This window comes from Euphorbia lathyris, chromosome 1, assembly GCF_963576675.1.
Source record: "Euphorbia lathyris chromosome 1, ddEupLath1.1, whole genome shotgun sequence".
Taxonomy (NCBI): domain Eukaryota; kingdom Viridiplantae; phylum Streptophyta; class Magnoliopsida; order Malpighiales; family Euphorbiaceae; genus Euphorbia; species Euphorbia lathyris.
Genome location: NC_088910.1, coordinates 99,550,959 through 99,695,137, shown reverse-complemented (window position 1 = coordinate 99,695,137; position 144,179 = coordinate 99,550,959). Strand labels below are relative to the sequence as shown.

At 38.0% G+C, this 144,179-nt stretch overlaps 7 protein-coding genes, 1 non-coding gene and 1 pseudogene across 8 annotated transcripts; 2 read left to right on the top strand and 7 right to left on the bottom strand.

Moving 5' to 3' along the window:
- Positions 1-10,121: 10,121 nt before the first annotated feature.
- LOC136212255 (UDP-glycosyltransferase 708G1-like) lies at positions 10,122-11,665 on the bottom strand (annotated as a pseudogene).
- A 12,985-nt stretch (positions 11,666-24,650) lies between these two features.
- On the bottom strand, positions 24,651-26,571 carry LOC136212239 (UDP-glycosyltransferase 708G1-like). Its single transcript, XM_066002762.1, has one exon. It carries the CDS (start codon positions 26,513-26,515, stop codon positions 25,121-25,123), a length of 1,395 nt encoding a protein of 464 aa, XP_065858834.1. The 5' UTR covers positions 26,516-26,571; the 3' UTR covers positions 24,651-25,120.
- Positions 26,572-90,427: 63,856 nt separating this feature from the next.
- LOC136216076 (small nucleolar RNA R71) lies at positions 90,428-90,534 on the top strand. The gene has a single exon (XR_010683070.1). It is a non-coding gene; the product is annotated as a small nucleolar RNA R71 (small nucleolar RNA).
- Positions 90,535-101,862: 11,328 nt separating this feature from the next.
- Positions 101,863-103,982, bottom strand: LOC136212223 (UDP-glycosyltransferase 13-like). Its single transcript, XM_066002761.1, has one exon. It carries the CDS (start codon positions 103,967-103,969, stop codon positions 102,578-102,580), a length of 1,392 nt encoding a protein of 463 aa, XP_065858833.1. The 5' UTR covers positions 103,970-103,982; the 3' UTR covers positions 101,863-102,577.
- Positions 103,983-111,122: 7,140 nt separating this feature from the next.
- LOC136208755 (UDP-glycosyltransferase 708G1-like) lies at positions 111,123-112,680 on the bottom strand. The gene has a single exon (XM_065999909.1). The coding sequence runs from the start codon at positions 112,644-112,646 to the stop codon at positions 111,255-111,257; it is 1,392 nt and encodes a 463-aa protein (XP_065855981.1). The 5' UTR covers positions 112,647-112,680; the 3' UTR covers positions 111,123-111,254.
- A 1,910-nt stretch (positions 112,681-114,590) lies between these two features.
- On the top strand, positions 114,591-117,360 carry LOC136218842 (uncharacterized). Its single transcript, XM_066005975.1, has 5 exons — positions 114,591-115,243; positions 115,780-115,918; positions 116,119-116,180; positions 116,299-116,437; positions 116,765-117,360. Exons 1-5 carry the CDS (start codon positions 114,591-114,593, stop codon positions 116,900-116,902), a joined length of 1,131 nt encoding a protein of 376 aa, XP_065862047.1. The 3' UTR covers positions 116,903-117,360.
- Positions 117,361-117,617: 257 nt separating this feature from the next.
- On the bottom strand, positions 117,618-124,371 carry LOC136208747 (probable ubiquitin conjugation factor E4). Its single transcript, XM_065999902.1, has 16 exons — positions 123,402-124,371; positions 121,901-122,105; positions 121,543-121,694; positions 121,177-121,444; positions 120,879-121,031; positions 120,190-120,393; positions 119,918-120,030; positions 119,696-119,810; positions 119,346-119,435; positions 119,051-119,254; positions 118,865-118,960; positions 118,659-118,781; positions 118,468-118,560; positions 118,221-118,385; positions 118,044-118,133; positions 117,618-117,955 (listed from the first exon to the last, which is right to left on the bottom strand). Exons 1-16 carry the CDS (start codon positions 124,220-124,222, stop codon positions 117,770-117,772), a joined length of 3,078 nt encoding a protein of 1,025 aa, XP_065855974.1. The 5' UTR covers positions 124,223-124,371; the 3' UTR covers positions 117,618-117,769.
- Positions 124,372-128,670: 4,299 nt separating this feature from the next.
- LOC136208741 (phosphatidylinositol 3,4,5-trisphosphate 3-phosphatase and protein-tyrosine-phosphatase PTEN1) lies at positions 128,671-130,909 on the bottom strand. Its single transcript, XM_065999889.1, has 6 exons — positions 130,298-130,909; positions 130,036-130,212; positions 129,835-129,948; positions 129,506-129,694; positions 129,188-129,421; positions 128,671-129,096 (listed from the first exon to the last, which is right to left on the bottom strand). Exons 1-6 carry the CDS (start codon positions 130,583-130,585, stop codon positions 128,809-128,811), a joined length of 1,290 nt encoding a protein of 429 aa, XP_065855961.1. The 5' UTR covers positions 130,586-130,909; the 3' UTR covers positions 128,671-128,808.
- A 114-nt stretch (positions 130,910-131,023) lies between these two features.
- Positions 131,024-137,163, bottom strand: LOC136208733 (cyclic nucleotide-gated ion channel 2). Its single transcript, XM_065999878.1, has 7 exons — positions 136,356-137,163; positions 132,997-133,212; positions 132,597-132,916; positions 132,387-132,498; positions 132,071-132,307; positions 131,730-131,816; positions 131,024-131,620 (listed from the first exon to the last, which is right to left on the bottom strand). The coding sequence occupies exons 1-7, from the start codon at positions 137,061-137,063 to the stop codon at positions 131,132-131,134; spliced, it is 2,169 nt and encodes a 722-aa protein (XP_065855950.1). The 5' UTR covers positions 137,064-137,163; the 3' UTR covers positions 131,024-131,131.
- Between the last annotated feature and the right edge of the window lie 7,016 nt (positions 137,164-144,179).

The following is a 144,179-nucleotide window of genomic DNA, read 5'->3' as shown; positions in this document are numbered from 1 at the left end:
CAAATAACTTGTTCCTAATCAATAAACAATCCTATCTCAGCGCCTAAGATTTAATTTATTGACAACTTAAGAATTAGAAGAACCTGATCTTAGTTAATCGTCTCTCAGCGTCGGCGATTTTGGACTAACTTATCTGTTCATTTGGCTCAGATAAACCCAACTAGATTCGTATTAATGTCACGTGGAAGACGAACTCAGCTTTGTCCGACTCGAGTTCGTTCTTCCAAATACGAAGCTAGCTTGATTTAAATAGTCAATAGCTACTTTGTTTGGCTATCTTAGGTGAAACTCTAATAAACTAAATCAGCCATATGATTATTCGATTCGACAAACAACCTGCAGTTATCATTCATAGAACAAACAATCAATTGAGAATAATTCTCTAAACACGATGAACAAATAAACGGTTTAATAAATTGAGAAAAGTGAAATACAACGATCTCACGATAACGAAGAAAAATCCCTTGAATTAACCCTTAACCGAAATTAAGAAATTAGCTATCAATAGCCATGGAATGTATGTGTTTTTCTGCTGGAAAAATAAATGTAAAAAACTGATGTGAAAACTGATATCTTCGGTATGGAAAATCTGTCGTTCTTATGTCTATTACGGCTCCTCAAAATAAGGAATTAAAATCCCTTCAAATTAGCTCTAGAATCCTTCTTCAAATTTTAAATTAATTGCCTCCTCATTTGTCTCCTACAAATTCGTACTTAAGCTGAAAATCTTGTTCTCAAATCGTCCAATCCGGATCAGGAAAGCAATCCTATTTGAACCAGGAAACTGTCAGCCCGTAACTGCCTTAGTCTTGTGCAAGACTAACTCTGGCTCAGACCAATATCTGCTCAATCAGCTCCGGATCACGACCCGACATCAGCTCGGCCCAAATTAAGCCCAATTTGTCTCCATTTAGTCATCATTGGCCTGTAGAGATGGAAATACCAAAAACAAACAATAAAACCCGCAAAAATAACAAAACACGATAATAATAAAGCACAAAAGTGGGGTTATTTATTGTTGAATTATGCACTTATCAAACACCTCACACTTGCCCAATGCTTGCCCTCAAGCATACCAGATCATGGCATTAACTCCGCATACTCTTAGGTTTGTCTTGTCATTCGTTCCTAATTCCCCTAAGCGTTATAAAGACATTGACTACCAATCATCCAAGTCAAGAATCTTTGGAATTTTAGAATACTTCTAACTCCCAAAAACATCTCAACAACACTGCACGTAATGCGTAAAACAAGAAACTAGAAGCAACAACACCCTCACGTGATCACTCTATGCACTCTTGTGTTTAGGCTTATAATTCATTTTAGAGGATTCACTCAAGTCACAATCATAGAATGTAGTTACCATAGGCTTGCCAATCAATCGAACCTCCACCACATAGTATGAATTCAAACAGAAAATCAAAGAGACTTAACAGGGGTGTAACGTAGGTTAGGCTCATGGGTTGGATAAGAGAGAGGGGAAGGAAACTTTAGGGGATCTGAGAGTAGTAAAATAGTACAAACTACTCCAAACTAGGCCAAAACGAAAGTAAAACTGCATATTTACAAGTACGAGGTTAATACATAAGACGACAAACTCATAATCTCACATGAATATCTAGAAAACAATCCGAGATAATCATGAAAACTAATGAGAACATAAACAAAAGAAACTAAAACAGTAAACGAACTAGGACAGGCAAATGTCTGTAACCTAATTATTCTTTTCTTCTTTTCTTTTTCTCTGTTTTTTTTCTTTTTCTTTTTCTTTTTTTTTTGCTTTTCTTTGAGGCTTTTTCTTTTCTTTTTTTTCTGCCTCTATTTTCTCTATTTTCTCTTTTTTTTTCATAACCACAATAAGTAATTACAGAGCACAACAGTTTGTTGTCTCTTCTTTAAAGAGCTTGTGGTTCAAAATATGACACAAAACACAAAATCAAACGAGCAAACATTTTGTGCAAACTTCAACTGGACTCTAATTGCTTAAAATGTATCCTTGGCCAAAGGAATAAACAAGGTGTCAAAAATGGGGAAAAATGCTCAAATTGGCAGTCTAAAGGCTGGTTAAATTTTGGTAAATTTTTTTTCTTTTTCAGGGTTCAAAAGTGTGGAAAGGTTAACAACAAAAGAAGCCTAATGCCCTTATCATTTTAACAGTTTGAATTCATCAATCGGGTCTTGAAACGTATGTCATGACAAGTTCTAGAACTAACATGCTATGCAGACGCACTCAGAAAAGAAAATAGAGCAAATGCGTAATGTGTTTGCTCTTTCCATTAGGCTCAAATGCTTACTAGAAATGGGGTGTAAAGTGGTGCTGCTGCTTCTAAGTCAACTTATTAAAACGAGTTTTCATGCAATGTTGGAAACAATTTAGTTTGTCAGCGTGTAGGCAAAGCATTTACTTGACTCCGACTGTTCAGAAAGGTACTCGCAAGACTCGATAACACTTAGGGGACTCAGTACTACAACAACAAGTAACTTTGTCAAGCATTTGGAAGATAATGAGCTAGCAATGGTAAAATCTCAATGAAACAAAACAAAGGGCAGCCACCTCACACTAGTTCAAACACATTTTTTTTTCTTGAGATGACTACCTCACACTATTCTAAAATTATGCCAATAGTTTCACAGATTTCTAGCCTAAAGAGTGTGTTAAACATGTATAAAAATACCAACAGAATGGATAGCAAAACATCTATCAAAATGCAACAACCATATTCACATGAAAGCACTTCTAATACATCATCCCTCCCCCTCTTTTCTCCTCGCACCGTCCTCGGTGCGGAATTTAATAAATTAGAGGCAAGGGCAGCAACCTCAACAACCAATATAATGAAAAGATAAAATATAAACGAGTGATTAAGAAGCTTACTGCCCTTTCTTAGGGGAAGGGACCCCGATAGTCCTGTTGGCGGTGGTGCTGTTAGCAGTGGCACTGTATGAACCATTATATCAGCGGGGTGGCTACCCGCCTCGTGTGGTGACTACCCGCCTCGTGTGGTGACTCAAGTGATGTATCTATCGAAGTTGTAGGGACATCGTACGTTGCCGATTGAGAAAGTGGAGTGAGTGTTGTTCGAATTTGTGAAGGGGAGAAGAGAAAACGAAATAAAAGAAAAAAAATAATAAAATAAAATAAATTAAAGGGAAATGGAAATTCCGACTAAATAAATCAAAGGAAAGGAAAGTGAAGTGAAAATTGAAGGAAGTGGAATGGCGGTGGTGTGAGTGTCGTAGACGGATCGAATTAATAAAGGAAGAAAAGGAAAGTGGCGGTGCTGTGGTAATGGGAGAGACAAAAGGAAAGTGGCGGTGATATTTGGTAGTGGAGGATGAAAGAAATCAAAGGATTGGAAAATTAAATTGGAAAAATTAAATCAAAGGATTGGTGTAGATAGACTTTGTAGGATATTAAATTGGAAAATTAAAGAAATGGAGAGTGGAGGCAGTGATGTTGGTAGTGGAGGAGATGAAAGAAGATGGTGGTAGTGGGAGATGAAAATGGATGGCGTAAGTGGGTTCAAAACCCTTATTTCTAAATTTTTTTTTTCACTTCTTACCCCTCATTTCTAATTTTTTCTTTTAAATATTCTTGGGCTTTTATTAACTCCACAACTCACACTCTTGGGCCTTTCCTCCATTTTTTTCTTTTCCTTCAAACCTGTAAATCAAAACTCAGAACTTCCAACCCTTTGGAGAAGATGATGTTAGTTAAGTTAGTTAGTAAAAAAAAAATTAAAAAAAAAATAAAAATAACAAAAGAAACAAGAACAAAGGATACGTGTTAGTCTTGAGTAAGACTAACTCTGGGCTGCCTCCCAGTAGCGCCGCTAGTTAACGTTTTTGGCTAGACGCTCTTGAGCTCTAAGGCTAGTCTCCAGGAATTTGTAGCTCTATAACTTCATCACTTTCAATCGGCATATTCTCATAAAATGGCGTGAGACGATGGCAATTTACTTTCTGCACTTTCCCGTTCTCCAAAAGCTGAATTTCCACTGCACCATAAGGAAAGATATTAGATACCAAGAAAGGTCCGACCCAACATGATTTTAATTTCCCTGGAAATAATTTCAAACGTGAATGGAATAGGAGCATTTTCTATCCTATTTGAAATTGTTTCTGAACTATCATTTTATCGTCATGGAACTTCTTGGTCTTCAATTTGTAAATCATTGAGCTCTCATTAGCTTCATTCTGTAGCTCTTCAAGCTCCTGTACTTGCAGCTTCCTGACACTTTCGATTTCAGTGCTTCCTTCAACAACCACCTGTAATTCATCTTCCCTATATGACTTAAAAGCATGTTCTGTTATTCGTTTGATAACATCTATACCACAAACGGAATGCACTTCGTTAGGAAATTCCATGGCATTATAAACATTAAATTGAACTGTTTTACCATCGAATTCCATAGTCAGTGTTCCTTTGTGAACATCTATCTTGGTCCGGGCGGTCGTTAGGAATGGTCTTCCTAACAAGATTTCGAATGCCTCCGAGGAACGATCATGATCTTCTATGTCAATAACAAAGAAGTCAGCTGGAAAAATTAATCCATCAACCTGCACCAAAACATCTTCCAACACCCCCTCGGGGTAAACAATAGATTTGTTAGCCAGTTGAATAACGACTCCAGTTTCTTCAAGAGTACCAACATTTAAAGAGGAATAAACAGACTTAGGCATGACATTTATAGATGCTCCTAAGTCACACATTGCCCGTTTAATACTAGTATTCCCAATCTGACATGGAACAGCAAACATACCTCTATCCTTACTTTTTTGTGGCATTTTTCTTTGAAGTACAGCCGACACATTGGCACCCATGGTGATCTTTTCATACCCAACTCTCTTAGTTTTATTAATGCACAAATCTTTAAGGAACTTAGCATATCGAGGAACTTGTTTAACAATATCAATTAATGGAATATTTACCTCGACCTTGCGAAATACCTCAAAGATGTCCTTCTCTTCCTTTTCCTTCTTCGATTTGTCGAATCGATTCGGGTAAGGTGCTGGAGTAACTAAAGGATGGAGTTTATCTTGCTTTTGCACTTCTTCTTCAAGAATCTTATCTTCCTCGACTACATTTTTCTTGCTGGCAGGCTTGCTTAAAACGGGCTGCTTGATTTCTCTTCCGTTACGAAGGGTGATTGCGCTCACGTTTGCTTTTGGATTGTCCACCGGTTGAGAGGGCATCTTACCTTGAGATTGAATTTCACTCAGAGCTGTAGCTATTTGAGTCATCTGTTTCTGGAGTTCCTGCACGTTAGTTGCGAGATTATGGACAACATCAGTTAAAGGCATACCTGAGTTTTGGGTGGATTGGTGAGGCCGTGATTGATAATTTTGCTGTCTTGGTCCGTAGTTGAGGTTTGGATTATCACGCCACCCTGGGTTGTACGTATTAGAGTACGGATCGTACGTTCTTTGATTTTGCCCTTGGTATCCATTAAGTGCATTGGCTTGTTCCGAATTTTCTTCATACAGAACAGGGCATTCATCAGTGGCATGTTCAGTGGCAGTACAAATCCCACACTTCTTCACCTGAGCCGCCTTTCCGAGAGCTAATTTATGCACAAGACTAGTCAGTTTATTCAATTTCTCTTCAATGTTAGAACTGCTTGCCTCATACGCCTTCTTGGGACCTTCCTGAACTTTCCCAAACTGTTGAGAAGTTGCTGCAATTACTCTGATCAATTCCTTAGCCGCGGTTGGTGTTTTGTCGAGGAAACATCCCCCACTCGCCGCATCCACCATTTTTCTTTCCATGCAAAGCATCCCTTCATAGAAATACTGGATTAGGGAATTTTCAGCTATCCCGTGTTGAGGGCAATTTTCACATAGCTTCTTGAACCTCTCCCAATACTCATGAAGTGATTCCACATCTTTTTGCTTGATTCCACTGATTTCTCTCCGAATTAATGCCGCTCGGGAGGCTGGAAAATATTTTTCCAGGAACGATTGTACCATCTGGTTCCATGTAGTGATTGTTCCTGATGGCAAATTTAAAAGCCAATCCTTGGCTGCATCTTCTAGTGAGAATGGGAATGCTCTCAACTTCACTTGTTCTTCCGTTACTCCTTGTGGTCTCATGCTGGAGCACACCACATGGAATTGCTTAAGATGCTTATGAGGACTTTCACTCTCCATGCCGTGAAACTTGGGCAACAAATGAATCAACCCGAATTTCAGCTCAAATGACACATCCAAGTTGGGATATGTGATGCATAGGGGCTGATTATTAACCTCTTGCGCCTGAAGTTGTCTTAGAGTTCTGTCTGCCATTGTTTCCTCTTCTGATTGTTCACTTTCTTCACTGGATATTTCTTCTTCGTCACTAGAACTCGAAGTTTTAGCGCTTTGTAATTTCTGTAACCTTACTTCCTTGCGAAATCTCCGAGCCAGTAATTCAATTTCTGATTCAAAAAGAAGTTGTTCTGAATTGTTGGACCTGGTCATAAAAGAAATCAAATCAAATTAGATTATTCCCCGGCAACGGCGCCAAAATTTGATGGGTGCCGATTCCACCAAAAATAATCCCAACTTTCCCTAAACGAATAATTTGTAATAGAGCAAGTAGAGGTCGAACCCAAAGGAATAATATTGATTTAAAACTTCTAATGACCTAACAAAATAATTAAATGGGGGGTTTGGAATTGTGAAGTTTATTAAATTTAAATGTAACAAGTCAAAAATAATAAGAAGAACAAAACAGAAATTAAAGAAGGTTTGTGAATAATATTTTGATGAATTCGGTCAAGGGGAATCACAGGATAATTCTTACGTTAACGATCATTGACAGATAAAATTGTATTCTCATGTATTCACCGGGTCAGTTTGGCGTGTTCTTCCTTAATAGTGAACTAGTTAAGCACGGCAAATAACTTGTTCCTAATCAATAAACAATCCTATCTCAGCGCCTAAGATTTAATTTATTGACAGCTTAAGAATTAGAAGAACCTGATCTTAGTTAATCGTCTCTCAGCGTCGGCGATTTTGGACTAACTTATCTGTTCATTTGGCTCAGATAAACCCAACTAGATTCGTATTAATGTCACGTGGAAGACGAACTCAGGTTTGTCCGACTCGAGTCCGTTCTTCCAAATACGAAGCTAGCTTGATTTAAATAGTCAATAGCTACTTTGTTTGGCTATCTTAGGTGAAACTCTAATAAACCAAATCAGCCATATGATTATTCGATTCGACAAACAACCTGCAGTTATCATTCATAGAACAAACAATCAATTGAGAATAATTCTCTAAACACGATGAACAAATAAACGGTTTAATAAATTGAGAAAAGTGAAATACAACGATCTCACGATAACGGAGAAAAATCCCTTGAATTAACCCTTAACCGAAATTAAGAAATTAGCTATCAATAGCCATGGAATGTATGTGTTTTTCTGCTGGAAAAATAAATGTAAAAAACTGATGTGAAAACTGATATCTTCGGTATGGAAAATCTGTCGTTCTTATGTCTATTACGGCTCCTCAAAATAAGGAATTAAAATCCCTTCAAATTAGCTCTAGAATCCTTCTTCAAATTTTAAATTAATTGCCTCCTCATTTGTCTCCTACAAATTCGTACTTAAGCTGAAAATCTTGTTCTCAAATCGTCCAATCCGGATCAGGAAAGCAATCCTATTTGAACCAGGAAACTGTCAGCCCGTAACTGCCTTAGTCTTGTGCAAGACTAACTCTGGCTCAGACCAATATCTGCTCAATCAGCTCCGGATCACGACCCGACATCAGCTCGGCCCAAATTAAGCCCAATTTGTCTCCATTTAGTCATCATTGGCCTGTAGAGATGGAAATACCAAAAACAAACAATAAAACCCGCAAAAATAACAAAACACGATAATAATAAAGCACAAAAGCGGGGTTATTTATTGTTGAATTATGCACTTATCAACCTTCTTATTTACCTTGTAGGGGCCATATTTTTGGGGCTTATTGCTACTTGGAGCGCTATCACATCACCGACTTTGAATTGAAGGTCCCTTCGACGCTCATCAACTTTAGCTTTCAACTTGTTATTCCGTTTTTCTATGCTCTTTTCACCTCTAGGTCCATTTATTGATAGTCATTAGCAATGTAGTGGGCTGCTACATTCTTATTATCACCTTTCAGAACGTCCCTAATATTGAGAGTATGGTTTGGGATCTTCGTGTACACAACTTTGAAAGGTGTTCTCCCTGTAGTTAAATTTACAGCCCCATTGTAAGAAAACTCCGCTTGAGCTAACACCAAGTCCCACATTATCGGCTTGTTCATACACTTGCTTCTCAAGAGGTTACCTAAGGACGGTTGACTACCTGCATTTTCCCATCAGTTTGTGGGTGTGCGGTTGTACTAAACTTCAAAGTAATACCGAATAGAGCCTATAAAGTATACGCCAAAAATGGCTTATGAATTTCGTATCTCTATCTAAAACAATTCTCTTTGGGACGATGTGCAGCCTTACTACTTCTCGGAAGAATAACTTAGCAATATATGCGGCATCATTCGTCTTCCGGCATGGAATGAAATGTGCAATCTTGGAGAATCGATCAACTACCACAAATATTGAATCCATGCCCGTTGTGTTTTTGGCAACCCCAATAAAAAAATCCATCGATAGATCCTCCCATACGTATTCCGGTATCGGTAATGGCATGAGTAGCCACTCATTAGTAGCGTGTCCCTTGGAAGATTGACACTTACTACAACGCTCTACAAGGTAGGCTACATCCCTCTTTAGCATTGGCCAAAAGCAGCGGGAGCTCATGGCTTCATAAGTTTTGTCTCTCCTAAAGTGTCCCCCAAAGTTCCTCCATGAAGATCGGTGCATGGTAAACACAGCTGATAGCCATCAAACAATTGATACTCTCCATCCTCAGATTGATTCTTGCATCTCTCCCAAACGGCTCCAAAGTCCGAATCCTCCTTGTAGTCTCCCTTTATATGCTCAAAACAATCTAACTCAAGGGCCAATGTCTTAAGGAGTGCCACCCTCCGGTTTAGACCTTGTTTGGATAGAGTGTAAGTTAAGTAAAGTAATGTAAGATGCAGTAAGTGAGGTGTATGGAATGTAAGGTAAGTGATGGTTTAATAATGTAATTATATATAAAATTACTCTTATATCCTTTCGTTTGTATAAATAAAATAGAAGACAAAAGGTAATTTTGGAAAGAAAATATCATAATCATGATTCCTCTCCAATTTGGGGTATAAGAAATTAGCCAAAATTCACCCTACCTACCTCCACTTACTATACTCTTTAATTACACATCAAAACAAACAATGTTAGCTAATTACACTTACCCTCACCTACCATCAAATACCATCATCCAAACAAGGCAAGCATCCAAAACTTTGTTTTGTTATCAGGTCTTGTGAAGAAGTTTGTAGGGAAATTTATGGGTTAAATGCATCATTGGTCACTGAACTTACATAGTTGTCTTAAAATGGCCACTCAGTTTCAATTTGTCTCAATAAAATCATTCAACTTTGAGTTTTGTCTTAATTAGGTCACTCCGTCGATTTTAATGGTTAAAACACATCGAAATAATGACATAGATGACACGTCAACATGAGTTAACTCAAATTTCTGACCGGAACAAAATGTGACATCCACATGTCGGGTATTTTTATGAAAAAAAAACTAAATTTTAGTTTTTTTCCCATAAAAATGACCGAAACTTGATTGCCATGTGGCACATATGTGGATATCATGTCTCATTTCGGTTAGAAATATGAGTTGTCTCATATTGACGTATCACTTATGTCATCATTCCGATGCTTTTTAATAATTAAAATCGTTATAGTGACTTAATTGAGATAAAACTCAAAGTTGAGTGATTTTATTGAGACAAATTGAAGTTGAGTGATTTTATTGAGACAAATTGAAGTTGAGTGACTATTTTAAGATAACCATGTAATTTCAGTGACCAATGGTGCATTTAATCCGGAAATTTATCCACCAATTAATGATGTTGTTAGGATTGAAATCCTCGACCACTTGATCTAAGAGGCTCTGGTACAATTCAAAGAATCAATTCAACTAAAAACTTAAAATGAATGATACGTTTTAATTTTACATTATCAACTGGATTTATTTGCAATGTCCATCCTCTCAATGAAAATCACATGTGTTCTATAACATCCTGACAGATAAACGTGCCATCTCTAAGCTTCTTCAAGTAACCAAACTTATCATATGGATTTCTACAAAACTAAATAACTTACTATATTTTGGATCAGCTGTTATTGAAATAAGATAACATAAATGAAGAATCACACAACTACATCTACATGAGCTTGTTTCCAAGTCTGAATAAGGTCTCTCAGCTCCTTGTCCGAACTGCCACCCAATTCAACAGCTCTCTTAGCCTCTTCTCCTATACGCAATGCTCCAACTCTCAATATCTCATTCCCCATTAATTCTTTGATGCTTTCTGCAATCTCACTCCCACTAACAACCATCTCTCCGCCCCAACCCCAGCTCTTAGGCCAAATTCCAAGTCCAATTTTGTCCACAAGATCAGCATTCATCTTCTGATCTCCATGTTGAGGCCATGCCAGCACTCTCACACCATTCCATAGCGCTTCTGTCACTGAATTCCACCCGCAGTGGCTCATAAAACAACCTATTGATTCATGTCCTAATATCTCTAATTGATTTACCCAATTCTTCAAAACCATTCCATTCTCCTTCATTTTTTCCAATTATCTCATCTATAACCCTTGTTCATCTTCTGTATCAACCTTCTTATCCTTCACAACCCACAGAAATCTACTCCCGCTTCTTACCAATCCTTCCCCCAATTCTCGGATTTGCTCTCTTGACATAGCAGTCCTACTCCCAAAGCTTACATACACCACTGATCCGGCCGGTTGACTCCCAAGCCATGTCAATTCCGGGTTCTTCTTCTCATCAATCAATGGTCCTAAAGGGCCAATTGTTATAACTGGTGGCAATTTTGCTATTACTCCAGTATTTAGCTCGTTGAGTGATGAAAGCTCAATACTTTGAAATGTATTAACCAGAATCCCAGTTGATCCAGCCATTTGCTTTCCATTCTCTGCAATGTAAGTCTTGAGGGAATTTTCAGTGCTCTCCAAAAGTGGAGGAGGAATACATGATCTGGGAAATGGAATCTGGAGAGAATCATCATGAGTTGAATTAATTATGGAATCCATTATTGAATGATACTTCACAAAAAGGGTTAACATTTGAGCAGATGAACTGAAGAGGATGTAATTAGGAAGGTTAAGAGATTGAGTGATGGGAAGAAAAGAAGAGGTTAAGCTCATGTCTGTAATAAGAGCAGAGAGAGGAGGAGAGAGGGAAGGAAGAAGAGAAAGAAGAAGGTGAGAAGAGTTATGAATTCTCTCCATGTGGTTATAAAAAGGATCTTGTGATGAAGTAGTTTGATTGTTGTGAGAAGGAAGAAGATGAAGTGGCATTTGAGTGATTTGAGGGAAGGAAGTGAAGAAGTGAAGTAAGGTCTGTGATTCAGAAAGAGAAACAGTTGGATTTGGGGTAATGATAGTTACTTTGAGATTATGAGATGAAAGTAAAGAAGCAAGTCTAAGGAAAGGTGTGAGATGACCCATTCCAGCACTCGGTAAAAGAGCGATATGAGCGAGTTTATGGTTGCTGGAACCTGACATTTTTGAAGCTATACTATTTTATTTTCTGCAGATTAATGGTAAAATGGAAGGCAAGCTAGCCTCTTTATATAAAGTGTTTGAAATTGAATTTGCTGGATTGGTGGTGGTTGCACCAAACTCATTATCTCATATTAATGGTAAAATGGAAAGCTAGCTTCTTTTTAAGGGTTGAAAATCAGGTTCAGATGGGTGCCATATTTGGCTTCTTAGTGGACAATATAAGATAAATTAAAGTTTTTCTAATTAAATTTTTAAAAAAAATACAAAAATAAACTTTGTGGTTACATTGTTTTCTAGCGTAGTTTAAAAATTTACAAAATGGTACCGTGAGATTCATTCCGTTAACAAACATTACATTTATGCATTTTCTTGTGTGATTCTGCTGCCGGGCATGACACTTGCTTCCTTCGATTTCGAATATTGAGAAAATCCCCAGCTAGAAAGAGTGGGATCTTTTCTTCGCTTTGTTGTGGTTGTGAAAAACGCCCATTTTTTTAAAATTATTGGGAAGAGAGGGAAGAGAGAGAAGGAAAAATAATAAAAAAAAATGGAGAAGATAGTGTAATTGATTTTTATTTTTTGTTTTGGGGTTTGTTTGTGATAATTAGAAAATTAAAAGGGTTAATTTATAAAATAAATAAATATAAGGACCAAATTAACGCTTTTTCCTTTGAAATTTAACACCGTTAATCAATTTGTATGTGTTTGCTAACGGAATGAATCTCAAAGTATATTTTTAAACACAAGACTGCGATCGAAAACAAATGTAACCGCAACGTTTTTTTTTATAACTTTTCCTAAATTTTATATATATACAGATTTATTGTACCCAATCGAGATGATGGATACAAGAATTTGTTATCCAAAAAACATACAGTATACAAATATGCATTTCTCGGCTTATAAATTGGTTAATCTCTTTTTTTATGAACTCTTAAATTAAGTGTTAAAAATTGAGGGCTTAAAAGAAAAGAAAAAAACTAGGGAAAAGTATAAAAATAAACCTTGTGGTTATACCTGTTTTCAAACAACACCTATGTGGTTTAAAAGTTTGTAAAATGGTATCATGTACTTCATTCCGTTAGCAAACGCATACCAAATTGACTAACGGTGTTAAAAGTCAAAGGAAAAAGAGTTAATTTGATCCTTATATTTATTTATTTTATAAATTAACCCTCTATTATTATCTAATTATTACAAATAAACCCTAAAATAAAAATAAAAATTAAAAATCAAATATACAATTTTCTCAATCTTTTTGATTTTTGATTTTTGTTCTTCTTTCTCTCTCTTCTCTCCTTTGTTAATTTCTTTTTCTAAAATTAATTGAATTCCAAGATATTTGCTTTGATTTGATTGTATTTTGTTAGAGATGAAAATTCTCTAATTCCAATTGATTTTGGAGATGGGAATTCTAATAATTACATCGTAATGTTACCATTTATGGAACAAGGCCATCTGATTCCTTTCCTCGACTTAGCAACAAAACTCATTCAAAAACACCATTTCACAATCACAATCGCAAATACTCCACTAAATATCAATGACCTCCATTCCACAATCTCAACTTCTTCTTCTTCATCATCATCTACCAAATTCTGATTCGTCGAACTTCCTTTCTGCAGCACAGACAACAGCCTTCCACCGGAAATTGAAAATTCCGATAACATCTCATCTGAAGAAGAAATCGGGAAACTTATTTTAGCATCAGCTACCCTTAAAACCGCATTTCTTCAAGCTCTAAATGATATCATTACTAAACAGGACAGCCGTTCTAAATAGTATTTCGGGTGAGTTTAACGTGCCTGGATTTTCCAAACGCTGTCGTTTTCTTGTAACTCAGTTGGATCAGATTTTCAGAGAAACAGATGGAACTGATCCAGGATATCAATTAATGGAGTCACTGTTTTCATCTTCCTTGGAGTCTTTTGGATGGTTATGTAATACAGTTGAGGAAATTGAACCGTTGGGATTGGATTGTTTGAGGAAATATACCAATATCCCTATATGGGCAATTGGGCCTCTTCTTCCTGGAAAAAGTTTCCGACGAGTAGGGAAGAAACCGGGAATTTCAACGGCGGAATGCTTAAAATGGCTTGATTTACAAAGAAAATGTTCGGTTGTGTATATATCATTTGGTTCGCAGAATAACATTAATCCTTCACAGATGATGGAATTGGCAATCGGATTAGAGAAGAGTGGACGGCCGTTCATTTGGGAAATACGGGCACCGGCGGGTTTTGATAGAAAATCTGAATTCAAACCGGAATGGTCACCGTTAGGATTCGAAGTAAACACCTTGAAATTAAAGAAAAAATCTTGAAATTCAATTGATTTTAGAGGGAGAAATTAACAAAGAGGAGAGAGAGAAGAGAGAGAAACAAGAACAAAAATAAGAAATTAAAAAAATGAAAAAGATGGTGTATTTAATTTTTAATTTTTATTTTGGGGTTTATTTGTGATAATTAGATAATAATGGGGGTAAATTTATAAACTAAATAAATATAAGGATCAAATTAACTTTTTTTCCTTTAACTTTTAACACCGTTAGTCAATTTGGTATGTGTTTGCTAACGGAATGAAGTACATGGTACTATTTTGCAAACTTTTAAACCACATGGGTATTGTTCGAAAACAGGTGTAACCACAAGGTTTATTTTTGTACTTTTCTCGAAAAACTATATTTATCTCATACGGAAAGTGTTACATAATGGGCTAAAAAGGATGTTAGCTTTCTTTAGTTTCTTCATATTCTCTTCAATATTTATTTTTCCCCTCGTGAAAGTGTTATATATTCAGATATGCTTCAACACAGTCTTGTACTTGGAAGAGTATGGTGGAGGGTTCCAAGGTCTTGAACAAAGGGGTAGGTCGAGTGCTTAAGGTCGTTTCATTAGCTTTTGGAATGAAAAGTTGTATGGTCCAATTCCTCTAATACAGTGGACTCTCTTTGCGGTCTATCTTGAGATTCTACAGTTGAATCTCTCTTTGCAGTCTGGCTAATATGTGGAAAGATGATGGTGGTTGGGATTGGTCGAAAATCGCACCTTTGCTACTCCATTTGGTGATATCTTAATAGAATATTAAAAGTAATTTAGGAAATATGTGAAGGGTAGTTTAGCCTTTCTGTAATTGTTGTATAAATAGTTAGATTTTTCTAGGTTTAGGATTAACTTTTCAATTCATCAATTTTGTATTTTCATCTTTTTCACCAATATTGATTCTGTCAATTTGTTCATTCTTCAGACTTATTGTGGTATCAAAGAACTTATGTGCATCATCTCTTCAGATCTATTGATCTTTGAGATAATTTCATCAATGTGGTACAACATTTATCTCGTTTCATATTGTGGTGTACAACCTTAATTTTATGTCATTAATATTTACAATTTTATAGGTGACCTCTCACTTTGGGAGAAATTTTATGGTATGCCAAACATACCATGTCAATAGTATGATGTGGTATGTCTTCACCAATAAATAAAAGTATTAAAACCCTAAAATTAATATAGTCAGTTCCCTTCCTTCTTCTAACTAGTTTTCCCCAACTCTTGCCGCCTACTCCTTTCCTAACTCTCTTTCCTTCTCCTTCGTCAACAACCCTTCTTCTCCACCAGCTACCACCAAATTATATTTGTATTTTCATGAAATTGGACATAATGAACACCAAATTATGTGTAATTTGTGAAAAGTTCAAATAATTTATTGGAAGAATTTTTTTAGAATAATTGAATTATTGAATTATTCCAATAAGATGGGTTAATTACATACGTGGTGTACAATCTTTACCAATTTTCACACTTTGGTGTACAATCTTCAATTTTGCACACTAAAGTATACAACTTTCTGGTAACCTCACACTAAATTGTATAGCCGGTATTTATGACCGGTCAACGCAAGTCAACTTTACCACGTTAGCAATTTGACCACTCCAAAAGTTAAAAATTTATACACCTAATATAAAATTACTAAAATATCATCATCCTCTTCCTTGCAACTCCTCTCTCTTACTCTTTTCCTTTTTCTCTCTACGTCCTCTCCCTCTAGAAACTCAAACCAAATCAGAAAATGGATGGAAAAAAGGTAATAAATACAAATAAAAACAAATTACAAATGCTGAAAGATGAAAGTTTCAAATTATCAAATCCCTAATGAACTAATTGTACATTGGATAGAATTTTTTTTTTATGTTGTGAAATGTAAATAATGGATAAACTAGCAACCCAAATGCTAAAGAAAGAATTTTTCCTCGAAGGTGATTGAATTTTGAAAGCAATTCAAAAGTCAAATTCTTCTTTCAAAATAATTAGACTTGTAAATTGATAAGGTAATTAAAGATTTTAGTTGAGGATTTTAAGCGATCAAGAGCACCCAGGATGTCGAGGCTGGAGATGACGACATATGCGAGAGCACTAAGATAACGGCCTTCTTCTCTGAAAATATCCATTATCAGATTTATAGGGTTATGGTCAGATAAACGGGAAAGGAAAAGGGAAAAAGAAAGGATCGTTCACTGGAAGAAGCGGAGACGGCCAGATCGGAAGGCTTTTGTGTTAGATGAAAGGGTAGAGGTCCAGATCGCTGGAATGAAACAAGTGCATCTCTAGAGAGAGGATTTAGAGAGAAAAGGAAAGAACGAGAGAGAGAGGAGTTGCAAGGAAGGGGATAAGGGTATTTTAGTACTTTCATATTAGGTGTGTAAATTTTTGACTTTTGAAGTGGTCAAATTGCTGACTGTACACTTTAATGTGAGGTCACCAGAATATTATACACTTTAGTGTGCAAAATTAAATGTTGTACACCAAAGTGTGAAAATTGGTAAAGGTTGTACACCACGTATGTAATTAACCCCCAATAAGATAATTGAATTAAGGTCTAAAACCAGTATTCTAATTTCCAATTAAACACTGCGACATTATTATGCCTTTCCCTTAATGATAGGTTTTGATTTCCTGCGAGTGGTTCTAATTTGTAACCACCAGCTTAAATAGTTAATGAATCTTCCGGCGATCCAGTGGTTCAAATTTCCAATTAAATAAATTGACATTGTTTTACTTTACTCTATTATTCTTATTATTATTATTAACCCTAGCAGTATTCATGGTTCATGAAATTACTTTTATAAAATTATTGGTTTTAATTGATTAATTTATGAGACATGTGCAACTTAATGAATTCAGAATTACAGTTACTGAAAACTAAATCAATCAAATCTAATATTTAATTATATAAGAATCCATTCAAATTTCATTGGCAAAAAGCAATCATTAGGTCCCTGATCTTTCATTTTTTGGTTAATTAAGCTATTGATCTTTTATTTAGATACATTAAGCCCTGATTATTTATTTTTGGTCTCATTAAGCCATTTATGACCAAATTAGTAAGTTATGAACAACTAATTCTGTTAAAAATATGTTATTAACTTCATCTGTATTTGTAATTATTAAAAAATATATTTTTTTATAGTTTTCCTACAGCCACATTACACATCCAAAACTGCTTTCACACAGTGAAAGAATACAAATTTTGAATGTAAGTGCAATGAATAACATCCTGTTAACCGAATTTTATGTTCGAAATTACTTTTTTTGGTCATCAATGGCTTAATGAGACCAAAAATAAATGATTAGGAGCTTAATGTATCCAAATAAAAGATCAAAGATTTAATGAACTAAAAAAATGAAAGGTCAGAGGCCTAATGATGTTTTTTTTACCAATTTCTTTCATTTAACTTTAATAAATAACATTAAAACCAATATAACTGAAAAAATTATATTTATATTTAGTAATAATAAAATAATTTACAAAATATCCCAACAAAAATAAATTATATAACGATAAATTTTTTTTTGTAAGAGTCAAATCAAATTTCATTAATTTAACTTTAATAAATAGTATTAAAACCAATATAACTGAAATTTTCTTTTAATTTTTCGTTGTAATAAGTGACACAATATTTAAATATCCAAACTATTATATGAATCAAATAAAATTTAAAAAGAATGATATGCTTATTTCAAATTCATGGATTTATCAAAGATTTTAGAAAGCAAGATAAAAAGAATTTTGAGGAGAGCTACAATTTGATTTAAAAAATATTGCCACAAAGTGTAATAAATAATTTGAAATTGCAAGATTATAGAAAAAATGTTATACAAGAACGGAAAAGAATGATCCTTGCAAACATGTCAATATGGACAATAGATTATGACTTCCAAACACTATTAGCAAGCAATTATAAAGGTATGTTTGTTAATTTTTTTATAATTTATAAATTTAAATTATTTTAAAACAAAATATTAATATCACCATATATGTAAATGATATAAAATTTTAAATTTATGTACAAAAAATTTATCCATTCGTGCAACGCGCAAGCACAATACTAGTCTATATTAAAATTATGAAACAAATACAAACCATTGACTTTTAAAAAGAATAAATCATTGACTGATTTCATAAAAAAAATCATTGACCCTTAATTAATTTAAAAAAAAATCCAATCAATCTTTATTTTCAAAATTAAATTATTAATTTGCTTTGAATTGTCAGTAAAAAAAAACTATATATATATATAAATAAAATTGAAATATGAATATTGAAAAGTAAAAAATTTCAATTAATCAACTATTTTATTTAAATATTACATAAAAAATATATCTCGTGCATCACATAAATTTCCTTGGTTTTTATATAATAAAGATTGCATCACTAAAACCAATTATTTAAGAAGTTTAGGATGGATCCAATGCAAGGAACTTCAGTAATAAAAAATAACTCCAATAATGAAAAATAAAATATATATAACTTTATTTGAAAACTAGCCGAAAACTCGTGCGATGCACGAATTATGAAATTTTTATATAATTTAGATAAATAAATAAATTAACATATTTACTTTTAAGTAATTTTATATCATGCTATGAATTTTTTTATATAATGTGTATTTGAAATTAATGTATATTTTTTATTGATAATTCAAATTAAATTAAATTAATTTTCAAAATAATTGATTAGTTTTTTTATAGAATTTTAATTAAAGGTGAATGATTTATTTATTTTTACAAAATTCAATTATTTGTAATTTGTAGTAATTTTAATACATTTTCTTTTTTTATAACTGGAATTCTGTGAAACAATAATAATGAAATATGAGATTAATTAAGAAATATATTAGAATATAATGAAAACCCAAAAATTAAATTAAATTACAATTAAAATTAAATATTATATTTATAATACAAAAGAATTATAATTTATGTTAAACAAAAATTGAACTAAACTACAATTAAATATAAATATTATATCTATGATAGAAAAGAATTACAATCTATGTTAAAATGGAAGCAACATCTGTCACATCCGATCCTAGATGACCTCAATCAGCATCGGGCGTGAAATAGAAAGATCATAATCAACACTTAGGAGTCTCCAATTTATCCCAATATCATAATATCATATTATACTGCAATTGAAATACCAAAGTTCTAACCATAATTCTAACAATAAGCAGCCAAAATTCCAAACCTCACCTAATCGGTCGGTAACCTTCTCTATATCCTGTACTTTCTCACCTAAAAACATTAAAACATTTAAAAACGTAAGACAAAAATCTCAGTAAGAAACTATCAGCTATAAAAACCAACTTTACTTAACATAACTACATATATACATTTATAAAAGGATTTAATCAAAACCTTATAAAATATACTCAAAATATAATGTTCATATAACTTTATATATATAATGCATCTTATCAAAACGAATCAAAACAAATAAACTTTTCATCAAACCAATTCATAATCAAATAAATGTTTTATCAAACCAACTTGTAATCAAATAAGTGTTTGATCAAACCAACTCGTAATCAATCAAATGTAAAAACCTTATATCAAAATCAATCATAACCGAAAACATAATCCAAACGAACTTAAAACATTGTATCCATCATCGAGTTTCTCCCCTTAAGTATCAATCCATAACCACATATATAGTCGAGACGTCTCTTAACATTGTCTATCCTATATGGTCTTACCCAACGCTTCGCTGCCATACCCAATAGGTCTTCAGACTGTGTACACAGGCAATGTCCCTCACTGAACATGGTCTTCAAATATAAAAATAACCACAGTTTTTCAAAATATCAATCCTTAATCAATAAAAATTCCACAGTTAATCAATCAAATTAAGTCTTAAATCAACATAAACAAGTAAAATCTAAAATTCACATAGAAGCATGGTCAATAGTTTCATTTGAACCATAATTTCACAATAAAAAGCAAAATCGTGGAAAACTCCAATTTTACAAAATACCCGTATAAACCCTGAAATATCAATTTCTGAAAATTCTTTGATTATATATATATATATATATATACATAAAACTCAAAATATAGTTGATAGTTACTTACCTTGGCTACTAATTGAAGAAAATATATCCGATTGATTCTCATCTAAATTCTGTCTAAGACGTTTCCCCTCCAAACACTACCGAAACTCAAAAACTCTTCGGTTAGGACTTAGATCTATGCATAAGGACACAATGTTTTCAATTTCGAGTGATTCGGACGGTCGAATCTCCGTAAATCAAAGAAACGGTGGAGAAACGATCGAAGAACGATGAAAGAGAGAAACAGGAAATAAAAGAAAAACACAAAAAGAAAAGAAGGTGATGATCATCCCACTCACCTCTTCAAAGTTTGGATATATATCCAAAACTGGAAAATATTCGGATTGGCCTTCCATCTTTATATAATCTTTTTAAAATTACCCTAAACTTTTAATTTATACCTAAAACCATCAAATTAACTCCAAACTTTTCCTATAGCACCAAATTAACCTCACACACCCGATAATTATAATATATACTAATATTCAAATATAAATTTTAGAAATTTAGACATGGACGTGACAACATCAATATATTATGTTATAAACTATTGCAATCAATACTTTTCTAATGTTGCCCATGAAGTAACTTTATCAATTTAATATGTTACATATAAAAAATAAAATTCAAAAGAATTAGTCACAAATTCATCTTGATGATAATCATTTTGCTTGATGTAATTTCATGATCACCAAGTATTCGAATTCAATTATTCACTCTGCTACAATAACCCAATATATCCAATTGAATCGGCTTAAGACGATGATTTCTTTTATTTTCATCTCGTAATATTTCATCAAGACATTCAATTAATTTGTTCTTCATTTTTTCACTGTATAGAATATTTGTCACGCTCGCAGATATCACTTATTTGACTTTATTAATATTTTCTAATAATTATAAATTCTTGAATTTCTTAAGCAAGAAAAACAAAAAAAAGAATAGAAGACAAAAATGAAGGGACAAAAAAGATAATTAGTAGAGAACCATCTTCCTCTCGTTTTTTTTTTCGAAAATAAGAGAGAATGTCAAGATATAAGCATATACAGAGGGGAGTGAAAATTTTTTTTGCCCATAAATTAATTTTAGTTAAATAGAATTAAATCGCAATTGTAACCACTCAGTACAAAAAACAAAACGTTTTATAATTAATATGTGAAATTAATTCTATTAATTAGAATCAAATGCTCAACATTTGAGAATTTAAAGAGATTCAAATAATAATATTTTTTAATCAATGTTTTCCAACAATTTGTCCTATGATAATATTTTATTTTCATTTGTTAAAACCTCTTCAAATACTGACAATTTTGTACAAACCACAATATAATAGCTAAAACTATATAAGTCAATGTTGCAAAAGCAATTATCTCAATATCTCATGATTAATGTACATTTTTAATATTTTGAGCATCAAAATTTATTTTTATTTACCTTCATTTTGAATTCGTATCTAGCATAATCCAAATTCTTCAAGAAAACATCTTATCAAGTGTATTAGACGCTTACAATCTCTTTGTCTAAAGAACTGGAAAAAAATAACTTCATAATAATAATAATAAAAAAATATAATTTATAATTGAAATAAACTTCATTGTAATTTTAATATTTCAATACCTCTTTAATATTTTATTCAATCTGTCGAAAACTTCGATAAACAACTATTGTGTGAAACTTTATATCTATTTGTACCAAAATGCATAAAAAAAAAAATACAATCCATATCAGTTATATAAACTCAAACTAAAAAAAATGAGTGGATTTCAACAGGTTCCGAATTAGAAAAATTAATCTAACTTCAATTAAAGCTAAAAATTGAGTTCATATAAAGCCGAAAATCTAAATTTTAGTTAGAGTTAACAATCAAAACGATAACACCTAGCAACATATACTAAAAAAAATGCAAATATACAAAATCTTTATTTTAGTCATTTTGAAAAAGAAAACAAATAAAAAAGAAAACATGGATAAGATAGCGAGAGGTATGGAATCTGGGTAACGACAGAAATGGAATTTCATCTCTGAAAGATGAAACTATAATAACTATTGTTTAATAAAAATAAAACAACAACACAATTGAGAACAAAAATAACTACAATATATGAAAAAATCGAATAATTACCTTAAGAAACATAAGAATTTATTGTAATTTTTGACACTTTTGTGTTTCCCGATTTTAGTTGTCCATGCATCTTCTATTTCTATCGGATTTCTTCAATTGGAGGCGGATTTAGGGGGGAGGGAGTCAAAGGGGGCATTTGCCCCCCTTCATCCCTTAAAAAAAAAATTTATTTTAGTCCAGAAAGAATAGTTAAAGTGCAAAAATACCCCTAACATTTTGGGTTAAGAATAATTTTACCCCTAACGTCTAAAATGGTGCAATTGTATCCTTAATGTTGGAAGCCAAAAGTAGTTTTATCCCTAACGTTGATAAATTTGGTCAATTTGAGAAATAATTCATCAAACTGTCTTCTCGGTCATGAATCTTATCATCTACACTTCATAAATGCGTTATTTTATCAGTAACAAATCACAAACATATGTTGGGATATGAAAAAAAATATTAAAAATATACTGTCTTTTGTACGAATTAGACAAAAAAAATTCAAAAAAATTCACCGAATTTATAAATATTAATCTCCAATTTTATTATTAAATTATAAAAAACATTATATCCCATTTTTTTAAAACAGATTGATATGCAATTGATGCAAAAAAAAAGTAACTGTATGTTATAATAGTGTCTGAAATTAATCCAATTTATCAACGTTAGAGGTAAAATTGCTCTTAGCTACAAACATTATGGGTAAAATTGCACCATTTTAGACGTTAGAGTAAAATTGCTCTTGACCCAAAATGTTAGGGGTATTTTTTCTCTTGGCTACAAACATTAGTCTAAAAAAATTTTACATAGAGTTTTGACCCCCCTTCCCTCAAATCCTGGATCCGCCACTGATTGGAGATATCAATTTGAAAAAAAAAGACAAATAAAAAAGAAAACATGGATAAGGTAGCGAGAGGTATAGAACCAGCAGAAATGGATCTGAAAGATGAAATTATAACAACTATTGTTTAAAAAAAAATAAAACAACAAAACAATTGAGAACAAAATAACTACAACATGTGAAAAAAATCGAATAATTACCTTCAGAAATATAATACTATCTATCATGGGCAATGAATATAATAGTGGAATACTATCTATCATGCTTTATATAGAAGTTTATTTGAGACTTTTGGATTTCTTTTGTTTTGTATTTTTCATCTTCCTGTAACTCTTCATTTCTTTTATTATTTTAATTAATGGGCTAGTAATTGTTTAATGTATTATAAATATAAATCTGTTATTTTTAATTAATTAAATCTTTTTAATTTTTATTTTTTACTAACTCATCAAAAATACCTTTAGAACACTTCTCTTCATTTCTCTCTGCTTCCTCTATTATATATAGTATAAATAATTGTTTTAAATAATAAAATTATATAACTATTACGTTTTAATTGAGATCCATTAAATAGGAATCATATTAAAATTTCTCCAAATTTACAAATTCCCAATGAAGTGGAATCATCACATAAATTACAGGAAAAATTACAAAACTAACTCAATTAAAGGAGTATAGACCTACTTTGCTTCCATCTCATCAAATTAGACACTTTCATTCATTTAGAACAAAATTATCCTTAGTTCTATTCGATCGCTCAATCTGCTCCTTCTTCTTCTTCTTCTTCTTCTTCTTCTTCTTCTTCCTTTCAACTTCTTCTTCGGTTCATCTTATTCAATTTCGGATACCAATCGTTAGCGATTTTTGAGATTATTGAAGTATTATGTTCAATTTCCCGTAGAAATTATATGTTTTTACCTTATACGCCTGCTTTTCTTATTGGTCTTGCCTCTTTCTTCATCTGTAACGGTATTGTTTCAATTTCCTTTATTTTCCTCCATTGTTGTCGCATTTGTAACGAAATTTATAGCATCTCGTCACAAATGCGATAACAGTTGTCGCATTTTGTCACAAGTGCGACAACTCTTGTCGCATTTGTGACGAATTCGTCACAAATAACATCGCAGTAGTTGAATTGTTAGATTTTTTTCCTCATTTTTTGAGCTTTCCATCCTAATCCTCTTCCGTAGTCACCAATTCTTCAAAGGTTGAATGAAACATAATCTCTTCTCTCTATAAACCACCGTCTTTTCGTCGGTTTGGGATGACGAAGAAGACGTTGAGAGTATGAATTGAAATAAAAGTATTCTTGTCCAAAGCGGATGAAAGTGTCTAATTTGGTGATATGGAAGCAAAGTGGATCAAATATATTAATAGAAGGGAAATTTACATCAAAATTCAAATTTCAAAACTTATCTACAATTTTATCAATAAGTAATTGAAATTATATCAAATATGAAAATACTATAACAGCTATGGCAGTTAAAGAAATTTTCTTGTATTATTTTCACTTTCCCACATCATTTTAATTAGTTACTTTGACATTTATAAAATAAAAATTTATACTTTTAACATATTAAAAATTAAATCACCACTATTGATAAAATAATAATATTATTATGTAAATAGCCCTTAATAGAACCCTTCAAATGCACTGGATTAGGAATTAGCCCTAAACTATACATGTATATAATTCCAATTTTCTTTTGTCTCCCTGAAGTGGGGGAGCAGTTGGACCCTCCGCGTGACCCTATTAGATTGGCTGAACCAAACATCCATAATTTGCCCTCTGTTTGGCCTTATTTATTGAAACCATTTCTTCTTAGAACCAATTCAATTCAACCCAAATTCCCAAAAACATACATCACAAGAGAGATTCATGCCAACGTTAACCATTTTCATAATCCGTCAGAATCTGTTTCCATTCCGCCCTGAACCAATATATGATATCAGCTGGATTTATTTGCAATGTCAATCTTCTCAATGAAAATCACTTGTCTTCTATAACATCCTGAAAGATAAACGTGCCATCTATAACCAAACTTATCATATGGATTTCTCACAAAACTAAATAACTTACTCTATTTTGGATCAGCTGTTATTGAAATAAGATAACATAAATTAACAATCACACAACTACATCTACATGAGCTTGTTTCCAAGTCTCAATAAGGCCTCTCAGCTCCTTGTCCGAACTGCCACCCAATTCAGCAGCTCTCTTAGCCTCTTCTCTGATACGCAATGCCCCAACTCTCAATAACTCATTCCCCATTATTTCTTTGATACTTTCTGCAATCTCACTCCCATTAACAACCATTTCTCCTCCCCAACCCCAGTTTTTAGGCCAAATTCCAAGTCCAATTTTGTCCACAATATCAGCATTCATCTTCTGATCTCCATGTTGAGGCCATGCCAGCACTCTTACTCCATTCCACATAGCTTCTGTCACTGAATTCCATCCGCAATGGCTCATAAAACAACCTATTGATTCATGTCTTAATACCTCTTCTTGATTTACCCAATTCTTCAAAACCATTCCATTCTCCTTCATTTTCTCCATTAACTCACCTCCTATTATCTTATCCAAGCTTTCTTCATCCTCTGTATCAACCTTCTTATCCTTCACAACCCACATAAATTTACTCCCGCTCCTTACTAATCCTTCCCCCAATTCTCTGAGTTGCTCTCTTGACATAGCAGTCCTACTCCCAAAGCTTACATACACCACTGATCCGGCCGGTTGACTCCCAAGCCATGTCAATTCCTGGTTCTGCTTCTCATCAATCAATGGTGCTAAAGGCCCAATTGCTATAACTGGTGGCAACGTTGTTATCACTCCTCCACCATTTAGGTTGTTGAGGGATGAAAGCTCAATACTTTGAAATGTATTAACCAGAATCCCAGTTGATGCAGCCATTTTCTTTCCATTCTCTGCAATATAAGTCTTCAGTGAATTTTGAGTGCTCTCCAAAAGAGGAGGGGGAATCCATGATCTGGGAAATGGAATCTGGAGAGAATCATCATGAGTTGAATTAATTATGGAATCCATTATTGAATGATACTTCACAAAAAGTGTTAACATTTGAGCAGATGAAGTGAAGAGGATATAATTAGGAAGGTTAAGAGATTGAGTGATGGGAAGAAAAGAAGAGGTTAAGCTCATGTCAGTAATAAGAGCAGAGAGAGAGGGAGAGAGAGAAGGAAGAAGAGAAAGAAGAAGGTGAGAAGAGTGATGAATTCTCTCCATGTGGTTATAGAAAGGATCTTGTGATGAGGTAGTTTGATTGTTGTGAGAAGGAAGGAGATGAAGTGGAATTTGAGTGATTTGAGGGAAGGAAGTGAAGAAGTGAAGTAAGGTCTGTGATTCAGAAAGAGAAACAGTTGGATTTGGGGTAATGATAGTTACTTTGAGATTATGGGATGAAAGTAAAGAAGCAAGTCTAAGGAAAGGTGAGAGATGACCCATTCCAGCACTGGGTAAAAGAGCGATATGAGGGAGGTTGTGGTTGCTGGAACCTGACATTTATGAAGCTATACTATTTTATTTTCTGCAGATTAATGGTAAAATGGAAAGCTAGCTTGCTTCTATTTATATGTGTATAATAAACATACAGGCGGCCAAGTAAAGAGCAGAGTCAAATATGAGAGCTAGCATAAAATGTCACATGCGTGCCATATTTTGCTTCTTAGTGGACAATGTAAGCTTGAAGGCCAAGAATTCTTATAAAATGACTATATATGCAGATTTATTGTACCAAACTGAGGAATATAGTGCATAAGGGTCCTACATGAACCAAAATTATAACACAATTGATAGATGGATAAAAGAATTTGTAATCCCCCAAAAATAGTAATTATGTGCTTTTTTTTTAGTACAAAAATAGGGGTAAAAAATTTTTGGTGTCTCAATGGAGAAAATTGGTGTTTTCATTCATTACGAAATAAATTGCTTATCTAAAAAATCTAGCAAGACTCACATCCCTCCCAAGTTTTCATGTGACTCTACAAAATAAATTGCTTATTATAAATTCATGGATGATCCATCTCTATAGAGAGCCAAATAATCTAAAAATACAAATGATCTTAGTTAATTAATTAAGAGTGTATATAATACAAACATATTTTTAACACAAACTAGAGCAATTTTGATATGGAAATGAAAGAGATAAATTAGGGTTCTTTGATTTTCAAAGAGGAAAAAAACTGATGAAAAAATATATATTAGAAAAAAAGAGTTAGAAGTACAATAATATTATAAAAAGCTTGGTCCAAAAGTTTGATTAATCCAACCTATTCCATCTACTAAGAAGGAAGTTATTTATAGAATTTTACTTTTGAGTCGAGAGTTTTTGGATTTCAAGGTTTTAATGGTTCAATATTAATATTCAGATTTATATTTCTTAAAAAAATATATTTAGATTCATATGCGCTAAAGTTAGAATTTATAATTCATAAGATAGTTAAGGGGTATTATGGTCATTGACCATGATTCTGTTAGAGCCAACTGTTAACAGCTCATTCCCTTTTCTCTCTTGTATAAAAAGGCATCTTTGCTGTTGTAATTCTTAATCAATCCATATACATAAATCAATTCTCAATTCTTCCCTAAGTTTTCATAAGGGACAAGCTACTCAAGCTATACTACATAATCAAGGTATAATGCGTTAAAGGAGTTGTGTATACACACCTCAACAAAATGGGGTGGTGGAAAGAAGGCATAGGAGTTTGACAAGCATTGCTCGAGCAATATTGAAAGAAGGGAACTTATCAATCAAGTTCTGGGGGAAAGCCATTTTACATGCCACAACTCTACTAAATTTATCTCCCACAAAGGTGTTAGGTTGGAAAACACCTTATTATGTACTGTATGGAAAAGAACATGCCTATGAAGACCTCAAAATCTTTGGCTGTAAAGGGTATGTCCTCAATGTTAGTCCAAAGAAGGGAAAATTCGATGACAGATCTTTTCCTTGTGTGTATCTAGGTATATCACCTGGTCAGAAGGGGTGGAAGATGTATAACATTAATACCAATCAAATTCTTACATCAAGAGATGTAAAATTTGATGAAACAAGTTTCCCATATGCTACTGACAGTGCTTTTCTGCAGGATTGCAATGGAAAACTAACAAATGCAGGAAATCTCTATGTTGATGTAAGTTCAGAAGATTTAAGTCCAATGATTGAAGATCAACCAATCATACAAGATATCAGTGAGATACAACCAGTATCAAATGAGCAATTGGTGCAACGAGAGTTAGAAAATGCAGAGAGTAATGATTATAGTGATTTTCCATCTTCTGTGCCAGTTGAAAGACCTACAAGAATACACAGCAAACTAGCATGGATGAAAGACTTTGTAGTCAATCATGTATCACATGATGGTCAAAGTTCTATTCTGTTTAGCAAGAATCATGTCTCATATCTTACAGAGATACACAAAGAGCAGGAACCTAAAACTTACAAAGAAGCACAATGCAACCCAAAATGGGAACAAGCCATGAAAGAAGAAATAAAGGCACTAGAGAAGAACGAGACATGGAAACTAGTATCACTGCAAAAAGGTAAAACTACTATCACATCTAGATGGATTTTCAAAGTGAAATATGATTCAAAAGGCAAGGTATCTAGATAAAAAGCTAGACTTGTAGCTAGAGGTTACAATCAAAGGTATGGAGTGGACTATCATGACAGTTATCTGGGGACTGGACGTAGGCGGAGAGGCCGAACCAGGATAAGTCGTGCTGAGTAATCTCTAACTCTCTTTCAATATATATTTGTATGTATTTCTTGCTATATTTACTCAGTATATAAATTGTTTGAACTGACACTGAGTAAATCAGAGTGCTGAGTTGGAAGCTGACCATAAAAGTGTTATTTCCCAACTCACAAGTAAAACAGTTTTAGTCAGTACCTGACTAAAGCCGTCTTACGCCTCACTCGGCCGCGCTGACCAAAGCTGAGTTGTGAAACTCAAAGAATTCAATTAAGTCAGCGTAATTAAAACAAAAAAGTTATATTAGTTCCTAACCCCCCCCCCCCCCCCTTGGAACTAATCACACGGGACCAACAAGTGGTATCAGAGCATAATAGATCACTACTCAAAGATATAACTATCTTGAGCTGATCCCAATAAATGGCTGAGAACAGCACTCGTTTCCTTCCAGGGAACCAAACAACACAGATACTCCCCGAGGGATTATCAATTAGTCGGCCTCCCCTATTCTTTGGATCTAATTATACATTCTGGAAGAATAAGATGAAGAACTTTATTCAAGCCACAAACATGAGTGCATGGCTTGCAATAGTTCAAGGCCCATATGTGCCTTATAAAACTGTTAATGATGAGAAAGTCGTTAAGAGTGAAACTGAGTGGTCAGAAGATGACCTTAAAAAATTACAAAACAATGCTTCGGCTATCAATATGCTTCACTGTGCGCTAGATGCTGCAGAATACAATAAGATTTCAGGTTGCTAGTCAGCACAGGAGATTTGGAAAAAGCTTGAGGTAACCTATGAAGGTACAAGCAAAGACAAGGAATCAAAGGTGAACCAACATATGAGATTATATAAGCTGTTCGAGATGAACAACAATGAGGACATCTCTGGAATGAACGCTAGATTCACCAACATCATAAATGAGCTAAAGAGACTCGGCAAGAACTTCACTGAAGAAGAGCAGGTGAAGAAAATCTTGAGAAGCTTACCAAAGAGCTGGCAAGATAAGAAAACGGCCGTGGAGGAAGCTCAAGACTTGACAACATATAAATACGACGAGCTGATCAGATCTCTGCTGACTCATGAGATCTCTATGAAAAACTTTGAAGCAAAAGAAAAGTTAGAAGACATAAAACAAAAATCACTTGTCATGAAAGCTGACTCAACCGAAGTTGACTCATCGGATGATGAGGAAATGGCCATGTTCACGAGGAAAATGAAGAAGCTGTTCAGAAAAAATGAAAAGAACAGCAAGAGGCCATTCAGAAGAGGCGATAGATACAAAACTGAGTCCAGTGACAAATACAAAAAGGACAGCTCCAAGCCTGTCACGTGCTTTGAGTGCCATCAAACTGGGCATATTAAGTCAAACTGCCCTAATCTGAAGAAAGAAAAGAAGGGAAGCAAAAAGGCAATGGTGGCCACATGGAGTGACAGCGATGAGTCAACATCATCTGAAGCTGATGCAAACGAGTCAGCAAACATATGCTTCATGGCCGATGCTGCTGCTGACCTCTCTGAAGAATCTGAACAGGAGGAATACTCAAATGAGGTAACATCCTTACACTTGCTTAGAAATGAAATGGTTAACGCTCTGAGTGATTTATATACACTGACTAAAAAATGTAATAAGAAAATAAAGGCACTCAGCAGGCGCTGTGACGAGATTGAAGAGGTCAAACTTAGTGACCTTCGATATCTTCTCCAAGACAACTCAACGTTGCATAGCAATATGGAAATTATGCACAAGTTTGTCTCGAAAGTCCAATCAGATTCAAAGAAACTGAGAAAGGACGTCACAAACCTACAGAACCAAATAAAAGGTTCAAACAAATCCCATGCTGAGTACTCAGGTACTGGTCAGCGTAGACAGTTCACTCAGTGTGACTGTTGTGGGAATAGGGGACACACAACAGATGTGTGTTGGTATAATAAGCGGATTGTCCAATGTGACTTCTGCGGAAAGAAAGGGCATACCACTAAGGTATGTTGGCATGCTCAGCACAATGGTGCTGACCAAAAACAAATTCACCCTAAAAGGGTAACCCATTGTGACTTCTGTGGTAAACAAGGCCACATCATAAAAGTATGCCGTCACATATTAAAACATGACTTTGCACCTGTCTATGCTAACAAACGAGGACCCAAAAAGAATTGGGTACCTAAAGATGAATGATTCAAAATGCAGGTGAGCCTGAGGTGCGTGGAGAAGTTAAAGCTTTGGTATATTGACAGCGCATGCTCGAGGCACATGACTGGTGATGAAACTCAGTTCATCACACTAGAGCTTAAACGAGGTGGAAACGTAAGCTTTGGAGATAATAAGAAGGGTAAGATAGTAGGATCAGGTACTATCGGAGGTAACCCCACCATTGAGTCAGTCTCCTTAGTTAAGGGTCTCAAATATAACCTATTGAGCGTAGCTCAGCTTTGTGATAGCGGTAGACAGGTTACATTTGATGCTACTCAGTGTCGGATACTCGAGGGAAAAATAAATAATTTGATTTTAACTGCCCCTCGTTTTGACAATGTATATATGTTGAGTTTAGAAAAACAGTTTTCCAAAAATATATGCTTAGTATCTAAAGAGGATAACTCCTGGCTATGGCATAGGAGACTTGGTCATGTAAGCATGGACCTCCTTGCCAAATTAGCTAGAAAGCAACTAGTTGAGGGATTGTCCAAATTGAAATTTGAAAAAGATCAATTATGTAATGCTTGTCAGCAAGGTAAACAAACGAAAAAGTCTTTTCAAAGTAAAAACATTGTCTCAACCAAGAGACCATTGGAACTACTACATTTGGACCTTTTCGGACCTGTCTAGCCACTCAGCTTGGGCGGTAAGAAATTGTCCTTAGTCATTGTAGATGATTTCTCTCGGTATACTTGGATCATCTTGCTGAGTAGCAAGGATGAAACATTTGAGATGTGCACAACATTGATTAAAAAGCTTGAAAATGACAAAGACCTAAGAGTAGCTCATATTAGAAGTGACAATGGCGGAGAATTCAAAAACCAACAGTTTGATGAATTCTGTGAAGTCAGTGGCATTGACCATAACTTTTCTGCTCCTAGGAAACCTCAACAAAATGGGGTTGTTGAAAGGAAGAACAGAACAATAGTTGAAATTGCTAGGACAATGCTGAGCGAAAATAGGCTTCCAAAGTATTTCTGGGGTGAAGCTGTCCACACAGCATGCTATATACTCAATAGGGCGTTAGTTAGACCTATTCTTAAGAAAACCCCATATGAACTTTGGAAAGGACGAAAGCCCAACATTGGCTACTTTCGTGCCTTTAGGTGTAAATGTTTTATACTCAATACAAAAGATAACCTTGCAAAATTTGATGCTAAAGCTGACGAAGCGATCTTTTTAGGGTACTCAACTAACAGTAAAGCATATAGGGTGTATAATAAACGAACTCAAGTTGTAGAAGAGTCTGTCCATATCGAGTTCGATGAAACTGACCCTGCAGGAAAGACAACTCAGTCCGCCGAAGATGAACCGAGCTCATCTTCCGCTGACCAAACAGGAGCCGCTGAGTCATCAGTACAAGGGCTGACCACAGGTAAACACGAACCCGAAATTACCTTTGCTGATCAATCTATTCCTACAGATATTGTAGAAACACCTATTCCAGACAACTCAACATTACCCAAAGAAATCAAAATTCCAAGAGGACATTCGGAGAAGTCCATTCTTGATGCCGCTGGCAACAAGCTGATGACAAGAGATCAACTTAGAAAGTATCTTGGAAATGTTGCATTCGTCTCAGTTCAGGAGCCAAAGAACTTCTCAGAAGCTGAGCATGACGAACATTGGATCAATGCTATGTAAGAGGAGCTTGATCAATTCAAAAGAAATGAGGTATGGGATTTAGTACCAAAACCTAGGAATCAAAAGACCATAGGAACTAAGTGGGTCTTTAGAAATAAACTAGATGAGCAAGGCAATGTGGTCAGAAACAAAGCCCGACTCGTAGCCCAAGGCTATCGTCAGCAAGAAGGCATTGACTACGGTGAGACCTTTGCTCCCGTTGCTAGGTTAGAAGCTATACGAATATTGTGTGCATATGCCAGCTATATGAACTTTAAACTATATCAAATGGATGTCAAAAGTGCTTTTCTTAATGGATTTATAAACGAAGAGGTCTATGTTAGTCAGCCTCCAGGGTTTGAAGATCCAAAACTTCCAAACCACATCTATAAACTCAAGAAGGCCCTACATGGGCTGAAACAAGCTCCAAGAGCTTGGTATGAGAGGTTGACCAACTTCCTGCTGACCAGGAATTATGTCAGAGGCAAAGCTGACACAACCTTGTTCATTAAGAAAAAGGGTAAAAATACTCTGCTGACACAAATTTACGTAGATGATATAATCTTTGGTGCTACTGACGAATCTATGTGCAAAGAATTTAGTAAACAGATGCAAACTGAGTTCGAGATGTCTATGATGGGCGAACTCAACTTCTTCCTTGGTTTAAAAATCAAGCAAGGGAAGAACGGCATCTTTATTAGTCAGTCCAAGTACGCCAAAGAAATGTTAAAGAAATTTGATATGGAAGAATGTAAGCCCATATCAACCCCAATGGGTACTGACACTGTCCTTTGCGCTGACGAGAAAGGTAAGTCAGTAGATAGCAAGCTATATCGAGGTATGATAGGCTCTCTACTTTATCTTACAGCTAGTAGACCTGACATTCAGTACTCAGTATGTTATTGCGCAAGATATCAAGCTGACCCTAGAGAATCTCATCTTATAGCTGTAAAAAGAATTTTTAGATATTTGCAGAGCTCAGTTAATGAAGGTTTATGGTATCCAAATACAAATGACTTCACACTCATTGGATCCATTGACGCTGACTATGGACGAGATAAGCTAGAACGTAAAAGCACTTCAGGAGGATGTCACTTCCTAGGAAGCTGTCTAGTATCTTGGTTCAGTAAGAAGCAATCGTCAGTGGCCCTGTCTACTATTGAAGCTGAGTACATTGCTCCTGGAAGCTTTGTGGCCCAAGTCCTGTGGATTAAGCAATAACTTGAGGATTACGGAGTTAAAACAGAAACAATTGAAGTCAAATGTGACAACAAGAGTGCCATTGACCTATCTAAAAAATGCAATTCAACACAGCAGGATGAAGCATGTTAGCATAAGGCATCACTTCATCAGAGATCATGTACTCAAGGGTGAGATTAAGCTGACCTACGTACGAACAGATGAACAACTTGCGGATATCTTCACTAAGCCTTTGGCTCGTGAGCAATTCAACATACTAAGGGAAGCAATCGGTATGTCTAATCCTCTTCAATAAAATTCTATGTTTAAATTGAATGTTGAGTGATTACCATGCTGAGTGATTTGTGCCAAATTAGTAACTTTTGCATGCTGAGTCGAACATAATATAAAATCACCTCATACTGAGTAGACTTACATACTGAGTGATTATCTTAAGCTAAGTTACTAAGCACACGAATAATTCTCCTACATAAAACTGACTACTCAAAATTTTAAACGTTTAAAATTCTTAACACCGAGTAAAAGATCCGTTGCACAATTAATGCTGGCACGCGTATTAAATAGCTACCTAGGATGACGTAATCATAATAATTAGAAGACACATGCGCCGATTGTGTCATAAATGCCAGAATCATTGTCGGTTGATTATCTCGAGGTCAAAACCGCCACCTCAACGATTCAGATCAATTCGACACCCCTATAAATAGTGGATGAATTCCCACTTCTACCTCTTTACACTTGAAATTTCTGGCAATCAATCTCTCTCCATCTAAAATTCCAAAACCTCTCAAAACCTTTTTAAGAATCATGTCAAACGATTCACAAAATATCTCTGGTGCCGGTTACGACGACAATCGCTCTGATGGACACCCTCCATCTCCTGCTCAGTAGGAATATAGCGAGACTCCCACCAAGTCTCAAGAACATGGTCAGCATGACCAAACTCCGAGAAAGAGCCCCCACGCTGACCTTGCAACTTCATCGAAAAAGAAACAGAAAAAGGATAAGGGGAAGAAACCAATGGAACGTACCTACTCTCTAGTCTACAACAGTGTCAGAGGATACAAGGTTGATCATTCTCGATGGTTTTCTAAGGGATTTATAGATGCTGAGAAACCGTTCTGCGAATGGATCTCTAAAAATGGCTGGACCGAGCTATTTTCCATTCGAGAAGCTACCTACCCAGAACTGGTAAAGGAATTCTATGGAAATTTGCGAGCCGCTGATGATGACAGGGACTACATGGTCACAAAGGTCCAAGGGAAAGAGATTTTTGTCAATCCTCCCTATCTCGCCAAATTGCTCAAGCTGACCAATAGCGGAGCCAAACTCAGAACCACCAACGACCATACTAAAATCGAATATCCCACTGAGTTTTGCAAACCTGCCGGTCATATAGGGGAAATAGCTAGCACTTCCATGGGTCAGAATCAAAAGATGGCCCACTACATCCTGACGAACTTTCTTTTCCCCAAGGTCAACTCCACATCCTCAGTGTCAAATTTTGAGCAATGCTTCATCTGGCATATGCTGACCTACAAACCAATCAACATGCCGGTCTTTCTCATCGGTGCCTTCCAACGGAGTACTGGTACCCTCAGGTTAGGCTCACTAATTACCAAAATCCTAAAGGACTACCAAGTGAGCTTAGTAGAGGAAATCAACATCTGGGGAACGGAGATTACAGCTGGAATATTGTTCGATTTGGCCTTCGACCAACCAATCGTACCCAAGAAATGTAAGGGGGCCGTGGTTAAAGAAACAGAGGGCATGCTGACCAGAGAAGGGAAGAAAGTAAAGCAAGCTCGCACTGACAGAAAGAGAAAAGCGATTCAAACCTCTTCCAAAGACACTGATGCTGCCCCGAAAAAGATTCGGTTTGTGTTGAGAGGAAAGAAAGCTGAAGCTGAGCAAGGTCAGGAGGAACCTAAGTCAGTAAAAAAACAAAAGAGGCAAGTTGAGCCCGAGGAAGAAGAGAAAGAAGACACTCCCGAGCAGCCTCTGCGAAAGAAGAAAAAGATTTCATCTGGGTTGAACCCTATAGATGCACCCCCTCTTACCTCGGTGATCTCTGAAGACTCACACTTTGTGAGAAGCCAAGGAATTGATCTCGAAAAACCACCTGCTGACCAAGAAGAAGAGTTGGGTAATCTAGGAAGTCAGCTTGACACAGAGGGAACAGCATTCTCCTCTACGGGATCCCATCTCTGACCTTACTACAATGCAATTCAAATTCTTCTCCAATGTCACTGAGCCTTCTTCAAGGAAACTCCAAAAAAAGCAAGCCTCTGTTTCTCAAGCTGAGGAACAAGCCGATCCAAAGACTCCAGAAAATCCAATCTTTACCAAGCAAGTGCTTGAAGTTCCTGCTGGTCAAACCACTGAGTCAGCGCAGGAAAAGTCTGCTCACGCCAGCTTTGAAATCCCTCAATCTTCAACTCCAATTCCAGCTGACACTGAGCCAGTCAATAACTCTACCGATCATCCTCTTCCAAATCCTTCAACGGAGAACGCTAACCAGTCAGTTTTTTTATGGTAATCTGAATAAAAGTCCAGCCGATGACCTCGCTGGCACATCTACTTCTGAATAGCACCAAACACTTCCTCCATCCGGTGCTACTCATATTCCGGCATCTGGGCCACAAAATGATGAACCCTACGCATACTTGCATGCTACTGAGTCTGGACGCCGAATCATCGACTCAGTTCAAGCCTTACTTCAGGATATTCATCAATCCAATGTCGAAGCCACTGGGTCTGTTCATGTTGAGCCAACTCAACTTTCCTTTGTCACTCAGCTCTTGACTGAAATCAAAGGTCTCAAGGATCTTCTGAGTGTCATGACATCTCTCCAATCTCAACAACCCAAGCAGGAATCTATCGTAAAGCTGGCTGAACTCCAGCTGACAATGGTAAACCATATGAACTCTCTCCAGGGTCAACTCAACAACTTGTTAGCTGTGAACTCAATGTATGCAACCTCCGCTGAGGTTCATCAACTCTTTACCCAGCTAAATGCTGAGTAGACCAAAGCTCATGAGTTAATCTCCTCTTCGTCCCAGTGTTCCATTGAGCAAATAAGTGAGGCAGTCCGCCTACTCAACTTGAGTAAGGAAGAAATGGAAACTGACCAACTCAAGACGAACGAACTTTTGCAATACTCCCGAGCCACCTTCAAACATGTGCGCCACACGAATGCTCAACATCAGTTCTATGATTCGGCTTTGCTTAAGATGTATCATCAAGCTTATGCCATGCTGACTGACACTATCACCTGGGTAGGCAAATCCCAAGAATATATTTTAAGTATGCTCAGTGCCTCCATCCGAATTCCCGGTTCTGTCTTGGACGATGGTGTTCCTGTTTTTTATGGTCTAAATGAAAGCACGAAAAGGCTTAAGGCATATTCCATGAGGTTAACTTGTGCTGCTCTCAACGACACCTTCGTTCCTCCTCCGCCCGATGCTGGCAAAACGAGGGAGAAAGAACAAGCTGATAGAACTCAGCACCACTCAAGGGAAACAGGAGGAGCATCTGGTAGTCAGCAGCAACAAAAGGGAAAAGGCAAAGTTAATCCTGCCCAAGTCAATAGGAAGAAATAGTTTGGCTAGTTTTTATTCTTGACTTGTATTTTTTTTATCTAGTGTATTTTGTCTTGCTGACTATCTATAAACTTATACATCTCTTACTCAAATTGACTAATCTTATGCGATGCTTACTTACGTATAATGTTGATCTGTCTTAAACTGAATAAACAAACAAAAGAAAAAGGAATATACTCAACACATATTAGACTTGATACATCTGCTCTGATAATGTTTTCCCATAACTCTGATACCAAACTGACCATGTATCAAAACTGAGTAACAATGTGTTTCATACACTAACCTCTTCTGAAAACTGACCTAGGCTCATCTGAATTAGATCTTGAAAGGTCTAGAATTGAACTAAGTCTGTATAAGCATATCTTAATCTTACTCAATTAAATTTTAGAATGTTTAGAGTTAAGTTAAATCAATAGATGCAACCCTTACGGGGGAGTAATTTCAGAAGCATAAAAAGAATTTCAATCATGGGGAATCTCATACTGAGTTCAATCAATTAAATATTTTTCCAACATCAAAATGGGGGAGTTTGTTGAAACACCTTTCCACATGATTTTGATTTGACAAAATTATTTAAGTTAATCCATGATTATGGGACAATTAAATTTAAGTGCTTTGATTTAATTGTACTAATATGTTTGTTCAATGTTGAGTATAAATATAAATGGAAATGGAAATAAAAAGTAAGACAGGACAAAGACAGCATGAGAAAACAGCACAAGCTGAGTGGAGTGTAACTCAGCGTGATAGAAGAAAAGTCATCTTCAGAACAAAAGCTTGAAGATCAAGCTAATCAACAAAGCTGAGTGGAACACAACTCAGTATCAAAAGTAGAGGAGTCTTCTTGAGAACTATGTCTTGCAGAACGAAGCTGACCATGGAAGCTGAGTAAAAGAGAACTCAGTATCTGAATTAGCAACAATCGAAGACAACGGCTATCAAAGTCAAGCTGAGTGATCTTCAGGACAGCGTGAATGATCCGTTTGCTAAAAGACAAGATCCGACAACTGTCTGCACTAATAATAGAAACCTTGGAATTACACAAAAGCCAATTTCGAGATGCATGGGTCAACTGTTCTTTTGCTAACAGACAAACTGGCACAAGAAGACGAAACCTGCGAGAAGAAGACAAACCTGACGCCTGCGGAATTCAGACGACAGGATTGGCCTGCAAATCTGAAGCTGACCAGAGCCTTGTCGCAAAAAGAAGCCGTTTGGATTCAATGGACAAATCCAGAATTCAAATGAACAAGTCTTCAGAATACAACTATAAAAGGACAAGTATACTTCTTGGATCCTTTGCCGACTGCCGAATTACAAAGAGAAAAATACAAATACAAAGCACTTCAAAACAAGAGAAAGATCTTACACCAAACTTCTATTTCTGTGTAAAAGCTAGAGTGATTTTTGTAATCATCTAAAGTATTCTTTGTCTGAAAAAGAACAAATTCTATATCAATTATAAAATTGAGAGAGTGTGCTGAGTACTCGGTTTTAGGTACTCAGTAGTAGAGAAATCTAGGTGTTCGGTTATAGCACTTAGTAGGAGTTGAGTAGACGAATAGAGGACGGTACTCTTGCATATTCCACTGCCTTGTAAACGGTTTGTGCTCTACCTTTAAAGAGCTCAGTATTGGATTTAAAAAGCCCGGAGGGATTCTGGGGACTAGACGTAGGCGGAGAGGCCGAACCAGGATAAGTCGTGCTGAGTAATCTCTAACTCTCTTTCAATATATATCTGTATGTATTGCTTGCTATATTTACTCAGTATATAAATTGTTTGAACTGACACTGAGTAAATCAGAGTGCTGAGTTGGAAGCTGACCACAAAAGTGTTATTTCCCAACTCACAAGTAAAACAGTTTTAGTCAGTACCTGACTAAAGCCGTCTTACGCCTCACTCGACCGCACTGACCAAAGCTGAGTTGTGAAACTCAAAGAATTCAATTAAGTCAGCGTAATTAAAACGAAAAAGTTATATTAGTTCCTAATCCCCCCCCCCCCTTGGAACTAATCACACGGGACCAACAAGTTACTCTCCTATCACAAAAGTTACAACAGTTAGAGTATTTCTAGCTATTGCAACTTCAAATAGTTGGCCAATACACCAAATAGACATTAACAATGCTTATTTACATGGTGAAATAGAAGAGGGGTTATACATGGAAGCACCTGAGGGGTATACTAGTAAAGGATTAGTCTGCAAATTAGAAAAATCATTATATGGCCTGAAGCAGGCTGGGAGACAGTGGAATAAAACCTTCACAGCAAGGCTCATACAACTTGGTTTTGTAAAATCTATTCATGATTATTGCTTGTTTACAAAATAAATAGCAGATAATCATTTTCTGGCCTTAATTGTGTATGTAGATGATGTACTAATTACAGGTACATCTATGGAGTTGATCAATGAAGTTAAGCAAGCCTTGCACATGTCTTTCACTATAAAAGATATGGGAGAAGCTAAGTATTTTCTAGGTATTGAGCTTGCAAGATCAGAAAATGGATTGCTCATATCTCAAACAAAGTACATTAGAGATTTAATTCAAGACACTAGTTTGAATAATGCACACAGTGTATCCAGTCCATTCAGGGGCGGAGCCAGGGGGTAGGGGAGGGTCTCCTGACCCTCCGGCCCCTCCGGAAACCCCCTGGGAGGGGGTTTTAGCCCTGGCTCCGCCAGGGAGCCGCCATGGCCGGAGCCCCTCCAGCCATGGCGGCCGAAGAAGAAGAACTGTCTTCTTCTTTGCGTTTTGTTTGCTGAAGATGGTGAGGGCATTTTTGCCATTTCCATCTTCTTCTTTTTTTTAACCTAGAATGCCAAAACGACGTCGTTTTGGTATTCTAGGTTAAAAAAAATAGAAGATGGAAAGGGCAAAAATTCCCTCACCATCTTCAGCAAAAACAAAAGAGAAGCACAACTATCTTTTTTCTTTTCGAGCTGTGCAAAAAGATGAGGTGGGGGCAAATTATTTGGGAAAAATTTCCCAAATCACCACTTCTTTTTTTAAATTTCAATTGCCCCAATTGTTTTATCTTTTCACTAAATTTAACATCCAACTTTCATGTAAGTTTTTTATTTTCATTCTTTATTTTATTTTCAGGTTTATGGTTTCTAAATTTGGAATTGTTAAATTAGGGATTATTAATATGTTGTTTACTTAGAGATTCTAATTTAGAGTGTTTAATTTATGACTTCTAAATTAAGGATTTGTAATTTAGGATTTAATCTAGGAAATCTAATTGAGGGATTTCTAATTTAGGGTTTAATTTAGGGAATTCTAATTTGTTGAAGTATCAATTTAGGCTCCACGTACAAATATAGGCATCAAATCAGAGTTTAGCGGAGCAATATCAATGACGTGTCCCGTTTCGTTATGGAGGCCTAAATTGGTACCATTTTTTAAACGTTAAGCATATATTGGTGCTATTTTGTACGTGGAGCCTAAAAATCATAGGTCTATTTTGGTATCTTATCCCTATAATTAATTTAGGATTTCTTGGGATTTATAAAAATAACATAGGCTGGTCTAACCCGACCTGTAGCATCTAGCCCAACCCGTAGCATTTAAAAAAAATTGTTCACGGCCTAGCCCCCCCCCCCCCCCCCCCCCGACCAATAGGTCCTGGCTCCGCCACTGAGTCCATTTCAAAATGGGGTGAAGATTGATGATGAATCTACAGTCTATAAGGGGCCAGAGAAGTTTAGAAGACTTGTTGGAAGGCTGTTGTACCTAGGCTTCACTAGACCAGACATAGCATATGCTACTCAACAGCTTAGTTAATATATGACTAGTCGAACTGAAATTTAAATGGATGCTGCAATGCATGTTGTAAAGTATCTAAATGGGACTGCTCATGCAGGGTTGTTCTATAGTAGAGAAATGGATTTATCAGTAATGACAGCATACTGTGACTCAGATTGGGGAAGGTGTAAGATTAGCAGGAAATTTATGACAGGCTATTGTGTTTTTATTGGGAAATGATTGGTTTCATGGAAATCTAAGAAACAAGGAACTGTGAGCAAAAGTTCAGCAGAGACAGAGTAAAAAGCCATGTCGACAACTTCGTGTGATTTGAAATGGTTATCATATTTGTTATCAGAATTCCATTACCAACCTCAATTGCATATTTCTCTTTATTGTGACAATAAAGTAGCAATACACATAGCTGCAAATCCAGTTTTTTCATGAGCAAATGAAACATGTGGAAATTTATTGCCATATAGTTAGGCAACATATGAAATCTGGGTTCATTTTTACTCCATATATCAATACACACAATCAGCTAGCAGATTTACTCACTAAACCCCTGACTGGACAGCAGATGGTAGCAGCATTGCATGAAATGCATATATACACATGCTAACAATGGGAACTGATGTAACTTCAAGTTGAAAGAATTCACATACTTTCAACTTGAGGAGGGGGTGTTAAAGTTAGCATTTGTAATCCATAAGATAGTTAAAGGGTATTATGGTCATTGACCATGATTCTATTAGGGCCAGCTATTAACAGCGCATTGCCAGCTGTTAACAACTAATTCCCTTTTCTCTCTTGTATAAAAAGGCATCTTTGCTGTTGTAATTCTTAATCAATCGATATACATAAATCAATTCTCAATTCTTCCCTAAGTTTTCAATATGTATTTGCACTAAAAAATGAATTTGCTTTATTTTGAGAGAAAATAATTTGATACACTAAACATGCATTTGCTTATCTTTACTATGCGTCAAACGCCAATATTCGCCGAAAGCACGCTTCACCCTCTGTAAAACGAAAAATATTTAGAAAATACACATATCAAAATACGAATAAAAAGGCAGGTAAGCACATGATCAGCATGGGGGAAAGGATCGAAGGATGTTGGGGATTTAAATGGGCATTAGATTCCCCAAGAGGATTAGAACTCCTCATGGAAAGAGAAGATCCGCCAGACATATGGCTACTTATAGACAAGGTACCAGATCTGGATCTTTTAGCGAGAGTCGCCCCTTCCGCCAAAGTCATAGTACGTTTACCCTTTTGTTTCACTTGGGCCTTCTTCGCCTTTAATGTCTTTCTCTGCTCTGCATAGATAGAAGTCGCATTATATATGTGCATCCCTGCCAACGGATAAAAAAGATCCCATTAGAAATCAAACAAAAAAGACCAAGTAGTTACCTTCTATAAAAAAAAGCTATAAGTGAAATAGTTCATAGTCTCCTCGTGCATCTCCACCAAAGGCACGTCGGTGTTAAGAAACTTCAAAGCCTCTCCATATGTCCAAAACTGCTCCTTTATTGAATGAAGCACTTTCACGGCCTTCACCTCCACAGGATTATAAGCATAAGATATAGGCCGACTGAATTTAGGATTTCAATTCTAGAACCTAGGGAAACCTAAAGATACGCCATCCATCTCTTTTATAAAAAATAATTCTCTCACCCAGTCGTGGATATTGGATTCCTTTTAGTTAAAGGGGCTATATCCTGGCTTCCTCTGAAAAGTGACATGATCTTCAGCCTTCTGTTGGGTTATCGAATGTAATGCATGGAAGACTCTAGGGCCAAAAAAAATCTTCAGGTTACTCGTCTGATAAAAACACAGAGGATGTCCATCCATCTGTTAGGATGAAGCTGGCCCACATGAATTCAAAGGAGTGTGGAATGTCTCTTATCACCTTAGGAACCAGATATTGAAATCCCCTATGAATATGGCTGAGGTAGGCGATGAAACATCCGCTAGGCGGCTACGATGGACAATGTTAGGGTCTAGGAACCACGCACTAAAGATCTTTCAGCCAAGGATATATACATTTCAAAACATCTATAGCCCCATGGGTCACTAACATAGATGTCATCTGTTGAGCGATTTCCGCAAGTGCACGGTATACGCTTGTAGTAATAAAAGATATCGAACCCACAGGGAACGCTTTTTAACTAAAACTTTATTTAATTCAGTTTTATTCACGTCTTTAGGTTTAACAAAAGAAAATCGTTTAATTGATTGTATTGGTTTGGGTAAATTAGGATTAGATAGAAATATTATATCGAGTTTAGAGAACAGTTCCGTCTTGAGATTTTGATTACAAGACAGATACTTCCGTAATTGGAATAAATAGAAGGTATAAAACTTATTTTCATAAAGCAAAGAAAACAACTTTAACTTTGTAAAGATTATGGACATGTAACAATATAGCGATTTATTCAATTAACTGGCTTTGAACCGTAGAAATCTCTCTGGATCGGAGCAGATTGCTACCTTAATCAAACTAGTATTTTATGTCTGATAAGCTGCGATCAGCGATCATATCGTCCATAAAAACTAAATCTGTCAAGTGTTCAACAAAGTTCTTATATGAATAAGATGGAATAGAACGTTTTAATAAAAACACCAATTTATCATTTTGAAAATCATTTTGTCAGAATAATATCAAAATAACAACAGAAAGAATGTATTGAATAAAATAAATATATCATTAATGAAATGTGAATCTTCACAAGTTAACAGAGAAGTAGAAACTTGGAGAGCATTGCAGCGAAACCTTTGAGATCCGGGTTGTCAATCTTTCCCTCAAACTCCGCAGGTGCGTCAAACCTCATACGCTTCAGCCGTTAATCCTTCTCGCTGAATCTTCAGAATAGAGACTGGTCAGTCCACTACCAGAATGAAAACTTGTCTCTGATCTACCTTTGAAACTAAACTAATACTGTGTTTATAACTAATCTAATAACAACTTGTGTACAGCAAGTTTGTTTACACAGAAATGAAATCTAACTTTCTGACTCATTTCTGAGTCAGAGTTTCTTCAACATAACAACTCTCTAATTTCTCTAACTATTTCCCAACATCTCAATTTCTGAAATGGATCACTTATTTATAGTTGTTGAAAGGTTGTAAATGATGGGTCGTGTCCGTTGGTGAAGGGTCGCTTTTATCCAAACGAACAGACGCGTTTTTTGGATTTAAACATGTGAAAATTGTGCAAAATTCTTCGCTGTCTCATATGAGATTCCGAAAATCTCATATGAGATTCTGAAAATCTCAGTCGCGATAGGGGGTGCAGGGGCGAGTTGAAAATTGCATTTTTCCAGAATTTGGCTTTCGTAAGTCGCGACTGAGATTATGAAAATCTCAGTCGCGACAGAGAGTTATCTCCCTATCTCTCGACTGCTTCTCGTCCTCCTTGAGCGTTCTTCTGACTGATATGCATTCTCGATACGTTTTTTAGGGTTTTCCTCCATTTTAGCTCCGTTTTAGCTCCGTTTTAGCTCCTATTTGGATTTAACCAAATAATTAAGTACCTTGCATCAAAGAAGTAAATAAAGACGTAAAAGTATTCCAAATGAATATAATTAGCACGAATTCAATGTAAATTTAACGTATTTATATATGATATTTTAGGTATATTTTGGGCTTAACAAACTCCCACACTTAAGCTTTTGCTAGTCCCGAGCAAAATTTCACTGAATTTATTCTTTAATCAATCTCTTTATAAATAGAACATATACCCATATATTCCTTTTTAAATTAGTTAAACCGAAAAGATAAACTCTTCATGGTAAATTTATATGCAAAGCATCAAACTAGCTAGTATAAAAGAGATATATTACTCGTCTTGTATTTCAATTTTTATATTGAAGTATTCGGGACGGTGTAAGCACGCATGTTTTTGAATCTTTCGTCTCAAGGCATTTCTAAGCACAAAATTTCCTTTCCCAAACCTAAACTATTACAAATGTAGATTTATTAAGGACTTAGGTTTAATATATTTGCTTAGTCACGCCCGTGATAAGGGTGGTCTCGTCCGTGACTTAATTTGAATTAATTTGCTTTTGTGTTCGTTTAAGAGGTACCGACCATGCCATGGGTGGACGCAATCGTTACTTAAAACTTTAAACACGTTTAATTTTGCTTTAATTTCTGACGTTCCTTTCATACCTCGACCGTGATAAGGGTGGTCGCAATCGTGGCCAAAAGTAAACGGTACTTAATGTTCTTCCCTTTCATACCTCGATTGTGATAAGGTTGGTCTCAATCGTGGCCAAAAGTTAAGAATACGACTACTTGATTTAATTAACATGAGTTATAAAATTTAAAATTATAAATTGGAAAAAGAAAAATAGCACATTCAACCTATATTGACTTGAAATTCAACATGTATTATGGCTAAAGTTTCCTTAAAAACTTCAATTGACTTTTAATGTAAGACAAAAAATAATATCGAGCTAAAAAGCTAAAGTTGTTAGTTTGATTTATGCCTATAAACCTAATTGAAAATTGAAAATAAGATTTATATTTATCATGAATTCATGATATAAGGTAGAGATTTGAAACTAAAGAAATTTTACTTATATACATTTACTCGAGACATTTTTTATAAAATCGTATCGGAGATTTGTAAAAATATTTGTAAAAATATAGCCCGTATAGAAATAGTATTTCTATCAATAATGATAACCTTAAAATATGCTTAACATTATTTTGAAAGTTAGAGTGTTTGAAACATATGAAAAATATAGTTAAAAAATTTACGTTTATGAAAAATTGCCATTATTTTTGAAAAATGTTGCACTTATTATAAAAATGTTGCAATTGATTTTGCAAAATGTTGCATATTATATTGACTTAAAATGAATAACAACATGCATTTATACTTTAAATAAATAGCATTCATTCTCATTCGTGGCATTTATTCGTACTTAAAATTAAAATGAATATGAAATATCTCCTCCCACACTTAATTTGGACCATGTCCTCATTGGTGCAAAAAGCGATAAAACACGAAAAATAGTACAGAATAAACCATACGAATTAGAAATGAAAAATATAGTACGATAACATTCAAACATAATAATAAAGAGAATTGTACCAAACATAATTAAAAATATTGTACCAAAGTTGAACAAGACATAATAATAATAACGAAAATGAGTTAAAGATGGAAAGGATAAAACCTATCAAGATGAACTCGGTGGAGAAGGCGTAGTCTCAACTCATTGGCGTCGGAAGAAAGATAGCAACCGGCGACGAGTAGATTTGTGCTCACGTCTCAAAGTGGTGATATTGGCATCCACCATGTTTATCCTCGAACTCATTTCGGCATTGTTGGCAACGACTTCATCTAACCGTAAATTCATGTGACGGTTATGCTCATTCATTTGTCGCAAAACACGTTGCCATCCAACTTGTTCTTCTTCATTCGGTTCCACATTTGCTTGCCCGTTGGCATTAACATCAACATGCTCCTCCTCCTCCTCTTCTTCTTCTTCAAATTCCTCTTCATCTTCCTCTTCATCATCTTGGGCACCCAAACCTTGTGAACTTGAAGCTTCACCACCCAATGTAGCAAAAACACGTCTTGTGCGATCCGCATAAGATATAAAGGCGGGCGGTCCCATTTTCTTCAATAAATTGGCCCTTTGAAGTGCCGTGAGATCCAAGAAAGGTAAACCAACATGAGGCATATTTTGATAATCTACTAATTCACCCCGAGCACCCAAAACAATGCCGGTAATTAAATTACCCATAGGCACTTGCTTATTGCGGGACTTGGAAGCTCGAACTAAATTAGTAAATATCATCTCAATACTATCAATGGTCAAACCCTTAAAAATAGCATCTAACACAACCAAATCACGAACTTGCACTTTGGAACTTTCAACCCGACCAAATAAGGAAAATGATAAAAACTTGTGAAAAAAGAAGATACAATCATCCTTAAGTAGCTTACTAGATGTATTCTTTGGATTAAAAACATCTAAATCGGTTAAAGATTGCCAAACTGTGTTTGAATTAAAAGGCTTTGGTTTGGAATAGAAATTCCGAGTAGGAAAGCCAAACCAACGGTTCATGGCCGCATACCCAACATCATAACGAACTCCATCATTCCGAAAAGAGATAACTCCTTTCTTCTTGTCATAGGTTAGAGTAACCAAAAACTCAATAATATGCGATTTAAGACTAGGAAAACGCATACTAGAAAATCGTTTCCAACCAAGAACGGAAAGAAATTCATCAATACACTCGGTAAAAGAAAGTGTGTTTACCGTGTCGGTGTCAAGAAAAAGCATGTCGACGAACTCTATTTAGCTATTAGAAAATCGACGATATTTGCGTCCTTCGGCTTCCGTCGTAATATCGAACGGTGCTCCATATTGAACCCGTAATCTATTGACTTCGGTGGCCTTAGCTTTGTTAGCAACGGTCTTTTGTCTAGGCATAATTTGTAGTGAAAGTTGGTGAATGGGATGAAGAAAATATGAAAGGATAAAAGGAAGAGTAAAAGATAATGGTGGTGAATTAGGGAAGAAGAAGATGAATAGGGTAAAGATTTATGGGGAAGATGAGTGAATCTTGGTATTGGGAAGAGAAAAGATGATTGATTGGTGTAAAAGGAGGTGATTTAAATAGGTGTAAGTAATATGTATTGATTAGGATAGATGAAAAGGTAAGTATTTAGAGTAGAAATAGGAAAAGAACCAAAATTTCGCCCAAATCCCGTGACTGGAAGTCGCAAGTCGCGACTGAGATTTTCAAAATCTCAGTCGCGACAGCAAGCACGTAGGGGGGTCGAAATTTTGCTGAAAGTTGTCCTCTTGCTGTCTCAACTGAGATTTTGGAAATTCTGGGTAAAATTGTGACTGTTTTTTATGATTTTAACAATTCTAAACCAATTCCTCTTATAATTAAGTGACATTAATGTGAATATTAATCCCTGAAACTGAGATAAACAAAACTGAAATATTAAATTAAAGGAAAACCAAAGGTTGTTCCTTAAATAAAAGAAATAAACTAAAGAATTAATGCACTTTATTTATTATAATCTAAAATATAAACAATACCATATTATATATTACATAAAAAACATCTTACTCATATAAACACAAAAATATAAACACTCATATGTACAATAAAACAAAACAGAAACTCATATTATATCCCTAAGTAGTTGACAGAGCATTGGCCCTATTAATCTTCGTTTGAATGAAGACTTGCCTCTCTGGTGCAGAAAGGAATGTTGGACTAGAACGAAAAACTCGTTTGACAAGCCCCTCGTTCTCCAAGAACTCGTAGTCTAGAATAGGGAATGGTTCTGTATCAGTCCAAGGAACAGAAATGGTTCCCTTGGCAACTAAAATGATTCCACAAATGATGTTGGTGAACCCAATCTTCCGGTTCTTCGAACGGGAAGCAGCAACTAACCCCTCCATTAGAATCTTCGAGGAGTTCACTGAGTTGCCTTGGAAAATGTCGCCCAACACATAGAGATCAGTATCTTTCACAACATTGCTACTGACTTGACCAAAAAGGATGTGACAGAGGAATTTATGCAGATACAGCATGGAATTAGAATTAATGGATTTGTTGAAGGCAAGACGTGGATTGAATCGCCAAAATCCTGTTAACATCCTCCATATATCTCTAGAAGTCATATCCCTTCCAGGATGGTGTTGAGTTGTGTCTCGGGGTGGAAATCCAAACCAATTATGTAGTTCTGGATATCCAAAAGTGAATACCTGCCCCTCACAATAAAAACTAAGACGAACACGTCTCTTATTGACGAATCGAACAGTGGAGAAAAATTCCAGAACCCAATTTCCAATAATAGGAAATTTCATAGAAACAAATTTGGTCCAACCCAAATTAGTAAGATATCGATCAATGTCTTCGCTTATCCCGAGTTCCTCGTTCAGAAACTCATCCAGATACATCATGCCAAAGAATTGAGCATATCTAAATTGCAGAAAGCGTTTCCCCTCGTCATGGTTATAAATTGGAAACCATGCACCATATCGATCGGAGATATCAACTTTCCCGCTTTGAGCAGAAGTGTGATTTTGAACATTTTTCAAAGACTTAGTCATGTCTGTGAGAGAGAAGAAAATGAAGTCTGTAGGATTTGAGAATTTTGAGAAAGAAATTCAGAAAGATGAAATAAAATGGAAGAAGTCTGATCCTACAGGAATATATAAGACCTATAAGTGAAAGGTTGTGTCTGTTAAAAAGAAAAAGGTGCCAAAGTGATACCTCTTTGATACAACTGACAGAAATTTTAAAGAAAGAAGACTGTCATTTCAATAGCAAAAAGACAGAAAATCTCAACTGAGATTTTCGGAATCTCAACTGAGATTTCCAAATACTGAAACATGGAAAATCTCAACTGAGATTTCTGCATATTTAATTTCTCAATAACACTTAACACTTAATGAAATCATTTTCAAAACATGACTAAATTAAAATTTAATGTTAACAAAACTCATTTGTACACAAAAATAAATTGATAACACTGGATAAATTTCCAATCAGATCACGTCCCTGTGAGGCACCGTTGGGATCGGCCGGGGACACTCCGATGCTAAAGTCAGTAACAAATATGGAGAATAAACTGTATGGACAAAGCTTAGCGAAGAGTAAGAATATATCTACCTCAATAGCCTAGACGTAGGCTATTTATAGTTTGATGGATTTGTAACTTCTAGGTAACTAGAGAGTCTCCATTAATGCTCATTTAATGGCGATTACAAGTTACTCTTAACCTGGCGGGTTAAGACTATTAATGATTCATTTAATGATCATTATGGCCGAGTTGACGGTTAGCCGTTACTTAGGTAAATGGAGAGATTCGCCATAGAGATCCGCCAGCGGATCTCTTAGAGCTAACCCAGGGGGATCCTCCGGGCGGCTTCCTATGCCACGTGGCATACTTGAGGCGATTATCTCTTTTGGTCCTTGCGATAATATCCCGATGTTATCAGAAGCCCCCTCAAAAGGCTTTTAAAGTCCTTCAGGGCTTTTGGACTTCTGCGCGCCGTTCTATGCTTCTATGAGCATTTTGTTCGATGTTCTTTTATGGCCGGCACGTATAGTGACATCATAATTGTGACGGATGATTTGATTTCGTCTGTTCATTAGATTTTGTCCCTTAGGTGGTATCTTTACTGGTGGCGAATCTATGAATGTGGAGGAGGACCCTCAAGTAGTGAGGGCGAAGAAGAAAGGGGATAACCCTATTTTTCTGCTTTTACTTAAAGATTGGAGTAGGTGGCCAGCCATACTCCATTATATGAACCTTTGTGAAGGTTTTGAAGCTGTTCTATTCCTTCTTGGAGGAAGTAAAGCTGCCCAGGGGTTCAATTTGTTACCTATCTTTGAGGTGAAATGATCTGCCCGCAGGACTTATAAATCCTTCTCTGGGAAGGATATGAGAGTGTAGAGACCTTGCGTCCAAGGATCATTTTAACTCTATCGGTGACCATGATCCGCCTAGTGGCGGATCTATTGTGAATGTAGAGAACTCGGGATGTTCTCTTTGTAACATACTGAAATTGCAACAGTAAAGGATATAAAGTTGATCAACCATGTTTATTAATGGAAAAGACACCTTATTACAGCGAATAGGTCTTTTATAAAGGAGCTTCATTTGATAACCGTTTAACAAGAAAACCCACATGGGAAAAAAAGCTTGCTAAAGGAAAAAAGAGTACTCAAGACCGTGAGCGTGCTTCATTTTCTGACAAAGTATTTGCGGAGGTTTTGGAGATTCCACGTGCGTGGTAGCGTATTGCCCTCCGTATCTTGTATTTTGAATGTGGCTGGTCCAACCTTCTCCACTATCTGGTATGGACCTACCCAATTGATCCCTAACTTGCCTTTGCCTTCTCGAGATTGGATTTTATCAGCTTTACGAAGCACCAGATCCCCCATCTTCAAATCCACAAGCTTGACATTTTTGTCATGATAAGAGGCAATCCGCTGCTTATACGCTGCCATGCGTACATAGGATTGGTTTCTACGGTCTTCAACCCGATCTAGGCGGTCCCTTAACCGTTTATCATTGTCCTCTTCACAATAAAAGGCCATTCGATCACTGGGGACTTGTATTTCAACTGGGATTACGGCCTCCACTCCATGAGAAAGGGCGAATGGCGTTTCTCCTGTAGCAGTTCTAGGAGTTGTACGATAGGCCCACAAAACACTCGTAAGCTGATCCGCCCATTTTTTGTCGTGTTCTCCTAGTCTATTTTTTATCCCTTTTACAATCGTTCGGTTGGTTACTTCGGTCATTCCATTGGACTGAGGATAATAAACGGAAGCGAATCTGTTCAGGATGCCCAATCCCTCACAAAAAGCCTTGAATTTGCCACAGTTAAATTGTGTCCCGTTGTCGGTGATAATAGTATGTGGAATGCCGTATCTTCCCACGATGTTGTCCCTAACAAACTCCACTATCCGCTCCGCTGTAATGGAGGAAACAGCCTCGGCTTCCACCCATTTGGTGAAATGGTCCACCGCCACTATTACATACCTCTTTTGTCGGCGAGTTGGAGGAAATGGGCCAACAATGTCTATTCCCCAGAGGGCGAACGGACGGCCTTCAATGATTGGTTTTTGGATGTGCTTGGTGGTGTGTGACTCATTTGCATGAATCTGGCAACTGTGACAAGATTCTACCAAACTCTGGGCGTCTAACTCGGCCGTGGGCCAGTAGAACCCTGCTAACCTAGATTTTTTCAAAATCGTGGCGGATGCCTCGTGTGATCCACAAGATCCCTCGTGTAGCTCCTTAAGGATTTGCTGTCCCTCCTCAGGTAGAATGCACTTCAGCCAAGGATGGCTAAAGGATTTTCTATAAAGACCATCGTTGATCAAGGAGAAATAAGCTGCCCTTCTGATTATCCTTCACGACTCTTCTTTATCTTCAGGTAATGTTCCATTTAGCAAGTATTGGCGGATAACCGTCCTCCAATCATCTTCCACTGTTGTGAGTAGGGTTACTTCTGCAGATACAAATGCCGGGGCCATTTTTACCTCAAAGGGACAGTCCGGATCCGCCCAGTTTGTCTCACAAGAAGCCATTTTGGCCAATTGATCCGCCTCTGTGTTGGATTCTCTTGGTATGTGAACCAATTCCCATCTGGCTTCTTTAGCTTCAAGGTTATCTAGCAATTTTTTGACTTCTGCTACATATTTGGCCAGGATCTCGTCTTTTACCTCGTAATTCTTGATGACTTGGTTGACCATTAGTTTTGAATCGCTGTAGATCACGATCCGCTCCGGGGTGATCTCTTGAAGTATACGTAGACCCAATATCAGGGCCTCGTACTCAGCAGCATTATTAGTGGCATGGAAATTTAATTTTGCTGCGTACCGCAATTTTATGTAATGGGGACCCTTGATCACAACTCCCACCCCTGCTCCCTCCGCCGATGAAGCCCCGTCGGTATACATCGACCATTCTTCTAACGGAGGTTTGGGATGAGATATCCCCTCATCAGTGAATTCATTCACGAAGTCCGCCAGGACTTGACTTTTCAATGATGACCTGCTTTCATATCTTACATCAAATTCGCCTAGGCGGATCGCCCATTCCATCAACCTTCCCGAAGTGTCCGGCTTCTGCAATACTTTTCTCATTGGTATATTGGTACGAACTATTACTGTATGCGCCTAAAAATATGGCCTAAGGCGTATTGCCGTGGTTACAACAGCCAGTGCCATTTTATCTAGTCTTGAATATCTGGTTTCAGCATCTTTCAAAACCTTGCTCACGTAATAAATTGGGAACTGTTGGCCATCCTCCTCCCGTATCATGACCGTGCATACGGATTTATCCGTGACTGATACATACATGTATAAATCTTCTCCCTTCAAAAGTCGACTCATCATAGGTGGTTCTGTGAGGAACCGCTTGATTCCTTCAAAGGCATTCTGACAATCTTCATTCCACTCGAATGCTTTTTGCTGTTTGATAACTTCGAAAAAAGGCTGACATCTACGGACTGAGCAAGAAATAAACCTGCCCAAGGCTATGATACGCCCGTTAAGGCATTGTACCTCCTTGATGTTCCGGGGCGCTTGCATCTCAAGAACTGCTTTGACTTTGTCAGGGTTTGGGCTAACTCCTTTTTCACTGATCATGAATCCTAAAAATTTTCCATATGTAGCTCCAAAAGTGCATTTCTCAGGATTTAACTTGATGTTGTGGTGTCGCAGTATGCCCAGTACTTCCTTTATATCTTCTGCATGCCTTTCTGCCGTCGTGCTTTTAATGATCATGTCATCTACGTAGACGGAATAATTACCACTTTTATTGTCCGCGAATATCTTGTTCATCATCCTCTGATAGGTAGCTCCCGCATTCTTGAGCCCGAAGGGCATAACTTTGAAACAATAAGTGGCCTGATGTGTTACGAACGAGGTCTTGATTCTATCCGAGGGCTCCATAGGGATTTGATGATAACTAGACTTTACATCAGTAAAGGAATACATTGCGTGACCGGCAGTTCCATCTACAAGCATGTCTATGCACGGTAGAGGATAATTATCTTTGGGGCAGGCTTTATTAAGATCTGTGAAATCGATGCACATACGATAAGACCCGCCAGCTTTCTTGACTAGTACGACGTTCGCCAACCACTGGGTATAAAGCACCTCCTCGATGGCATCCGCCTTTTGGAGCTTGGCGATTTCATCCTTAATCACTTTTTGCCTTTCCGGACCATGGTTTCTCCTCTTCTGAACCACAGGAACCGCGTTTTTGTTAATGTTGAGTTTATGGGTGATAACGTCTGGGCTAATCCCGGGGAGTACTTCATCCTTCCACGCGAAAACATCTTCAGTTTCGCCAAGTACTTTGGTGATTGCGTCTCTGATCTCACCTTGTAGACTTTTAGCTATCCGCACCTGCTTCCCATCCGCCATAGGGTACATTTCGGTTTCCCCCAAAGCCATTGTGACGCGTTCCTCCTCATCCTCCTCCTTAGATTGAGGGCGAATCATTAAGGATGCAGAATATGTCTCTTGGGCCACTTTTTGACAACCTTTGACCATCATGCATCCCTTGGCCGTGGGAATGTAGAGTGTTAAATGGCGAATGGAGATAAGAGCTGCAACTTCGGAGATAAAAGGTCGTCCAAGGATAATATTGTAAGCTAATTGTCCATCTAAGATCGAAAACTCCAAATCTTCTCTCCAAACTTGATCATCCCCAGTAAGCTCGTAGTCCAAAGTAACCTGACCTTTCGTCTGAATGGTATGACCAGTTACTCCTAAAATATCGACCACAGTTGGTTCTACCCGGACAGGATCAATTTTGAGTTTGGCGAATGCTCCTCGTGTAATGATGTTACATGAACTTCCCGTATCAATCATTACTCGCCTTATTTCCCAACCTTCAACCCTCATGGTGACAACCAGTGCGTCCGCATGGGGTGCAATCTTCTGACCTGTATCTGAAAAAGGGCGGTTTAATGACATTCTCTCAAGGGTGGTCATCCTTGCCTTCTTTGCCATTGGCTGATAACCAGGTCCGCCAGCTATGACGTTAATTATGTTTTTTCTCTTCCTTTTCGTCGAGTCCTCCTTGAGTCTATCATCTTCTCTTCCTTCTATTTGGATAAATCGATCCAATTTACCTTGTCCACCAAGTCGTTTGGTTTTTCGAGTCAACCCCCAGCGAGCATCCGCGTAGCCATTTTCCTTGTGACATTTATAACAATTCTCAGGAGTGGTCGTATCTGTGCGACCAGCACTTGGCGGTGTAATTATCAGTGATTTAATCTCAGAGGAGGAATTTCGTCTTTCCTCCGTCATGATGTTTCAGTGTGAACAAAAAATCCTTTATTTAACCAAGGATTCCACGATCACCGCACCAATTGATAACACTGGATAAATTTCCAATCAGATCACGTCCCTGTGAGGCGCCGTTGGGATCGGCCGGGGACACTCTGATGCCAAAGTCAGTAACAAATATGGAGAATAAACTGTATGGACAAAGCTTAGCGAAGAGTAAGAATATATCTACCTCGATAGCCTAGACGTAGGCTATTTATAGTTTGATGGATTTGTAACTTCTAGGTAACTAGAGAGTCTCCATTAATGCTCATTTAATGGCGATTACAAGTTACTCTTAACCTGGCGGGTTAAGACTATTAATGATTCATTTAATGATCATTATGGCCGAGTTGACAATTAGCCGTTACTTAGGTAAATGGAGAGATTCGCCATAGAGATCCGCCAGCGGATCTCTTAGAGCTAACCCAGGGGGATCCTCCGGGCGGCTTCCTATGCCACGTGGCATACTTGAGGCGATTATCTCTTTTGGTCCTTGCAATAATATCCCGATGTTATCATAAATATAAAAAAAAATAAAAATTAAAGTAAATAAAATTAAAAATAAAAATAAATAAATTAAAAAGAAAAAGAATAAGAATGATGAACATAAAATAAGAAAAACTATAAATTAAAAACATGAAAACTAAATAAATTAATTTTCATAGAATTTTTCCACGGATTCAATTGCTTGAATTGGAGCTCCATCGAAATAAATCTTGCAACGATTACCATTGACCTTAAATCGTTCGCCATTAGACTTTTCTAGCTCCAAAGTTCCGTAATCAAATGTTTTAACAACCAAAAATGGTCCAGCCCATCTAGATTTTAGCTTACTTGGAAATAACTTTAATCTCGAATTAAAAAGTAAGACTTTATCCCCAACATTAAAGTTTTTAATTTTGATTTTGGCATCATGCCACTTTTTAACTTTTTCCTTATAAATTCTTGCATTTTCGTAGGACAAATAGCGTAATTCATCCAACTCGTTTAAGTCGAACAAACGCTTTTTCCCTGCGCTTCGCAAATCATAATTAAGGGTTCTTATAGCCCAATATGCTTTATGTTCTAATTCAACTGGCAAATGACAAGCTTTACCATAGACTAATCTATAAGGTGTCATTCTGATAGGTGTTTTAAATGCAGTACGGTATGCCCATAATGCAGCGTTAAGTTTATGTGCCCAGTCTCTTCTAGAAGACGAAACTGTTTTCTCAAGTATCCAATTGAGTTCTCTATTTGAAATTTCCGCTTGTCCATTCGTTTGAGGATGGTACGGTGTAGAGATACGGTGGTGTACTCCGTATTTTTTCATAAGTGACTCAAAAACTCTATTTACGAAATGAGTACCACCGTCGCTTACCATAACTCTAGGAACTCCAAATCGACAGAATATTGAATTTAAAAACTTAACAACTACTTTAGAATCATTTGTCGGGGTTGCAATTGCTTCAACCCACTTTGAAACATAATCTACGGCTACTAATATATAATTTTTGCCAAAAGAAGTAGGAAAAGGACCCATGAAATCAATCCCCCATACATCGAAGATTTCAACTTCCAGTATGTTCGTAAGAGGCATCTCATCTTTCCTTCCTATATTCCCTGTTCTTTGACATTTATCACAGCGGATAATAAATGAACGGACATCTTTAAACAGAGTAGGCCAAAAGAATCCGCATTCAAGTATTCTAGCTGCTATTTTGCTTATGCTATTATGACCTCCGTAAGCGCTAGCATGACATTCCAACATTATAGAGTCATATTCAAACTCACTAACACATCTCATAAGTATTCCATCGCCGCATGTTTTGAACAAGAATGGATCTTCCCAAAAATATTTCTTAGCTTCGGAAAAGAATTTCTTCTTTTGCTGAGAAGTCAATCCATCTGGCACAACATATGCAGCTAAGTAATTGGCTATATCCGCATACCATGGAGCTATGACACTTTGTACTTGCATGAGATGTTCATCGGGGAAATCATCTCGAATGCCTGATGTTTCACCGATGGGACCGTTTTCATCCTCAAGTCTTGATAGATGATCGGCGACCAGGTTTTCAACTCCCTTTTTGTCTTTAATCTCAATGTCAAATTCTTGCAATAGTAAAACCCATCTAATAAGACGCGGTTTTGCATCTTTCTTAGCAAATAAATATCGTAAAGCTACATGATCTGTATAAATGATGACTTTAGATCCTAACAAACAAGATTGGAACTTATCACATGCAAAAACTACTGCTAACATTTCTTTTTCAGTTGTGGTGTAATTTAACTGTGCACCGGACAATGTGTGACTTGCATAATATATAACATGAAGTTTCTTATCCTTCCTTTGACCTAATACACATCCTACAGCTAAGTCACTCGCATCGCACATAATTTCGAAAGGTAGATTCCAATCGGGTTTCGATATTATAGGTGTACTGACTAAAGCCGTTTTCAAAGTATTGAAAGCTTGTAAACAATCTTTATTAAAATCAAAAGTTGAATCTTTCATAAGCAAATTAGTAAGTGGTTTGGAGATTACAGAAAAGTTCTTTATAAACCTTCTGTAAAAACCTGCATGACCTAAAAATGATCTTACTCCCTTAACAGTGGTTGGTGGGGGTAATTTTTCTATAACTGAAGTCTTTGCTCTGTCCACTTCTAAACCTTTTTCAGATATCTTATGACCTAAAACAATTCCTTCGTCTACCATGAAATGACATTTTTCCCAATTTAATACTAAATTCGTTTCCTCACATCTAGACAATACTTTATCTAAGTTCTGTAAACATGCATCGAAAGAATCTCCATAAACTGAAAAATCATCCATGAAAACTTCCATTATATCTTCAATGAAGTCATTAAATATTGCTGTCATACATCGTTGAAATGTTGCTGGTGCATTACATAGACCAAAAGGCATTCTCCTATATGCAAATGTTCCGTAAGGACATGTGAAGGTTGTTTTGTCTTGGTCATCCGGGTAAATGTAAATTTGAAAGAATCCGGAATAACCGTCTAGGAAACAATAAAATGCATGACCAGCTATCCTTTCGATCATTTGATCAATGAAAGGTAGAGGAAAATGATCTTTCCTAGTTGCTTTGTTTAGGTTCCTATAGTCTATACAAACCCTCCAACCGGTGGTGGTTCGTGTAGGTATCAGTTCACCTTCATCATTTCTTACAACAGTTATGCCTCCCTTTTTAGGTACACAATGGATTGGACTAACCCATTCACTATCCGAGATCGGATAAATGATTCCATTGTCTAAAAGTTTAGTAATCTCATTTTTTACTACTTCTTTCATGTTCGGATTTAAGCGTCTTTGTCTATCCGCTTTAGGTGGCTTATCCTCTTCTAAGTGAATTCTATGCATTACTGTAGACACCGAGTCGGAGGACCTGTGACGAAAACTTGAAAACAACACGGTTAAAGCGATTGATTCCGGAAGTTTCGAAAAAATAAAATAAATAGTTACAGTGGGTCGCTGATGTGATGTGCGTAGTGCGAGTGCTTAGCGGCGGCCGACGCGTGTTCGATGACAGTCGGACACCCGCTCGACGACGCAAAGCGCGCGCTCGACGCTCGGCGGTCACAACACGTGGACGCCCGACGGCGCAGAACGCGAGCCCGACGGTCACGACGCGTGAGCGCCCGACGGCGCGGAATGCGAGCTCAACAGCCGCGGGAGCATGCACGCCCGACGGTGCGAGACGCGCCCCAGGGGCCGTTGGGCGGACGCCCAACGACAGTTGGACGCGCGCGCCCAACCTCGCGTTGGGCGACCGCCCAACAATCGTTGGGCGCTCGCCCAACAATTATTGGGCGGCCGCCCAACAATGTTGGGCGGTAGCCCAACGCGAGGTTGGGCGGCCGCCCAACAATGTTGGGCGGTAGCCCAACGCAAGGTTGGGCGACCGCCCAACATGCTTTGGGCGGCCGCCCAACCCTTTGGGCGACGCCCGATTTTACTCGGGCGTCGCCCATTGGTCCGGGGACCCGTTTGCCTATAAAAGGCACGGATCCCCATGCATTTTGGGGGAGGAGAATTTTGGAGCCTTTCTCACTCTAAACATTTTTAGAGAGAGAAAGTGATTTTTTTTTAGAAAAATATTTTTTTTCTCAAAAATTCCGAATTTTCCAAAGTTAAATTTTTACTAAAAAACACAAAAAACCGGAAAATCACGACTCGTGGAATCAATCGGCTTCGACTGTCAGATACCGAACTTGAGATATTATCTGAGGACTAGACTCGTTTTATTTTATTTAATTTATTTCTTTTCCTTTATTTATTTTTATGTTATAATTTTATTTATTTCGTCATTTATTTATTTATCACGTTTTATTTAATTTTTCATATTTATTTAATTCCCGTCTCGTGTTGAATAAAATTCGGGTTTGCTTTAAAATAAAAAACCTCGTGTTGATATCCCAATACGAACCGTGATCCGATAAAAAGGTAGTTCGGGTGTTAGAAACGTTGTAATTATAAGTTTTAATTTAAAAGAATTTCCGAATAATGTTTTAAAATAAAAACGTTGTTTTAGGAATTTCCGTTATTGACTATGATCCATTTTTGGTAGTTCGAAAATCCAAAACGATTGAATTAGACTTAATTTAAAGCTTTTGAATAAATCTGGAAACAATTGGAGTGCTGCTGTAATTTTCCGTTTCTGTCACTAATTGCTGTTTACCGACGGATTTTTCGTCGGTAAATCTGCCAAAACGTAAAAAATGCCATTTCAGTTCATTTTTCTTAACTTTTAATCTTTTAATCCTTAATATATATATGTATAGTTATGTAATATATATTTTCAAACCATTTTAGATATTTAGTGTATATAATTATTTAGGATGTTTGTATATCATTTTTTATTCAATTTTTAAGCATAGGTATATGTATATATATATTCTCATTTTTTTATTCATTTGAGTTATATTAGATTCTATTTTAAAAAGTTATTTATTTGGGCATTTTGGGAACTAATTAGTAAGTATTAGTATATGGATATATGTTATTTTTGGTATTTAAAACTATATTAGTTATGTATATATATAGTTTTGGGATATTTGGGTTATGTTATTGTTTATTATATGAAACTATTTTGGATAAATGTTATTTTCTTATCTAATGAGATTTATTTACTATTTCCACCTCTTTAAAGTATAAATGTATTATATCTAGTATTTTCATATATGTATTATATAGTTTCTTTTTATTAACTTTTATTTTCATATTCTCTTTTTGATTTGAATGTATATATATATGCTTAAATTATTTTCTTTATTCTTTTGGACTATTTATGGGTCCATGTTTCAAATGGGCTTTATTTGGGAGTGAATCTTGGTTTAAATGGGTTTATTATTGTAATTATAATAGGTAAAGAGTCCATTAAATAAAAGGAGAAAATAAATCACAAAAAGAGAGTTTTCAATTTAATTATTTAAACTAATGAATTTTTAGAGGTTCCTAATGTAAATAAATATAGTTGTTTTGTTAATATTTCAAATCATTTTCAAAACACCACGTTTTAAAACCTTAATCCGTTCCAAAGGCGGATTAAGTGAACCTTGTAATTAAAATCATTTTCATTGTGAATAATCGAATATTTTGAACCATTTTCTCAAAAGAATTTGTACAAAATAAAATGGACTTGTATGTTTAACCACGTTTTCTTACTAAAGGTTTTTATCTCAAACGTTTTCAAACACTTGAGTCGTTCCAACGGCGATTCGAGTAAACTTCACCAATCGGGGTTTCAAAACGCACCTAAATCGTTCCAACGGCGATTAAGGTGCGAACCACGTAAATAAACTCGTTTTGGGGGGAAATAAGTTAGCATAGAATAAACACACAGCATGACATTTAAATAAGGTTGTAAATAAATCACTTCTTTCTTCCCCCTTCTCTGTGTATGTATAATATAAATGGGTGATTCTTTACTAATGTGGCTTTTCAATAATATATGCTCAAAACGGTTTCCAAAAAGAGAAAGAAAAGGTTTCAAATGAATTTTAAACTTAAAGAAGTATACGATTAGTCCGTTATCGCCTAACATGCTGAGTAGGAGGCCGGTGGTTCATAACCGGGCGATGTCGGGGTGCCTAGTAGCCTTTCTCCGGAAAGGAGCTAGCCTTCTCGGCTCGTACCTAAGTTTCCCGAACCCACACCGGTCTCCCGCAAGGGATCGGTGTTCATTTTCCCATTCGTGGGTGGCGACTCTTCCATATCTCCGAGCTCCGGTCCTGCCGAGCAGCTTGATTCCACAATTGGTTGCTTTCGGCGCCAATCACCGCTTACGTCGCCATGAGGTGTCCACCCCCCGGTCCGCCCGGGAGATTAGGCCGCGGCACCTCGTCTAACAAGTGGCGACTCTGCTGGGGAAGCGAGAAATTTGATTCCGGAAGGCGTGTATTAAGCCCTTAACGGGGACGGATCGTTTTACTTCTTTTCGTATGCATTCATGTGCATTATTGCAAACCCTTTGGGTAATTTCCGCGAAACCTTTAGCGAGAGTCCATTCGTCGCTCGAAAGAGGCTAGTGTAAGTTCCCCCTTACAGTAAGGCGCCAAAGGGTCCCCATCCATTCGTTAGGGGCGAATTTATGCGGTCCTGTGAGGTCCCGCGGTCAGCCGTGTCAGCATATAGTAGCCTTAGAAGTTTCCATAGGATCACCCGTTACTATTTTTGATGTGATAAATGAATCAGTTCGTGTTTTCAAACCGCCATGATACGTGTCTAATCCTAAAGTATGTAAAGAAAATGAGACGATGTGTTAATATATACTCATGAATCGACATACTAATTACCCTAAAACATCGAAACGATTTGAACTAAAGACGACTTAGTTATCTCGTATGAATGAACATGTGCGACCCGCCTTGTCCCTTTCGGTGTCCCGACGAAGGCACGTGTTCAGGAAATGCGTTATGATGTAAGCACGTATTAGTATGAATCGGTTTGGTGTTAAGGATAGTTACATTTCGATACAAAAGACTATATTAACAGTAGCCGTTATTCACATTCTTTAGATAAATTGGGATAAAACGAGATCATGACGAAACGAAAACGAAGAACATTTCTGTTTCGAACGACCCTGTCGTAACGTGAAAAGTTTCGCACAAGTAGCCCGTCCCTTCCGAATAAAAGACGAGCTTTTACGTTATGCCCCGTGTCGTTTTTAAGAGAAATGGACGTGTCCGCAGGAAGTGACTAATAAAAGAAAAGAAAAATGAACTAATCGACCAAAATCATTCCGAGACTACGATATATATCAATCCCGAGGGTAGTTAAAGAAAATAAACCAATGTCGTTGAATACGTACCTCGAACGAGAGTATACCCCGTTTAAAATCTCGAAGCCGAATTAAGCCAAACCATATAATTGCGCCATATGGACGAGACTGCGGGTTTTGACTAACGACTCGATCATTTCGACCGTTACCAAAACTGCAAGAAATATGGCCCGATATACGTGTTTGCTTAAATTCGCGCCTAAAGGAAAGAAAACGGTGATATCCTCGCTTCGAACAAACACGCGATTTAACGAAAGGTTGGTTTTCTATAACCACACTAAGATGATATATCCCGTAGGATTGGGAAGAACAATGAACTGTTGCTAGCCGAAAGGTTACCGTACGCTCAAAATAAGACTCGCAGTCTTTTCACGTAGCTAAAATGAGCAAACGGATCCTCGACGCTAAGAACAAACGCGTTACGCGATGAGTCCGTTCCCTAAAATAAAATCCAAAAGTGATTCCATCACTAAATAAACACGTGGTTACGTCTCTCGATAGATCCAAAAGATCCCGTTGTAATCCAAAAATTGAGACACGAACCCGTGCGAACAAAAGGGAACGAGTCATTGACAATAACGAACGATTGGACTAGAAGAATAACTCGTACCACGTCTAAAAACTGAGATGCGCTCAAAGGGAGTCAAAACCCGAATTAATGCGTCTCGCGAAAGGACAAAAGACGAGTTATTCCGAAAGGACAATCCAACTTGGTCGATTTCTTAGTCACTGAACGCTGATGCGTCAAAAACGAACTGTGTTGTATGGTGAATGATTTATTTTTCCGCAATAATCGACGGCATCACGCGTCCCTTGGACCGCAATGTGAGCCCCAAACCAAAATCCTAGGAAAGAGACTTGGACCGTCGAGTGTGTGGAGGAATAAGGGTGGAAGAGAGATGTTGTGATACGTGTAATTAGACTAACGTTTGTGCTTCTTATCTTATATATCTGTAAATAAATAAACGCACACACCACGAATCATGCATATAAAATCATGCATACATACTAATGGATATCGTTCACGCAGACTTCATCATTAAGCGGTTGTGGTTCCGCAAGAGTAATCGGCTAGTCGGGCAGTTGGATCAGTTACGGATCGTCAGTTCCAAATCAGCAGTTGTGACGTCCGAATCATCGTTGTCCGAATCAGCTCAGTATTCGGTCAGTATGTCTACGCCAGATGAGAGAATATCACGGTTAGAAAGAGTGGTAAACAACCTCAACAATCAGTTAACCGCGATTTTAGTCCAGCTGGACGAGCTTGCAATTAAGAGTAACAAGAGTAGCAGTAAACCAGCTGAGAACATTGTGAGCACGGGTCCCCGTTTTGGAGATAACTATCAGGATTGCGTAACAAGCAGTTTGGGGAAGAGAAAGCAAAGGAAAGAGGAATGGAAGCAGCACATCACTCAGGAAGTGCACGATCTACGTGGGGTAAGCTCTAGAGGTCAAGACTTTTATAATCTGAAAAACTATTCGTCGGCAACGGCTTTGCCTTTGAAGTTTCGGCTTCCTGACATGAAGAAGTTTGATGGAATTGGGGATCCTACCGCCCATGTGAACCAATATGTGGCAGCAATGGAGCACACAATTCTGACTGAGGAACAGATCTTGGGGCTGTTCAGTGCTTATCTGGAGGGGGGTGCCCTCGTGTGGTTTCATGCGTTGCCGCTGGTGACAAAGAGGGATTGGAAGGAGTTGGTGAAGTCATTCATCACCCAATATAGCTTCAACACTACATTTGAGGTCACTTTGAGGGAGCTAGAGAGCACCAAGCAGCAGGCTGGGGAGTCTTTGTCCGACTTTGTGAGTAGGTGGAGAGCTAAGGCGACAATTATGGAACAGAAGCCGTCGGAGCAGGACCAGATCCGAGCGGTAATCGGTAATACTTTGCCGTATATTAGGAATGAGCTGCGGTGTATGCCTTTCACTGATTTTAATCAGATGTATGGCTATGCTTTGACAGTTGAAGGGGATGGAGAGCCGAAAAGAGCCTATGCTAAACGGACGAAGTCGGGGTATAGTGCCGGAGGGCCAAGTTCTAATGTAGAACCTGCCGCGGTAAAGGTGATTGAACTCAACGCTATCGGGAAAAGGCAGTTCGCCCAATTTGATCTGACCTACGCAAAAGTTTTTGAACGGTTGCAGAAAAAGGGGTTGTTGAAACCCCTAACTCATTATAACAAGGAACCGCCCGCTCCGCAGATACAAGCTAGGGGATACTGCGAGTTCCACAGTATTTATGGGAACACTATTGAGAACTGCGAGAGACTGAAACACGAAATCCAAGATTTAATCGAGGAGAAAAAGATAGCTGATCCTTCGTCAGCGAACCCTTCCACTAGGCGTAATCCATTGCCTAATCATAGGGTAAGCATGATCGGAATGGGTCTGACAGAACGTGTAGTGATGGAATCCTTCGAGGAGAATGTAGAGGAGTTGTTGGACTCCGACGAAAAGAACAATATGGGAAATGGTCTATATGTGTCCTTCCTTGGCGAGGAACAGGAGAATGAACTAATGGATGAAGGGTTGGATGGTGGAGCACCGTATGATGAAGATAGTGCCGAAGAGACCGGGGAAGGGTCATCTCGGACTATTGTGCCAGAATTGGGTCTGTTTAGTGGTGGAGAAAACCCCGAGGTGCACTTGCGTGAATATATGCGCGATATGTTTGTCGAATCCTTCGGGGTGGATGAGATTACTCAGTGGTTTCACCATTCGCTGACAGGCGAGCCTTTGGAATGGTTCCACTCATTACCCGACTCTTGCAAGCATGATTGGGATCAATTATCAGATTTATTCTTAGAAAAGTACCAAAGAGCCGAGGACAGGGCCGCAGAGCGCTTTGCAATGCAGATCGGACCCATCGAACGTCCGCTACCGAGGGTTAGCAAATATAATGGCAACAAGGACCCTATGGAGCACCTTCACTTCTACTTATCAGCCATGGCGCCCTTGGGTTTTAAAGAAGAAGAGATCACTAGCTTGTTTTGTAATTCGTTGATGGGTGAGCCGTTAATGTGGTACATGTCGTTGCCAATGTATGTTAAGACCGATTGGGCGGCAATGACGAAAAGATTTATCAAGGAGTATACAGTATGGATGCTGGCAGAGCAAACCCCGGATTCCCCGTCTTACCAAACACCTGATGCGGTGTTAGCGATGCCTAGGTATGGTGGATACCAGGATCCTGTTGAGCATGCAAGGTTATTCCGCAATCATATGTATGACGCCGGATTCCCGCAGTGTGAATTACATGAACATTTTCCGGAAACCTTAATGGGAGAAGCCTTGTTATGGCATCAAGGCCTATCAGAGGAGGAAATGGGTCATTGGGTACCGCTTAGAAGTGCTTTTGTGGCGAGATATGAGATGTATGTTCCATGGACGGGATCCCTGGACGATCTGGATAGGATTAGGCAATTCCCCGAGGAACCGTTTGTGGATTATGCTAGAAGGTGGAGGCACCGTTATGAGCAGTGTCATGAAACAATGAGCGATAAGGTGCAGCTTATGTGCATACAACGAGGTGCTATTCCGTTGGCCGCAAGAAGGATGAGCAGAGTGTCCCTCCGTGACTATGATGAGTTGATAGGTTGGGCTTTGTATGGATCGGCGGATCCCTTTTACTTGAATCCGAATGTTCCTCACGTCATGGATTTAATGGTCGTGGACATTTGGGAGAGTTCTTCGGACGAGGAAGATGCCAATCAGAGGATTCCTATTAACATTTGGGACGAATCGGATGATGAGCCGGAAATCGCGGTAATGACGAGATCAGGTCGTGTGGCCGAGGGAAAGGCACCTATGATAGAAACTGAGATTGGAGAAGGGTCGGCTCCTAAGCCCGATGACCAAGTTCTGGAGCAGTTGAAGAAGACACAAGCTAAGTCTACAGTCTGGGAAGTTCTATGCCATTCTAAGTACCATCGTGAGAACTGTTAGGGATTATAGCCAATTAATCAACTGTAGCGCAGCGGAATTGCGGTTTAAAATTTATTTCTAATCCCTTATAGCTTGATCTTTGTCCGTTAGCCATTGATTGAATAAAACCTTTTGGATCCGTTTAAGAGTAAAAAAACTTACCCGGATTGTCTCTTCTAGAGACGGCTGAAGAATCCACAAAGTAGTAAGATCTCCGTAGTCAGGTGCACGAACAGCTATCGAGCCGGAACCGGTGCTAGCCGAAGAACGGAAGAACAACAGGAGAGATTGTGTAAATAGCCAATTAAAATCCCACTTTTTCAATGTAGTGGCTGCGGATTTAATATTGCTTTTCCAAAGCAATTAGATTTGGCCGAATGTCTATGTTAGGTTAGTTAATTAGGTTTTAGGCTTTTATTATATATAGTGTAGTTATTCCTAAACCTAATTGGTTTAGGGTTAATTGGTTAATTACAAAACTAATCTAATCCTAACATAATCACTTAAATAAATACCAATAGTATTTATTCTATGCAATTAGTTACAATTAGATTAAATTTAATTACCCCAATTAAATAAATAACACTAATTAATAAATTGACGTATTAGTTTGATTAATTATTCACGAATGCAATTTCATTAATTTACAAATTAATTAATTACATCCCGTAAACTAATTAACCAATTAAATACTCAACGCCTAAATCCATTAATCAATTACATTGATACAAAGTATCAACTAATCAGTTAATTAACCACCAATTAATTACCTTCACATTTTACTGTCAACCAATTAATTAATCTCATCCCTCCAGTGTACCGTTCTATAAGTTCTAACTCAGATGTTCAATGTGCACGATCCTATGGGACTGTCCTTAGCTAGCAGTGGTCATATGGCTCACAGACAGTAAGTGGGTTCTAGCAAACCATTACTGCCCCTAACTAAGACAGAGTTTCAGCAGTCTAAAGATGCAGAGACCCTGTAGTTATCTCTTAACGTCTTTTACCATTTGATATCGATATTATAAACTAGAGGAATGGCGGCTGTCATCCTCTCTGATGTTTATGATATTTCTTGATCTTAAGTAGATTGATGAAACAGATAAGTAAACTACTTATCAGGGTGTGGCCACACACTTATCAATCTCACTTATCAAGTGGCCTATGATATCATCTCACTATTACATGAGTGGTAATTCCATCACTTCAATATCAATACCAACGTGTTCACCTGTTCACCCAATCATACCCGTATTTAGCATCCTGTTACAGACCTGTTAGGCGTATGTCAAAGTGAACCGGATCCCATATTGATATTATAATGAAATCTGGTCTGAAGATAGTTAGAGACCTACTTAAGAAAACTAATGACACAACCACCATGTAGTTTTCTTGGGCGGATCGATCCAGTCACATGTATACAACATGTACCCATATTCACAACTAACTTATCAAGTGCTATGGCTAGTATCAATTACTACCATACAGTCGTCGAATATACAAGTCTGTGGTCCTAATCATTCCCATGATAGAATAGACTTGGGATATGGTTTTACGATTATCAATCAATGGATTCTCTATTCATATTATAGCACAAGATATAAATGAACTAGATTAATGCCTTTATTAATGTAACACAAATAGTGTATCTATGCAAGAATAATCAAAAAGCATAATACAATATACATGAACCAATGCCTAAGAACTAGGGCACACCTTGATGAAAGAATTGCAGAATCTGGTCATTTCCACCGATACTGAGCCGGCAGCGCTAGTAGGGGTGATTATGGCCCGAAAGAAGACTGAGATCACATTTACTGACGAGGATCTCCCAGAAGAAGGGAAGGCTCACAATAAGCCTTTGTATATCCGAGCGGAAATTAACGGAAAGAAGACTAGTTGCGTGATGGTCGATGATGGATCGGCCATTAATGTTTGTCCTTTGAAACTCTTGTCGAAGTTGGGAGTAGAAAGAGGGGACCTAACGGCCTCGGAAACTGTGATAAGGGCTTATGATGATAGCCGTAGGCACATTGAAGGAGTCTTCAAGGCCAAGTTGAAAGTGGGGCCGCATGAAGAAGAAACTGAGTTCACGGTGCTGGATATCCCGGTAACCTTTGCTGTACTGTTGGGACGCCCTTGGTTCCATAAGTTGGGAGGTGTGCCCTCCACGCTCCACCAAATGATTAAATTCCCCTTCGGGGAGGAGATAGTGACAATCAGAGCTGAGAAATTGAGCTCGGTGGCAGCATTGGGGATTGAGCCTCAACTTTTCTCCGGGTTCCAAGTTTTCGGGATTTACGAGTCAAGCATGACCACCGATGTGGTGAAGATGATGAAGGGAGGTTTCATCCCAGGAATGGGCTTAGGAGCACACCATCAGGGGTTGCCAGAATTTCCGGACTTTAAGAGTCAGAAAACCCGGAGGGGTTTGGGATATGAGCAGGGAGGTCCGTCCAACGTGAGTGGTGAAGGAAAAGTGGGCCTAAGGATGTACTTCGTGGACGAGGGGCATGGAAAGGCGTATTCAGGGACCCCCGAGGCATGGACTAGCACAGAAGGGAAGATTCTGTCGGGGTTCGAAATCTTCAATAATGTTGCCAACTGGGGCAAAGGAAAGGCGAGCTGCTTTGTCGAGGAGATTATGACGCTGGACTTAAATGCCGAGGAGCAAGTCATCACTATTGAAGCAACTGCAGGAGCAGTGAATGAGCCTAGTACCTCCAAAGCTCATAAGAAACCCGAGGACCTTGATGATGAAAATTGTATTACTGCTTTGTTCGAATCAGATGATGTAATCACCCATGCTATCAATGAAATGAATTATGATTTTGCTTACTTGCTTGATGTCGATCATGATCATTCCATGCATTCTCATTCATATAACATGCCTACATTTGAAATCAATGCAATAGAAATGTCAACTTTCAATCTTGGTACGGATGAAAATCCTAAACTTATACAAATTGCTCAAGAATTAACTATTGAAGAGAGAAAAGAATTCGAGAGAATAATTAAAAAATACGAAATTGTATTCGCATGGACATACGAAGACATGCCTGGAATTGATCAATCTATCGTAACTCACCGCATTCCAACTTACCCCGAAGCAAAGCCCGTAAAGCAGAAGCTCCGACGTATGAGACCAGAATGGGCAGATAAGATCAGAGAGGAGGTGAAGAAGCAGTTAGAAGCAGGATTCATCGAAGTGATCGACTATCCCCCTTGGGTCGCAAATGTGGTGCCAATCGCAAAAAAGGACGGCAAAGTAAGGATGTGCGTTGATTACAGAGATCTTAACAAGGCATGCCCCAAGGATGAGTTCGCATTGCCTCATATCGACGTATTGATCAACAATGCAGCGTCAAGCGTCTTACAAACGAATGTGGATGGTTTCATGGGCTACATGCAAGTTCAGATGGCCGAAAAGCACAAAGCAAAAACCTCGTTCACAACCGAGTGGGGGACATACTGTTACAGAGTAATGCCGTTTGGTTTGAAAAATGCCGGGGCAACTTATCAGCGAATGGCCACAGCACTGTTCCATGATATGATACACAAGGAGGTAAAAGTCTACGTGGACGATATGATGGTCAAATCAGAGACAAGAGAAGGGCATTTTGCCGCGCTCGAGAAGTTTTTGGCCCGAATTGCAGAATTCAAGCTAAGGTGAAACCCGAAGAAGTGCTTTTTCGGCGTTTCTTCGGGGAAAATCTTAGGCTATGTAATCGGAAATAAGGGAATCGAGGTGGATCCTGATAAAGTGAAGGCTATACAGGAGATGCCGGTGTCGAGAAATGAGAAGGAAGTGAGAGGGTTTCTGGGGCAGGTTCAGTATATCAGTCGGTTCATAGCGAGACTCACCGCAATCTGCAAGCCAATCTTTAAGTTGCTAAGGAAAGACCAACCCGCTACTTGGAATGATAAGTGTCAGCAAGCTCTGGAGAGCGTCCGGAACTATTTGTCTAATCCGCCAGTGCTGACACCGCCTAAACTGGGAAAGCCGCTTCTCCTCTATGTAGCAATTGAGGAGCGATCTATTGGGGCAATGTTGGCTCAAGAGGGAGACACCGGTGTGGAGCACTGATAGGGGTCAAAAACCCCTATCTTTGGGTACGGTTTTAGAACGGTTTTTAGGTTTATTTGGCTAATAAGAGAGTAATTCTCGCATTTAAATGCTTTTGTGTGAGTTAGTTAGAAATTGGAAACATTCTATTTACTTTTCATTGTCTAGGCTCGTTTTGTGATCAATTTAGGCAAATATGGCCGAAATAACATGCATATTAGAATTCCGTTATCTTTTGAAGCTAATTGGTCCGTCAAAAGTCGCACCAAACGAAGCGTTTGCTCAAAATAAGCGATTGACGGATCAATTTGGCTTTTGCACTAATGTTTTCTGGAGTTTTTATGCGTGTGCAGGTGTAAGTTCGGACGAAAAAGGGTTTGGAAGTCATCTGGCACGGATCGAGCGCGCTTCGGGCGAAAACGCTCGGCGAGCAGGGCCCCCCGGGCCATTTCTGCTCGCCGAGCAGGAGCCTGCTCGCCGAGTAGGGCGCCAGGCGCCTGCTCGGCGAGCAGGCCACCAGGCGCCTGCTCGGCGAGCAGGCCACCAGGCGCCTGCTCGGCGAGCAGGGGCTGCTCGTCGCAATCCTGCTCGGCGAGCAGACCTGCGGGAATTGGTCAAAAAGACCAATTCCGCCCCCACGAAGCCACGTTCGGCCCCACATCTTCCTACACCAATAAGGACACGAAATTAGGTCAAAACGAGACCCGAGACGCGGCTATAAATAGGAATTTCCAATTGTAAATTAGATATCTTTTGTTTTTGTAATTTTCTTATCTTCCACCTCGAGAAATCCTCTCTACCTCCTCCAAAAACCTTCAAACCTCCATTGAAGATGCCTCCGAAGCTCCATTCACCGAGGATTGCTCGAGCTCCATCCTTAAGTCCTAGGAAGACGCCTGCATTGGTTGACAGGTTCCCTGAAAGGGATTTTCTTCTTTTATAACTTGTTTATCCTATGATACATGCTATGAATCTTAGGCTTATTGTAACTCCGTGACAATGTTCTCCATCTTTGATTAATATAATAGTTTTGTTTCTTCAATTGTTTTAATGCTTTGAATCTTTGTCTTACGCTTTGTTTGATTGGTTTAACTCATTCGATAATCCCAAAATCAAGTTGGCACATATTGCGAGCTAAATCTGACCTAGTCAGTGCCTATAGGATTGACGACCCTATAGAAGATTAAGCCCAAATTACTGAGCCTTAGAGCTAGTTTCGGCCTTACAAGGGAATCACGAACTAGGAACTTCAGGAGGATAGGTCGGGTTAATCGCCTCGAACACAAGTGACTTAGGTTTTAATTCAATTGTTTAAACAATCTATTTCCATTATCATCGTATCCCTCCATGATCCTTTAGATAATTGCATTGACAAAAGATCACTTAGGAGTAGTTTAATTTAATTAGGGGTAGAGTAATTTAGTTAGGGTTAGAATAACTTAGCTAGAATTAGATAACTTAGTCAGAGTCAGATAATCTAGTTAGGATTAGTGCAATTCAACCTAGGAGTAGATTAATTAAACAAAACCAAGTCAAACCCCTTAAGCCTAGATAACATTCGAGATCGAGTAGCTTGATACTTGCAGAAATAAATCCTGTGGACGATAACCTGGACTTAAACCGGAAATTTATTACTTGATAACGACGGGGTACACTTATCCCTTAGTGAGGTTTCGCAAGAAACCGCATCAAGTTTTTGGCACCGTTGCCGGGGATTTATTTCTTCTGCAATATCGAACCAAAGGTCAACTTGTTAGTTTAGGCATTCTTTGTGAATACTTTCCTTGTTAATATCATATATACTTGTTTATAATCATGATTCTTTGTACTACATACCTATACCGATTATATTTGTTTGTATACACTCATTTATATATACTCATTTATGATAGCCATCCTTATTTATACTTACGCTTGTGTATATTCGTTTGTACGAATATGTAGCTATCAACTTCACCTATACGTGTCTGTATATGTTTATCTGTACCATTCTTATACTTGTACAAAACTGTATGATTTGTATGATTTTCTTTCAGCTTTCATTTATTTCTGTATTTATCTTTTCTCAGCGTATGCCTACGAGATCAGCAAAAATACCTGTTGTCCCTCTTAACCCTGAACTTGAACGTACTCTTCACAGGAGCAAACAGATCGGAAAGCTGAAGCAAGACGAGATCATCGAGCCTATTGAGCCCGTCAAGATGACTGATAATAAACGGAACAATGAGAACACCGGACCAGAGAGCGACAGTCGTCTGATGAGTGAGATCCTGGCACCCCACCGACATCAGCATCTGTCAGGCATTGCTGCTCCAAATATTCCGGCAAACACATACGAAATCAAGTCTGGTATAATTCACTTGATCCAACAGACTGGATTGTTTGGAGGAGAAGCACATGAAAGCCCGAATGATCATCTGGATCGCTTCCTAATGTGCGCAGACACTGCAAGGACCAACGGGGTCCCCCAAGATGCAAGCTTTGGAATGGCTGAGAACACTGGAGCCTGGTTCAATCACAACATGGGCAGGGTTGGAGAAGGAATTCTTGTCCTACTACTTCCCTCCCTCAAAAACAGCAATGCTCAGGGGTGAGATCACATCCTTCCACCAACCTGAACATGAAGCGCTCCACACATCTTGGACTCGATTCAGGAAAATGCTACGCATGTGCCCTCATCATGACATACCCAAGCATCAATTAGTGAGCGTCTTCTATCACGGACTGACACCCACCAACAGAGCCATTGTTGACTCCACAGCGGGTGGAGATTTGTTTAGAAAGACAGCAGCAGAGGCATATGACATGATCAATGAGCTGGCCAGAAAGAGTGTGCAGTGGCAAGAACAGAAGCTCGCCAGCCCCACTAGGTAGCGGGTATTTGCTGTGGAAGAACAGGAGCAAAATCCAGTTGTTGCAGATTTGAGTAGGAAGATGGATGTACTGTTGGCTACGCTTAGCCGACCTCCCACCTGTGTGCACTGTGGCGGTGACCACAATGGTAAGGATTGTCAAGCAGGTAGCCCTTTCGCTGGAGATGGGGTGGAGATGGTAAATTATGTTGGGGGGCAACCAAGATACAATCAGAATTACAACAACGGTAACCCCAACAACTACAACTCCTACAACAACAATGGCAACTACAGGAGGCCTCAGCACCCGAACCTCTCTTACGGGAATTCAAATCAGAATGTGCTCCGACCTCCTAACGGATTTGTTCAAGAGCATAGAGAGCAAGAGCTTGGCATGCCCCCATACCAAAATCAAGGGCCAATGCAACACCCTAAGGAATCTGACGAAGTGATCACTCTTCTGAAGGAGATCTCAGCTAGGCTTGCCAACAATGAAGCCTTCTGCAAGGACTTGAGCAATCAGGTGGCTCAGATTAATAGGGACGGGCAGGAAAGGCCACAGGGTTCTCTCCCGAGCACAACAGAGAAGAATCCAAAGATCCTGAGAAAGAATTGAGTAAGGGGGAGAAATCGGGTTCCCCTCGGTTTTAATCCAAAGTTTGAACAATTTGATTCTGCATTTTCTTTTCTCGTTTTTATCTTTTGCTCTTATTATTTTTGGTTAATTAAATTTTGATCCCGTTTGTTTTTACTGTCAAACTTTGTTCCCCCGCACTCTATAAAAAAAAAGAGAGAGAATTTCGCCCAGCCTAGGCGAGTTGGGCACTGCCCAACTCACCGGGTTGGTCGGCCGAGCCAACCGGCTCAGCCGACAAGGGCTGTTCGAGATTTTAAAAATCCCGAGCCAAAAATAAATGAAAGAAGGAAAAAAAAAGGGGGGGATGACTCATCATCCCCTTCCCCACCTTCTTCCCTTCTCTCTTCTTTCTTTTCTTTTTATCACAATTTTTTTCTTTTCATTCTTCCCTTCTCCTTCTCTTTTGCTTCTTCAAAACCTAACCTCCCAAATCCTTCATTCTAACCCGAATTCAAGATATAAGGTATGAATCTTTACCTATTTTTGATTTCTAACATGTGTATAGGCTTAGATTTTAGCTTAGGGTGATAATTTTTGAGATTTGAGAAAAACCTAAGTTTTGTTTTTTTCCTTTTCTCCAATTAATGTCTTGTTTGCTTCTAAATTCTTGATTTCCTTGCAATTTATGTTAACATAATGATTAATCTATAGTTTGGGTGTGATTTCTATTCCCAATTTGTGAATATTTGGAGAAATTGCTCAATTTGGGCAAAATCCCCATTTTAGCTCAAAGTTCAACTATTCAATTTATAGTTAGAAACTTGTCAAAAAGGTTGGGAATTACATTCTTTTTGTGTTTTAGTCATTGGGTATCTCTAATTTTGCATAAATTTTGTGAATTTCGGGTAAAACACTTAGGGACCAAATGCTTATGATTTAGTCCCTAAGTGCCTAAAGCTATGATTATGCCTATGAATGATTTAATGGGGGGGTTTATGTTGAAGCTTGTAAATATCTTCTAACTCTCCCATTTTTGGTCTATTCCTCAGGAAATATGGGTCGGAAAGGAAAAGCTAAGATCGTCGTCGAGAACGAAGCCGAATCGGAGGTCGAGTTCGACGAGAGCCTCCAAGCTAAGTATGATCCACCCTTTGGCCTTATTGATGAGCGTGTGGGTCTTTTGTATGATAGGTTTTCCAAGCAAGACCTTGCTACACATATAATTGTCGATCAAACCTATTTATCGAGTCTAGGTTTAAAGAAGGATTTCAATGAAATCCTCAAATTCCACGGCTGGTATAGACTAGCCACAACCCAGACTCCGGTTTATCACAATTTTACCATAGAATTCTTGACAACTTGGAAAAAGGAGCTACCCTTGGGCGGTGGGAAGCATTCCTTTAGGCTAAACGGTAAACCTTACCGCATTGATGCTACCACACTAGCAGCCTTAATGGGGGTTTATAATCACCCAGAGGCAATCTCAGACTTTGAATTGCCTCTAACAAAAGATATAGCTTGGGAGCAACTCACAGGCATATCAAGCTTTAACTCCCAGACTGCTAGCCCAGGCGCTCTCCTAGACCCACTTCTCAATCTCGTCCACAAGTTTGTGGCCCATAACTTGTTGGGTAAAAACGAGAGCAATAAAGTCTCAAAGACGGAATTGCTCATATTATGGTGTGTGGCCAACCACAAACCCGTGGACACTGTCAAGGCCATTTTTGAAGGCTTCTCAAGCCAAACAAGTAGAAAACGTGGTTCCCTAGGTCTTGGGCATCTAGTTACCAACCTACTTAAGAGCCAATTCAAGAACTTAGATAATCCCGAGATTGCTATTTATCCTACTCTGCTAAACTCCAAGTTTTTGGGGAAATCTACTTTTCAAGAAGTTTTAAACAGGAACCCAACTGGAGGAGCAAGCTCCAGCGGAGGAGGAAGAAAGAGAGCACGAGTTCCACAACAGAGAAGGGATGAAGAACCTGAGGAAGAAGAACCTGCAACGGCAGGAGACCAAAGGGAACACCAAGCGCCGGGGACGGAGGCCCAGTTCCAAGCCATCAACACCATGATGGCAGAAATGCGGGATCTTAACCTTCGGACCTTTAACACTGTTCAACAGATGGACCAACGGTTCACCAACTTTGAGCAGAATATGGACCGAAGGCTTTCTGGTCTTGAATACGTAGCGGCTGATTACTGCGAGCGCTACAACATGCCTTGGCCTTACCCCCCGGCCGACCAGTAAGTTGTCTTCTCCACCCTAACTTTTTACACTCGTATTTCATGATCTATGATGCAATGTTGGAACTTATTGCATATTTTAAGTGTGAGGAGGAGGGGTAGACAAACTTACAAAAATTGTACAAATTTTTAAATTTTTGTTGCGTCGTGTCTAGTTTAGGTTTGCGTTTTGGTGTTTTATTTCTGCTTTACTTATGTTTTTGCATGTTTAGGACCTAAAACCGTGAACCTCCTTCGAATCTAAACTTCGTTATTTGTCTTTGAGGGCTGAAAACCGAATCTAAAATTACATGACAACTAGTTTAGGCGTAGGACACAACTCTTGTATCTGTAAAAGCATGAGCTACAGTTTGCATTTAGACCCTACTTTTGAAGAAATGCTAAAATCATTACTTAGGTAGATAACTTAAGAATTGAAGGCATGTGATATTAAACTTGAGTTTGGGGAAAACTAGTAAACACAAAATTGAAACCCAAAGAATTGTGAGTTGAATTTGAGCCTAAGAGCGAACATCAAAAAGCTCTTTTTCTTGACATTTTTGTGTGAATGCTTTGACTTGTGGAAGATTACAGATTTTGCACCTAATACTGTGTTGAACCTACATGCAATGATTTGAGAGGATAAACGATGAATCAGCCTCATTAGAATTAACCCTTTTCTTTACCTTGTTTTTCTTTTTCATCCACTCTAGGAATCCCCTTTGAGCCGACATTTTTGTAGTTTATAGATTCTTCTTTCGTTCTAACCCGTTTTTGCGAACCACAATTTGGTTCGCTACTTAACCTTTGTTTTTGCAAAGCTCGAACTGAGCCTTTATTTTCTTCTAGCGTTTTATCGTTGTTTATGGCATTATAGTAGCAAGCCAAAAGGCTAAGGAGTGAATGAGCATCACTATCCCAAAAGAAAAAAAAGGGGAGAAAAGAAAAGAAAAGAGACGAACAAAAGGGAAGAACTTCATTCCCCAGTTCCTGAAAATAAAAACATCTCAAAAAGAAATCCAAAATAAGGGATGAATAAAAAGCTCAGTCACTTTATATTTGCTAAAGCCATTTAAACTCTGTTTTTATAACGCTGGAACGTTTTAACCCTTGTTGTACCTTTAACCCTCTAACCACATTACAACCCCAATTAGAGGCTGTTTTTGATATCATCGGAGTCATATAGCATAGTAGAGGAACTCGGATGAACGTGCAAAATCAACGTAGTCCTAAGCAAGAATATAAGCCGAGAGTAAACACCTTAGCCACCAAAAATTGTGTGAATGAGTGAACTACCTATGGTGAGGTGTTTTACTTAGCGATCCCCTCAAGCTCGTTTAATTGAACATGTGTCCCTTTACTTAAAACTATGACCTATTGTAATTGAAATGCGGCTTTTGGATATCGTGTCTCTACTTTGTATTTCCGAATGCATGTAATTACAGATGCTCGAAATTGTGTCAAGCACCTAGTCAAACTGGGAAGTTTTCTAGCTTGCTTGTGATGGCGGGTTTAGTTTTTTTTAGTTTACTTGGGGACAAGTAAAGTTTTAAGTGCGAGGAGGTTTGATAGGGGTCAAAAACCCCTATCTTTGGGTACGGTTTTAGGACGGTTTTTAGGTTTATTTGGCTAATAAGCGAGTAATTCTCGCATTTAAATGCTTTTGTGTGAGTTAGTTAGAAATTGGAAACATTCTATTTACTTTTCGTTGTCTAGGCTCGTTTTGTGATCAATTTAGGCAAATACGGCCGAAATAACATGCATATTAGAATTCCGTTATCTTTTGAAGCTAATTGGTCCGTCAAAAGTCGCACCAAACGAAGCGTTTGCTCAAAATAAGCGATTGACGGATCAATTTGGCTTTTGGACTAATGTTTTCTGGAGTTTTTATGCGTGTGCAGGTGTAAGTTCGGACGAAAAAGGGTTTGGAAGTCATCCGGCTCGGATCGAGCGCGCTTCGGGCAAAAACGCTCGGTGAGCAGGGCCCCCCGGGCCATTTCTGCTCGCCGAGCAGGCCGCCAGAGGCCTGCTCGGCGAGCAGGGGCTGCTCGTCGCAATCCTGCGCGGCGAGCAGACCTGCGGGAATTGGTCAAAAAGACCAATTCCGCCCCCACGAAGCCACGTTCGGCCCCACATCTTCCTACACCAACAAGGACACGAAATTAGGTCAAAATGAGACCCGAGACGCGGCTATAAATAGGAATTTCCAATTGTAAATTAGATATCTTTTGTTTTTGTAATTTTCTTATCTTCCACCTCGAGAAATCCTCTCCACCTCCTCCAAAAACCTTCAAACCTCCATTGAAGACGCCTCCGAAACTCCATTCACCGAGGATTGCTCGAGCTCCATCCTTAAGTCCTAGGAAGACGCCTGCATTGGTTGACAGGTTCCCTGAAAGGGATTTTTCTTCTTTTATAACTTGTTTATCCTATGATACATGCTATGAATCTTAGGCTTATTGTAACTCCGTGACAATGTTCTCCATCTTTGATTAATATAATAGTTTTGTTTCTTCAATTGTTTTAATGCTTTGAATCTTTGTCTTACGCTTTTTTTGATTGGTTTAACTCATTCGATAATCCCAAAATCAAGTTGGCACATATTGCGAGCTGAATCTGACCTAGTCAGTGCCTATAGGATTGACGACCCTATAGAAGATTAAGCCCAAATTACTGAGCCTTAGAGCTAGTTTCGGCCTTACAAGGGAATCACGAACTAGGAACTTCAGGAGGATAGGTCGGGTTAATCGCCTCGAACACAAGTGACTTAGGTTTTAATTCAATTGTTTAAACAATCTATTTCCATTATCATCGTATCCCTCCATGATCCTTTAGATAATTGCATTGACAAAAGATCACTTAGGAGTAGTTTAATTTAATTAGGGGTAGAGTAATTTAGTTAGGGTTAGAATAACTTAGCTAGAATTAGATAACTTAGTCAGAGTCAGATAATCTAGTTAGGATTAGTGCAATTCAACCTAGGAGTAGATTAATTAAACAAAACCAACTCAAACCCCTTAAGCCTAGATAACATTCGAGATCGAGTAGCTTGATACTTTATAGGGGTCAAAAACCCCTATCTTTGGGTACGGTTTTAGGACGGTTTTTAGAGTTATTTGGTTAATAAGCGAGCAATTCTCGCATTTAAATGCTTTTGTGTGAGTTAGTTAGAAATTGGAAACGTTCTATTTACTTTTCGTCGTTTAGGCTCGTTTTGTGATCAATTTAGGCAAACATGGCCGAAATAGCATGCATATTAGAATTCCGTTATCTTTTGAAGCTAATTGGTCCGTCAAAAGTCGCACCAAACGAAGCGTTTGCTCAAAATAAGCGATTGACGGATCAATTTGGCTTTTGGACTAATGTTTTCTGGAGTTTTTATGCGTGTGCAGGTGTAAGTTCGGACGAAAAAGGGTATAGAAGTCACCCGGCACGGATCGAGCATGCTTCGGGCGAATTGAGCATCGGCGCGCAGCCCGGGCGCTGCTCGGCGAGCAGCCCAGGCACTGCCCAGCCACTGCCCCAGGCACTGCCCAGGCACCGCCCAGGCACTGCCCAGGCACTGTGCCTGCTCGCCGAGCAGGCCCCTGGAGGCCTGCTCGCCGAGCAGGAGCCTGCTCGGCGAGCAGGAGCCTGCTCGGCGAGCAGGCCGCCAGGCGCCTGCTCGGCGAGCAGGGGCTGCTCGTCGCAATCCTGCTCGGCGAGCAGCCTTTCCTGCTCGGCGAGCAGACTTGCGGGAATTGGTCAAAAAGACCAATTCCGCCCCCACGAAGCCACGTTCGGCCCCACATCTTCCTACACCAACAAGGACACGAAATTAGGTTAAAACGAGACCCGAGACGCGGCTATAAATAGGAATTTCCAATTGTAAATTAGAGATCTTTTGTTTTTGTAATTTTCTTATCTTCCACCTCGAGAAATCCTCTCCACCTCCTCCAAAAACCTTCAAACCTCCATTGAAGAGGCCTCCGAAGCTCCATTCACCGAGGATTGCTCGAGCTCCATCCTTAAGTCCTAGGAAGACGCCTGCATTGGTTGACAGGTTCCCTGAAAGGGATTTTTCTTCTTTTATAACTTGTTTATCCTATGATACATGCTATGAATCTTAGGCTTATTGTAACTCCGTGATAATGTTCTCCATCTTTGATTAATATAATAGTTTTGTTTCTTCAATTGTTTTAATACTTTGAATCTTTGTCTTACGCTTTGTTTGATTGGTTTAACTCATTCGATAATCCCAAAATCAAGTTGGCACATATTGCGAGCTGAATCTGACCTAGTCAGTGCCTATAGGATTGACAACCCTATAGAAGATTAAGCCCAAATTACTGAGCCTTAGAGCTAGTTTCGGCCTTACAAGGGAATCACAAACTAGGAACTTCAGGAGGATAGGTCGGGTTAATCGCCTCGAACACAAGTGACTTAGGTTTTAATTCAATTGTTTAAACAATCTATTTCCATTATCATCGTATCCCTCCATGATCATTTAGATAATTGCATTGACAAAAGATCACTTAGGAGTAGTTTAATTTAATTAGGGGTAGAGTAATTTAGTTAGGGTTAGAATAACTTAGCTAGAATTAGATAACTTAGTCAGAGTCAGATAATCTAGTTAGGATTAGTGCAATTCAACCTAGGAGTAGATTAATTAAACAAAACCAACTCAAACCCCTTAAACCTAGATAACATTCGAGATCGAGTAGCTTGATACTTGCAGAAATAAATCCTGTGGACGATAACCTGGACTTAAACCGGAAATTTATTACTTGATAACGACGGGGTACACTTATCCCTTAGTGAGGTTTCGCAAGAAACCGCATCAAGTTTTTGGCGCCGTTGCCGGGGATTTATTTCTTCTGCAATATCGAACCAAAGGTTGATTTGTTAGTTTAGGCATTCATTGTGAATATCTTTGTTTATATCGTTTATGCTTGTTGATATATGATTTCTTTATACGTTTCTATACTTGTTCATATCTGTATACTGTTACTTATCAACTTTTGTGCTAGAACTTCACTTTTTCTCAGCGTTCTCTGATCAATGAATTGGCAAGAAAGAGTCGATTGGCAAGCTCAAAAGTTTACTATCCCATCAAGACGATACATTCATGCCCTGGAGAATGAGGCTCCCAATCCCTCCATGGCCGAGTTAAATAAGAAAATGGATATCTTGATGGAGAAACTGAGCCTCAACACCAATGAAAGTGTAAGTTTTGTGGGTAATCACCAAAGGTACAATTCTAACCCCAATTATTATAGCTTTTATGATAATAATTGGAGGAGACCTCAACACTCAAATCTGTCCTACGGGAACCCTAACATGTTGAGGCCTCCAAATAGGTTTGTTAATGAGCACAGGGAAAACGAATTGGGAATGTTCCCTTACGAACAAGCAAGCCAAGTTCCTCCACAACCCTCTAGCTCACGAGATGAAGTGCTGTCCCTTTTGAAAGGAATATCAGCCCGACTTACAATCAACGAGAAGGTTTGCAAGGACTTGAGCAACCAATTGGCTCAAATAAACCAAGAGATGCAAAAGCAACCCCGAGATGCTCTCCCATGCATAAAGGAAAACATAGAAATCCCACAAAGGGAATCAGTTCAAGCCATCTCCTTGAGGAATGACAAAAAGGTAGAACCAAGTCCACTATCACATGCATCACTCGAGGTAAGTGAAGAACCGGAAGCGGTAAGCAACCCCGGTTCAAAATCTGAAATTCTAAATCATGTGGTAGAGATAAAAGATCAAATCAAAACTTGTGTATCTCAATTACCTTTTCCTCAAAAATTAGAAAAGTTTAGGTTTGTTTCATGCTCAGAAGTTTTCATTCTCTTCGACCTGCCAAGAGAATCCAAAAGGGAGCAAACCAAACTTTTTCATAATATGTTTAAATTCGGCCTCCTACTTTCATTAAACTTATTAGAGGCTCTTAATCCGTTTTGTAGGTACGGATTATTTATTCAGGAATTTGAATTCCTAACGCGAGTAGAAGCATACACCTAGGCGGGAATTCTATGTCGAGCTCGCCGACTATAACGTAGCGCTTCTTGGGAGGCAACCCAAGTTTTAATAAAACTTTTCAGGTTTGTTTAGATTATACATTGATCTTTTAGTTTAGTCTTTTTAGTTTTCTTTTACGTTTTTTTTAAAGTGTTCGTTTAAAAAAAAAAAACAAAATAATAATAATAATAAAAAAATAATAATAATAATAAAAAATAAATCATTAAATAAATAAATATTTTTTTTGTTTAGTTTTATTTTATTTTATTTTATTTTTTTATTTTTTATTTTTTATTTTTTTTAAGTTTTCAGGTTTTAAAAAAAAATTTGGCCCCAGGAGGCCCAGCTCGCCGAGCAGGGCCAGCGCCCAGCCCGCCGCTGGGCGCTGGCGCCTAGCCCGCCGCTGGGCACTGCGCCAGCCTGCCGCTGGCCGCTGGGCACTGCGCCCAGCCCGCCGCTGGGCACTGCTGCCCAGCGACGGTGCTAGATTATCTGACTCTGACTAAGTTATCTAATTCTAGCTAAGTTATTCTAACCCTAACTAAATTACTCTACCCCTAATTAAATTAAACTACTCCTAAGTGATCTTTTATCAATGCAATTATCTAAAGGATCATGGAGGGATACGATGATAATGGAAATAGATTGTTTAAACAATTGAATTAAAACCTAATTCACTTGTGTTCGAGGCGATTAACCCGACCTATCCTCCTGAAGTTCCTAGTTCGTGATTCCCTTGTAAGGCCGAAACTAGCTCTAAGGCTCAGTAATTTGGGCTTAATCTTCTATAGGGTCGTCAATCCTATAGGCACTGACTAGGTCAGATTCAGCTCGCAATATGTGCCAACTTGATTTTGGGATTATCGAATGAGTTAAACCAATCAAACAAAGCGTAAGACAAAGATTCAAAGTATTAAAACAATTGAAGAAACAAAACTATTATATTAATCAAAGATGGAGAACATTATCACGGAGTTACAATAAGCCTAAGATTCATAGCATGTATCATAGGATAAACAAGTTATAAAAGAAGAAAAATCCCTTTTAGGGAACCTGTCAACCAATGCAGGCGTCTTCCTAGGACTTAAGGATGGAGCTCGAGCAATCCTCGGTGAATGGAGCTTCGGAGGCGTCTTCAATGGAGGTTTGAAGGTTTTTGGAGGAGGTGGAGAGGATTTCTCGAGGTGGAAGATAAGAAAATTACAAAAACAAAAGATCTCTAATTTACAATTGGAAATTCCTATTTATAGCCGCGTCTCGGGTCTCGTTTTGACCTAATTTCGTGTCCTTATTAGTGTAGGAAGATGTGGGGCCGAACGTGGCTTCGTGGGGCGGAATTGGTCTTTTTGACCAATTCCCGCAAGTCTGCTCGCCGAGCAGGAAAGGCTGCTCGCCTAGATAGTAGATTAATGCAATTCAACCTAGGAGTAGATTAATTAAACAAAACCAACTCAAACCCCTTAAGCCTAGATAACATTCGAGATCGAGTAGCTTGATACTTGCAGAAATAAATCCCGTGGACGATAACCTGGACTTAAACCGGAAATTTATTACTTGATAACGACGGGTACACTTATCCCTTAGTGAGGTTTTGCAAGAAACCGCATCAATACTTGCAGAAATAAATCCTGTGGACGATAACCTGGACTTAAACCGGAAATTTGTTACTTGATAACGACGGGGTACACTTATCCCTTAGTGAGGTTTCGCAAGAAACCGCATCAAGCATGCGGTGTATTATTTGAGTAAGAAATTCCTGGAGTACGAGCTCAAGTACAACATGATCGAAAAGACATGCATGGCAGTAGTATGGTTGACAAAGAAACTGCGGCACTATTCCTGGAGTGCGGCACAAATCGAAATCTCTCCACCGGGTGATGAAAGGCGGCCTCGGTACTCTCGGTCGAGATCGAGACCGGCTGGGAAGAATACGCCTCTCATACGCCCACACCTGCGGTAAAAACAAGGATTAGGAGTATGAAAGACGCAAAGAAGATAAGACGGGCAAGTCAAAAAGGCGTCGCGTACCAGCAAAGCGAAGGTGTAACCACCGAAATCCTTGCACTTCCGGCAAGTCAGATCCAAAAACTTGTAGAGAAAGGCTAAGCCTGCCCCCGCCCAATCATAGGAAGCCGTCGCATCCAGATCGCTGAGTGCCTGAATGAGACCCGCGTGTACCTTCCCGCCCTTCGTGTGGAAAATTGTCTCACTCAGAGTATATACCAAGAAACTACGAACCGCCAAGTCGGTATCGTCAGTCTCGTAAAAATCTCACCGACTCAAAAGGCTCGCGGTGGAAATAAACTTCGCCGGAGTAGATGTGGCGCATGGGCGAACTCCCGGTCCAATCAAAGCAGCGAGCCTAGCGAGGTCGACCCGTGGTCGTATCATATCAAAATGAAAGGGAACGGGAGTGCTGTTCCCTCGTAATCCTGTCAACAGTGAAAAATCTATGGGCGAGATGGTCATCTCCCCGAAAGAAAGGTGGAAAGTGTGGGTCGAGTCAACCCACCGCTCACATAAGGCGCATAAGCCAAAGCGGTCGCATACCCCGTTGGTGCGGGGCAACGCTGCAATAAAAGGCTCGAAGCCCAACTCGCGCACGCGGGCTCTCGCCGCGGCGCCCAGCCTAGCATACCACGAGTGAATCTCGGCGGTGGTCCCAGAAATCTCAATAAACTAGAAAGAACAAGACAAGAAAATTTAAATACAGTTCCTAAAGCATGCAATCAATGAGGACGTGTTAAGACTAGGCATTCTTTCATTATCTAACCTAGAGACATCTGGTCAATTAGGGCCAACTGTCTGTAAAAGTCTCTCCCTTAGGGTCGCTCATGTAAGGTTTAGTTAATTCTTTAATCCACTCTCGTCCGCATTGACAAGGAGCATAGATTAAGTTTACTATTCATGTGCATTAGTTAAGTTTTCACTATTCACGTTTTTTTACTATTCACGTGCACTATTCACGTGCATTAGTTAAGTTTTCACTATTCACGTTTCTACTATTCACGTGCACTATTCACGTTTTTACTATTCACGTGCATTAGTTAAGTTTACTATTCACATGCATTAGTTAAGTTCTCACTATTCACGTGCATTAGTTGAGTTGTCACTATTCACGTTTTTACTATTCACGTTTTTACTATTCACGTTATTTTACTGTTAGCATGCATAAATTCGTAGTGTCACTATTCACATGCATATAGCGCGCATTCTCACACAGAAATAAACAAGTGTTACTTGTAAGTGAAGAGATTCATGTTTTCTAGCTAAAGTCCTCTAAGGCAATCTAAAGGTTAGCATGCAAATCATGTTCGGATAGGAATGCTAAAGCCTAGAGTTTGAATCAAATAAAAGTGAGAAATTACTTACCTCGCTGCAGCGTGTCCGGCTCAGATGCGTTGTAGGGTCGTGGAAGGGATCCACTCTATCTAGGTTTACGTAAACCTCGTCCATGCCTCTAGTGCCATCCCATTCATCTAAATCCATCCCGAGAATAATCCCAAAATCAAAGTCTAGAGAGAGAAAGAAGGGAGAGAAGGTGTGGGGTTGAAATGAAACCCCACCACCTTATATAGTAAGAGGGAATGACATTCCCGTGAATAGTGAAAAAGGTACGATTTGACATAAAGGTAAAAAGTTAATAATTAATTACTAGGCGCACAGACCTCCGATTCGCAGTCCGTTTCAGCCTGCATTTCTCCCAGACAGCAGCCAATATTGTCAAGATATGAACTCCAGACAACAGTCAATTTTTACAGAACAGTGACACCAGTCAAAATACAGACGACAGTCAACAGAAAAACAATCATTAGTCTAGATCATTTCAGACTAAAACGTGTCCCCATTAAACCCCCGAGATGATAGCTCCAGTGAGAAAATACAGACAATGGTGTTTTAAAAGAATTCAGAATCGTTAGAAAGAACCTTTTTGCCCTTGAGCCACCTTACCTACGGTTCACGACCAAAGTAGCTTTTTAGCCATCTTACCTACGGTTCACGACCGAGGTAGCTTTTTAGTCATCTTACCTACGGTTCACGACCGAGGTAGCTTTTTAGCCATCTTACCTACGGTTCACGACCGAGGTAGCTTTTTAGCCATCTTACCTACGGTTCACGACCGAGGTAACTTTTTAGCCATCTTACCTACGGTTCACGACCGAGGTAGCTTTTTAGCCATCTTACCTACGGTTCACGACCGAGGTAGCTTTTTAGCCATCTTACCTACGGTCCACGGCCGAGGTTGCGTTTGAGTCATTCTTACCCATAGTCAACGTACGCTAGATTCCGAGAGAAAAACATCCACCGACGGCCGATTCAGAGGCGAGGATGGAAAGAATTGGAGAACGACACCGGAACGCGCAGCGCGAAGGTCAGGTATGCTCCCTCCTACTCTTTACGTGTCTTTTACTTTTATATGTTTTACATTGCATGTGTTATGTTAGCAAAAAACGTTTTCAAAACACACACATCACTGTCAAAATAGAAAAGTAGAGGCAACTGTAGACACCGAGTCGGAGGACCTGTGACGAAAACCTGAAAACAAGACGGTTAAAGCGATTGATTCCGGAAGTTTCGAAAAAATAAAATAAATAGTTACAGTGGGTCGCTGCTGTGATGTGCGTAGTGCGAGTGCTTAGCGGCGGCCGACGCGTGTTCGACGACAGTCGGACACCCGCTCGACGATGCAAAGCGCGCGCTCGACGCTCGGCGGTCACAACGCGTGGACGCCCGACGGCGTAGAACGCGAGCCCGACGGCGTAGAACGCGAGCCCGATGGCGCGGAACGCGAGCTCGACGGCCGCGGGGGCATGCACGCCCGACGGTGCGAGACGCGCCCCAACGGCCGTTGGGCGAGCGCCCAACCGCGTCGGGCGGACGCCCAACGACAGTTGGGCGCGTGCGCCCAACCTCGCGTTGGGCGCTCGCCCAACGCTGTTGGGCGGCCGCCCAACCCTTTGGACGACGCCCGATTTTACTCGGGCGTCGCCCATTGGTCCGGGGACCCGTTTGCCTATAAAAGGCACAGATCCCCATGCATTTTGGGGGAGGAGAATTTTGGAGCCTTTCTCACTCTAAACATTTTTAGAGAGAGAAAGTGATTTTTTTGAGAAAAATATTTTTTTCTCAAAAATTCTGAATTTCCCAAAGTTAAATTTTTACTAAAAAACCGGAAAATCACGACTCGTGGAATCAATCGGCTTCGACTGTCAGATACCGAACTTGAGGTATTATCCGAGGACTAGACTCGTTTTATTTTATTTAATTTATTTCTTTTCCTTTATTTATTTTTATGCTATAATTTTATTTATTTTGTCATTTATTTATTTATCACGTTTTATTTAATTTTTCGTATTTATTTAATTCCCGTCTCGTGTTGAATAAAATTCGGTTTTGCTTTAAAATAAAAAACCTCGTGTTGATATCCCAATACGAACCGTGATCCGATAAAAAGGTAGTTCGGGTGTTAGAAACGTTGTAATTATAAGTTTTAATTTAAAAGAATTTCCGAATAATGTTTTAAAATAAAAACGTTGTTTTAGGAATTTCCGTTATTGACTATGATCCATTTTTGGTAGTTCGGAAGTCCAAAACGATTGAATTAGACTTAATTTAAAGCTTTTGAATAAATCTGGAAACAATTGGAGTGCTGCTGTAATTTTCCGTTTCTGTCACTAATTGCTGTTTACCGACGGATTTTTCATCGGTAAATCTGCCAAAACGTAAAAAATGTCATTTCAGTCCATTTTTCTTAACTTTTAAGCTTTTAATCCTTAATATATATATGTATAGTTATGTAATATATATTTTCAAACCATTTTAGATATTTAGTGTATATAATTATTTAAAATCATTTTCATTGTGAATAATCGAATATTTTGAACCATTTTCTCAAAAGAATTTGTACAAAATAAAATGGACTTGTATGTTTAACCACATTTTCTTACTAAAGGTTTTTATCTCAAACGTTTTCAAACACTTGAGTCGTTCCAACGGCGATTCGAGTAAACTTCACCAATCGGGGTTTTAAAATGCACCTAAATCGTTCCAACGGCGATTAAGGTGCGAACCACGTAAATAAACTCGTTTTGGGGGGAAATAAGTTAGCATAGAATAAACACACAGCATGACATTTAAATAAGGTTGTAAATAAATCACTTCTTTCTTCCCCCTTCTCTGTGTATGTATAATATAAATGGGTGATTCTTTACTAATGTGGCTTTTCAATAATATATGCTCAAAACGGTTTCCAAAAAGAGAAAGAAAAGGTTTCAAATGAATTTTAAACTTAAAGAAGTATACGATTAGTCCGTTATCGCCTAACATGCTGAGTAGGAGGCCGATGGTTCATAACCGGGCGATGTCGGGGTGCCTAGTAGCCTTTCTCCGGAAAGGAGCTAGCCTTCTCGGCTCGTACCTAAGTTTCCCGAACCCACACTGGTCTCCCGCAAGGGATCGGTGTTCATTTTCCCATTCGTGGGTGGCGACTCTTCCATATCTCCGAGCTCCGGTCCTGCCGAGCAGCTTGATTCCACGATTGGTTGCTTTCGGCACCAATCACCGCTTACGTCGCCATGAGGTGTCCACCCCCCAGTCCGCCCGGGAGATTAGGCCGCGGCACCTCGTCTAACAATTACGATACTAGGATTAATTCCTTTTAAGTCTGAAATTTGCCATCCCATACTTCCTATCCTATTTCTAACAACTTCTTTCAATTTTTCTTCTTGATCGTTTGTTAATTTGTTAGAAATAATTATAGGTAGAGAATCGCCTTCTCCCAAGAAAGCGTACCTCAAATGACTGGGTAACTCTTTAAGTTCTAATTTAGGGGGTGTTACAATTGAAGGCGGAACTGGTCCATCTTCTCGAATCAAAGGCTCTGGGTCCTTATCTTCTAATTCCTCACCTATTATAGGTTCAATTATTTCTTCACTCTGAATAACATCATTGACACATTCCTCGACTAAATCAAGTTTCATACAAGCGAATTCCACCATAGGGTATTTCATCGCTTTGTTCATATTAAACTCGATCTTATCTTCTCCTATCCTTAAAACTACCTTCCCTTCCGACACATCTACTAGAGCGCGTCCCGTGTTCATAAACGGTCTACCAAAAATTAAAGGGCAATTTACATCATATGCAAAGTCTAATATAATAAAATCGGTAGGAAAAATAAATTTATCGACTTTGACCAAAACATCTTCAATTATACCATATGGCCTCTTAGTGGTTTGGTCCGCTAATTGCAAAACCATATTGGTACGTTTGATATCTTCTTCTAAACCTAACTTGTTAAAAATAGACAATGGCATTAAGTTTATACTTGCTCCTAAATCACAAAGACAACTTGGGAATTCAATATCTCCTAACTTACATGGAATAGTAAAACATCCGGGATCTTTGAGTTTAGTGGGCAAATTACTTGATACTATTGAACTACAGTCTTCAGTTAACGAAATGGATGAAATTCCTTCCCAACTGATTTTCTTCGAAATCAAATCTTTTAAAAACTTACCATAGTTAGGAATTTGTGTGATTGCATCCATGAATGTTAAATTGATATGCAAATTTTTAAGTTTATCCAAAAACGTTAAAAGTTGTTTATCATAGTCCTTATTTCGAACTTTGTGCGGAAAAGGTGGTTTGGGTACAAAAGTTTTGGTACTTGTGTCAAATGGTGAACTATTTGTGTTTAAGATATCTTCTTTGGATTTTGATAAATCAGTTCCTGGTAATGTTGCATCTTTGGGCATTTTAGGCCCTTGATAATTTTTCCCTGAATGAAGAGTGATAGCCTTCGCCTGCTCTTTCGGATTTTCTTCCGTATGGCTGGGAAGACTTCCCTCTTTTCGAGATGGAATTGATTTAGCAAGTTGACCAATTTGAACCTCCAAATTATGGATGCTAGATGAGTGGTTTTTAATAAGCTGATCGAATTTATTTTTGATCTGTTTAAAACCATCGTCGTGATTACTTATTTTTCCACTGATAGCATCTATAAACTTGTCGATTTTAGAAGATAAAGTGCTAATCGTATCTCTTGACTGATTTTGATAATTAGTAGTACGATTTTGATTAGCACTTGCATTATTGTTACTGTTATCTTTCCAGTTAAAGTTAGGATGATTCCTCCATCCAGAATTATAAGTATTAGAATAAGGATTATTAGTTTGGTTTTGCCCTTGGACAAAATTTACCTGTTCGATCTCACTCATATTTTCGTAATCCACATCCGTTTGGATTGGATTACCATTGGTATCGCGTGGTGCCATAAATTTGTCAATTTTGTGCGATAAAGCAGAAAATTGGGCTTGTAGCATCGCGATTGGATCAAGTTCAACTATACCTTTAACTGATGGTGTGGTTGAGGATGATGGTTTTGCCACCGGCATATGTCCACGTTCTGCGGGCCACATACTGCTGTTGATTGCCATTTCCTCCAAAAGTTCTCTCGCTTGGGCTGATGTTTTCTTCATAAATAGCCCTCCCGACATAGCATCTAATGAACCCCTAGTTGTAGGATTTAGTCCATTGTAGAATGTTTGCATTAAAAGTTCAGCGGGTAATTGGTGGTGTGGGCATAAACGTTGAAGTTCTTTAAAACGTTCCCAAGTTTCATAAAGAGTCTCATTATCATTTTGAGAAAAAGATGTCAACTCTTTTATGACTCTTGCGGTTTTTGCTAAAGGAAAATATTTCGATAAAAATGCTTGGGCTAATTGTTCCCAAGTGGCAAAAGTTGCGGCTGGCATAGAAGTTAACCATTCTTTGGCTCTATCCTTTAAAGTGAAAGGAAAGAGGCGAAGTTTGATTGCTTCTGCAGTCACATCTGGGATTTTAAAAGTGTCACAAATTTCAAGGAAATTTGTTAAATGGGTGTTAGGATTTTCGTTAGGTAACCCGTAAAATGTTACATTATTTTGCAACATATTAAGCAAAGCTGGCTTAATTTCAAATTGGTTTGCAGTGATTCTGGGTCTAACGATACTATTGGTCACACCGGCCACACCTGGCCTAGCGTAATCCATAAGTGTTGGTGGGTCTGCCATTTTTTCTGGCTCGGTATATGTTTTTACTGGAGTCTTATTTTTGTTTTTCTTGTTTTTCTTGTTCTTCCTAATGGTTTTCTCAATTTCTAGGTCTATAGGGTCTGGTACAATGCCTGAACTTCGAGAACTGCGCATGAACCTGAAATCTTGCACGAACCGAAACTACCTACAAAACAAAATTTGAAAAGAAAAAATAAATAAATTAGTAAATGAAAATTATAAAATTATAAAAGTTAAAATAAGTATGTTTAAACCTAGATTCGAAATAAAACACGAAAAATTTAAAACTTTATCAAAAATTTTGGCGTTCCCCGGCGACGGCGCCAAAAACTTGTTGAGCGATTTCCGCAAGTGCACGGTATACGCTTGTAGTAATAAAAGATATCGAACCCACAGGGAACGCTTTTTAACTAAAACTTTATTTAATTCAGTTTTATTCACGTCTTTAGGTTTAACAAAAGAAAATCGTTTAATTGATTGTATTGGTTTGGGTAAATTAGGATTAGATAGAAATATTATATCGAGTTTAGAGAACAGTTCCGTCTTGAGATTTTGATTACAAGACAGATACTTCCGTAATTGGAATAAATAGAAGGTATAAAACTTATTTTCATAAAGCAAAGAAAACAACTTTAACTTTGTAAAGATTATGGACATGTAACAATATAGTGATTTATTCAATTAACTAGCTTTGAACCGTAGAAATCTCTCTGGATCGGAGCAGATTGCTACCTTAATCAAACTAGTATTTTATGTCTGATAAGCCGCGATCAGCGATCATATCGTCCATAAAAACTACATCTGTCAAGTGTTCAACAAAGTTCTTATATGAATAAGATGGAATAGAACGTTTTAATAAAAACACCAATTTATCATTTTGAAAATCATTTTGTCAGAACAATATCAAAATAACAACAGAAAGAATGTATTGAATAAAATAAATATATCATTAATGAAATGTGAATCTTCACAAGTTAACAGAGAAGTAGAAACTTGGAGAGCATTGCAGCGAAACCTTTGAGATCCGGGTTGTCAATCTTTCCCTCAAACTCCGCAGGTGCGTCAAACCTCATACGCTTCAGCCGTTAATCCTTCTCGCTGAATCTTCGGAATAGAGACTGGTCAGTCCACTACCAGAATGAAAACTTGTCTCTGATCTACCTTTGAAACTAAACTAATACTGTGTTTATAACTAATCTAATAACAACTTGTGTACAGCAAGTTTGTTTACACAGAAATGAAATCTAACTTTCTGACTCATTTCTGAGTCAGAGTTTCTTCAACATAACAACTCTCTAATTTCTCTAACTATTTTCCAACATCTCAATTTCTGAAATGGATCACTTATTTATAGTTGTTGAAGGGTTGTAAATGATGGGTCGTGTCCGTTGGTGAAGGGTCGCTTTTATCCAAACGAACAGACGCGTTTTTTGGATTTAAACATGTGAAAATTGTGCAGAATTCTTCGCTGTCTCATATGAGATTCCAAAAATCTCATATGAGATTCTGAAAATCTCAGTCGCGACAGGGGGTGCAGGGGCGAGTTGAAAATTGCATTTTTCCGGAATTTGGCTTTCGTAAGTCGCGACTGAGATTATGAAAATCTCAGTCGCGACAGAGAGTTATCTCCCTATCTCTCGACTACTTCTCGTCCTCCTTGAGCGTTCTTCTAACTGATATGCATTCTCGGTACGTTTTTTAGGTTTTTCCTCCATTTTAACTCCGTTTTAGCTCCTATTTAGATTTAACCAAATAATTAAGTACCTTGCATCAAAGAAGTAAATAAAGACGTAAAAGTATTCCAAATGAATATAATTAACACGAATTCAATGTAAATTTAACGTATTTATATATGATATTTTAGGTATATTTTGGGCTTAACATCATCCTAAGGGTTTTAATCCCATTTTCCTTGAAGAAGAAGAGCTAGTCTCCTCACATTCCTTAGAGGCTAAATTAAGGGTTTGATTAGTAGTCATACAAACAGGAAGAGGTTGCTGCTCAAAATGAGTATCCTCAGAGTTTTCATCGAGCAATTCGCTGATATCTTATTGACTCATGCTAAAACCCAAAAGTATAAATACGAAGAAAATAAAGAGAAATCTTTGAAAAGAAAATAGAAACACTTACATGAGAAAATCTTGAAAAATAATTGATGGGTGAATGCCTACGAAAAGAAGGACATGAACTCTGTTGGAAATTGTCAGAAAATGCTGAGGAAAGAAAGATATAATGAAAGAGGAAGCAGGAGAAGATTTATATGGGTATTGACATGACCTTTTAAAAGAAAGGAAGTGTGATGCTTCGAAAAAAGAGAAAATGCAATGACGTGTACACACATGATAGGTGTGGAAAACTACGCCTGCTAGAGGGTCATTAAAGGGCTGTTTGGTCCTTTATAGGGCTTCTGATAACTTCCGGATTTATCACTGGAGCAAATATATGATAATATGGGAAGAGAAGGAGCCTATATTGTTATGCCATGCCACTGGGACCATATTAAGATACGCCACATAGGCGAGATACAACGAAATGAGTTGGATGAGAAGGATCCGCCAACTCATCTCCATTAATGTGTATCTGTCATCGTATCTCTCTTGACGGTTTCAGAGAAAATCAAAGAATGTCTTTATATTTTCCTTAAAAAGGAATGAATCTACTTAAATGGCAATTAATGATCATTAAGAGAAGTAATTATATAACCGTTCAATTAAAGCACCATTAATGTATAAATACTCTAGTTTTAGAGTGTTTGAGGTATGTTAGTTAACTTCCACAAAACTGTTATTATCCATTTTCTTATCAAATCTCATACTGACTTTAATATCGGAGTGTCTCTAATCGAACCCAGCAGACATCTTATAGAGAATGGATTACTATCAAGAAAGATTTGTACAATTATCAAACACTAGGATTTAAAATATTCTAATATATAAAAAGATACTTTTTTTTAATGGTACAAAAAGATACTTTTAATATATAACATAATCAAAAGGCTTTTATAATTAAGTGCAAATAATTTTTTTTTATTTTAAGAATATTATTAAGTGTTTGGAAATTACATCTTGATGCACATGAAACAATGGAGGAAGGTTTTCAGGGTTTGATTGGATGAAGAGTAGAGAAAGGTAAATAAAAGAAGGGTAGGGAAAGGTAAAGAATGGGAAGGAAGGGTAATTTCTAACCCTTCAAAACCAACTGAATTGGAGAGTTGAAAATTGGATAGAATTTCTTAAAAAAAACCTTCAAAACCCCTCCATTACCCTACCCTTCTAATTTTTTTTTACTAACTAACCATTTTCCTCTCCTAAACAAGGGTTTCTATCAACCCTTACCAACCCTTCCCATATTAACCCCCTCTAAACCCCTATCCAATCAAGCCCTTACTGTCAAAATGAAGGATTAGCAACAAATCGATCTCCCTTAGCTAAATGTCACGGGGTCAGACTTTTCACGCAGAGGCAACTCCCGTGCGGCACCTCAAGTTGGGCCAAAGTCCTTGAGGTCAGCCTGTCGTCTCCGTGCTTGACTGGTTTTTGCCCTCCCATGGGCTCATCAGGGGAGCGAGACCAGCTCCCGAACCAGTTTAGTGCCTAGATGTACACCCTTCCGAAGATAGGATGCAATCTATATAGCACGTACTCTTCCTTAATGCTAATCCTGCACCCGACATTTCAAGTTCAACCAGCAAGCATCCGCTCTGTCTGCGCATCACGAACTTCGGTCGTGATATGCTCCCCCACTCAATTCGTGCAACGTCCTCGTGCACGACTTTTTCTACACCAGGATCAGTGTGCAGATTCCCTGCCTGCTCGTGTTTCGCACTTCTCTTGGCGAAAACACCCACTTCCGACACCCCCTCGAGTTGGGCAAGGACTCTGAGGCTTAAGGTGCGAGCGGCTCCCGCGTTCGCTCAGTCCTGTTCTCCTTAGGACCCGGCACCGTGGCTTCCCTAGAGTGCTTGGCGAATTTTTCGCTGCGGTTTCCTGCCTACTCGTGCTCATTCCGTTTCGAGCACACCACTTGCGGTCCCCAACCTAGACTCACCACCGCGACCAACGGAGTGCTTGGCAAACTTCACAGCTAGCACACAACCTGGCTCTGATACCATTTGTCACGGGGTCAGATTTTTCACGCAGAGGCAACTCCCATGCGGCACCTCAAGTTGGGCCAAAGTCCTTGAGGTCAGCCTGTCGTCTCCGTGCTTGACTGGTTTTCGCCCTCCCATGGGCTCATCAGGGGAGCAGGATCAGCTCCCAAACTAGTTTAGTGCCTAGATGTACACCCTTCCGAAGATAGGATGTAATCTATATAGCACGTACTCGTCCTTAATGCTAATCCCGCACCCGACATTTCAAGTTCAACCAGCAAGCATCCGCTCTGTCTGCGCATCACGAACTTCGGTCGTGACATGCTCCCCCACTCAATTCGTGCAACATCCTCGTGCACGAATTTTTGTACGCCAGGATCAGTGTGCAGATTCCCTGCCTGCTCGTGTTTCGCGCTTCTCTTGGCAAAAACACCCACTTCTGACACCCCCTCGAGTTGGGCAATGACTCTGAGGCTTAAGGTGCGAGCGGCTCCCGCGTTCGCCCTCCCATGGGCTCATCAGGGGAGCGGGATCAGCTCCCAAACCAGTTTAGTGCCTAGATGTACACCCTTCCAAGATAGGATGCAATCTATATAGCACGTACTCTTCCTTCATGCTAATCCCACACCCGACATTTCAAGTTCAACCAGCAAGCATCCGCTCTGTCTGCGGATCACGAACTTCGGTGGTGACATGCTCCCCCACTCAATTCGTGCAACGTCCTCGTGCATGACTTTTTGTACGCCAGGATCAGTGTGCAGATTCCCTGCCTGCTCGTGTTTCGCGCTTCTCTTGGCGAAAACACCCACTTCCGACACCCCCTCGAGTTGGGCAAGGACTCTGAGGCTTAAGGTGCGAGCGGCTCCCGCGTTCGCTCAGTCCTGTTCTCCTTAGGACCCGGCACCGTGGCTTCCCTAGAGTGCTTGGCGAATTTTTCGCTGCGGTTTCCTGCCTACTCGTGCTCATTCCGTTTCGAGCACACCACTTAAGGAGAACAGGACTGAGCGAATGCGGGAGCCGCTCGCACCTTAAGCCTCAGAGTCCTTGCCCAACTCGAGGGGGTGTCGGAAGTGGGTGTTTTCGCTAAGAGAAGCGCGAAACACGAGCAGGCAGGGAATCTGCACACTGATCCTGGCGTACAAAAAGTCGTGCACGAGGACGTTGCACGAATTGAGTGGGGGAGCATGTCACGACCGAAGTTCGTGACGCGCAGACAGAGCGGATGCTTGCTGGTTGAACTTGAAATGTCGGGTGCGGGATTAGTATTAAGGAAGAGTACATGCTATATAGATTGTATCCTATCTTCGGAAGGGTGTACATCTAGGCACTAAACTGGTTCGGGAGCTGATCCCGCTCCCCTGATGAGCCCATGGGAGGGCGAAAACCAGTCAAGCACGGAGACGACAGGCTGACCTCAAGGACTTTGGCCCAACTTGAGGTGCCGCACGAGAGTTGCCTCTGCGTGAAAACTCTGACCCCGTGACAAGTGGTATCAGAGCCAGGTTTTGAGCCACAAGTTAAGCCATAAGTTTACCTACAGATTACGAGGGTTTACTGACGAATTGCACTATGTCGGGAAGAAGTGAGGAAACTGAAGTGACCGGGGTGCAGGAGGAACATCCGCGGAAGAGTAAGAGGGGCCGATCCAGGTTGAGGGATGTCATCGTTGATATCAACGGCAGACTAGCAAAGGTAGAGTTTGCTATTGTCGATGGCCAGGAAAAATACGAGGACGTCGAGAAGCGCCTGAGTGAGCTCGAGAGAGATGAGCTTCGGGAAGAGGTGATGACGCTCGTAAAACAGGTCGCCGCTGATGGGGAAGAGCGAGACAGCACACTGGAAGCCTAGGTTGTTTCTCTTCGGCAGGAGCTAGAGAAAGCGCTTGCCGAGATGGTCACAATGAGGGAAGAGTTGACGCTATGCAGGAGGGCGCTTGTGAGCGGAGCGTCAACTTCGGCAATCTCTAGCCCGCAGCGACTAGATGTTCCTAAACCTAAGGCATATGGTGGCGCCAGGAATTCAAAGGAGATAGATAACTTCTTGTGGAGTTTGGAGAAGTACTTTAAGGCACTTGGGTTCGTAGAAGATGGTAAAATGCTTGATGCGGTGCCGTTGTATTTACAAGACTCCGCGATGGTTTGGTGGCGCATGAAAGAACAAGAGATGCGGAGAGGGACTTGCTCGATCAGCACGTGGGAGGAGTTCAAGAAAGCTCTCAAGGTACAATTCTATCCTGAAGCTGGAGAATTAGAGAAAGGGCCAAGTTGAGGCATCTCAAGCAAAGGGGTAGCATTCGGGACTACATTAAAGAATTTTCCGAAATTCTGTTGGAGTTGCCGAATTACCCCCAAGACGAGGCCTACTATTTGTTTTTGGAGGGATTGCAACCTTGGGGAAGGCTGGAGATTCAACGAAGAAATGCCACATATATTCCCACCGCAATTTCGATTGCCGATTCGTTGGTTGAATACAACCGATCGGACAAGAGCAAGGCGAGCCACGACAAGAATTTCAAGGGTAAGAGTGCAGGAGAAGGCTCGTCCAAGACCCCTGCCGCAAAGCCTAAAGATGAGAGCAAGTACGCTCATAGGCCATTCAAGCCGAGGGACGAGAGACGGGACAACAGGCCAATCAAGTGTTTCTTCTGCGAAGGGCCACACAAGGCGAGGGACTGCTCAAAGAAGTCGAAGCTGTCTGCCATGATAGAGGAGCGCGAGCAGATGGAGAAGGAACGGGAAGTTCGTATGGGATCCCTTCAAATCATGAACGCAATCAAGGCTAAGGTGGAAGCACCCAAGACGGAACGCAAGGGGTGACTGTTCGTGGAAGCTAAGATCGGAGGCCGAGTGACCAAGGCACTAGTGGACACCGGTGCAACGAACAACTTCCTCGAAGTCAAAGAAGCCGAGAGGTTGGGTGTGAAGTACACCAAAGAGCGAGGATGGCTGAAGGCAGTAAATTCAGAGGCAAAGTCGATCCACGGTGTAGCCAAGGGAGTCCAAATTCAGCTAGGTACGTGGACAGGCCTTGTGGATTTTTCAATTGTGCCTATGGATGACTATCTGGTAGTGCTTGGCATTAAGTTCTTTGATCGAGTGAAAGCAATGCTGATTCCTTTTGCGGATGCGATGTGCATCCTAGAGGAAGGAAACGCGTGCATGGTGCCGCTTGCACGCGAAAATTTGGGGAAAGCCAAGCAGCTATCGTTCATGCAGTTATCGAAGGGGTAAAGCGCGACAAGCCAACATTCCTTGTGGCAATCAAGGAAGAGGGAAGTGGAGACGTCACACAGGAGATGCCCAAGGAGATTGCCACCGTCCTTGAGGAGTTCGAGGACGTCATGCCACCAGAATTGCCTAAGAGACTTCCGCCGAAGAGGGAAGTCGATCACAGAATCGAGCTGCTGCCAGGGTCGTCGCCACCAGCGGCAGTGCCTTATAGGATGGCACCTCCGGAGCTTGCAGAATTGCGGAGGCAGCTCAAAGAAATGTTGGATGCGGGGCAGGTCCAACCGTCAAAGTCACCTTATGGCGCACCAGTTCTGTTCCAAAAAAAGCACGACGGGTCGTTGCGGCTGTGCATCGACTACAGGGCGCTCAACAAAATTACGGTAAAGAATAAATATCCAATCCCTCTTATTGCCGATCTGTTTGACCAGCTCGGAGGAGCACAGTGGTTCACGAAGCTCGACTTGCGATCAGGCTATTACCAAGTAAGGGTTGCTCTAGAAGACATACCCAAGACGGCATGTGTGATGAGGTATGGCTCTTATGAATTCTTGGTTATGCCTTTCGGACTAACGAATGCACCTGCCACATTTTGCACGTTGATGAATCAAGTGCTACGTCCGTTCTTAGACAAGTTTGTCGTAGTGTATCTTGACGACATTGTGGTGTATAGCGATACTCTAAAAGATCATGTACACCACCTACGACAAGTTTTCCAAGAGCTACGGAAGCACGAATTGTATGTGAAGAAAGAGAAATGTGCCTTTGCTCAAAAGGAAATTCCATTTCTGGGGCACATTGTTGGCGGGGGAAAAATTCGCATGGACAAAGCGAAAATTCAAGCAATTGTTGATTGGGAGCTGCCTAAGAAGGTCACCGAGCTACGATCCTTCCTAGGCCTTGCCAATTACTATAGAAGATTTGTGAAGGGTTATTCCGCAATGGCAGCCCCACTCACCGATTTATTGAAGAAGAGCCAACCGTGGAGCTGGAGCGAGAAGTGCCAAGAAGCCTTTGAGAAGCTCAAGAAGGCAATGACGGAAGAACCAGTCTTGGCACTCCCCGATCACACTAAGGCATATGAAGTACACACTGATGCCTCGGATTTTGCGATTGGGGTGTACTGATGCAAGAGGGACATCCAGTTGCTTATGAGAGCCGAAAGCTCAACGAGACTGAGCGCCGCTATACCGTCCAGGAGAAGGAGATGACGGCGGTAGTGCACTGTTTGCGCCTATGGCGACACTACTTGTTGGGGACGAAGTTCGTGGTCAAGACGGATAATGTGGCCATTAGCTACTTCCTCAACCAAAAGAAACTCACGCCGAAGCAGATTAGATGGCAAGCATTTTTGGTGGAGTTTGATTTCATAATGGAGCACAAGCCCGGTAAAGTAAACCTTGTAGCGGACGCCCTAAGTCGCAAAGGAGAGTTGGCAGCAATCACCACGACAGATTTTCCTTTGGCGGCACAGATCATTGAAGGGCTGGAGCATGATCCGCAAGCAGAAAGTTTGAAGAAGCTGGCGATGGAGGGAAATACTCACCGATTTTGGCTTGATGACGGATTGCTCATTACGAAGGGAAACCGGGTATATGTGCCAAAATGGCAAGGGCTAAGGAGAGCCATTATGAAGGAGTGCCATGATTCAAGATGGGCGGGACATCCAGGGGTTCATCGGACACTAGCGCTCATTGAACGCACCTACTATTGGCCCCAAATGCGGGATGGCGTGGAACTATATGTGAAGACTTGCCTTGTTTTCCAGCAAGACAAGATCGAGCAGGACAAGCCCGCTGGTCTTTTACAGCCCCTACCGATCCCCGAGAAGCCATGGGAAAGCATTTCGATGGATTTCATCACTTGCCTACCAAAGTCCGACGGCTGCAGCAACATAATGGTGGTCGTGGACATATTCAGTAAATACGGGGTGTTCATACCAGTACCGACGAAGTTTAATGCCGAAGACGCCGCAAGGCTATTTTTCAGGTACGTGGTCAAATATTGGGGCATTCCAAAAACCATCGTGAGCGACAGGGACACCAGGTTCACGGGACGTTTTTGGATGGAGTTATTCAAGCTGTTAGGGTCAGAACTGAATTTCTCGAAAAGCTTTCACCCGCAAACCGACGAACAAACTGAGCGGGTGAATCACTTGTTGAAAATATATTTGCGGCATTATGTGGGTGCTAACCAGAAGGATTGGGCAAAGTTGCTTGATATTGCCCAATTCTCTTATAACTTGCAGAAAAGCGAGTCATTGGGGGCAAGTCCTTTTGAGATTGCCAATGGGCAACAGCCAACAACACCCCAAGACCTCGCAGTTGGCTACAAGAGTCCGAATCCCGCCGCTTTCAGATTTGCCAAGGGGTGGCACAAGAAGGCAGAGTTGGCTAAGGCATCCTTAGCCAAGGCGGCCAAGAAAGCTAAGAAGTGGGCCGACAAGAAGAGGCGTCACAGGGAGTTCGGGGAATGAGACATGGTGCTGGTCAAGCTCCTTCCCCACCAAAGCCGAAGAATTGCTAAGCTACATAAGGGCTTAGTGCGGCGGTATGAAGGCCCATTTCCGATTGAGAAACGTGTGGGCAAGATGGCTTACCGAGTGCAATTGCCGACACACTAAGAGATTCATCCGGTGTTCCACGTAAGCTACCTGAAGCCCTACTACGAGGACAAGGAGGACCCTAGCAGGAACGAGTCCCAGAGGCAGCCCACGGCAATCACGACTCAACATGATCGTGAAGTTGAAGAAATTCTTACTCACCGAAGGGTCAAGGCACGTGGGGTCCATCTGGGATATACGGAGTACTTCGTGAAGTGGAAGGGTCTTCCCGATAATGAGGCAAGTTGGAAACGAGACATAACTTTGTGGGACAACCGGGACGCGGTGGAGCGGTACAACCGAGAAGCAACGGGGTCGTTGCTTGATGGAGTGGGGGAGGATGTAATGGACCACTTAGTTTCCCCCACTCCGGGCCAATTTGGATAGCCAACGGGCCCGTGGCAGCCAGGCGCGCTGCCGATCCCTGACACACGCAGAGACACACCCCCCCTATAGTGTGTCTTATACCAAGTCGGGACTGTTTGCCGGCAGACACTACGAAGCCCCATACACCACAACTTTTTACTTTGGGGAGTTAGGCTTATCCAATGGCCACCAAACTTTGCACACATCAATTATATATCTAGAGGAGCCTAGAAGATTCTAGAAGGCACAGGAGAAGTCTTCTAATTTCGAGAATTGGGTGAGAGGATTATCTCTGCCCGTAGCTGCCCGCAGATTTAACCTCGGTTTGTGCCTACGGCCCAAGAAGCTGCCAGACTGCCCAAGCAATGCCCAGAAGGTTCCAGAAACGCCCAACATTGTCCAAGCAGCGCCCAGCAGAATCTAGAATGGTCCACACTTGTCTAATTTAGTTCTCCCTAGAACTTTCTAGATAGAAAAGCCTTGTAATCTTCTAGAACATTCTTAAGAGACTTGGAGGCCTATAAATAGGGGTGATGGGTCATTTGTAAATCACTTTAGAAACTCCAAGCTCTCAAACATCCTTGTAAAGCATTCTTTGTGTGCAATACATAATTGTTTATTTCCTCACACTCTTGTGCATTCTTATACTTGTGACTTTAATTTCGCTAAGGCAACAAAAGCTTGCTAAGGTGAATCGTGGGAGAGGCTGAACTAGCAACTCGGGGGAGAAATTTGCTAGTGCCGCACGGACGACAATTGACGAAGGAATTGTGCCCGTGACATAAAGTATAGACAATACAGTTAACTTGTCGACTAATATGGAAAAGATGCAAATTAACCAACTGCTTACAATCAGAAATAATTGAACTAAGCTTCGATATGTCTTTCTCGCCATTATGGAATGCTTTAGCAAAATAGAATTTGTCTCGAGAATAGCGTGGTTAATAGCCGAGACTTTCGAGCAAGAGAGAGCTTCTTTGACACAAAGTGCTTTCGCCACATGGACTTCCATGCGACCCGGGATGAGGGACGAGAAACTGTCCCTGTAGTTCGTCCAAGTGGTCTCGAATCAAAAAACCGCACCCAATAGCACCAATATCCACAAACATAGCAGCATCTACATTAATTTTAACCTGGGGAGGGGGTGATCATCGGTGAAGAGCAGGAGAAGTAATCGGCCTGCTGTGCTGTTGAGGAGACAACTGGGCAGCCCGAAACTGGTCAAGGAAGCTGAAGGCAAGGGAAACACCGGTGCCCCTTATCAGTAATTTGTTCTGCAACTATTGATCAGTTAGCCACTTCATATGATTCCTCACAAAACAAAATAACTTTATCTATTTGGTTGAACTGTTATTAAAATAACATAAGATAAATGAACAATCACACAACTACATCTACATGAGCTTGTTTCCAAGTCTCAATAAGGTCTCTCAGCTCCTTGTCCGAACTGCCACCCAATTCAACTGCTCTCTTAGCCTCTTCTCTGATACGCAATGCCTCAACTCTCAATACCTCATTCCCCATTATTTCTTTGATCTTTTCTGCAATTTCAGACCCATTAACAACCATTTCTCCGCCCCAACCCCACTTCTTAGGCCAAATTCCAAGTCCAATTTTATCCACAATATGAGCATTCATCTTCTGATCTCCACGTTGAGGCCATGCCAGCACTCTTACTCCATTCCATATAGCCTCTGTCAATGAATTCCACCCGCAGTGGCTAATAAAACAACCTATTGATTCATGTCCTAATATCTCTTCTTGATTTACCCAATTCTTCACCACCATTCCATTCTCCTTCATTTTCTCCATTAACTCACTTCCTATTATCTCATCCAACCCTTGTTCATCTTCTCTATCAACCTTCTTATCCTTCACAACCCAGAAAAATCTACTCCCACTTCTAACCAATCCTTCCCCCAATTCTCTGAGTTGCTCTCTTGACATAGCAGCCCTACTTCCAAAGTTTACATACACCACCGATCCAGCCGGTTGACTCCCAAGCCATGTCAATTCCTGATTCTGCTTCTCATCAATCAATGGTGCTAAAGGCCCAATTGCTATGACTGGTGGCAATTTTGCTGTTACTCCTCCACTATTTAGCTTGTTGAGCGATGAAAGCTCAATACTTTGAAATGTATTAACCAGAATCCCAGTTGATGCAGCCATTTGCTTTCCATTCTCTACAATGTAAGTCTTAAGGTAATTTTCAGTTCTCTCCAAAAGTGGAGGGGGAATACATGATCTGGGAAATGGAATCTGGAGAGATTCATCATCAGTTGAAGTTATGGAATCCATTATAGAATGGTAAAGCAGAAAAAGGGTTAGCATTTGAGCAGATGAACTGAAGAGGATGTAGTTAGGAAGGTTAAGAGATTGAGTGATGGGAAGAAAAGAAGAGGTTAAGCTCATGTCTGTAATAAGAGCAGAGAGAGGAGGAGAGAGGGAAGGAAGAAGAGAAAGAAGAAGGTGAGAAGAGTTATGAATTCTCTCCATGTGGTTATAAAAAGGATCTTGTGATGAAGTAGTTTGATTGTTGTGAGAAGGAAGAAGATGAAGTGGCATTTGAGTGATTTGAGGGAAGGAAGTGAAGAAGTGAAGTAAGGTCTGTGATTCAGAAAGAGAAACAGTTGGATTTGGGGTAATGATAGTTACTTTGAGATTATGAGATGAAAGTAAAGAAGCAAGTCTAAGGAAAGGTGTGAGATGACCCATTCCAGCACTCGGTAAAAGAGCGATATGAGCGAGTTTATGGTTGCTGGAACCTGACATTTTTGAAGCTATAATCTTTTATTTTCTGCAGATTAATGGTAAAATGGAAAGCTACCTTCTTTTTATAAATAAAGAGCAGAGTCAACAACAATTAATGGTTGAAAATCAGGGTCAGATCAGATGCGTGCCATATTTGGCTTCTTAGTTGACAATGTAAGCTTGGAAATCAATTATTTATAATAATAAAAATCTAGATCCTAGATAGATTTACAATAATAAGTTATTATAGGTTAACCAAAAAAAATAAGTTATTATAGTGTTGTTATCTAATGTGTGTAACTCTAATGTAAGCATAATGGGGAAGAAACAAGTCCCACTTTGAACAGAAAAATATCAAGATGAGGGGGCGGATAACAGTTTAGTGAATAAGTCCGCGAGTTGAAGTTTGGTAGAGATAATGAGTGATAAATAAAAAACTCATGGTAATAAACAATGTGACAATTTGATATCAAGATGTTGGTACATTTATGAAAGACCGGATTAGAATAGGGTGGGTAAAAAAAACCGGACAACTCGAAAACCGATAATCCGAACAAAAACTGGTGGTTTTCTTAATGGTTTAAAAAATAGACGGATATCGGTTTCGGTTTCAAGTTAGAGTGTTCAAAAACCGCGGCTAACGGTTAACCGAACCGTTTAATAAATATATATTTAAAAAAATTAATATATTATATAACATATATTATAATTATTAATATATTGTATGTACTTTAAATAAATACAGTTCTTAAAAAATAAAAATAAAATAAATATAAAATACTTATACTAATATACTTATGTTCAAAATAAAAATAAAAACTCTATTCTGTCTATTCTCTCTCACACATCATCATTCAAAAACTAAAATAGAAGAACAGTCGTCGTCATCGGTCTCTCCTCCTCTCACACCACCATCGTTCGTTCCTCCTCTCACGCCACCATCGTCTGTCTCTCCTCCTCACATGAAGTTAGCTCTCATATGATTATATCTGTTTCCATTCACGTGAAGTTGGCTCTCACATGATTATATCCGTTTCAATTCACATGAAGTTAGCTCTCACATGATTATATTTGTTTCCATTCACATGGAGATTCATGTGAAGTTAGCTCTCATATGATTATATTTGTTTCCATTCACATGGAAATTCACGTGAAGTTAGCTCTCATGTGATTATGTATGTTTCCATATGGAGATTTTCTCATGTAATTATGTTCTCATGTGATTATATCTGTTTCTATTCACGTGTAGTTAGCTCTCATGTGATTGTATCTTTATATCCGTTTACATTCATTCTCATTGATTATATTTATTTCCATTCACGTGAAGTTAGCTCTCACATTATTATATCTGTTTCCATTCATGTGAAGTTAGCTCTCATATGATTATATATGTTTCCATTCACATGGAGATTCATGTGAAATTAGCTCTCATGTGATTTTATCCGTTTCGATTCACATGGAAATTCACGTGAAGTTTTTTTTAAGTAAAAGGAGGAAGCTGGGGGAAACTCGACTTATTCCAACTAGGTTGGCATAAGACAAAGTAAATCAACTCCAAGCAACCAAATATATTAATATAAAAGGAAAAGAATACAAAGATTGAAAAAAAAACAAAAAAAAAACAATAAATGAATAGAAAATGACAACATGTCCCAGACTAGAAGACTAGTTAAATCTTCTATAAACAGTTCTATTAGCATCATAAAACGGGAACTGAGAACAAAAAAGGGGATACCCATCCCACCACTGATCCATTGAGCAGTCGCACCTGTGCGGGAGAGGCAATCTGCAACTGCATTCCCCTCCCTAAAAACATGAGAGATGAATAGAGTTCTGATGTTAAGAATATCCAAACAATGCAACCAATCAAGCATGAACCTCCATGGAACTTCTTTGCATTTTTCCTTCAAAAGGTTCACTGTAACCAAGGAGTCAGACTCTATCCAGAGTGGAAACCATTGCCTGGCCTCAACGACTCTGAATACCAAGAGACTAACTGGTAGGCTGGCACTCAAGTAAAACGACTCTGAATACCAAAGTTTTGCAGAATTCGTTCATCTCAGCCTGAAGAGATTGAACTAGTGTTGAGCAATTCAGTTTCCTTGACCCCCTTCCATATCAGTCGTAAAGTATTGGAAATATCAAGCGAGCTTGAATTAAATATGCGGTCATTACGGACCTTCCAAATGACCCATATGGTATTAACAATCGCACTTTTCGACAACAGACTTACCTGTGAGCCAAAATGAAGGTTAGATGATATTTCCCTAATTTATAGTATTTTTAGGAGTAATTTAGATTGTTTTTAATTTAGTTTATGATTACTTTTGGTATTAATTTGACAGTTTTTAGTTATTTTTAGTATTTTCCACTTCTCATGACATGATTAGTGTTTTCAGGGATCTTTGGGGACCATTCGAGCATTTTTGGACCAGACCAATGACCATTGGAGCATTTGTGGACTCATCAGGGACCTTTGGAGCAACTTCTGGACTCATCAGGGACCAAAAAGGGCAAAAACCGAAAGTCTCCGCCCCTTTTGAAGACCTGTCTCGACGAGACAGCACCTATCTCGCCGAGACAGGGCCTTGTCTCACCGAGACACCTCATATCTCGACGAGACGAGGCGGGGAAGGCGCTCCCAGCGCCTTCCACTTTGCCGATATCCGCGGATTTGGCCCCGAGACCCACAAAAACATTGTGTAATTATCTATTTTGTCCTTGTGACATTAGGATTTTCTTCCTAACTCTATAAATACGGAGATATCTGTAACATCTCACTTTGTGCATTTCATTTCATATAGACTTAGTTTAAAAAAAAATTATACGTCTAGGGTGTTACATATCTCTTCTGTAGCGGCTATCCCGAGGGGGATCGACACTTTTAGTTTTCAGCTTTATAGAATAGATTTTACTTTTCAGCAATTCTTTTTTCTTTTCACAATGTAGATCAGATACATTTTTTCTGGCTTTTTAGTGTGTAGCTTAGCATTATTTTTATTTCAGAATTATTTTTCCCAGCTTTCTAGATTAGCTTTCAATTCTTTTCTTTTTGAAGAACAATTGACGGGCACTAGATCTTCTATTTTATAATCGGAATCGACAAAACAGGTTTTAGATTTCTCTCTTCCCCTTTTATCTTTTACCTTTATAATTAATTGAAGATGTTTTCCATTATTCCTATATGCCCTATTGGTATTATTAGTTTATCTATGAACTAATCCCCATCCAATCTGGGATGGGGATGAAATTGATTGCATGATTTTGTATGATTAGGGACCTAGGGTTTATGTGGTTGCTATTGATTGATCAAATTATGCATGCTTAATGCCTTAAAATTGACAGGAAGAGGATTATTGCTAGATATGAAACGGATGGAGATTATCTAGTCTGAAATATATATGCTTAATGCATTAAACCTGATAGAGATAGGATTATAGATAGATATGAGACCGACAGGAGATTGTCTAATCTGAAATTGCATGACTTGGCCTCGCTAGGACACTAGGAGTGCGGCTTCGTGGTTGGGCTACGACTTTAGTCTTAATTACCAGAAAGCATAATGCTTTACATGTCCTAGGTTATATTGCCTAACCAAGCTATTAACCAAATGCATGTAAATAGGTTATATGGATCTTGATCACGTTCATATTTCTTGTTAGGGTGATTACCGTCAAATAGATAGCAAGAATATAAACCCGAACCCCCTGAAACCATACATAAGATTTAATCAAAGGATCCCTCATCCTAGATTGTGTCTTCCATTAATTCACATTCTACCCTGTTAATTGTTCACTTTATTGCTTTTAATTCATATTAGTTAATTACTCAAAACCCAATTTTATTCAACTCTCAAAAAAACTAGTTCAACTTAATTAGATTTATCAATTTGTAACGAATAGTCATTTTGTTCGATCTCGTCCTTAGCACATTATTACTTGTTGCGATATGATACACTTATCCTGTTAAATGCCATATATTTTACGAGCATCATTAGACGCCTTGTGAATCAGTTCAGTAATCGTCCGGGGCGTACCTAGGTATGTCAAAAAAGCATCCGTGACCGAGTGCCAAAGAGTTTGGGAAAACTACAGGTCACAAGAAGATGATCATGTGTCTCTTAGGCAATGCCACACAGGCAACAACGAGACGCTAATACAAAACCACGAAGACATAACATATCCTTTGTAGCTAATTTGCCATGTAAAGCTTTCCAACACGTTAAAGAATGCGATGGCGACACAAAATCCCCCCAGATGAATGTATGCCAATGTACTGGGGAACTTTGGGACCGAAACGTGTTATAGGCACTTTTGATAGAGAGTTTACCGTTGCGAAAAGCCATCCAACAGCACAAGTTGTCTAAATCATTTGAAACGTGAATTTACCTATCAAATCAGCAATATCATCTGTAACAGGTAGCTGGTTCCAATCATTTTGAGTCCTATAGTTGCTAACACGATCTGATAATCTTCGTTGAAATTGGTATGGAAAATTCAGTTGTTCGGCCACCGAGGACGAATCCATTCGTCTACCCAGAAATTACGATCGGAGTCCCTTCTAAGCACCCAAAACACTTGATGCCTGATATCATGGTAGCTGAATTTAAGCGAAGACCAAATTGAAGAAGTGATGGGAGTATGCTTCGGCATGCCATTTGAAAAGAGAACCCGCTTTTGGAGCAGAACTCATATTAAATCTGTGCCACATATCATATTCCAGTTGAGCCGAGCTAACATTGCTGAATTCATGAACTTTAGGTTTCAGATTCCTAAAGCTCCTTCTTGTGCCGGTAAACAACAAGTTGCCCACTTCACTGAAATCAATTTTCATTTGTTGACGTCACCAGTCCAGAGAAAATTTTTCATACCTCGTCGTAATTTGCCAAGAAGAGAAGATGGCCAGCGATACACCGAGAAGGAATGCAGAAGGGAGCTGCTAATGACACTTTTGATCAGCACAAGTCTGCAAGCCATGGACAAAGAGTTCCCTTTCCAAGTTGCCAATTTATTATAAATTTTGTCCGCTGTTTGTTGAAGCCATTTCCGCTTTGGTGCACCCGTAAAAAGTGGTAACCCCAGATAAGAGAAAGGTAAGCACCCTAACCGCATACCCAATAAGAATTGTAGATCGGTAGCACGACGAACCGAACAGTGTGAACTAACCAAAAATTCAGATTTCTGCTTATTAACGGTTTGTCCAGAGACTAGCGCATAATGATCCAGAATAGAGTTCAATTCATGGATATTGCGATTGAGAGCTTTCATGAAAATTAAAACATCATCAGCATAGAGGAAATGTGTTGGGAAAATAACTGTGCTATGATAGGTACAGGGAACAATAGCATTAGAAGCCACACGGGATTGAAGGAGACGACTGAAGTAATCTTCGGCAAGACAGAACAGCAGCGGGGATAAGGGATCCCCCTGCCGAACACCCCGAGAGCATGCAAAATAACCATGATCCCTACCATTTATAGCACTAGATAGCCGAGTTGTGGCGAATATAAGAAAAATCCATTCTCGAAATTTTTGACTAAACCCAAAGCAACGAAGTACTTCCAAAATAAAATCACATTCTAATGTGTCAAAGGCTTTACTAATATCAATTTTGATTGCCATTTGACCCCGTAACATTTTTTCTGCAGCATGTTCACTCATTCAGAAGCCCCAATGATACAATCGGCAATACGACGTACGTGAGTAAACCCGAACTGATTCTTGGAAAGAATTTTGCTCGAAACGGATGCGACCCGTGAAGTTGGCTCTCATATGATTATGTATGTTTCCATATGGAGATTTTCTAATGTAATTATGTTCTCATGTGATTATATCTGTTTCCATTCACATTGATTATATCTGTTTCTATTCATGTGAAGTTAGCCCTTGTGTGAATGGAAAATATTTTCAGCCTCTAAAATTCAAACCCCTTGAACCCCATTATTTAAAAAACTTTTATTTATTTATTTGAATTTTTTTCTAAAGTTATTTATATTAATCACTTTCTATATCTTCTTAACTATTGTGTATTATTTTTTACTAAATCAATTTACACTTTTGAGACTTAAAAAAAACTTAATTTTTATATTAAATTATACTTTATGAATTGGTATAAGATGTATGCTTTGAGACTAAAACGACACACAAAAAAGACAAAATTTTAGGGTACTCGAGGCTGAATTTTTTTTGTCTGGATTTACCTCCAACCACAAGGCTAAAATTAGCGTGAAGTTAGCTCTCATGTGATTATATCTGTTTCCATTCACATGGAGATTCAGGCAGTGACGAATACAGGATTACTCGGTTGGGAGGCTGATTTTACGCGTGCATTCGCAAAAAAAAAAAAAAAGCTAAATCGAACTTGCTCAATTTTTTGTGTATATATGCGTGTTATAATTTGTGTGGTTAAGAACTAATTTTTAAATATTAATATATATTTTCTCAAAATTAAGCTAGACGTTGTTTAAGATTCCTAACATGTAAAAAAAATTGGATTTATAGAGAGCCGAATAGGTAAAAAAAATTAAATTTTTTTATTTGAGATGGCCTATCAGACTAAGAAAATTAATAATATATATTTAATGAAGGCCTAACATGCAAAAAAAAAAAATAGAAATTTGGATTTAAAGAGGTCTAACATGCCAAAAAAAATTAGAAATTTGGATTTAAGGCCTATCTAATAGGCTTAAAATATTAAAATTTAGGATTTTGGACAAACCTAACACTAAATAGGCCATCTTGTGAGGGCTAATTCAACACCCCGATAAAAAAAAAAAAAAAAAAAATTGAGACAGAGAATCGAAACTATCCGGGGTGAAGATGGTTCGGTGGTCTACGCCCCTGCATTAATCCTTCTCTGCTTGGCCTGATTTGTCGAACCCAATTCAACCGAAATTGGGCTTGTTTTTCATATGTTCCGCATGATAGAAATTCTCAAGAACATAGCAAACAATCAGTATACTCACATCATTCATTACATGACATGAGATATTGAAGCCAACATTATCAATTATCCACCTTCGGACTTGATTCTCCTAATTCCTCAAAATCCAAATAACTTTTACGCATTCAAATCGTTTGAACCTTTTTCAATGGACAACACTTTAATCAACATATCAACTGGATTATATATTTTCAGTGAAGAATCAGTTGTCTTCCTATAACATCCTCAAAGATAAACATGCCATCTAAAGGCTTCTTCCTTGTTCATGTAACCAAACTTATCATATGGATTTCTCACAAAACTAAATAACTTACTACTCTATTTGAACCAACTGTTATTAAAATAAGATAACATAAGTTAACAATCACACAACTACTACATCTACATGAGCTTGTTTCCAAGTCTGAATAAGGTCTCTCAGCTCCTTGTCCGAACTGCCACCCAATTCAACTGCTCTCTTAGCCTCTTCTTGGATATGCAATGCCCCAACTCTCAATACCTCATTCCCCATTATTTCTTTGATACTTTCTGCAATCTCAGTCCCATTAACAACCATTTCTCCGCCCCAACCCCACTTCTTAGGCCAAATTCCAAGTCCAATTTTGTCCACAATATCAGCATTCATCTTCTGATCTCCATGTTGAGGCCATGCCAGCACTCTTACTCCATTCCATATAGCTTCCGTCACTGAATTCCACCCACAATGGCTCATAAAACAACCTATTGATTCATGTCCTAATATCTCTTCTTGATTTGCCCAATTCTTCAAAACCATTCCATTCTCCTTCATTTTCTCCATTAACCCACTTCCAATTATCTCATCCAACCCTTGTTCATCTTCTGTATCAACCTTCTTATCCTTCACAACCCACAGAAATCTACTCCCGCTTCTTACCAATCCTTCCCCCAATTCTCTCAGTTGCTCTCTTGACATAGCAGTTCTACTCCCAAAGCTTACATACACCACCGATCCCGCCGGTTGCCTCCCAAGCCATGTTAATTCCTGGCTCTTCTTCTCATCAATCAATGGTACTAAAGGCCCAATTGCTATAACTGGTGGCAATTTCGCTATCACTCCTCCAGTATTTAGCTTGTTGAGTGTTGAAAGCTCAATACTTTGAAACGTATTAACCAGAATCCCAGTTGATAAAGTCATTTGCTTTCCATTCTCCGCAAAGGAGGTCTTAAAGAAATCTTCAGTTTTCCCCAAAAGTTGAGGGGGAATCAATGATCTGGGAATTGAAATCTGGAGAGATTCATCATCAGTAGAAGCTATGGAGTCCATAATAGAATGGTAATGCAGACAAAGTGTTAACATTTGAGCTGATGAAGTGAAGAGGATATAATTAGGAAGGTTAAGAGATTGAGTGATGGGAAGAAGAGAAGAGGTTAAGGTCACATCTGTGATAAGAGCAGAGAGAGGAGGAGAGAGAGAAGGAAGAAGAGAAAGAAGAAGATGAGAGGACTGATGAATTCTTTCCATATGGTAAAAGAAAGGATCTTTTGAATTAGTTGGAGTGGGGTGTGAAGGAAGGAGATGAAAGGGCATCTGAGTGATTTGAGGGAAGGAAGTGAAGAAGTGAAGTAAGGTCTGTGATTCAGAAAGAGAGACAGTTGGATTTGGGGTAATGATAGTTACTTTGAGATTATGAGATGAAAGTAAAGAAGCAAGTCTAAGGAAGGGTATGAGATGACCCATTCCAGCACTTGGTACAACAGCAATATGACCATGTTTGTGGTTGCTGAAACCTGACATTTTTCTACCTATAATATTTCTGCAGATTAATGGAAGCCAAAGCTACCTTCTTTATATAAATTTGGTTGAAATTGAATTTGCTTTGATTCGTGGTAGTTGGGGTACCTAACCACTGGAAAACTTTACACCAAATCTTCTCAATCTACCTGATAAAGTATGTCCATAAATTGGAAACAGTACCTGCACTCCGTAGTATACAGGAAAACCTCCCTAAATTAATACTCGATAAATTAATAAACTTTTTAAAATAAAAAGTTTTTATGGTCCCGTCTTTAGTCAATTCAAAAAATATCAATTTTAATAAATTAATAAGATAATAATTTTCCGGAACAACCCTTTATAAATACATTGTATTATTACCTCTATAAATTAATAATTTCTTAAATAAATATGTGAAATATATATAGATATACATACTTAGGATAATTTGGGAAAATATGAATCTATAGTATTTTGTTTTTTCTTGAAATTTAAATCTAGTTGAATTTCATCTTTAACTATTCTCAGTGCATTCAAAAGTTCCAGTGTATCCTTGTCAAATTGTAGCAAAAAATTATAAAGAGTAAATGATGCTATAATTGATTCATTTTCTTTGACACTCCATATAAATTTATATCGTAATTCATTAACTATGATACATTGAATATTCTTAACATAAATACAATGAACTTCCAAGTTCAATTAACTTATGTAAAGCATATTTAATTTTATTTGTTCATTGCTTTTAGACAAAAGTTTTATTTAAATTAGTAATTTAAAATTTACTTTTAAAAAATTTAAAATCACTTTATAAATTAATAATTATTAATTTCGATTAATTAATAATTCTATAAATTAATAAAATTTCATGGTTCCAACATTATTAATTTATAGAGGTTTTACTGTATTTCATAAATGAATAATGGACGAACTATTTGTTAGCATCTTGATTATTTATTTACGAGCTTTGCTTGTGAGCTTGTTCATGTATACAATTAGAGAGTTATTTGTGAACAAACTTCATAAATATAATTAACGATTTACTCACAAACAATTCATTGTTAGATAATTTTCTTAATGGACCAAGTTCAAAAAGGATTTTGGGTTCGAAACAAGCCCAAAACTCGGCTCGAGCTCGTTTATTTTCTAATAACCTGAGCCGCGCTTGAGCAAGTCAAAGCTCAGCTCGGATTCAAGCTCGTTAATTTTATAGCAAGCCGAGTTTGAGTAGGCCAAAGCTCGGTTCGGCTCGATTAAGTATAATGTAATTTCTGGTTGACTTTTACTCTTTTAAGACTTCAAAGACCTAGTTGAACAGCAAATGAACAAAGAGCATTCCAGTAAACGGCGCCGTTTGAAGCACACATCATCTTTCAACGACCCACTAGGGCTGCACAAAACTAACCGGAAAACCGAAAAACCGATTTCCGAAACCGAAACCAAACCGAAAAATAGGTTAACCGTAACCGATGGACTAGTTTACGATTTTTATTTTAAAAACCGATGGTTAACCGAAACCGAAAAATAAACCGATTATGTATTAATACACATAAAACTAGTATAAATATATGTAGAAAATTAATTATCAATCTATAAATATACATATTTGTATTTAATTTTTAAGTTAAAAATATCAAAATAACTTAAAACTTATTTGTTTTGGTAATTTTGTTAATTAAATTTGAAGTTACATATTTTTATTTAATATTTAAATAATTATATATTTATTTTAAAGTGAATAATTATAGATGTAAAGTGATATTTGCTACGAAAAGTCACTAATAGTTAACCGACCGAAATATAGGTTAACCGACCGAAGTTTATATTAACCGAAATATGGTTAACCGAATTAAATGGACTGGTTAATGGTTTTTGTTAATGGACTGGTTAACCGACCATGTGCACCCCTACGACCCAGCATAAATAAACCCCAATCTTCTTACCATTGGCGCCAAATATAGGAAAATGAGATCCTGCAAAACCCTAACTCGAATCCGTTCATCTCTTCCTTCCCTCCATAGTTCAAATCTGCATTTCCTCAATTCCCACCCCGTTTTTCCTTTCTCTCTCCGCCCTCTCCCTTCCTCCTTCCTTAATTTTCCTCTCCTCTCCCATTCCTTATCAGCTCCGCTCGATAGTTCCAACAGAATTCTCTCAAGGCATTATACTTCAATAGACGGAGCAGTCTCAGTAGAATTTGCAGAAGATGTAATAGATAAGTCGGAAGATAACTCTGAGATAAACCAAACAGTAAAGCACTTGTTAAACAACCGCGATGATGTTTCCAGGCTTATGAAAATGCAGAGGAGGAGCTCACCGTTAATCCATGACGGAGTTGAAGACATGGAACAGTCAAACCGGTGGTTTCCGTACTTGGATAAGTTCAAGAGTGGGGATGATGTATTTTTGACCAGTAGTGAAGTGTTGGAGGCCATAGACCCGCATATAATGGAGGAGAGGAAGCAGAGATTTAGAAATGCGGTGGACAACAGGAGCTATTCAGTTTGCCTGGTGGTTGAAGGATTGAATGACTTTGGGAATGTTTCAGCCACGTTTCGGTCTGCTGACGCCCTCGGGTTCCAGTCAGTTCATGTCATTTCATGTGATAGCTCGAAAAGGTGCATCGCGATTTGAAGTGAAATGGTTTGATAATTTCTTTTCGTAATTAATTATTTCTATTAGCAAAAGTTTGGATGGTTGACGGCTTTCTGTATTGTGTATAGTTTAAACAGCACTGTTATCTCGTTACAGATGCTTTCTGTTATGGCATTGATAGGTTAAGATATTTGATTAATAGGAAATTTGCGTTTTAAGCTTGGTAGTTAAGCATTTGATTGAATTGCTTTATGATGAAAGAAAACTGGAAACAGGAAGAAGCTCTCAATGTTACATGAGTTTGCATGTTATTTGCTTGTTTAGGATACTAAGTAATCCCTATAGCATTTCATATTTGAATCCTTATAGGCTTTGAGAATATCTCATTAAGCCTGATGGAATTTCCCATGCCAATTGACATGGCAAGAGCTGGTGATGTTATGTTTGATGAACTGCTGCAATGCATGGGCATGATGTTATATTTCTTTAATAGGCTTGTTCATGGTGATGAAATACATAAACACAGCTTCATTGACCAACTTGTTACTAATTGTTGTAGGTACAAAGACAATCGCCATGTTAGTATGGGATCAGAAAAGTGGTTAGACATCGAACTATGGGACTCTGCCCAAGATTGCTTTAAAGCTCTAAAATCACGTGGCTATCGAATTGCCACAACACATGTTGGAATTGATGCAGTAAGTATCTATTTTATTGATCTGCTAAGTTTCAAAGTTTTTCTTGTGAAAATGTTTTTTAGTTTCCTGGTGTATGAAATCCATCCTTAAGAGACCAAGTTGCTGAAACCTGAAAGTTAGCAAAAAAATTATGGGCACTTAAAATTTCAGTGTTTTTGACAATTGAATTCACTTCTCATACTCTTATGTGCCATGCTCAGGTATCCATTTATGACATGGACTGGTCTTGCCCAACTGCAATAGTGGTTGGAAATGAAAATAGGTGAATATTTTTTTTTATTTTACACTGTTTGACAAAATTTAAGCTAGTTTATGACTTTATTTTTAAAGTTTCATGATTTTAGTTTTTTTAACTAGACTTGTTGAGTACTTGATTTTAGGGGGATAAGTGATGAAGCACTGGCATTGTCGGATATGCACTGCAGTATCCCAATGAAAGGGATGGTTGACTCTTTCAATGTATCAGTTGCAGCGGGCATCATCATGCACCATGCTGTTTGTGACAGAATTTCTCGCCTGGTAACAATGATATTCTATTGCTTATGGTTGAAAGAGGAAAGAAATCAACTTATTGTGGAAGTAGTCCCAGTCATTTCATGTTTGGTATTGGTTATTGTTCCATCTATGAATGAAATGTGCAAAATCTTTAAGTAATAGAACCTTTTCTGCCAGCTAGTTTTATTACCTAATGGTCAAAATTCTGTTACTTCAGCTCGCACTTTCTTATGACCTTTGTGGTAATTTTTTCTTTTTAGAGATGAAAATAAATCTTTTTGAAGTTTAATGTTGTGTTTAAAATCGATCTTCAGATTCATAAAATCATATATGCTGTACTAATGTATGCAGGGCAGTCATGGTGATTTAACAACAGAGGAACGCCAAATCCTACTTGCCGAGTTCTCACTGCGTCATAGCAACAGTGCAATAAGCATCGCCCATGAACATGCAAAGCGAAAGGCAGACAGGCCAATGCCAAAGCTTTGACAGACCATGAACATTAACATTCTATTTCAAACATTAACATTCTTGAATTGCAGGTTCAGAATATCACAGTAGTTACTGCCGATTGGAGTCGACTCTATGACGTTTAAGTGCAGATCCATTTGACGAATACTCTCACAGCTCTAAAGCATAAAAAGTAATTGAACATGAAGAGTAAAATAGCTGAGAGAAGAGAAAAAACTATGACAATGAGATGAGCTTATGTCCATTCTCTCACATGAGGTTGGTCCTATACCCCTTGTTTGGGAACAATTTATTTTGATGAATTTTAGAGGAATTCAATTCTATTTAGTTCTTATGAAATACATTATTTGGAATAAATTAAACACGATAATTCGTTGTTTTATTGTTAGAAAAAAGTGGTTCGAAAGAATTTTTTATTTTGAGACTCAGTTATCACACTGTTAAGGTAAAATTCGGTAGCCATGGGTGTAATTTACCCTCATGAGAGGGTGATTTAATGACTATTGTCCAATCTCAGGTTTTAGCATGGATTTACTGATTTATTTCTTTGTAATCTCTCTTTACTTTTCTTTACATTTCATCCAATGAAATGTTTATATATATTCAATGCTGTGAAAAAAAATCCGTTCAATCTGCAAAACATCTACCAATATAGAGAGAGGAACATAAATAAAGTAGAATTTAATAATATAGAGAAATAACCCTCAACTTACATAAATAAATTCATTCTGAATGTATAAAAAAAATGAATTTATTAACTCTAGCGTACAAAATTACAGGTGATTTTGCTCCACGGATAATAAATATGAATGCATTGGCAATAATAAGATTAGTTACAACTAACATCCTTTTACCTGAAATATAAGATAATATTAAATGAATGCCCTAATCAATTAACATTTCTCCAGCTCCAGCTGTTGTTTGTATTGTTGCTTTAGAACTTTGCATGTTGAACTCATCTCCATGCCTTTTCAATTTTTTGGACCTAACAAATTCCTCTATTCTTGCCTTTAATTCCACATCTGGAATCAGCATTTCCGATGTCAGATGGGACCGGTTGAATGGATCAGTCTGCATTTCACATTCAACTCAATTAAGTTTTTTATTATATGAAAATTGGATGAATATATGAATGAAACAAGTCCAGCGGAACACATACGCCATCGCTAAGAAGATGTCTTTGAATGACAGGCCTGTCTATTGTGATCCTTGAAGATGGTAAGATCACAGGGTCCTTCATCAGAGTATACTGCAAAATAGTAATCAACTGTTAAGTTACATATGAACAAGCGTCTCACGCCAAGCTGAAGAACAAAGACAGTTGAACAGAACATACTTGGATTGGGTCAAGAAATTCATCTGGTATCTCTCCAAGGGTTTCTTCAGCATCCATGGCCTCGGAAGCTGCTACTTTGGCTTTCGAACCAAGTTCGAGGAATTCCTGTATAACCCTCCCATCTTCCCCGATTCTCCTGAGGACTCCAGCTGCAGCACCAAATAACTGGAGTAGACAAATAGTCAGATCGAGTTCAATCAACATTGCATTGGACATAACGAGTTCATCAAAACTTTATCATAGTTACCTGCTCATTGTATGATCGGCCATCCTTTGAGATGGCAGATGGAAATATTTGTTCTGTATCACCCTTTGCCAGATGAACATATATATGGACAATCTTCAAGTAAATCAGGAAAAATAAAGCATAAGGACATCAGGGTGTAATTATATATAATGTTTTTGTTTCACATTCAAGTATTCAAACATGATGCTAACCTGTTTAAGCAACTGTTTCGGACGGAATTCATATTTCTCAGGATCTTTAAGGGTTAGAGATTTTCTTTGGGGACCCACTAACTGTAATAAAAAGTAATTGAGCATGCTAGCCACTCTTTCTACCTGTAAAAGAGGAAAAATCACATCCAACAGAACAAAAAAATGACATCCATTCGCGCACCTGTTGATTGATAACAGTAATTTACCATTTCAGGAAGTAAGAAAGGTGCTGTAATTTGCTCAGATGTGAATGCTAACATGCTAACATCTTCATTTGCCAACTTCATATCAATCCGAATGATCTAGAACAACCAAAAACATTTAACAAGTTCAATATCTTCTAAAAGATCTCTACATACTGAAATATAAATGTAAGGAGTAAATATACTGACATTCTCTTGAGAGTGGAATAGCCGGGTTCTCTCCTGCCTCTCTTGGGCTGGTCTTCTCTCCCATTCTGCAGTGTTCGACATCTCAGCTTCCAATTCTTTAAGTTCAAGAATTTTGTTTAGACTCTCATCAAGAAGATATATGCTATCATTGATCAAGAAGTTCAAGAAATTCAAATAGACGCCCTTTTCCTCTTCTCTAGCAATCTGAATGACATAAATTAGTGAGAGTGTGCAAGAGAAACAGTACAAGATTTAGTTAGCAGACACAGATAATTATTAGCTCTTGTTATTATACCTGTCTCCATGCATTTCGATGACTAGGGACTTGCCACAGGTACTCAAGAAGTTCAGCTATATTATGTCGGATATTGAACTTGTCATAAAACTACATAAAACAGAACAAACTGAATGATATAATCCAAAGAGCAAGACCACACTCTTACAAATAATAATAAAAATAAATAAATAAAATTTATGTTAAAGTTAGAAGTAAGCATTTTCAATATGAATTATTTGTCAACAAGTAATAATCAAGAAAAAGAAGAACTCTATATGATTTCATATCAGGCAACATGATGATTAACAAATACCAAAGTTAAGTTTGTAACAATCATCTCTCACAAATTTGAGTACTACTGAAATTACCTGGGTGTGAGAGCCTGTGAACTCGATGTCAACATAGACCTGCAAGAGATTCCTCACAAGATGTTCAAGGGACAATTGGTGCCCTTCAAATAGAGTAGATGTAGCAGAAGAGCCACTGCAGATGCAACAATCATATGCTGTGAGTATTCTTATCTTCCAAGTTTTCAAAATCAAATCAAATTTTAAACAACAATACATTTAAATTAGAAGATAATAAATCACCTTCTACGAGGCATCCAGCAATTCAACACTTCAACCATCTTTGATCTTAGATAAGGGTTTCTGATATATGCCGGACTGGCCATGAACATGATAATGAAGTTCATAAAATCATCCTACCAAGCCAGCAATAGAAAAAAATAATAATTAGAATATAATGGTCATTTGACCTTCATATATACTCCTATATAAATATGACCATGAGAGTGTCAGATGATTAGTGAACAATGTGACAAGCTTCCTTCTGGGATAAAGCATTTTAACATAAATCTTACCAATAACACCCCATCTAAAGCCTTTGGAATCCGAGAAGCAAATATAAGCAATTCCATGGCATCTTCCACAAAATGTTCAGGCAAGGACGCAAATTCCATTGGGCATGCTGCTGGTAGAGGCATTCTAAATCCACCAACTAGACCAACCAACCAAACCACCATCAACCGGTAAAAAGTAAGTGCATCCTGAAGAAGTTGTTCATCCTGTTTTTAAAAATAACAGATATTATATTAGAGATCACCACATAATCTTAATAATAACTTTGAATGGAAACATCAATTAGGATAGGATACAAGAAGGCAGTAAGAGAAGATGAAAAGGATAAGCATGACAAACATCCTGGGGAGAGTAATAGCTGCTAGGCAGTACTTAATGATTTCCAAAGGAAGTAAGAAGCCCAGCAGTTACAATAACTGACAGTTCTTTGCAACATTGATGAGAATAGTTATACAGACATTGAAAACCTGTATTTTTAGTGGATCAGAAAAATACAATCTTCTTCCATAATTAAATTATTAAAACCTTTAGCTGTCAGTTCTACCTCTCTACATGAGAGGTACACCAAAACAAACAGGGGAACTAAAAGATGCTATTTCTCAGGATATATGAATGAATATTTGGATGCAAAGACAGGTGGTGGGTAGGGGAGAGAGAGTGAGAGATAGAGAGAGAAAGAGAGGTCATGTACCCTTAATATCTGAGCTTCATAGCAAAGCTTTTCCTGTGAATACAACTCCAACTCTTTCTCAAGACGAGCAATATCCAACTGCAGTTGTGGAGATGGTGCTTGCTCTTGCATTGCTTTCATCGTGGAGAGTGTGTCTTCACATCTTGATATGTCCTGTTGTAACAGTAATATTAGTCTATTTATGCTTACACACAAAAGCACACACTTATAGATGCAGATCAAATGATATAAAACAAAGAAGAATCGCAAAGTCAAATACATAGTACAACTGCCCAGGTATAGAAGATGTATATGCTACCTGAATCAGATGCTTAAAGTCTGAAAATGCTTTCAAAAGACCCAAATTGAGAACCCTTGCGGTCATAAAGAAACATTCACAAATGAATGTGTAATTGACCTTTGATAAAGGTTTGTCAGTGCCACTACCAGAACTAGTGGCTTCTTGGGATTGAAGCCAACGACTTTCACCATCAGTAGATTGAGCAAAGAATTCTGTTTTCCCATTGTTTTCTCTATTAATCCACTCAGTAACTTCTTCTGAAGATGCATGTAGAGCTGTCAGTCCCCTGCAGTTTATTGAAAATCAAAGGAAAAGTAACAATCAGATTAGCAAGAAAATCTGTAGTAATTTTCAACAATTTAAATGTATCAAGCAACACATCACCTTAGATCCAACCGGTTACAGTAGAAGACATATTTCGGATCAATTTTATCCCTTTTGGTGAAATTACCATCAAAAAAAGGCTCACACAATCGAAGCATGACCGCACTTAGATTGACAAACATGCCTGAACTTGCACAAGATATAGGATCAACCTGTGACGGATGTAGGATACCAAATTAAAGTTGGAAACATATATAACTACATAATATAACTGACTCTATTAAGTAGACAATCTTCACACATATGCCAGTAAGAAAAAAATAGGTAAGCTTTTGCCTTTGGGGGGAAAAAGATACTAGATCACAATCACTATACCCAAGTACAGCACAAAGAATTGCAAAATAAGGAGGCAAACTACCTGAATATGGGCTCTTGAAGAATTTCTGTTGATCACCTCAGCAAGATACTGAAGAACATTCTCACGAGTGTCACTGTTTTTAAGGATCTTGAGGAGAGCTTTGTGTAGGTCATCATATAAACTAGTCATGAGAGTCTTGATTGTGGTGAAGGAAGATAATAAATCAGCTTGTCGACGTGTTGACAAGTCAGAGAAGCACTGCTGCCTGGTGTTTTATGGATATTAAGCCTCAGTGAGAAACGTTACAAGACATTCAACATCCCATTTAACAGTAGCAAAAAAAACTAAAACTAGAATTTCAAAGTAATATCAATGACTAAATTTTGCTGGATTCAAGTTGTGAAGGGTAAGAAAAAACTATAAAATGGATCCAAAGGTAAGAGCTCATAACTTCTTTTTCTAACCAAAGCACCCAAAATGTATTGTGGGACTTCAACCTTAGGATAAGACCCCAAGTACAAGCAGTCAGTTGAAAATGAAAAAGGAACACTATGCTTCACCTACCCCGTATGACAGGGTAATAGAAAAAGTAGTGGCTCATCTCTCTCTCTCTCTCAGCCCTAATTTTCTCTCATTTGTACAAACATAGTTATTAATGGTGACGCCATGGCACAAGGCTCAAGGTGGTGCGCGTTAGCACTCCCTAAGGCTGACGATGTTGCTCTGGCGACGCCATGGTGCGCCTTTGTGCGCCTGGACATGGTTATCAGTGGCACGCCTTTAGTGTCACAAATTCTTTTTTAGGGTTCTATATTATTGACCCACATGTTCAATCTCCACCATTGGATTAGACACATATAGTGTCCAAAAACAAATAAAAACATAGGGAAAGGAGACCGACTTACAAACTGAATAACCATAGCTGGCTATTAGTCAACATAGTATTTACTATTTAGTTGAATACTTTAACTTTAGAATATAGGGTTTATTGCATGTTAGAATTTACTATTAAGAACGTTGACATGATTTCTTATTTTTTGCATTCTGATCTTAATTACAATTTCTTATATTTTAAACATTATCATTTATGGTAGTTCTATATATTTATTCTTTTAATGCGCCATGTGTCGCTCAGGCGCAGTACTGCACTGCACCTTCCATAACTATGAGTACAATAGTAACCAATTTTACATTGCTTGCAAGTAGTAATAGCTAAGACAGGCCATGAGACTGGGACCTTCTGGCAAATGCAGCCTATATCATACTCAAAAGACTAAGCAAAACTTCCAAAAGGAAAGTCATAATGTCGACAATGAAGATAACTTTATCCTGTTAAAGATTGAAACCGAAAGCGGCCTCAATTCTAGCAAGCTAAATACGACATTCAGTAAGTATACCTTTCAATTTCCTTCCATTTTAAGATATCCATAACATCCAAATTAGATCCCTTTACTCAATTTCTCAAGACCCAAATGTAACAAGCAGTGTAAATAAACTAACTTCGTGAAAGCATGAACAGAAGCATAGAAAAAGAAATTAGAAAAGGGAATACTCTACTTACCCAACATCCGGCTCACTCTTAAAAATGGTATGATCAGGCAATGCACTGACATGAAAGAAAGGTCCCAGAATACTCGTCATCTCTATAACTCGTCCATTCAAATAAGCTCCTTTAGGAATCCACCATGGATGATTTACAAGAGACTTAACCCCAACAGGAGAAGTAAGCAAATAATTCAACGCTCTTAACGGGTGCTGGAAATTCCCCAATGCAGAGACCTTTATAACATTCCCTCTCAAATCCTCATAAAGCCCCTTCAATATGGGGTCCAAGCTATCAAAATCTCCGTCCAGAAAGAATTCGTCCAAAAACCGGGGAGGAGGGGGCTGGGTTCCAGAGTTGTTATACTCATCAACAGAGGCAAATATTAGGGGCAAAAGCGGCGAGACATTAGACTTTTTCGGATCAGAGTTAGAAGGAAACATATCTGGATTCCCTAAATGAATTCTACAATAGGAAACGAACAATCTCTTAACTTGCCTGATGGAGGACTCCAACTCCATTTTGACATTCTTATCCTTCATATTAGCAATTTTCTTCTCCTCTTCCGTGGCCCGGCGGTAGCAACCAAGGAGGTACTGGAACGGAGGCTCAGCCCCGGGAAATTCACCCGATAATCGATCAATCAAGACTCGCTCTGCCAAGTCCCGGGTGAGTCTCAAGTCTTTACCTTCACTAAGGATCTCAGCTGCAGTCATCTCCAAGTAAGCAAGTGGAGAAGCGGTGATCGGTGGTTCGGTGAGGGAAACTAGAAATATTTTGCGCAGAATTATGTCCTCGATTTCTTGGAGAGACCTTCGAGGCTTACTAGAGGTCGCCATGGTTGATTAGATAAGAAGAAAAAGAAGTTGATTTTGAATATAGGATCGGGAAACGATCGAAAAGGAAGGGTTTAGGGGAGGAGTATGGTGGTGGGAATATGAAAAGAGGAGGTTTGTTCACAGCTTTAATAAACTGTGTTGGGAAGAAATTTAGATGAACTAAACCACGTTATTATATGTATTCAGACGTCTTGTTATCAATTACTAACTCGGAAATTAACCATAGATTAGTTGCTCTTTGACCGAAACTTAAATGCCGTAAAAATAAGTACTGAATTTTAAATTATAAATATTATAAGTGTTGAAAGTATTAATGATGTAACTATTTAATAAATATTAAAATTAAATGTTGAATATTTTGATTTATCAAAATAAGTAATCTTAATTTAATTTACTAATTTAAATAATAGAAAAATAATTATTGTCAAACACACTTAAATTAAATAAGTGTTTAATATTCTAATTTAAATGATAAATGGTGTTATCAAACAACGCCTAATAAGTAAATGACACTTTATTAAAGATATATTATCATAGTAAACTTCATTTCATTAAATTATCTGTTTCAATCCTTATCAAGTTCGTACGTGGTAGATCATAGAAGCTGTCATACTGTTTGTTGGTGAAGGAAGCAGAGGTAAAGGCGCTATTAAGGGCAATGTTATGGATGAACAATCAGAATGTTCGGGAAGTTGTATTCGAAACCGACGCCAAACTTGTGGTCGATGCAATTCGAGCCACCACTAGTGATGCATCCGAGTTTGGTGATTTAATCTTGAGATGAAAGGAAATTCTAATTTACTCAGTCAAATGGATTCGGCGACAAGCTAATGGGGCAGTTCATACAATTATGAAGTCAGCTCATTTTAATTTTTGTTCTTTATTCTTTAATTCTTTACCAAGTTGTGTTACTCCGATTATGTTACACTCTTGCCAATCGATGGCACATTAAATTCATTCATTCGTTATTTGATTAAAAAAAACGGTTATCCCCAAATAGGAATTCTTTGTGTAAATAATTACACATGTAAATATAATTAGAAAATCATTACCTACCATAAGTTGTTTTTAACTTCAGTTAAAAATAATCATTAAAAATAGTTTAATTATAACATTATTATATTAAACAAATTAATATGTTTTTATGTATATATTTTTTATTATAAATATTCATTAAAACTTTTATTTTAAAGATTAGAAATTAGTTTTTTATTTTAATAAATATATTGGATAAAATGAATAAAATTATGAAATTAATTTAAATACCAACAAACACCTCATTTCATTAATAGTCGTGTTCGTTCGTGAATAGTCATATCAGTTCGTGAACAGATGTGTTTATCCGTGAAAAGTCATATTTATTTGTGAACAGACATATCATTTCGAGTTTTATTTATACAGAATGCAAATGTCAAATTCAAGGATTGGAAAAAATAAAAACACTCTCTGGAACTTTCTGCTCTGTTTTCCTACTCCGATTGTAGCAAATTTACATACAGTAAGAGTTCGTTTGTGTAATATGTTGTATCCTAGAAGACGATTGTCAATAGGGATGAAATATGTCTTAAGGAGACTGTTAATACAGACCCAGATTTGCCTAACTCTATTTTTTTTATTCAAGTTTTATTATTCCTACATCTTTAAGTACGTAGTCTGGATCAACAAACTCTGGCTCTGCATCGGGGGCTGGTGCGTGTGAAGTACTTGCTTCTTGTGCTAGTGCTTCTTCCCTATTACCAACATTATCTTCCATACCATCATCTGCTTCACCATCTCCATTATACCCAGCATCAACACGATCATCTGCCCCCATATACTCAAACCCAACAGTAGGATCAACACCAATAGTAGGATCAACACCAATATCAAGCTCACCATCTCCACTATACCCATAATCAACTCGATCATCTACCCCCATATTATCCAACCCAACATGATCATCTTCCACCGTATTCTCAAACCCAACATGAGCACCTTATCCCATATTCTCAATCCCCATAGCTTCACCTTCTCCCATATTCGCAATCCCACCATCTTCAGCTTCAGCTCTATTCTTAATCCCCACAGCTTCAGCTTCTCCCATATTCTGAATCCCCACAGCTTTAGCTTCTCCCATATTCTCATTCCCTATAGCTTCAGCCCCTTCCATATTTTCAATCCCCACAGCTTCAGCCTCTACCATATTCTCTCATATCAATACCAACATCTTCAGCTCCACTCATGTTCTCAATCCCAACATGATCATCTTCTACTATTCCCTCAATCCCAACAGCTTCACTACATCCCACATTATCACTTGCACTAGCTTCTCCCTTATAACCAAGGCATAGTAAACCCCTTACCACTTTCTTTTTTCCTTTACCCTTCTTCCTAACATCAGTACAGTCTTTTCCTTCATCTATCTCTTCTAGCACAACTCCCCTTGGCATATAAGCTTCTTCTATGACTATGTCCTCTCTAGTCAATGGCTTTACAAATATATGTATCTCACCACATTGTACACCAGCTAGTGCCATACGATATACATCATCATCTGATCCTAGATGTTTCAAGCTTGTAGTAATTTCTTCATCATATTGCATCCAGTAATATTGGAAGTGGCCAATACAGTCTAAACTAACCACCTTAGCTACTATGACAAGAAGAGACAGTGCATCCCAATGTGCATCAGGCCATATATATACATCTCCTCCAACATATCCATGCCTATTCATATGGCCCTTGTAATATAGAATGATATAGAAATATCCATCTGCATTAAAATAAATAAATGCACATACAGTTAACAAAGTAAATGATTTCCTAGAATAATAAATTCACAATTCAATAACAAAGTACATGACATCCTTTACAACTTTTACCTAACAAACAAAACGTATAAATGAATTCACTTTCCAAACAGAAGCATGCCATTATTAAACAATTACCCCAAATACCCTACCACTTATATAGTAACTACAAAAAGTTTACAGTATAATACTCACATGGTTTGTCTATTGCAGACATTGTTGTTCCTTTATGTCTGCTGGTCCCCGTAAAAGAAGAGTTTTTCCTACGTCGAGTCATAATCTATGGACATGCGCATCGCAAAACCCAACAAAGCAGACATGGTTATTTAACTCTACCTTTTGCCCGTACTGTTCGTATATAAAGAAGATAAAGTTTAAATTTGGAAAAATAAAAAAAAGACGCGTAAACCCAAGATAACTATTATTTTCAACATGAGAAACCTTAAGATGTAGACGCCATTATCGACGAGTTCACTTACATGCACGATATTGGATTCGAGTGTCCCACAGGTAACGATGAATCGCCGAAAGCTTTTCAGTTTCTGAGTTTTTCTGTCGCTTTATTCTAGGGTTTTCAAATCGCAATCGAGAAGACAAATATAAGATGAAGGAAGATGATGAGATGAGAGAGAGAGAGAAAATGGAGTCTGATCGTTTTTTGGGAGAAGAGCAAATAGTTCCCAAGGTTAATTTGGAGGGAAATAAGAAAGTGGTATAAAAGTCTTTTTGCTTTTAGTGGGGCACGTTTTAATAAGCTGAAAGGGTAAAATGATGACGTGGCAACGTTGACCTGCGTTGACCGGTCATAATAACTGGGTGTACACTTTAGTGGGAGGTCACCTGAAGTTTGTACACTTTGGTGTGAACAATTAAAGGTTGTACACCAAAGTGTGATAACAGGTAAAGGTTGTACACCACGTATATAAATTTACCCGGGGGCGGCGGCTTCTGAGTGTAGCGAGAGAGGGATTGTCTTGTGCAGTACTTTAATTCTTTGTGAATGATTAATTAGCGTCTTAGGTTTAGTCTCCATAGCTATCTATTTATAGTTAGACTAATAAAGGTCTAGCCCTAACCCTAATTGATTAGGTTAGGCGCGGACCATAAATGTATCGGTAAATGGGCCAAGCTCGTTTACTCCATTTATTCCTACAATATTTAAAATTTAAATATTAATTAAACTTTATTAATATTGAGAAGATATAATAATTTTTTATGATATTTAATTTATAAAATCATTATATATTTTTAAATGGTTAATAATATTCATAAGTGAAATAGTAGTGGTACAGTGGTAACTATTATTATTTACACCTAAATAATCTAAGTTTAGAATCATACCTTTACTTTAAAATTTACATTTTTTAAAGTAAAGATGAGTAAAATCTAACCGGATCAAACCGCTCAATCTGGACTAAATAACTTGGCCGGTTCGAGCGGTTAAAGATGAAAAAACCAAACCACTTCAAGCTTGTAAGCATAACAGGTTCCGGTTGAACCGGGTTGATCCGGGTCTAACAATTATGCTAATTTGAATTTGAATTCTAGCTATTGCAGTCTAATTGGTGATTGAAAAAGTTAAAAGGCAAGAATGGATGATGGTCTGAAAGAAAAGTAATTGGAAAGTGGAAAGGAAGAAACAAGAAATATGATGTATATTTATGGGTTAAAAATGTGGGCAACCAAATCTTGAAATAGAGATGGATGGAAGAGTAACAAAATATGCAGAGCCTATTGTTGGATCTGCATTATATATCTAAAAAATACATAATATATACTACTAATAATAGTATCTGTCTAGTGTTGATCTTCATCTTCATCTTCATTTATAAAGCAATCGTCACTGAAATCCCTCTCATTGGTATCAGAAGAATTAAATGAAGTGTTTGAATTTGCTGGTCCAAAAAGCATCTCCATACAGAAGGCTGATCCACATATTGACTTCCCCTTCTTCCCTACTTTATCCAAATCCCTCACTGAACACTGCAGCAAGCTATTCTTTATGAATGCTGTGTTAAAGCACACATAGAACAGTCGACTTCCTATCATTTTCATGTAGAATATCACCTGCACATCTCCTTTAACCTGTTCAATTTTAATCATTTCAATCAATCATATTTATGGAAATGGAAATGGAAGAAGCAAATTATTATATTATGTCATTGCAATTGCTCACTGTTATAGGTTTGTTGAAATAGTACTCAAGGCAACTCTTTTGATCATTTATAGGACGTTCTGTGTCCATTTGTACAACTACACGAGGCTCTGCCTCTTCTGTTTGAGACTCTATTCCTTCTTCAATGAAGGATACAAAATACCGTGGACTATTGTTTCTATGATATCCTTTTTTAATTTGTCTGCAACAACCTCTAAATAACTCCACCTGTGGACGGTATATCTGCCCCTCTACCTGTCAATATCATCGTCGGTGTTGTGTTATATATATGTTTCGTATAACACAAAAATGATAATCGTGTCAATCTTTATCATGTACCTGTTGCAACTCTGAGACTACAAAGAAGATAGATTCAATGTTAACCATGTCATAGAGACGAATTCGTCTGAGCTCTCTTCCACTACATTCAGGTAATATTACTCTAGGAGGTCCGTTTCCAGCTCCATTTGGAAATGAAAGTATGTTTCCCCAATATCCCACGTATCGCCGTTGGCTTGGTATTGACACCTGCACATCATCATAACAACCATTATAAGGTGAGTTTAATGTAACAATCCCGTCTTGAGGGGTGCCCCCAGTTAGAAGGGCTGAGCAGTAACGATAGGAGCAGGAATGAACCGAATTCCAAGAATGAAAATGTGACATACTCCTTCATTGTTGGTAGTCCTTTTATTTGCATACAACTGAAGAGCCTCCTCTGCTGTCATGCCACAGTAGACGAGGTAGGCACAGACCATGAGTCCTGTTCGGCCTTTACCTGCCTGCAAATTTCAACCACAAACACCCTATTAATTAGGTACTGTAATGTTAAATATCAAAATTAGACAGACTTAGTTAATGAAATATACCATGCAGTGCACCACTGCAATATTTCTAGAGTCCTGTGATAGCCAAGAATGAACACTTTCACAAAATTGCTTCACCATGTCCAGATGTGGTACATGATTGTCATCAAAAGGATATGTCTCTACTCGACCATGGAAATGTATGGGATCATACGATTCCTCGATACACAAATTATACACCTGCACGAAGTACATATTACAATATCAACCATTAATTATTTCTCATCAAAAAGATTAGAAAAAATAAGGAATTTGAAAGAAGTACCTTGTAGTGCCCGAAATGTCTCATGTCCAGCACAGATTTGACCTGCCACAGAGGATTTCGATACATAGCACGCATACGTTCTGCAGGGAATGACATAGCTAACAGTCTATCGGTTATATACGACATATCAAGATCATATCCGGCAACCAGCATTCGTCTACGATGCTTCGATACCAAATTTCGAAGAAAAATACTTTTTGTGAGATAATTTATCAATGAAGGTTGCAAAGATGAGCTCCTATGCTTTGCAACGTTCAAACCCATTGCTGATAGAATGGATTTTTTCATCAGGCTTCAAAACAATGGAAAATTATTGCTTATATCTGCTCATAAACATCTGCATACCTTCCTTGAATCTGAAGATAATCATTCAATTCGATGCGCGATTTCTAGGACCCAGATATATAGAATACAAAGTCCTAGAAATTGCTTTTGTATTGAATGTGAAGAAGTATGGTCAGGGGGGCCAGGAGGTGACGACAAACTCCATTTTCCTTCTCGTACAAACTCAAAATTAGATATGGTAATACAATTTGGATATTGTATGCTATAATTGGAAGGTGCTTTTGTACCTCCAATTTTGAGTTAAACAAGGCATAATTTTAGGACTCTCTCTCCTTACTCCACCAAGCATAAGTTTCTATAATAGGCAAGTCTATGGTTATATTCCTTTCCTTTTTATAGACAGCTATATATAATGACATTATAGAAGTAAATTCAGAAAAATGAATTTAAATGCTCATATATATGATATATCATAAAACAAAATGTGCTCCAAAACAAAATAATTTTATTAAACAATGAAGATTATGACAGAAATGGCTAAACTTGTGTTTATTCAAGATGGTCATGTGGCCTGATTGACATGAACATAGCAGCATACTGAAGGAGTCGGCGGTCTGTGCCTCCATTTTCTGTTGTAACAGGATTCACGGGACGTCTAGTCCTCACCCTGTATCTGCGCCAAGCGAATTGTATATTTACTGCTGCCCATGTTCGCCAATTGGACGAGTAATATCTTGCTGTCCTCTTGAGTCGTTCGTTGGCGAATTTGTAGCGAAAATGATCAGTGATGTAACGAAGATTGTTTGAATCGAGGCCAAATGCTTCTGTAGGTTCCAAGCAAACAAATGTAGCAGATGAAGCTGGTAGCCGGTCTATAAATGGACGGCGAAGGCACCATGAGAGTAGCTCATCACCCAAAAATCCTCCTGGTTCAAGCACACTTGTTGCTATCACTCCTTTGCTAAGACTCTGGCTTCTTTTTATCTTCCCTCGAACTATGAACACCATCCTTTGCACAGGATCTCCTTCTCTAATTATCTGATGCATTAATTATATAGACAATGAAAAAATGTTCATTTGAGGGAAAAAATAGGGATTATATATGTTAGAAGCATCGAGTAATTATGAAAGCATAGTAAAGGTTCACCTTTTCATCCTCGGAGAAGACGAGTGGTCTGACTCGATCGCATATGTTGTCAAGAATAAGATCATTCAAGTTTTGAAACCAAGGAACCTGTGGAGAACATAGAATAACAAGGGTGGGTGAGATTTCATTTCTCCATTTTATAAGGCATTGAGAGTTCAGAAATTTAGCTGTGAAGTTTGCAAAAATGAACATGTATATATATGATGGCCTAAGATTGGATGGGTGATTCTGGTATCATATTGAAAAACTTAGTTCTAACTCAGACCTCAAAAGATAGCATGTTCACATATAGCTTTATAACTCACTAACCAATTTGGAAGAAGGGGCTGAAATGAGTTTACCTTCTTGATGAGGTCTAGGCAAAGGTAGCGTCTGATATCTCTGCGGAGTCCTTCAGGTAAGTCCTGAATTAAGTCCGTCTCATCTTCTCCTCCCAAGGCTACCCATTTATGGCGTTCGAAATGGCGAACTCTTTGCCTCAAGCGAGAAGGTAACTGCCTCCGTCTCATCCACCATTCCATATCGCGACATCTCAGCTGCATTTTCCTCTTCTTAGCCATCACGGAATGGAGAAACACCTATAATTGCATTCATTGATTCTCATCATTTGAACCCAAAACAGTAATAAGTTGATCAAAAGAGTGAACAGCAACTCACTTGAATGTTTCCTATCAATAGAGTGAAGAGCATCAAACCACTAAGCACTATACATATACTGAATATAACTTCTAGCCAATTACTTGTCGGTTCGAGATCATTCCCAAAGGTGCTGCATATTCAAGTTCAAAAGAAAACTAAGAATCAGGAAAAGTAGAGAAGAGAAGGTTCCTGATAAAATGCAAAAGAATTGGATTCAGGATATTTTACCTGAGTGTCATTAAACCCCAGAAAATGGGATAAAGGATCTTGACAGCCAAAGAATTGCTAGAAATGACAGGAAGAGCAGTCTTATAAATTCCATATCTGAAAGGTCCTGACATATCTAAGCACATGGGCAGATGTCTGGCAGCTTCAGTTAAATTACCACCACAAGATTTTCCTAATTCGCTTCCAGGGGAGAAAAGCTTATAGCAGACTTCTTCAGAGCAAGCCAAAGAAAGGTCACAATTTGGTTTTCGTTCACACTGCAGTCTTAAGCATGATGCCACCCGTTGTATTCCAAGAACATACCAGCATCCTCCGGCAACCTGTGATTGTCAACAGATCAGATTCTGAAAACGTTTTTAAGAAATTTAAATGTGACAAGGGGTTAAGATGAAGGACATACATGAGAAGCAATGATGTAGGCAATAAGATTAAGGCCGAAACCCCACCAAATGGTGCCGAAGATATAACCTGTGACTTTTTGCATTTTTCTCATTAAATATATGCAGTGGTACACTTTGGGGAGGAATTGGAACAGGAACATCAATAGGAGTATTGTCATTATCAGCTTTATCTGCTCCTCTTTTATCAATTTCGGTAGAATTAACCAGAATACTACCTGAAATTATGAAATTGATCAGAAACTATAAACAAGACAGCAGTGAGAAAATTCCGTTGATCATATTATAATATGATTCTAGTTAAATCAACTATTCTTTTAGGAACCAAATGAAGCTGGACAACATTACTATGCTAAGTTCATACTTCAAAACTATATTATATCCTTCAAAAATTCAAAAAATCCAAGTAGTAATATCATATTCAGCCTTAACATTTTGTTATTAATTAGATTGAAAAACTTTACTATTGGTGATAATGCAAAAAGTCTGTAACTTCCAAATCAAATTGGTTCGTTAACTAACTTTTTCAGCCCACTTCAGTGCAGCCTTTGTTACTTAACAGGAGCCCATCAAAGGATAGCCTAACCCACAATATCCCATCAATTCTCAAAATTGGATTTTCCTTTTATAAGAGAACTCATCTTACAGCAACATGATATTTTTGGAAGAAAAATTTAAATATTCGTGCAAAACTTAACAGTCCATATTAGTCATATACGTAATAAATATTTTCATATATATTAGAAATTAAATTTTTGAACTGGTATATTTCATGAATTATTAGTTTCTTTTACATAAATTTAATATAAATGTGAACATGACACTATTCTAAACTTTAGATTAAAATTGTTCTATCAGGGTCACGTAGAATAAAAAGGAAACAAAAAAGATGGGCCGAAAGAAATTTTGTTAAGCTTTTATGTAAAATAAAAAAAAGAACTAATATTTTTATTGAAGGAATTGAACTGCATAAAATTTATTTATTTTTAATCATCCAGTTACATTTGAATTTGAGTTGGGAAATTTTTTCAAATAGATAAAGCTCTCCCAACACATTGGCCAATTTATATTTTAAAATTTAACTAAAAAATATATAAGTAATTAAATTACATAATATTTATATTATGTATATATATAATATAATACATTAAATTATTAGTCAGCATCACTTATATTTATGCCCCAGTGAAATCATTGAAATCATGATGAAATAAAAGCTCAAGAAAACAAGATGATGAGCTTTTCATTTTAGGCAAAAAAACCTTACCTGTGGAGTTGGGGAACCGCAATATGAAATACGGACAACACTCCTTGCCCACTTGCAAGTAACAAAACGTCTCATCTAACCGTATATAAACCTTAACCTTACTAAACTTTCTTAGATCATCCTTCCCGATTCCCCAATAATATATATACAAAATTTTATATTGTTACAAGATGCAACACATCTAACTAATAAAAATGAAATGGATATAAAAAAGATAATTAAATTAAAAAATAGGTTTAATATATCATTTGCTTCCTGAACTTGTCCAAAATAGTTGATTGGCCCCCTGAACTTTTAAAGTGTCTCGATAGCCCCCTAAACTTGCATAAAATGTTCAGTTAACCCCCTGAACTTGCGTAAAATGTAATCAATTAATCATTCGGTTGTAAAAAAGTAAGTCAAATGCGGAAGATATGTTACACGTGCCTTAGAATGTTATTACATATTTCACAAAATAGATTAAAACATGTTAAAAAGGAATTTCTTACTAATTCAACTATAAAACATTTTCTTCTCTAATATTATAACCGCATACCCCGATCTTAATCGTTTTACTTTTTTAAGATGCATGCAATATATCTTCCGCATTTAACTTACTTTTTTACAACCGAGTGATTAATTGATTACATTTTATGCAAGTTCATGGGCTATCGAGACACTTTGAAAGTTCAGGGGGCCAATCAACCATTTTGGACAAGTTCAGGGAGCAAATGATGTATTAAACCTAAAAAATAAAATGTACAAATATAATATTTCAGAGTTTTGCTGTGTTTGTTTACCTAGATTGACTAGGCTATAGTTTTTCATTTTTGTCTGATAGGGCTTATCACCCCTTCAAATATATATACGTAAAATTTGTCAAGTGACACATCAGATCATATGCTAATCATATATGCTTATACGTTTTGGTATGTTAAATCATGCACAGTAACTCCATCTTAAACCTTACTAATAATTTTGGACCTAAAAGATGAAGATATTTTTGTTGTACTATACAATACAAAATTCAATTGAATGTGATTAGAAAGCACAACTTGATTACAATATGTAATTTAGCTATCCATATATGTCTAAAATATCAATTCAGTCCTTACCATTGACCTTTTATTAACCGTACTCCTTTGCTCGAAAAATCAATTTTGCTTCTAATATTCATTTTCCGTTAAATAATTTATTTGGAACAGTACAAAAAATCACTGAAAGATTTGGTGCTATTAATTGATTAACATAAAATTTTAATTTTAATTTTTTTTTTTTGAAACTATTTTAATTTTAATTTATTTTCTCTTTTGTTTATATATTTTTATATAAGGATAAAATAAAACAAATGAAAATCAAGTAGATATAATTAAATAAGCTTAATGGATATAAACTATACATATATTAATTACTTTAAGCGCTGCCAATTTTTTACACAAGAAAGGATAGATTTTATTCTTTGTTTTTTGTTATTCTAAATCTTTTAAATGTATACATCACCAAGAAAAGAGGGTATTCCAACTATAAAATGATTCTTTTTTAATAGCTACTGACATGCTTACGTGAGATTTTCAACGGAAAATGAAAATTAATTTTTTTATGATCCAATTTAATATTTTTTTAAAAGAATAAATATAAGCATATCAATTTCAATTTATTTAATTTGTAGGGGAAATGTAAATTTTTAAGTGTTTCTTTTCGGGATAAAGATTAATTTCACCTTTAAATTATTTGAAAAAATAGGTCAAATTTCCTTTTTAAAAAAGTTCAATTTTGCTTCAATAATAAAATTTTAGCAGAATTTGCTCTCTACACGAAAAAAAAACGTTGTTTACTTTTTTTTCTAAATAAATACTTATAAATAAAAAAAATAAGAGCCCATGTGGAAAATACACAGTGGTCCAATTCCACCCACACATATTTCTTTTATGAAATAATATATAAGTTTTCATTGGTTGAGTTTATTTCACCTCGTATCACTGTAAAACTTGGACGTGCGAATGATTGAAATTCTAGTAGGATGACGTGGCATAAAAAGATTGGGGGATATATATGAAACTCAGAAAGGTAGAAAGTGAATGAGGTGGAGTTAATCCCAAAAGCAAAAAAACGCACCTGAGGGACTGGCAGAATCACAAAAACATCGAACCAGAAGCCTTTCAGAGATCGGAAGTAGTGTTTGGCAATACTCCGAGCGTCCCACACCAGTTTCCCGCACCCAACCACCAGTGACTCCCTCGACACGTACGCCAGCCTGAACTGCAGCCACAGATGACACAAATGCACCACGTCCACACACGTGCGAAGCACGGTTACAACCGCAGCTAATCCGCCGTCCATATACAGGCACGGTGCCCCACCTCTACCAATCGATAAAGAGTAGAAGAACAGCGGATCAACCGCTAAGGCCATCCCACGCGCGAGAAGAAACGCGCGATTCCACGTCCGGACGCGCTTGCTGCGAGGATCGAGAACGGAACCGAAGAATCCGGAGGGGACCCGCGGCTGCGAGCGAGTCGATGAGTATTTTTTTGTACCGGTGCGGTATTGAATCGGGACAAGAGATGAACCGGCTGACGCCACCCATTCAGGCTGGTTAGCTTGATCGCAGCTGGTTGAATGAAAGACGGGAACCCCAACCTGAGTGCAGGCGTAACATTCTATGGAGCTGTTGGAGACGGGGAGAGTGTTTTCATCAGTGAGGGCAGGGGAGTTAGTGGTGTCGCCGGAGGTGTCATTGTGAGTAGGAGAAGTGTTGGTGTAGCAGAGAAGAAGTCCAATCCACCTTGGGAAGGAGAAGTGGAAATTGGGCAGTGAAGGCATGATTGGAAGAGCGGAACCATGGGAGAGAAAGAGAGGGGGGAAATTGAAGAAGTGGGATAGGTAATTAATGAAGAAGATGAAAGGGGGTGAGGGGGGGATTATAAGAGAAGAGACGTAGGAAATGAAGAGATGATGAAGAAGAAGAGGGAATGGAATACGGAATATGGTGGGGGTGGGGGTGGGGGTGGGGCTGATGTGTCTGATGCCGCATATGGTAGGGGCACTCTTTCCTGTTACAGTTAGCACTTTATATTGGACCACACCCCATTTACTGACCGTTTCATTCTTCTCTAACTTTGATTTTGTTTTGAAAAAACTAATGGTGGTCTTCAAAAGAAGACCCTTTGGAATGTAGTGTAAATTAGAGAAAATAAAGAGATAAGTACAGAGATTAATGGTTAATACCCGATGGAGAGTATTTTATAGCCCCTTTCATATGTGATGCAAAAGATCTGCGTGTTCTTCATTAAATGGTTTAAGTAGCATACATGGTTCACACATGTGAGGTTGGGAGGTTCCTCGTATTGAGACTTAAATGGTTCACTTTGTATCATTAGTTAACTTAATCCATGATTTAGTGATAGATGTGGTTAGTGTATTTTTGGTGATCTATGAATATTCTATTGATATTTTTCAGACGGTTTTCACGAAAAAGTTAAAGTTTCGTACACATATTTTATGAAGTTTTTCAGCCATTAGTGAATGTTCAAACCCTCATTGTAGTACCCACTGGATCTGTCAGTGAAAAAGAGTAAACAATTAACATCAACAATAAACAATAAGTTCTCGTAACTTTGAGAAAAGAAAAGAAAAATGAATCTCTTGAAGCCTATTAGCAATAACTATTTAGTGAAGGCTTTATTCCACTCTCGTCATGTCTAGGGATGGCAACGGGTAGGGTACCCGCGGGTAATGTCAATCTCAAATCCTTACCCTTTTATTTTTTAATTACCCGTACCCGTCTCATTATCCTAACGGGTATACTTTTTGTATCTCATACCCTTCCCATTTAATTCGCGGGTACCCGCGGGTACCCTTACCCATTAAGAATCAATAAATAAAACAAAAATATTACAAATTTAACATAGTATAAATTTAATAAATCATCTATCTAAAAATTGAACAAATGGAACCTTAATTAATAAGAATAAAATAGTTTAGTGGTATCACTCAATGGTTAAAAAACAAAATATTAGAGTTCAAATCTCACGTCTTACATCTAAAAAACAATTATATTTATTAATATATATAAATTTTATGATGGGTAACGGGTACCGGGTACCCTAGGGGGTATTCCCATACCCGTCCCATTACCCTAACGGGTAATGGTTTTAATCTCATACCCGTCTCATACCCTTTTATACAGGGTACGGGTAGTCTCATTAGGGTCGGGTAGTGCCGGGTACCCGCGGGTATACTACCTGTTGCCATCCCTAGCCGTGCCTGCTTCAAACCATACAAGGATTTAGATAACTTGCTAACTTTCCCAGTTTTGCCTTACTATGGCCTTCTAGAGGCCACATGAACAATTCTTCATCATTTGTTCCATGTAAGTAAGCGTTATTTATGTCAATTTGGAGGATGGACCATTGCTTGGATGGTGCAATTGCTAGAAAAGCTCTTACTGTGACAACTTTAGTAACAAGCGAGAAACTGTCATGATAATTAATCCTTAGTACTTGATTGTAGCCCTTGACATTGTCCCATCATGTTTATATTTTACTCCAAACACCCTCTTGAAGTTATACGTTTCTTTCCATTAAGGAGAGAAACTAGTTCTCAAGTTTGGTTTTGTTCAAAAGCTTCAATCTCTTGCTTCATAACATCTTCTTAATAAGGATAACCCTTGGCCTCTAGATAGTGTTGAGGTTCTGAAATCTAAAATTTTAGCTAAAAATGACGTGTAAAGTGGAGTATAATGAAAAATATTAGTGCTATAGCATTAGTATTATCTATGTTATTAGAAGAAACTTGATTGAGGCCAAAGTTTGTCATCCAATTAGTAGGCTTACTAGACCTGGTGGATTTTCTCAGGATCTGTTGTGCAACTGAAGGATGAAATTGTATTTATTATGAATTCAAATATTCATCATAGGATGACAATGAAGGTTGTGTTTCATTTGTCTTCTGTTTATTAAGAACATGATCATAAGATAATGAAGCACGGAAAATTTATGAGGATTCACCAAAAGGCATAACAATAGGTAAAGTAGAAGATGGACTTTCTGTAAATGTAACAGAAGATTTATCAAAAGGAAAATATGTTTCTATAAACTTTACATCTCTAAACACACACAGAATTTGAAAAGGGCACTTCCATTCTAAGACTTTTTTTGGTTAGACATTTAATAAGGTTGTAGCATATAACAAGGCTCCCTCGAAAACTTGTTTAGAAAAATGGCTTGTTTAAACAAGGCTCTAGCAACAAATACCAATAACCTATGTCTCCTTTTAACTACACCACTTTATTGGGGTGTATAAATACAAGTCTTATGATGAACTATACCATGATTTGTAAAATAGTTTGGGTAGGGTTACCTACAAACTCTAAGCCATTATATGTTTTAACTTTAGCAACAACGCGTTGGAATTGAACCTTTACTATTTTAAAGAAACAATCTAGTAAGTTAGGGACTTGATGTTTATGTTTAAAGAGTATAGTCCATATGACTTTGTTGTAATCATCTATAACAATAAGCATGTATCTATCCCTTGTGAATGAAGGTTTATGATATGTCCCCCAAACAATCTACATGTAAAAGTTTAAAGGTTCACTTAGATTGCATAATCCTAAGAGAAAAGGTTTTCTAGCTTGTTTGGCTTGAAGCCAAGTAGTAGAGTCGGAAATTTTATTCAACTTGAAAAAGATGTCTACATTATCCAATTAGTAGGCTTACTAGACCTGGTGGATTTTCTCAGGATCTGTTGTGCAACTGAAGGATGAAATTGTATTTATTATGAATTCACATATTCATCATAGGATGACAATGAAGGTTGTGTTTCATTTGTCTTCTATTTATTAAGAACATGATCATAAGATAATGAAGCACGGAAAATTTATGAGGATTCACCAAAAGGCATAACAATAGGTAAAGTAGAAGATGGGATTTCTGTAAATGTAACAGAAGATTTATCAAAAGGAAAATATGTTTCTATAAACTTTACATCTCTAAAGACACACGGAATTTGAAAAGGGCACTTCCATTCTAAGACTTTTTTTGGTTAGACATTTAATAATGTTGTAGCATATAACAAGGCTCCCCCGAAAAGTTGTTTAGAAAAATGGCTTGTTTAAACAAGGCTCTAGCAACAAATACCAATAACCTATTTCTCCTTTTAACTACACCACTTTATTGGGGTGTATAAATACAAGTTTTATGATGAACTATACCATGATTTTTGTAAAATAGTTTGGGTAAGGTTACCTACAAACTCTAAGCCATTATATGTTTTAACTTTAGCAACAACGCGTTGGAATTAAACCTTTACTATTTTAAAGAAACAATCTAGTAAGTTAGGGACTTGATGTTTATGTTTAAAGAGTATAGTCCATATGACTTTGTTGTAATCATCTATAACAATGAGCATGTATATATCCCTTGTGAATGAAGGTTTATGATATGTCCCCCCAACAATCTACATGTAAAAGTTTAAAGGTTCACTTAGATTGCATAATCCTAAGAGAAAAGGTTTTCTAGCTTGTTTGGCTTGAAGCCAAGTAGTAGAGTCAAAAATTTTATTCAACTTGAAAAAGATGTCTACATTATCCAATTAGTAGGCTTACTAGACCTGGTGGATTTTCTCAGGATCTGTTGTGCAACTGAATGATGAAATTGTATTTATTATGAATTCACATATTCATCATAGGATGACAATGAAGGTTGTGTTTCATTTGTCTTCTGTTTATTAAGAACATGATCATAAGATAATGAAGCACGGAAAATTTATGAGGATTCACCAAAAGGCATAACAATAGGTAAAGTAGAAGATGGGATTTCTGTAAATGTAACAGAAGATTTATCAAAAGGAAAATATGTTTCTATAAACTTTACATCTCTAAAGACACACGGAATTTGAAAAGGGCACTTCCATTCTAAGACTTTTTTTGGTTAGACATTTAATAAGGTTGTAGCATATAACAAGGCTCCCCCGAAAACTTGTTTAGAAAAATGGCTTGTTTAAACAAGGCTCTAGCAACAAATACCAATAACCTATTTCTCCTTTTAACTACACCACTTTATTGGGGTGTATAAATACAAGTCTTATGATGAACTATACCATGATTTGTAAAATAGTTTGGGTAAGGTTACCTACAAACTCTAAGCCATTATATGTTTTAACTTTAGCAACAACGCATTGGAATTAAACCTTTACTATTTTAAAGAAACAATCTAGTAAGTTAGGGACTTGATGTTTATGTTTAAAGAGTATAGTCCATATGACTTTGTTGTAATCATCTATAACAATGAGCATGTATATATCCCTTGTGAATGAAGGTTTATGATATGTCCCCCCAACAATCTACATGTAAAAGTTTAAAGGTTCACTTAGATTGCATAATCCTAAGAGAAAAGGTTTTCTAGCTTGTTTGGCTTGAAGCCAAGTAGTAGAGTCAGAAATTTTATTCAACTTGAAAAAGATGTCTACATTATGCCTTTTTTGACATTAGACATATGTCCTAATCGTTTATGCCACAATCAACATCATTAGCTACAACATTGATAAAAACTGAAGGACTACATGTATGTGTTAAGGCTTTGAGTTTTTCTTCATCTTTCGCACTTGATTCATCACAACACTATAGCCCCTTGTGAAACTACATATACCCAAGATTGCTCTAGAACTTTGGTTCGGTAAAACACAACACTCGTCTTAAATCTTCATCACAATCTTTGTATCGTGAAGAAGCTAACTTAATGATAATAAATTGTACTGAAAAGCTGTCATATAAAGTACATGATTCAAGACCAGTCCTGTTTTGAATTATACATCACCGGTATAATGCACAATATGTATATAATTAGTAGGCAAAAAACATTTTTCTACCAGTAGTAAGTTTAACAATGTTTTGCATACCTGCAAGTTTTTTAGCTCATATGTGAAGTAGCACCAATATTGATTATCCATGATTTAGGAGTAAAATGAGAGTGAGACTACATGCGCAAGAAACTTTAGTAAATGTAGTAAAATTTATTGCAGATGTAGAAGGTAGAGAAACATCAACTGAATTCTTTCCTTTGCCTCTCATAACTCGTTGAACTCCTTTATGAACTAGCATTTGCATATATTGAGTGTTTGGAGATTGATTTTCCATTTCTGCATTTGAATTTGTTTCCTCAAGTGGAGTAGATTGATTAACATGAGCATCTGAAACAGATCTAGATCCTTGAACTATTTTGCCTTTATACCAATCAAGATAACCTCTCAGTCAAAAACATTCAATCTTCGCATGTCCATTGCGTCAATATGAACAAAACTTATCATCCTTGTTTTGCATTGGCTTAGAACTCTTCTGTTTGTCAGAACTAAAACGATTATTCTAAGTTTTAATTGATGTCGATGTAATGTTAGCAAAATCTTGTTGAATTTTTATACTGACATCTATTTTCTTCTTAATTCGTAAAAACATCACATACGCCTTAGTAAAAAATGTTAGAGGATCCATAAGAAGAATTTGCTCTCAAATGTGATTGAAATCTAGATTCAATCCTAATAGAAATTGCATAAGAAGCTCCTCTTCAATTTGTTCTTGAATTAGGTTATTAGCCTCACCACATGTACATGATATAACTGATTTTAGAGAAGCATATTCATCCCACATTCGTTTATTTTTTAAAAAATATTCAACAACGACATATTTCCTTGAGTAATTCCACAAAGCTTGCGACACAAATGAAAACTAGAGGTGCATTATATTCTTCATACCTTTCATCTATTTCGTTCCATAGATTTCTGGAAGCTTTTGCAAATAGAAAAATATTTGCTAATTCGTGACTCAGAGAATTGATAATCCAAACCAAAGCATCCTTCTCTTTCCACTAAGCATATTCTACAAAGTTTTATCGGCTAGTGTTTCATCTTTAAGGATAAAAATCGTCTTGGATTTTTCACTCAATGTGAGTAACATAGAGCACTTCCATGATATGAAATTCTTCCTTGTACGAACTAAACTCACAAGCCCTAAGCCTGGATTGTCGTGATGAAAGTGAGAATAAATGGAATTGCGATTTTCTAGATTTGTAGTCATCGTTTGTGATTTTGAATTTTTTTGTAGATTCAACAGACTCGGTGGACTTCTTCTCCCTCATCTTGTATTTGTAGAGCTGGTGCATAGCTCTTTCTTCCCATAATCTCTAATTGCTAGAGAAGAACAAACACACTTGGATGGAGCTCAACCAATATTTTGATACCATATTGTAACTTTGAGAGAAGAAAAGAAAGATGAATCTCATTGATTGAAAAGAAAAGTACCGTTATAATGGTATGTATACTTAAGTATATAAGGTTGAGTCATCTAACATGAATAAATAAAATGTCCAAAAAGCCCCTAAACTTATTTCAGCTCTTAACATAAGTAAACAACTAACTAGGGGCGGATATAGAGAGGGGGCCAAGGGGGCCCGGGCCTCTCTGGCTACTCGAACCACCATGATCATAAGTAGTTTCGGTCCACTGTTTCTAAAAAATTTAGATCGGGTGCTGAATTAACACTCTAAAAATTGGCTCAAGTCTTGTTAGTCTTGTTGTTCCCGTGTGATTAGTTCCAAGGGGGGGGTTAGGAACTAATGTAACTTTTTGCTTAATTAATCTTGCTGACTTGACAATTTTGGTGAGTTTATTAACTCAGCTTTGGTCAGCTTGGCCGATCTTAATGTAAGACAGCTTTAGTCAGATGCTGACTAAGATTGTTTCACTTGAGAGTTGGGAATTGACACTTTTGTGGTCAGCTTCCAACTCAGCACTCTAATTTACTCAGTGTCAGTTTTAAACAGTTTATATGCTGAGTAAATATAACAAGCAACACATGCACATATATTTAAGAGAGTTGGAAATTACTCAGTATCACTTATCCTGGTTCGGCCTCTCTGCCTACGTCTAGTCCCCAGACTCGTCTGG

Excerpts from the sequence above, each read along its gene's own strand:
- LOC136212239 (XM_066002762.1), bottom strand. The coding sequence starts at position 26,515 with ATGTCAGGTTCCAGCAACCACAACCTCCCTCATATCGCTCTTTTACCC.
- LOC136212223 (XM_066002761.1), bottom strand. The coding sequence starts at position 103,969 with ATGTCAGGTTCCAGCAACCATAAACTCGCTCATATCGCTCTTTTACCG.
- LOC136208755 (XM_065999909.1), bottom strand. The coding sequence starts at position 112,646 with ATGTCAGGTTTCAGCAACCACAAACATGGTCATATTGCTGTTGTACCA.
- LOC136218842 (XM_066005975.1), top strand. The coding sequence starts at position 114,591 with ATGAGATCCTGCAAAACCCTAACTCGAATCCGTTCATCTCTTCCTTCC. Across the intron at positions 115,244-115,779 it reads TCATGTGATAGCTCGAAAAG|GTACAAAGACAATCGCCATG; the intron begins GTGCATCGCGAT and ends TAATTGTTGTAG. Across the intron at positions 116,181-116,298 it reads GTGGTTGGAAATGAAAATAG|GGGGATAAGTGATGAAGCAC; the intron begins GTGAATATTTTT and ends ACTTGATTTTAG.
- LOC136208747 (XM_065999902.1), bottom strand. The coding sequence starts at position 124,222 with ATGGCGACCTCTAGTAAGCCTCGAAGGTCTCTCCAAGAAATCGAGGAC. Across the intron at positions 119,436-119,695 it reads TCACAGGCTCTCACACCCAG|TTTTATGACAAGTTCAATAT; the intron begins GTAATTTCAGTA and ends TGTTTTATGTAG. Across the intron at positions 118,782-118,864 it reads CTTTCTTACTTCCTGAAATG|GTAGAAAGAGTGGCTAGCAT; the intron begins GTAAATTACTGT and ends CCTCTTTTACAG.
- LOC136208741 (XM_065999889.1), bottom strand. The coding sequence starts at position 130,585 with ATGAAAAAATCCATTCTATCAGCAATGGGTTTGAACGTTGCAAAGCAT. Across the intron at positions 130,213-130,297 it reads GACATTTCGGGCACTACAAG|GTGTATAATTTGTGTATCGA; the intron begins GTACTTCTTTCA and ends TACTTCGTGCAG. Across the intron at positions 129,422-129,505 it reads TAGTCTCAGAGTTGCAACAG|GTAGAGGGGCAGATATACCG; the intron begins GTACATGATAAA and ends TGATATTGACAG.
- LOC136208733 (XM_065999878.1), bottom strand. The coding sequence starts at position 137,063 with ATGCCTTCACTGCCCAATTTCCACTTCTCCTTCCCAAGGTGGATTGGA. Across the intron at positions 131,817-132,070 it reads GCCTAGACCTCATCAAGAAG|GTTCCTTGGTTTCAAAACTT; the intron begins GTAAACTCATTT and ends TGTTCTCCACAG. Across the intron at positions 131,621-131,729 it reads TCTTCTCCGAGGATGAAAAG|ATAATTAGAGAAGGAGATCC; the intron begins GTGAACCTTTAC and ends TTAATGCATCAG.